The sequence below is a fragment of the Piliocolobus tephrosceles genome, chromosome 6, assembly GCF_002776525.5.
Source record: "Piliocolobus tephrosceles isolate RC106 chromosome 6, ASM277652v3, whole genome shotgun sequence".
Lineage (NCBI taxonomy): Eukaryota > Metazoa > Chordata > Mammalia > Primates > Cercopithecidae > Piliocolobus > Piliocolobus tephrosceles.
The window spans coordinates 35,716,648-35,827,369 of NC_045439.1; the positions used below are offsets into that span (position 1 = coordinate 35,716,648).

Below are 110,722 nucleotides of genomic sequence, written 5' to 3' on the forward strand. Positions count from 1 at the left end.
GGAAGGCAGCCTCTGTGGCTCCGTGCATTTTGCACGAAGATAGGCTGCTCCCGGCGGCGTGAGGGGTCGGGGAAAGGTCCTCCTGTGGGTAAACTGATCAGAGAGCCGAGAATGGATTTTGGCTCCGACACACGCCACCCTGGCTTGCTTAGTGGCTCTGCACCCCACTTTTTATATAAAGTGGTTATTCAAAGACCTAGCACATAGGTTTTTGGTGAAGATTGAATGGGAAGGGCAGGTGAAGTCCTTGGCACAGGCCCGGCACACCGACCGATGGACCCAAGAATGTCAATTATTTCTGCTGTTATTCCCTCCAACCCCAGCTGTCCTTTCACAGAAGCAAACGTAGTAGACACCAGAAGACCCGGTGCGAAAGTTTGGCTTGGTTTAACAGAAAACCCACACTCTCCGAGAAAGTGGATTCTGAGCGAGAAAAGCTTTGGAGTCAGGAGCAGGAACCCCTGCTTGGGTCCTGGGCTTCTCTGTTCCTTAGTACTGTTCCTTAGTACTTAGCCACATTGAATAACCTCCCTGGGCTTCCGTTTCCTTATTAGTAAAATTGGCTACAAAGGTCCCAACCAGGTAGTACGATCCCTTCTGCCTTTATTGAGGGCTCGCTATGTTCTAGGCCCTGCTCTTAGGGCTGCCTCTGGATTATCTCAGTTAATCTCTAAGCTAGTTTAGGAGTTAGTTAGGATTATTTAAAATCTCCATTTTGCACTTGAAGAAACTAAGACTTAACAGAGAGGCTAAGTAAATTGTCCTAGACCACACAGTGAGTCATAGCAGAACTGGAGAGAACTGAGATTCAACTCAGGCAACCTGGTTCCAGAGTCTGTATATATATCTATTTTAATAGACAAGGTCTTACTCCCTCTCCCAGGCTGAAGTGCAGTGGCGCAGTGTTGCCATAGCTCACTGTAATCTTGAACTCTTCGTCGCTGGGACCACAGGTGTGCACCACTATATCTGGCAAAGTTTTTAATTTTTATAGAGACAGGGAGGGACTCACTTTGTGGCCCAGGTTGGTCTTGAACTTCTGTCCTCAAGTGATCCTCCTGCTTTGGCCTCCCAAAGCATTGGGATTATAGGCATGAGTCACTGAGCAGGCACCTATCTGTAAAAGTGTTTTCTGAACTCTAAAATAGTATATAAATGTTGGCTGTGATTACAGTGAGTGGTACAGCTGGTAGGTCGGTGGGTTCGTCTTCGCATACTAATGGAGGGTATATCTATCAGTGCCTAACCTACTGCCTAGTACTCAATAAGCTCTCAGTCACTCTGCCATCCCTTGCCCACATCCCAAGAAGGAGTGTATCCATGCAAAAGAATGGCAATTCCATCATGTACAGAGCAGGGGAAGAGGGCAGACTATCAAATACTGAGGAGACAGATCATGAAGCTGCAAGCAATTGCACCTGACCTGGGCATCAACAAAACCCAAGGAAGCAAAGATGGAAAGGCTTCGGATTGGAATCTCCCCTACTTTTCATAAAACACAAAGCACGGGAGAGTTTCCCTGATGTTCCACCGGCCCAACAGGCTGCTCTCTGGGGCTCCCACTGACTTCACAAAGGGTTCCATCCAGTAACCCAGAGAACAGGCAAGTGTCTTAGAGGTCTCATCAGTGTCAGGAGACTTGTGTCTCATGTTTGTGAGCAAAAGATTCACAGCCTTCAACTAGAAAAGGCAGAGCCATTTAAAAGGTCTCATTGAGTAGAAATCTGGAAAACCACATGTTAAAGTAGAAAGTATTTTATCATTTGAGTCTGAATGTTTTCTAATCATTATTGCGCCCTTAGTCATTTTATAGAGTTAAGGTTCTCAGGGACTAGACTGTTGTCATCTAACAGTTCTTGAAAGAACTTCAGACGATGTAATCAACTACCCACTTGACATCTCCACTTGGGTATAGAACAGTGATCTCAAACTTACCATGTCCAACATTAAGCTGCTGAGATTTGCCCCCAAACCAGCTTTTCCCACATTCTCCATAAATGGCAATGCTAGCCTTCCAGTCGCTCAAACCAAAAACCTTGATGTCATCCTTGACTCCTCTCTTTCTTTTATTCCCTTTCTGATTCATCAGCAAACCTGGTTGGTCTAGCCTCAAAATGTATTTCTAAATTCTGACCACTTTTCACCATACCCATTGTCACCTCCCTTTTCTAATTTGCTGTTATCCCTTGACAGGCTTATTGAATAGCCCCTTCTCACAGTCCCCGCACTTGATTTCTGAAGCCTGTTGCAAACCCAGTAGCCAGAGTGATCTTGTTGAAAAGGCAGACCACACCACTCCTCTGCTCATTAAAATCGTCAGTGTGGCAGGGCATGGTAGCTCACATCTGTAATCCCAGTACTTTGGGAGGCCAAGGCAGGAGAATTGCTTGAGCCCAAGAGTTTGAGACAGTCCGGGCAACATAGTGAGACCTTGTCTCTACAAAAAACAAAACAAAACAACAACAACAACAACAACAACAAAAATTAGCTGGGTGTGATGGCACATGCATGTAGTCCCAGCTACTCAGGAGGCCGAGGTGGGAGAATCACTTGAGCCCAGCAGGTTGAGGCTGTAATGGGCCGAGATCAAACCATTGCACTCCAGTCTGGGCAACAAAGTGAGACCCTATCTCAGAAAAAAACAAAAAACAAAAACAAACCTCTTCAATAGGCTGTCTCATTTAAAGTAAAACCAAAGTCCTCCTTTGACCTGAAGGACCCCATGTGAATAGGACACCCTACCTCTTGTAGCTCTTACCACCCTTTAATTTGCTATCTTTTCGTAAATACACAGGCATTTTCCTGTCTTAGGGCCTTTGCACTACAATGCAGTTTGCCTGAATGCTCTTTCCCTGTATCTGTATGGCTGGTTTCCTAAATTCTTTCAGGTGTCTTTACTCAAAAGTCACCTTGTCAGCCAGGTGCCATGGCTCACACCTGTAATCCCAGCACTTTGGGAGGCCGAAGTAGGTGGATCACCTGAGGTCAGGAGTTCGAGACCAGCCTGGCCAACAAGGTGAAATCCCGTCTCTACTAAAAACACAAAAATTAGCTGGGCATGGTGGCACACGCCTGTAGTCTCAGCTACTTGGGAGGTTGAGGAAGGAAAATCACTTGAACTGGAAGGTGGAGGTTGCAGTGAGCTGAGATCGTGCCACTGCACTCCAGCCTGGGCCACAGAGTGAGACTCCATCTCAAAAAAAACAACAAAAAAGTCACCAGTTACCTTGTCAAGGAGTTTTTCTCTGGCCACTCCAAAAAGTAGCCCCTCCTAACATTTCACACCCCCCCTCCCTTTCTTTCTTCTTTGCATTTACCTCTCTCTAATCTGATATTATGTGTTTAATTGCTTACTTTGTTCCCCCTATTAGAACATGAGCTTTATGAAGGGAAGAGATGAAGGGATTTTTCAGGAAGGGATTTTTGTTTGCTTTGTTCACTATTTTATCTCTAGTGCCTTGAATGGTGCCTGAAACGTGGTAGACACATGTATAAATATTTGGTGAATAAACGAATGAGTAGAATAAAAAATGAAGGACCCCAAATTAGCGTGGACCTTTTAGCAAGTCACTTATCCTCTCTACACTTCAGTTTCTTTGAATGTGAAATTGAGTTTTGCATTAAGACAGCTCCCAGTTTCCCTCCAGCTATGTGCAGACATCTGTGAGTTAACTTGAAAAGCTAGGACCTTGAAAAGGGTCTGAAGATTTGGGTTCAAGCCCCCGTAACATCACTTGCCTGAGTCTTAGTTTCAACTCACACAAACAAATGGAAAGGGCTCCACCCAGCGACCGCGAGGGTTAGTCTAGCTCTTAAACTAGAAAAAGCGTAAAAAAGGCGCCATACCCCTCAATACCACACGGCGGCGCAATGGTCCACCTTTGTCTCTAAGAGGGCAATGCTGTGCCAAGTCCTTTATGAAACAGCCCCTACTACCGTGCAATGTATTATTCAGACAACTGTGACGGTTGCTCATTCCTCAGATCTTATTGGTTTGTTCAAATAACAAAAATATTTAAATTGTTACTGTTTTAGATAAGAAGGCACAAATCTGAGCTCAGTCTTGCCAACGTGATTTAAAGACCAATGTTTGTCGGGCACGGTGGCTCACGCCTGTAATCCCAGCACTTTGGGAGGCCAAGGCGGGCAGATCACCTGAGGTCAAGAGTTTGAGACTAGCCTGGCCAACATGGTGAAACCCTGTCTCTACTAAAAATAGAAAAATTAGCTGGGTGTGGTGGAGAGCGCCTGTAATCCTAGCTACTTGGGAGGCTGAGGCAGGAGAATCACTGAAACCTGGGAGGCAGAGGTTGCAGTGAGCCGAGATGGTGCCACTGCACTCCAGCCTGGATGACAGTGTGAGCCTCCGTCTCAATACATACATACCTACACACATACATACCAAAACGTTTGAAAAGCTAAAGAAGTCTAAATCTGTGTCAGGTGAGGGGTGTCACAGCCATGCTAACTTAGTCCACATATCTGTCTGCACATAACCAAGAATTTCCCTCCATGAGGTAGGAGGGGTGGGGAATAAAGAGACTGTTTGGATTCCAAGACCTTTTGTTTGCTTGGAAGAAGCCATTAAAGCCTCTAGCAAATAAATGACTGTGAACCTAAGTAAGCCCTTAACAGGAGTCATTGTCATTATTGTTACTTATTAATAGTGTCATCCTCAGCTTCTGTTTTCCTTCCTCCACCATCTCTCCAACTAACAATAAAGGTTTTAGTTTGAATTTTGTATTTAAAAAGATAAAAGTGATTTCGTAGTTCTTTATTACAATTACACAAATATCACATGGTTATTTTTGTTGTAGCAAAAATAAAGTAAAATGAAGTTTGGAAACATGTACAGTAATGATGTGGAAATCATAGTTGGGCCATCTGTCCCTGCCCCAATCTCTTGTTGAATCGTAATCCCCAATGCGGGAGGTGGGGCCTGGTGGGAGGCAATTGGATCATGGGGGCGGATTTTTCATGAATGGTTCAGCACCATCCCCTTGGTGCTGTCTTCAGGATAGTGAGTTCTCATGAGATGCTTGTTTAAAAGTGTGTGGCACCTCCCCTGTCAACTCTCTCTTGTTCCTGCTTTTGCCATGTGACGTGCCTGCTCCTCGTTGCCTTCTGCCAGGATTGGAAGCTTCCTGAGGCCTCCCTAAAATCAGATGCTGCTATGCTTCCTGTGAAACCTGTAGAATCGTGAGCCAATTAAACCTCTTGCCTTTATAAATTACCTTTTCTCAGGTATTTCTTTTTTTTTTTTCTTTTTGAGACAGAATCTTGGTCTGTTACCCAGGCTATTTTGGCTCACTGCAACCTCTGCCTCCTGGGTTCAAATGATTCTCCTACCTCAGCCTCCCCTGTAGCTGGGACTACAGGCACGTACCACCTCACCTGACTAATTTTTGTATTTTTAATAGAGACAGGGTTTCACCATGTTGGCCAGGCTGGTCTCGAACTCCTGAACTCATGTGATCCACCTGCCTTGGCCTCCCAAAGTGCTGGGATTATAGGCATGAGCCACCTATTATCTGGCCAGGTATTTCTTCATAGCAATGCAAGAACAGCCTGACACAGAAGGCACTAAAAATGACCCATGCTCCACCACTTAGCTCAGAAATAGCTGTTAAGATTTTTATATTATCCACCCAACACATTTGTAATTATATTTTATAAGGATTTTTTTACTACTCTTTCATTTATCATTATACTGTACACATTTCCACATCATTAAAATTTTTCATAATTATCAATAACATACTTTTCTTAAATAACCTGTTTAAAATTGACAAAAAGTGTATTTATTTATAGCATACAACATGACGTTTTGACGTATGTATACACTGTGGAGTGGTGAAATCAAGCTAATTACCAGATGCTTTGCCTCACATACTTATTGTTTTGTGTGGTGAGAACACTTAAAATCTACTATCTTGGCAATTTTACAGTATAAAATATATTGTTATTAACTATATTCACCATGGTGTATAATAGATCTCTTGAACTTATTCCTTTTTTCTAACTGGTAATCATCATTTCCTCTCTTTTTCTATGAGTTCTTTTTTTTTTTTTTTTGAGACGGAGTCTCGCTCTGTCGCCCAGGCTGGAGTGCAGTGGCCGGATCTCAGCTCACTGAAAGCTCCGCCTCCCGGGTTCCCGCCATTCTCCTGCCTCAGCCTCCTGAGTAGCTGGGACTACAGGCGCCCGCCACCATGCCTGGCTAATTTTTTTGTATTTTTAGTAGAGATGGGGATGGGGTTTCACCGTGTTAGCCAGGATGGTCTGTATCTCCTGACCTCGTGATCCGCCCGCCCTGGCCTCCCAAAGTGCTGGGATTACAGGCATGAGCCACCGCACCCAGCCGAGTTCAACTTTTTTAGATTCCACAAGATCTATTCCATAAGGGAGTGAGAGTTCATGTGATATTTGTCCTTCTCTGTCTAACATACTATTCTAATTAGAAAATCAGAATATTTTAATGGTAGAAAATGCTAAATAGTACAGGACAAAGAAAAAAATCACTCCTAATCTCATAATCTAGATTGGTGATAATTGCTGTTCACCTTTTGATATATTTTTTTCAATAATATTAATGCATACGTATTTTTCATAAGATTAGGAATATATTACACATATAGTTCTCTTAATTTTTCAAATTTATTTAAAAATTATTTGAAAATTACAACAGATTTCTTTTTTTTTCCTACTTAACATGATTATTTTCCCAGTCATTTCATGTTCTTCAAAAATGCCAATGATAGGAATAATTTTCTCTTTCCTGAAATCTCTCTTCTTGTGATTAGAGCTGCTTGAGGTCCTGGACGGAAAGGCTTGGATGAAGGCCTTGCAGACTCAATATGGTTGTAAGCAGTATAATTTCAGAGGGATGTCCCATGGGCTCACTCTGCAACCAGGCTGGATGAAGCAGAAATGATTTGACCTTCACGCCTTAATTAAAGGCTCTGATCATTGTTAAAATGCAACTTGCTCTCCAGAGATGCGACATTCTAAACAGCCCCTCATAGTTTATTGCTTTTCTGAACTGAGGTTTTCCTAGGAGATAGAAGAAAAGAGGAAAGATTTCTTACCTTTTTAGTGGTTCAAGCTGCATTAACTCATAATTCCTCATAGAAGAATTAAATACTATCAATTGTAATAACATTCACAATTTATTAAGCACTTATTATTATGCATTAGGCACTGCCAAGAGGACCTCTTACTTCATCTAACCCTCACAGCAACCCCATTTTATACAATCTCATGTTACCAACAATGAAACAGAGGCTCAGAGAGGTGAAAGGCCTCCCACACCCATGACAAGTTGATCAAGAATTCAAACCCGGGTCTGACTCCAAAGGTCTGTTCCATAAGCCCTGCCACACATCTGCCCAAACCACTTGCTTAAAATCATGTTTAATGCAAACAGAGTTTATGAATCAGAAACTAGGGCTTCTTTTCTGAAATGGTATAACATGAGAGGTGAAAGTGGTGGGCTGGTTTTTTTAGAACAGGTCAAAGGGGCCAGGCATGGTGGCTCAAACCTGTAATCCCAGCATTTGAAGAGATGGAGGCAGGAGGATCCCTTGAGGTGAGGCCAAGAATTTGAAGCCAGCCTGGGCAACACAGTGAGTCCTTATCTCTACCAAAAATTAACAAAATAAGCCAGGCATGGTGGCATGCACCCGTAGACCCAGCTACTCAGGATGCTGAGGCAGGAGGACCCACTGAGTCCAGGAGTCTGAGGCTGCCATGTGATCAGCGAGCTATGATCGTGCCACTGCTCTCCAGCCCGGGTGACACAGTGACACCTCGTTTCTCAAAAAAAAAAAAAAAAAAAAAAAACTGGCTGGGGGGTTTTTTTTTTTTTTTTTTGCATCAAAGTACTAATTTTAAATATTTCCCAAAAGAATCAAGGAAAGGGTGACATTCATTAACTAAGTCACAGTTTAGGCTCAAATAATAACAGTAACTACATGCTAGATTATGTGTTAAGCACATAACATATATAAGATAGGTACAATTATTCTTAATTTCCAGGTGAGGGATCTGGGGCACAGCAGGGTTAACTTGCCTAATGGCGTGCAGTAAGCATAGATTCAAATTCAGTCAGAAGCCAAGACCCCAAATTCTTCATTAGTCTGTGAAACCTGCCCTCCTTTCCTGCCCTTTCTTCCCTTCCCTCCTTTCCTTCCTTCCTTTTCTCCCCTCCCTGCTTCCTTCCTGTTTCTCTTTTTGTCCTTTCTTTTGTTCCCCTCCTGTCTTCCCTCCTTCCTTCACGCCTTCCTCTCCTCTCCTATCTGTTCTTTTTTTTTTTTTTTTTTTTTTGAGAACAGGGTCTCACTTTGTCACCCAGGCTGGAGTGCAGTGGAGCAATCTCAGCTCACCACAGCCTCAACATCTCTGCTCAAGCAATCCTCCCATCTCAGCCTCCCAAAAGCTAGGACCACAGGCACCACCATGCCTGGCTAATTTTTCTATTTTGTAGAGATGGGGTTTCACCCTGTTGCCCAGGCTGATCTTGAACTCCTCAGCTCAAGTGTTCCACCCACCTCAGCCTCCCAGAGGCCTCTGTTCCTTTTTCCTTCCTTCCTTCTCTCTCTTTCCTTCGGGGAAAACCCTGGGTTCAACTTCCAATCAAGAGGCCTGGGTGTAATTAAAGAGTGTTTCTGGGAGGTAATAGGCAGGTGAAAGAAGGAAAAAAAATATGTTGACTATTTGCTGGGTGTGAGCAGCATGCTAAGAACTTCTGCATGTCCTGTCTCATTTAATCCTATAAACATCCATTATAACCAGAGATTATTATTACACCTACTTAAAAATGAGGAAACTGAGGTTCAGACAGACGTCTCGCCCAAAGTCACAGCGTTTTTAAAGGACAAAGCCAGGATAAACCATGATCTGTTGAGTTAAGTCTAATGTCAACTCGCATCACTGATGGCTCTTTTCTCCCTTCCTTATGCTATGCTTTTCAGTGTGGTAGAGAAAATGTTTCTTTTTTGGGGTGACATCTGCCAACCCCCTCCTCAAAAACTTCCTCGTGGTAAAATCTTGGTAATTCCACCTCATTTTCAAAGTCTTTTACAATCTGCCCTTCTTTTATTTCAGCAATTTTATTTCCCATCACTCCCTTTTCACATTCTCTCCTCTTCTCTGGCTGAAATTTCTATTATTGCTACCCACTACATTAATTTCTATTTCCACATCTTTTATTCTCTAGTAATCAAATTGTATGTATCTTTCAATGTCCAACTTAAGCATCTCCTTATCCATTCCAGTCCGCAGAGAAGGCAATATTTGATCACCCCACAGTCCTACTCAAAACCTTTCAGTGATAATCTTTTATACGCTGAACAAAACCAAGGCTTCTTCGCCTCGGATTCAAGTCAGCCATCCAGTTGCAAATAAGTACTGAGACTCAATTATGTGCTAAGTACCCTCTAGGTGCTGGGAGAGCTGTGGAGAACCAGACAGACTGGTTCCTGCTCTTATGGTGAATGCACTAGACATTAAATAATTACAAATAATCAATTATATAATTACTAGTGTGAATCAAGTAATTACAGGGCCCTTTACAATCTGGTCTCAACCTATCTTTTCAGAGTTCTTTCTCATCCTTCCATTCCATCCAAATGGTCCCCCTCTCCATGCTTTCCTACCTCTGTGGCCGTGCCTATTCCCACCTTTCTTTCCTGAACACACTTTTCCCTGCTCCACCCCACTCCCCTCCAGGACCAGTTCTGCTGCTGCTGCTTACATGCAACCCTGCCAGACAAGTTTAGTCTGAAAGATCTACCCTCATTTGAATTCCTAGCACTTATCCATTCAACAACTATTAACTGAATGACTTGTTGAAATGTTTGATGATATGAGATTCTAAATATACGCTATGGCATTAAAGGTTTAAGTTGTGCAGAGAATTAGAGTTTTCCTATTGAGAAGGATCAATGATTTTTCTCCTCTCTTCCCCTCTTCCCAGGGAGTGGGAAGGAATCCACTAAATAATGGAACATACAAAATTATGGAGAAGTAAAATGACAATAAAGTTACCCAATTACTCATAATCCAACTACTTAGAGACCCACCACTGACATTTTTCTCTTTTTAGTACTTTTTGTTCCTGTTTCTGTTGTGCTGTGTGTCTACAGTTTGTAAAACTCTTTTTCCCTCCAGTTAAAAAAAAAATTTTTTTTTTGAGACAGGGTCTTGCTTTGTCACCTAGATTGGAGTGCAGTATAGCAAACACTGTTCACTACAGCCTTGACCTCCTAGGCTCAAGCAATCTTCCTGCCTCAGCCTCTCAAATAGCTGGGACTACAGGTTCGCACCACCATGCCTGGCAAATTTTAAAATTTTTTGTAGAGATAGGGGTCTCGCCATGTTGCTCAGGCTGGTCTCCTTCCTGGGCTCAAGTGATCCTCCTGCCTCAGCCTCCCAAACTGCTGAGATTTCAGGTGCAAGCCACCACACCCAGCCCCAAGTTAAAATTTTATCAAGACAATTATTTTATGGCCTTTAAAAAAACACAAAATACCTCCGCCCCCACTCCGTTGCTCTCTTCCGCTTGAGGGTGGAATGGTTTTGTCTAAAACAAAACTTAGAGAATTTACTCAGACTCATCCATATCTTTTCCAGTTCGTGGATCCTATGTATAAGAACCTGAGCATTGTTTTAGGGTCTTTACTTAAACAGAAATTTTCTCAAGACCTACTCTGGATGTTTTTTAGAACAAGCCTCATGTCTCTTCTTCAAGACCTTAAATGTGTGCTATATACAGTGTAGTTAGTCATATTGATGAGCAAACCACAGAATGTCCAAACTATGAGGACATATGATATCTTCCAGTTCACTCCCCTCACTTTAAGAGTACAGTGTTAGGCCACCTGCCCAAAGTCATGTAGCTGCCTAGTTATCTTTCCAAATTGTCCCACTGTCTTTAGTTTGTGTAATAATAAACCCAAACTAAAATTCAACAAAAGCACTCACCCTTGCTAAATAAATAATGTCTATTCCTACCACTGAAGGGGAAAAGGTCACAAAGCTTGGTAGAGATTGGGCTAGATCTGCACTGGCTTATTTAGAAATTTCAGAGGACTAGGTGAGGTGGTTAAGGCCTGTAATCCTAGCACTTCGGGAGGCCGAGGCAGGTGGATGACTTGAGCCCAGAGTTCGAGAAGAGCCTGGGTGACACAGTGAGATCTTGTCTCTACAAAAAAATAAACAAAATTAGCCAAGCGTGGCGGCACATGCCTGGGGAGGGTGAGGTGGGTGGATTGCTGAGCCTGGGATATTGAGACTGCGGTGAGCCAAGATTGCGCCACTGCACTCCGGCCTGGGCAACAAACTGAGACCCTGTCTAAAAAAAAAAAAGAAAGAAAGCTCAGAGAACCTTTCTTACTGGAAGTCAACGTTGCCATGATAGGATTAAAGTAAGAAGAAACATTATGGGCCTCCTATCTTGTTCTTAATGTTCAAAATGCAGGGTATAGCAAAAGCATATAGAAAGAGGTCGTCCTGACTCATGAACTCAACATCGCTTTCTACGTTTATTCTGCTTTGGTTCTTCTTAATCTGACCTCTGTAGACTTCACCACGATCCAAGGTGTAATTCCAACAGGCAAAAGAAGCCTAAGGCTTGTCGAACAGTTGGCTCCCTTCAGACAGACCAAGCCCAATTCATGGCAGCGTTCCCAGCCTCAGGTTGAAGCCCAGTAAGGTGGTCTCTTGCCTTTCTGAATTCTGAAAAGAGTGGTTTTGGAATCTCTTCTTACCGGAACCCAGGAGAGGGCGAGCTGTGGTGCAGTCTTCCTAAAGGGGAGAACCGTAGTTTTCAGAGTTCTTCTAATGAACATCTCAATGGGCCTAAAAGGCTTCAATAGCAGATGAAAGGTTTCGGGGTGAGAGTGGGCGTGGGCGAAGCTGATCCCTCTAGGTTGGACTAAGGCAGAGCCAGCTCCGAGAGGGAGAATCCAACTGTAAAATGATCTGGGGAAGAAAGAGCTCTGTTGGGGGTGCAGCCGGATGAAGAACACCGGTGCTGCTCAGTGCAGCCCCTACCCATCCAAGGCAAACAAAGGCAGCGGCCTCTCTTCCAGCCTTTTAGTTTGAACGAAGGCTCAGTATTACCTTTTAGGATCCACCCTTCCCTCCTAACGCACCCAATGAGGCCAGAGCCTTTTCCTGCCGGGAGGAGCTGAACTCTCCCAGGAAACGGACAAGTGCCGCGGGCCAATGGTGGGACCTGCGGCGGGCCAGTGGGCGGGAGGAGTGGGTCGACCTGGGTTTGAGAACCAGAGAGCCCACAAAGGGGGAGGGCACGGTGCGACGGCGGCGCAGTGGGTGAGAGGGACCTGTGAGGCTGCCAGCGAGGCTACCCCAACCAAGGCGGAGGAACCGGGGACTGGGCGGCCGCAGCCAATGGGAAGGCGGCGGGCTTGGGGCGGGGCGGGGCGGGCTTGGGGCGGGGCCCCTCGGGTCCGCAGGGCTGGGGCGGAGCCAGGCCCGCGTCAGGTGGTCCCGGCGAGCGGGCGGTGCGGGGGGCGGGGCACAGCACGGCGCGGAGAGGAGAGCCGCGGCCGGCGGGCGGCGGCGGCACCGGCTGCGCGAGCAGGTACCGGCGGCGGAGGTGACGAGGCCGCCCCCGGGGGGCGAGCGGGCAGGCGGGGACTCGGCCCGCTGCGCCCCTAGGCTGCGCGGAGCGCTTGCGCTCGGCGCTCTTCTAGTACCGCGGCAACAGCGGCGGCGAGCCGGCTTTCCCAGCCCCGCCAGCCCGGGCCCTACCTGCGGCCGCCGTCGTGGGGCTGGGGGGGTCCTCCCAGGTCTGCGGAGGCGCATGAACAATAGGCGGCGGCGGCTCCTGCGGGCAGCGGCGGCCCCGCACCCTATGGATCGGCCGCTCCATGGAGCCCTCCAGAGCGCTTCTCGGCTGCCTAGCGAGCGCCGCCGCTGCCGCCCCGCCGGGGGAGGATGGAGCAGGGGCCGGGGCCGAGGAGGAGGAGGAGGAGGAGGAGGAGGCGGCGGCGGCGGCGGCGAGCCCCGGGGAGCTGGGCTGCGACGCGCCGCTGCCCTACTGGACTGCCGTGTTCGAGTACGAGGCGGCGGGCGAGGACGAGCTGACTCTGCGGCTGGGCGACGTGGTGGAGGTGCTGTCCAAGGACTCGCAGGTGTCCGGCGACGAGGGATGGTGGACCGGGCAGCTGAACCAGCGGGTGGGCATCTTCCCCAGCAACTACGTGACCCCGCGCAGCGCCTTCTCCAGCCGCTGCCAGCCCGGCGGCGAGGACCCCAGCTGCTACCCGCCCATTCAGTGTAAGGCGAAGGCGGGGCCCGGGAGCCGGGCGGGGAGGGGGAATGACAGGGGCCTGGGGGGCGGTCGGGGAAGGGGGGAGCCCTGCGCGAGGGCCAGGATGAAGGCGGGGGGGTGGGGAGGAAGATTGACCTGGGTGTGGGTGGCGCGCTTGGGCTGCCCGGGCTTCGCTTGGTGCGCCGGATAAGCTCGAGACGCCGCAGGCCCTGCCCGCACTTCAGGCGCTTGGGCTTCACCTTCATTTGGCCACCTCAGCAGTGGCTCCCGAATTCCTCATCCTGAAGTCCCAGCCTGATAATTTGCCCGTTTCCCAGTCCCTTCCTCTCTTACCGCGCCCACCCCCCTCCCCGCCCCCAATTCCCAATCTGGAAGTGTTTAGGGCAAGCTGGTGGTTAGTGTCCAAGCCTTAGTCCTCAAATCAGGGACCTTGCCACCACCTCTTCTAACGCCTGTCCCCGCCTCTTAAAGGCATTTGCTTTCAAAGAGATGGGGGTGTCTCCTCAGGGCTGGGCTGGTTTACAAGTCCCGGAAGCATGTGTGAACTCAAGGCCCAAGTGCCTGTAAAATGTCGGGTTGATTTCTTGGATCCTAATCCTTATATCTCAGAAGTTGTACCTTTAGGAGTCTCACTGTTTAACGTGCTAAGAGGGATGTGTGTGTTGGGAGTGGGGGTGGGACAAGTGATGATTAGAGAGGAAAAAGTATGTCGTTGCCCCATGGGAGATCAGGATTGCAAGGTACAGTGGCTGAATCCCAGCCCTTTGACAGTGAGGCTGTTTGGGAAATACATTTTCTTCTTTCTTCTCACCCTAGATCCTTGCCTATATTTGGAACTGGTCAAATCTCACGGGGACCATGCTCAGGGGTCCCTCCCAGGGCCTTTCTCCTAGTGTCCTGGTTTCCGTCAATTTTCCAGGAGCCCCATATTTCATACCCTATAATGAAATCTTCTTTGTTTTTTCAAGGGAGTTAAATTGCCATCAGAATCCCTTGATCATATTAGTTTGTTTCAGAAAAAACACTTAAATATCTCTTTAGTGTAGTTTGCACTATTTTGTATTTGAGAGTTTCCATAATCTCTTATCTGTTAAAAAGGTATTGTTAATATATATTAATTACTGTTTATTCCTTATTTTGTATACTTTCATCTTAGTTGATTTTTTAAAACGTCATTAGCAAGGACCAACTTTAAATATTTAGTTTTAAAATTTCCTTTGTAACAGTTACGTTTCTGGCTCTGTAACTTATTTTTTACCCCCACATTGTGTTACTTTAATCTTGAGGGTTTTTTTTGTTTTTGTTTTTGTTTTTTTGAGATAGAGTCTCCCTGTCTCCCAGGCTGGAGTGCAGTGGCGCAATCTCATCTCACTGCAACCTCTGCCTCCCGGGTTCAAGCAATTCTCCTGCCTCAGTCTCCTGAGTAGCTGGGATTACAGGTGCCCGCACCATGCCTGGCTAATTTTTGCATTTTTAGTAGAGATGAGGTTCACCATATTGGCCAAACTGGTCTCAAACTGCTGACCTCAAGTGATCCGCGTGCCTTGGCCTCCCAAAGTGTTAGATTACAGGCGTGAGCCACCGTGTCTGGTCTGTCTTAAGATGTTTTTTAAAAACTAGCATGTAATATCAAAGTCATTGCCTCTGAACTTGTTTTTCTGCTCTTCCTTTTCTGTTGGTGTTTTGACTATCAAATTGATGTTCAAATCTTTAGGTTCCCCCCTCCCTCTCATTCAGTTTAAAACTTCATTTTTCTTCATTTTAATCTTTAAAATGCTTGGAGGTAGGAAATTACTTTAAATTGTTTCCAGATACTACATCTTTTTGGGACTAGTTTGGTAGGCTTAAGGCTAAGCATCCTGGCATAGTGTTTTGAAAGTGTTGAAAATGAACTTGGGCATATATTGGAAGAAATATGAATAGCCTGGCATGTTAGAAAACATAGTGTCATTTTAAACATAAGTCAGATTTTGATTCTGTGGGTGAAGTTTTGTGATTTTGTTTTCAGGGACAGCTAATGTCAGAGTAGAAGAGCTAGATGAGGTTCGTGATCAGGAACTCAGTTTCTTTAATATCTTGTGCTCTGGCTGCTGGAGCAGTCAAGAGTCAGTATGACTTAGGCTGAAAAACTGTCCACAGAGCCAGGCATGACAGCAATGTACTACTTCTTCATTAGGTGACCAGGACTTATCTTCATTATCATACAAGTTACTATGGATAGAGTGGATTCCTAAATCTGGAACCCAGATGTTGAGACAGTAGGAAGTAATTTGTTCTAATGGAAAGAATTGACTCGAAGAATACGGCATTTGAAAGATCTAGCACGTTCTTTTATTTGGCCTCACTGGGAGTTCTGATTTTGACTGGAATTAATTTTTGATAATTCAGAATATTTAGTTTCAGTCAAAAACTAATCATTGAGTACCTAGTGAATGATAGATACTGTACATTGTGTTAAGTACCAGGACATAAAGAAGTGATAAGATCAGAAAGTGCTTTTGAGTTACATGAGGGAGATTAACGATGTAAATATAAAACTTCAGTGCAGTGTCTTGGTAAAGATGCAGTGCCTTGGTTCATCAGAGGGTGAACATGGGCTGTTACTGACAGGTGCATCTCTCATCTATGTGCTCTACCAGCTCAGTTCGTGTCACTTGGAAAGTGAAGACAATTGACAAACGTTGTCTCCAAAGACTTGGAATGAAATTGAGCCACTGACACTTCATCACCAGAGTTACCCTTTTGAACTTCCCCTCTAAGGATGTGTTGTGACGTTGCATTCTGGACCATGAATAGAAGATGTTAAGTCAAGCAATAGTGTTCAGTTTTAGTTTCATATTATTGTTTCTTAAGTGAAAATTTAGCTTCAAACTTTATTTAAAAGCTTTTTTTGTTTTTTTAATTTTTAGAGACAGGGTTTCACTCTCTCGCCCAGGCTGAAGTGCAGTGGCGTAATCATAGCTCACTGCAACCTTGAACTCCTGGGCTCAAGGGATCCTCCCACCCCAGCCTCCTAAGGAAGCTGGGACCAGAGGCTCATGCCACCATGCCCAGCCAGTTATTTTTATTTACTTTTTTAATAGAGATGAGCTTTTTCTTTGTTGCCCAGGCTAGTTTTGAACTCTTGGCTTCAATCATTCCTCCCACCTCAGCCTTCCAAAGTGTTGGGATTACAGGTGTAAGCCACTGTATCTGGCCTCAAACTTTATTCAAAACAGAAGGGGAAAATTACTAAATATCATGACAAAGAAAACATATAAAAATGTTATTTTAAGTCATTTTACATTCTTATAGTGCTTTAATCCTCTCCATTGTAGGTACTTGTTAGAGTTTAGCTGCCTATGGATGACAAATATAAATAACCCAGGAGCTCACCCATCTTCTTTATTTTAGTGAAAGATGAAAAATAACCCAGGAGCTCACCCATCTTCTTTATTTTAGTGAAAGATGAAAAATGTACAGTTCCAAACTCACTATCTTGGGAGGTGGAATCCTAGGTATTATATGAAAGTTTCTCTTACAAGAGAGTTGTTTCAGTTTTCAAACAGGGCATACATTAAGGTTATTAGTTCATACTTTTTATTATCTACATCCACTAGAAATAGAAGGACATATTTTCAGATGTACCTAAGATTTTTAAGTGAGTGAAGTATATACCATTCACTTACTCAAAACCCACCAAAATGTGCCTAAACATTCAGTTTCCAAGCATGTGATTGAGAGGGAATAACATCTTGACTTTAAAAATGGAAGAACTAAGGATTTATTCCTGATATTCTTGGAAATATCCTTCTACAGAAACTGAAAAATGTGCTGAATGCAACTTGACCTGATTCTTACTTAAAACCAGGTCTTGACTGGAGCAGGGAAGGGAAGGAGAGCCCCACATACTCTGCTGCACCTGGAGGTCTAGTTCCTTCGTTCCTATCCAAAGGGACTGAGCAGGGAAGGAAAAAGATGGTCCTTCCTCCCTCCCTTCTTCCTGGGTTCTGTCTTTTATCAGTTTGAAAGCTGTGTTCTGTACTTTTCTTGGAGTCAAGTCATAATATTTTTTTTAACTAAATAGCAAGAACCTGAGATGTTTATGTTCTACCCAAAGAGAGGTTATTGCTTTCCCTTCCCTGCAGAGGTTTTTAGAGGAGCTGTCCTTTCAGCACCCTAGTACTGAATCGTATCTTTTAAACCTCCCTGCATTTATTTTTTCAATCCCTCCTGCGTTTAAATAAATATTTAACACCTACTGTTTGTTTACAACTATGCTTAAGACTGGAGGAAAGAAGGGAGGGTACAAGAGAAAGTACAATAGTTAAAATTCCTTAAGGAGAATTCAGGTACTCAGTTGAGGAAATAAGAAAACAGATACAAATTTGTTAAATAATCACACATCTTTTCATATGTGTAAAAGCTGCTAGAAAAACATGAATATTCCTTCCCTCCATGACCAGGAAGACTGTTAACATGTATTTCTCCAAGAGGGTTTCTAATCTTTCTTTATAACAGGCATATTTTCCTCATTCATAGAGATGACATCAGGCACAAATTAGTAATCAGTCAGGATTCGTTTTGGGGCTCAGAAATGCTCAAGCTATTTTAAGCAAGAAAGAGATTTAGCACAGGAAATTCGGTGCTTGCAGAATTGTTGGAAGGGCTGAGAGAAGAGGCTCTCAGCTGGACCTGTGTGAACAACTCCCAGAACATAGCAGAACTGGCCCACCAGGTCAGCTGCTACCTCTCTAATTGGGAACATACAGAATCAGGAGCTGCCATTGAAGCTGTTGGCTTCAAAAACACCCTGTTGTGTCTGCAGCCTAGAGATTAGGCAACCACTTGGCTACGAAACATTCCTCTCCACATCTACAGACTTAGTGATTGGACACCAACATGCTGTTGCAAAAAATCCCCGCAGCAAGATGGTCTTCATCTCACTTCTGTCTTTCAAATCTTGTGCATCTAATTGGCAGAACTTAATTTGCATTCAGAACTTTAGCTGTAAAGGAGTCTGGGAAATGTAGTTTTTAGCTTCCTAGCCTCTGTAGTACTGAAATTTATGCTAGAAGGGTTTTGGAATGGATGCCGATTGCTAGTCTACAATATTCTGCCATGACATTCATTCTCCAGGAAGACTGCTGGATAAGGTGATAACCTCTTTAAACAGTTGGAATTTTGGGGTCAGGATGGGCCATACTTTTTGTATATCTAAAGACTATCCACCTAACTTATCCACCTAAGAGTTTCCTTTGTGCAGACTGCCAGTTGCATTACAAAATACAAATGAATATTAGCCCCAGATGGGATAGAGGTGCTATAATTAAGCAAGAACAGATTTTTTAGCACCACCAGCATCTGAGTGGAGAACGGAGGCGTTACAGGGCTGGCTGAGTGAGGAAGGGAGTAGTCAGCAGTGGCAGTTCCTCTTTTGGTCTTGCCAAAAGTTCAGAAATGTATCTTTGTTTTCTTAGGTTTTTTTTAGTAAAGTGTGATTATTTTCTGTATTTGTTTCAGAAGGTCCAGTTCCAGTTCAGTTTTTTTTTTAGATCTGAATTTGGTTTATTTCCTATCGAGATAGTGTGTTAGTCCATTCTTGCTTTGCTTTGAAGGAATACCTGAGGCTGGGTAATTTATAAAGAAAAAAAGTTTAATTGGCTCACGGTTCTGCAGCCTGTATGGGAAGCATGGCACCAGCATCTGCTTGGCTCTGGTGAGGCCTCAGGGAGCTTTTTTTCATGGTGGAAGGTGAAGTGGGAGCAGGCATGTCACATGGTAGGAGCCAGGAGCAAGAGAGAAAAACCGGGGAGGTGCCACACTCTTTTAAACAACCAGATCTTGTGTGAATTCGAGCAAAAACTCACTCATTACTATGCCAAGCCATTCATGAGGGATCAGCCCTCATGACCCAAACATCTCCTACCAGGCCCCACCACCAGCACTGGGGATTCCATTTTGACATGAAAATCAGAGGGGGCAGATATCCAAACCATATCAAGTAGATTTTTTTTTCCATTTTATTTCAAGGATCTATTGGTCACCTACAAAATGTTTGGCATGGTAAGTGCAGTGGTGAATAGAGCAGGCAGAATCTCTGCCCTCGTGGGTCTCATAATCTGGCCTGGACAATAGGCATTGAACAAGTAATTAAGTAATTATAACTTTGATGCCTCTTGTGGAATGGAAACTGCCATGAAAGTGTTTGATAGGGGCCTGACCTCATTTGGTCTTGGGGATGGAGAAGTTCTACTATGAAACTGATACTTAAGACCTGAGGTATGAGTATGAATCAGCCAGGTAAAGACAAAAGAAAAGAGAAGATACAGAACAGGGTTTCCTGCAAGAAACAAAACACACTTTGCTCATATAGCACTTAGCCCCATATGTAGCTCGATTTATAATCACTGGCAGCTATTATTATCTACCCATGAAAGCCTTTCCACACACACCGAAATATATAATCAAGTACCTTAGGTGCAAACTCTGGATTTGGGAAGGAGAATGATTGGTTGGGATACTGGGTGGGATACTGGGACTATCAGGGCTTGAACTGAGGCACAGATGACTGCTGGAATAAGATCTCTCTTATGAGACTCCTTTCCTATGTTTCAGTCACCAGGTCCAGGTAGAACCCAAGTTCTGAAAGTCTCTCAAATTGACTGCGTACTCCCCATATTCCCTGCTGCTGAGGTTCAGACCTCTGAGCTGCAAGGCCTCCTTAGAGGGTCCTTTTGCTGTTGGGTCTCTGTCTTCCAGGTTAGTTTCCAGCGGCTGCCAGAGTTGGTTTCCTTTCTAAATTACAGGTCTAACGACATTCCTTTTCTGAAAGATACATGATTCCTCTTGTTTACAGTGTGAAGTTCAAGCCCCTCAGAATGGCTTTAAAGACACTTCCTGGCCTGGTTACCCTCAACAAGGCTTTGAGCCTTGTCTCCAATCCTGATGCACATGACCCGGGCACAGCAGACTCCCTGGAGATCCTAATATACCGTATACTTCCTACTCCATGTTCTTGGCTCCTGTCCTTCCCTCTGCCTGATTGTCCTTCCCTACCCCGATTTCCTTCATTGCCTGAGATCTCTCCCACTCACTCTTTAGGGCCCATTTCAAATGTTGCCTTCCCTGAGAATCCTTTCCCCACTCACCTTAGTGCTGTGTGCTGCTGTGGGAGCTAGTGATTTTCCTAAGCCTCTAATCATACTTCTGCGGGAGGTCTTCTCATTCTATGGTTTAGTTGTTGGGTGTCTGCCTTGGCACTGATTTGGGTGCTTCTCACCACTGAGCACACAGTAAAGCTGAGTAAGTCTCGAAGAAAGGATCTCGGCCAGGTGCAGTGGTTCATGCCTGTAATCCCAGCAATTTGGGAGGCCAAGGCGGGAGGATTGCTTGAGCTCAGACATTTGAGACCAGCCTGGGCAACATGGCAAAACCCCATCTCTATATTTAAATGTATTTTAAAGGAAGAAAGAATGGAAAAAAGGTCCTCCCCCATATTCCCTTTAGTTACAATAGTTGATTTTGGTACAGGATTCTGCATGATTTTCCAGGTGGGATTTTTTTCGTGAGTATTTATAGAATGCCTACCGTGTGCTGACTGTCACTAAGGAAAATGCAAAGGAAAATAAGTTAATTGTAGCTCCTGCCCTTATGGAATTTGCTTTATAATGGGGAGACAGAAAGGCCCAGTAAACAGACAACTTGCCGTGTTTACCCTAAATACGATGTTTTCAAGATGTTTTTGACTTGCTTCTTTTTTTCTTCCCTTTCTCAGTGTTAGAAATTGATTTTGCGGAGCTAACCTTGGAAGAGATTATTGGCATCGGGGGCTTTGGGAAGGTCTATCGTGCTTTCTGGATAGGGGATGAGGTTGCTGTGAAAGCAGCTCGCCATGACCCCGATGAGGACATCAGCCAGACTATAGAGAATGTTCGCCAAGAGGCCAAACTCTTCACCATGCTGAAGCACCCCAACATCATTGCCCTAAGAGGGGTATGTCTGAAGGAGCCCAACCTCTGCTTGGTCATGGAGTTTGCTCGTGGAGGACCTTTGAATAGAGTGTTATCTGGGAAAAGGATTCCCCCAGACATCCTGGTGAACTGGGCTGTGCAGATTGCCAGAGGGATGAACTACTTACATGATGAGGCAATTGTCCCCATCATCCACCGCGACCTTAAGTCCAGCAACAGTGAGTATGAAGAGATGGGGCTGGAGGGGCTCAGAGCAGTTGCAGATGCATTCCATGACGTCAGTAGGAGTGATCTCCTAATGGAACCTTAGAGGACAGTGGAACTCCTTGCTTATATTCCATCCTTGAATGGAGATGTAGGAGGTGAGATGAGTGCCGAGAAAGATTAGTTTAGGAAAAGAGGAAAGAGGCGCCTGAGGAGTTTGGAATAATTTTGAGCTTTTTTTTTTTTAGCAGTCAAGAGTGGCCTTGCCTACTATTTTTCCACATATCAGAATGTGTAATTCTGACAATGCTGTGCACAAAACTTGTGGGAAGTGTGAATATTATCACTAAAAGGGTTTTCCTTTTTGTGGAACGAGAGGTAGAACAAGCCTTTATTATCTGTTTGAATGTTTACCTAAACACCTCAACTTGAGGTACCCATCCCAGAAGGGACTATAAGAAGAGAATCCTGTTGTTTAAACTGAGCTGATTCAGGTGGCAATGTCCACCTGGAGAGCATGGCTTGCTGGTACTATTACCGACCTCCTGGTAGCCCAAGGGTGGTATTAATTAAATGCCATAATAACCTAGTATTTAATAGCAGGGAACTGAGAAGCAACTGTTTATTAAACATCCAGAATCCATAAACTGGATTTAAAGCAAGTGTTAAATATTAAATGGTGAGTTGGTAGAAGCTCCAGTCCTTCACATCGGCTGACTCAGCAGGGTTAGGAATACGCTTCTTTTCTGTGGTAGTTTGAGCTCTCTCTCGCCTAAACTGGGTGGTAAAGAGGACACAATTGCATAATGGTATGTACTTAAAATCACTTGGAGCATCCTGTCCCAGAGAGGAGGGCATTTGAGTTGAAGGACTTTGGGGGTAGCAGGGGCCCCCAGGGACTTCTCTCTCTCTGTATCCTTCAGCTTTGAGCCTAGAAATCCTTCAGACTCTGTTTTGTTCCAGGCTGTTCCAGATGTGGTTTATTTTTCTGTTGATGCTGTTGTGAATCTGTGTACTTCAAAAACTACATTTTAAGGCTGAGCACGGTGGCTCACGCCTGTAATCCCAGCACTTTGGGAGGCCGAGGCAGGCGGATCACGAGGTCAGGAGCCCAAGACCATCCTGGCTAACACGGTGAAACCCTGTCTCTGCTAAAAATACAAAAAATTAGCCAGGTGTGGTGGCGGGCGCCTGTAGTCCCAGCTACTCGGGAGGCTAAGGCAGGAGAATGGCGTGAACCCAGGAGGCGGAGCCTGCAGTGAGCCAAGATTGCACCACTGCACTCCAGCCTGGGCAACAGAGTAAGACTCTGTCTCAAAAAAACAAAACAAAACAAAACAAAAACAAAAAAACACTACATTTTAAAATTATGTAAGTAGTGGCGGGGCGTAGTGGCTGACATCTGTAATCCCAGCACTTTGGGAAGCTGAGGCTTGAGCCCAGGAATTTGAGACCAGCCTGGGCAACATAGTGAGACCTCATCTCTTAAAGAAAAATTATGTAAGTAGTAAGTGTCGGTTGTAGAAAATTAGAAAGTGCAACTAAAAAGAAGAGGAAGTTAACCTATAATGTTTCCCTTCTGAGAGAAGAACTGTTACATTTGGCATGTTCTTCCTGACATTTTTAAAGCGTATCTAGTTTATATATATATGCAAATATACATTTATCTTTTCTACCTGTATTCTTTTCCCCCTTAATAATAGAAAAACTCCTTCTTGTAAGGATATGGAACATTAGATATGTGTTTAGATATGATGCATGTGAAGTATTTAAGTTACATAAAAAATCAGGTTTCTCTTTTTCCCTTTGCCATTTTCCTGTCTCTTTATCATATGATGATTTTCATCCCCCCCCACCCCCTGACTCAAATTCTCTTCTTTAAATAAATTGAAACTTTTGGTGACCTCTTTTCAAAGTAATTTCTACCTAGAGATTACTTTAAGTGATGGGGTAAAAAGAAGCAGATGTATTGCTGGAAAATGTGAAAATGTGATGGAGAAGCTGAATTTTCTTTATTTTACTTTTTCTAATATTTTTATCATGTTGAGAGAATTAGGCAAAGTACTGTAATGTTACATAATTGTGCCCATTTAGAAAGTTGGGCTAGGATAACAAAGTTGTACAAGTTAATAGTTTACTTGATGAAATTTTGAATTTGGTGTAATTTTAAGCTCTGCATACACGTTTTTACCTCTTAAGAGATTTGTATTTAGGAGCGGAGGCTCTAATGCAGGAAAAGTTACCCTGTTAAGGTTCTGCTGTTTGTAGGAGAGGGCAAGAGACCTGAGTGTCATTCTGTTATTCAGGAGACAAAACTCTGGTCCTTTCTTTTTCCTTACGTGGATTTTAGGATTGCCACGGGGGAGCCATCAGGATTGCAGGAGTTGTATAATACTTAAACATTCGGCAGTATTTTAAAGGACCTTCTCAATATAGTTGATGGCCAGTAATGTTTCTGGTCCACTGGACTGCATGGTTGGTGCTGAGGTTGATGTCAGTTGTAAATCTTACATGTGTGTTGGGGTAGCACTTTGACATTTGTCTGTGGGTGGATGTTTGCCAAGGATTGTATACATCTAATATGAGCCTCGATGATACCACCATTCTTATTCCATTGCAATGTGTGCATGACTTAAAAATGATTGTATTTTATTTTTATTTTATTTATTTATTTATTTTAGAGACAGGGTCTCACTCTGTCACCCAAGCTGGAGTGCAGTGGTGCGATCTCGGCTTTGCTGCAACCTCCGCCTCCCGGGTTCAAGTAATTCCCCTGCCTCAGCCTCCTGAGTAGCTGGGATTACAGGCGCCCGCCACCCCACCCAGCTAATTTTGGTATTTTTACTAGAGACAGGGTTTTGCCATGTTGGCCAGGCTGGTCTGGAACTCCTGACCTCATGTGATCCACCTGCCTCAGTCTCCCAAAATTGTGGGATTACAGGCGTGAGCCACTGCGCCCAGCCTTTGTTTTTTTTTTTTTTTTTTTTTTGGTTTTTTTTTTTTTAATTATTATTTTTTAAATAGAGACAGGGGTCTTGCTCTGTGGCCCAGGCTGAAAATTATCTTAGAAGTGCTATGCCACTTCTTTGCCCATTGCCTCAGCTCGGGAGCCATAACTTCTTTGTATTTCGTAGACCTGGGAACACTGGCTTGTTTTCCTTGCTTTGTTAAGGGTTCTGGAGAATTGGATTTTGGTCATTGTCATGGGAGGGCAAAATACTAGGAATTATATGTGTTAGTTGACTTTGACCATTAGAGAAAAGAGTATGTATACACGGGAGCTGTCTTTGTGGGAAAGAGAAAGCAGTCGATGATAAACGCCTAGATGTTAGAAAGGTTCAGTAAAAAGTGACTTATTAAAATGTTTTATTATCCTGGTCATCTGCTTTAAAAAGTCATTTGCCGTTTTTTGGCAGTGAAACATGTATGGCTTATAGTATCCTATGTTGATAAAAAATCTGCATTGAGTTTAGATCGACTGTACGTAACCTGAAAAGCCAAACAAAATAACAGTGGCTGAACAAGGTCTACATTTACTTGTCTTTGGAAAGAAGTCTGGAGGATTTTAGGGCAGCTCCATATTGTCGTCTGGGACCCAGGCTCCTATTTTTTACCCCCTCATCCCAATACTTGGCTTCCATCCTCATTGTCACCCTGTAGTCTAGATGGCTGCTGGAGTGCCAGTTATGAGGTCCAGGTCACAGGCCTGAAGGAGGAGAGGAAGCAGAAGTACAGAAAAAGTGCCCCATGTGGCTGAGTTTGCTCCCATTAATTTCCCAGAAGTCCAGCGTGCCGTATGTGCGTGCGTTAATTGGCCAGACTGTGGTCGCCTGGCCATCGCTAACTGCAGAGGAGACCAGGGAGATGGAGGCTTTTATGCTGGGTGTCAGTGAGCCCAGCTGAGAATCAGGGTCTGTTACCAAGGAAGAGCATTCACTGAGGAATTGGCAGCTAGTAGTCTTACCATGGAATCTTAATGCAGGACACGTATTGGTATGAACTGTTACCTCAGATGGCTAGCATCACACAGCCTAACAAGTTTAGCCAGGCCCTGGGACATGTGGCTCAGACCCCTGGCTTAACTACTGGTTTATACAACTTTAACACATTACCTCATTAACTTAAGTATCACACCCTAAAACTACTTGTAAAAAGCCTCTGGCTATAAAAATGGATTTATGTGTCTCTGCTCCATCAGACTGGGGAAAACCAGTTATGTGATTGTTAGCAAACACATTGTTGAAAGATGGTCTTAAATGGAAAGGTTGTCCTTTTGGGGGCAGGTAGATGGACTTCAGGATTTTGTATAGTAAGTGGCTTGGCATAATGACATTTGGCGGAAGAGCAGTTTAATAGTGGCCATTAAAAGTTAAAGTTAAAGTGGCCAGGCGTGGTGGCTCATGCCTGTAATCCCAGCACTTTGGGAGGTTGAGGGAGGAGAATCACCCGAGGTCAGGAGTTCAAGACCAGACTGGCCAACATGGTGAAACCACGTCTCTACTAGAATACAAAAATTAGCCGGGTGTGGTGGTGGGTGCCTATAATCCCAGCTATTGGGAGACTGAGGCAGAATCACTTGAACCCAGGAGGCGGAGGTTGCAGTGAGCCGAGATTGCACCACTGCACTCCAGTATGGGTGACAGAGCCAGACTCTGTCTCAAAAAAAAAAAAAAAAAGAAAAACGTTAAATAAGTAAAAATATGAATATTCAAGTAATATGAAAAAGCTTTGCAAAGTAAAAACGTTGAAGGTAGTCTCATTATTTTTCTATTCATATTAAGTAATTTCTTTCCTTCTCTTAGAAAATACAGAAAAGGGCTAGGCACAGTGGCTTAAGCCTGTAATCCCAGCACTTTGGGAGGCCGAGGTGGGCGGATCTCTTGAGCCTAGGAGTTTGAGACCAGCGTAGGCAATGCAGTGAAATCCCATCTCTGCAAAAAATACAATAAAATCTAGCTGGGTGTGGTGGTGCATGCCTGTGGACCCAACTACTTGGGAGGCTGAGATGGGAGGATCGCTTAAGCCTGGAAAGTTGAGGCTGCAGTGAGCAGTGATTGTAACATTGCACTCCAACCTGGGTGACAGAGTGAAACTCTGTCTCAAAATAAATAAATAAATGAAAGAAAAAGAGAGGCTGGGTGTGGTGGCTCATGCCTGTAATCCCAGCATTTTGGGAGGCTGAGGTGGGCGGATCACGAGGTCAGGAGTTCGAGACCAGCCTGGCCAACATAGTGAAACCCCATCTCTACTAAAAACAAAAAAATTACCCGAACATGGTGGCATGTGCCTATAGTCCCAGCTACTCGGGCAGCTAGGCAGGAGAATCGCTTGAACCCGGGACGTGGAGGTTGTGGTGAGCCAAGATGGAGCCACTGCACTCTAGCCTGGGCAACAGAGCGAGACTCCATCTCAAAAAAAAAAAAAAAGAAGAAGAGGAGGCCGGTCACAGTGGCTCACTCTTGTAATCCCAGCACTTTTGGAGGCCGAGACAGGTGGATCATGAGGTCAGGAGATCAAGATCATCCTGGCTAACACAGTGAAACCCCATCTCTACTAAAAATATAAAAAATTAGCCAGGCATGGTGGCACATGCCTGTAGTCCCAGCTACTGGGGAGGCTGAAGCAGGAGAATTGTTTGAACCCAGGAGGCAGAAGCTACAGTGAGCCGAGATCATGCCACTGCACTCCAGCCTGGGTGACAGAGTGAGACAACATCTCAGAAAAAAAGAAAAGAAAAAGAAAACAGAAAAACACAGGTAGAAACACTGTGTGTTTTTCCAGTTTTTTTGTGCATTTTTGCGTGTTTATTTTTACCCCTAGATAATATCCTAACAAAAATATTGCTTGTAGCATGTGTTTCTCTTCCCCCTGTCAGTGTATTGTCAGCCTGTGGCCCTAATCACTACACTATTGCCTGCACACTCCTGTTGGACAGCTGGGGTATTTCATTGTTGTTCTGTGTGGCCTAGTGCTTTAGTTTCATATAATTGGGAATAATGTCATTCTGCTCACAAGGCCACAGCATCCACATTGCATTAATGTTTGATTTATCCCCTGCCTGTACCTTTTTTGGGTTTCAACCAACTCATCCTTAACTTTATAGCTGAAAGAGCAGAGGTGAGTGGTGAACTGTATTTGGGTTGGGACTAGGCACACCTGCCTTCCTCTTTTCAGATGTCAGCTTAAATGCTTATGAAATCTTTGCTGCCTTTTCTTCTTCTAGAGGCACTTTCTTCTTTAGCCAAGCTGGTCTCCCCTTTCCCCCTTGCTAGCAGGGGTGCCCTTACCTCGTCTCTCTGCCTATCCAACCCCTCCGCAGTTTTCTGTGCTCAGCTCAAACCTGGCTGCTTCTGGTAGTGTATCACATATACTTGCTATAGTCAGTGCTAAGTCGTCATTTGATAAATGTGTATTACCTGGTAGTTCGTAGAAGAATGTTGGAGTGACAAAAGACTAGAACCCCTGGTCTAATGGCTGCGAGTTCAACTGCCACCTAGCCAGGGTGAGTCAATCTAAAGCGCTGGTAGGCATTCACAGGCCATAACAAAACACCATGGTGGCGTGCAGGCCAACCTGCCAAGTTATACAACCTGGCCTCTTTTTGTTGGCTATGATTTCAGGAGCATCCCTTACATCTCCAAATAGGTTTTGTGTCTTTAGCTCCCATCATAGTTCCAGGTGCATAGTAGGGTCCTCAATAAATGTACAGATAAAAAGAATGAATGAATGAATGAATGAATGAATGAATGAATGAATGAATAAAATATCATATGAACTGGTTTACTTATGGGATCCCAAAGTGTAAACATTACCTTTCTCTTATCCATGGATGTCATTCAGACCTCACTTGTGTGGAATTATTTATTTATTTATTTTATTTTTTGTTTAGTAGAGACGGTCTCGCCATGTTGCCCAGCCTGGTCTTGAACTCCTGGGCTCAAGCAATCCACCTGCCTTGGTCTCCCAAAATGTTGGGATTACAGGTGTGAGCCACCAGCCCCTGCCACATGGAATTTGCTTTTCATCCTTATTAGAATCCCCTGGCCCTTGATCCATCCTAATTGTCTGAGCCCAAACACCTGTTTTGGATGCTGGACTGTGGTGGTGTGACAGTGCATTCGTTATTAATCCCAAACGCCTCTGCCTCCTCCCCTCTTCACACTTTTCCTGATCACCAGCCCCGGCTAACTCACTGGCCCATGTCTCCACTGTAGCCAGTTGCCGGCTGCTAGGCGCTGCTGGAGCAGACCACTGCCCGGTGCTGTTGGGTCTACTCCCAGTCTGTTCTGTCCAGCCTCAGTACTCCCTTTGTTCCCAACTTGGGGACTGCCTGTCATGCTCCTCATAGTGCCTGTTGTAATTTTGTTGAGTTGTTGGATTGGCTGCTTCTCTTGTAACTGGAGGTCCATGTAGCATCTCCCCATCCCAATTCTGTTCACTTGCACCTTGTCCTCATCTCCAACCTTCTCTTGGAGTTCACAAGGTCAGGAAGCTGAAGACATACTTTCACCAGTGTGAGGATGACAGAGCTTTTGTCTTCCCCTTGGCCTCAGCTCAGCAGGCTCTAACATTCTAAGCCCTGGAGTATACCTGGACCACACACTGGCCAAAGCTCCTGACTGGTTTTCCTGTGTAGGATTTCTCATGGCTGGTGAGTTTGCTGGCTGCCAGATATATGGCACTCTGTGACCCGCTGGATCCCAGTCTCTAGTGTCCTTGTCCTGCACGAGTGGTAGAGCCCATTCCACCTGATGGAGGAAGCAGCTAAGGCTTAGGCACCCTGGCCAGGGATGATGTGGCATAGACTTGCCTCAAAAAAGGATGAGGAGTAGCCGAAAAAGCAGTTTTTTTCCTACAGGAGAATGAAATAGGCAATAGAGCATTCCCAGAGTGGACCTGGAAAGCGGTGAAGTATCAGCTGGAAAACCCAAGTCTTGGTCCTTTTTGAGAGGTAGGTAAGTAAATGACTTTTTGTATGCTTCATGGAGGCCTCTCCAAATGAAATACTTTTGGCATTACCTGGCTCAGATACTTCTGAATTTCTCTCCCTCTTTTTTCCCTTAGTCAGGTCCTTTGGTGGTTTTTGCTACGTGTTCCTTAACAGGGAGTTGGAGGATGATGGATGTGTTTTGAGGATTTTCCCAGGCAAAAGTATACCCAGGCAAAAGTGTACAAGCGCTCAAAGAATTGGATTTATCTTTTGGTTGCAGGAGGCTATGCCAGAGGTTAGCTAGCAGCCACCTGGCATGTCTCAGAGCATCCTGCTCAGTTGATGGGTAGCATTTCCCATGAATACAGAGACCTGTTCTGCAAGCCAAAATAAATACGTAAGTGAATAAAGCTGAAATGAAGCAAATAACCAGCCAGGTGAGCAGGACTCAGCAGAAGAAACCAGTGAGGCCAGAGATCTGACTTGCAAGTCTGGTTGCATCTCGGCTTCTTGAACGTGGTTTGGGAACCTTGCCTTTCCCTTTTGTCCTGTGCCTTTGTGGCCATCTTCTGCGCAAAGTTGGTTTTCTTTTATGGGCCAGTCTAAGTGCCTGGTGTTAAGAATTCAGCAGCAAACAAAAATATTCATGGGCCCTCCCCTCCAGGAGCTCACTGTGGGGTTAGGGAGAAGGACCTTGATCAAAATAAAGTTGCACAACATGTAAAGTCAAGACTGTGGTGAGTACCATGAGCATGGCTGATAACGGGACATGCTTCAAGAGGAGTGCTGGAGAATTCTCTGAGGAAGTTTTGTTTCCGATGTGATCTGAGAGAGTGAAGAGTGGAGACAAAGTGGAAAGGGAAGGTGGGGCAAGGAGGTTCCAGGCAGGGAGGCCAGCAGGCCCAGTGCTCTGTACACTGTGGCCTCCTGGGAGGCAAATTGCACGCTTGGATTCTCTTGCCTCTGTCCTTTCCTGTGGTTGGTGGAGAAGGATTCTTAAGGGGAGCGGATCTCTTTGTGGGCCACATGCCTTCATTTCCCAGTGGTTGCTCTGGAGTCCTGCCTGCCTCTTCCTATTTCATCACCATGGAGGTTCTCTGCAGCTTACTCAGTGGGGCAGCAAGTAGCTCAGGACACCAGGCAACTTTTTTTTTTTTTTTTTGTGAGACGCAGTTTCACTCTGTTGCCAGGCTGGAGTGCAGTGGCATAATCCTGGCTCAATGCCTTCCCACCCCATCCTGCCTGGGATGTGAATCACACCCTGTCCAGCATGTCCACGCTGTGCGTCTTCCCTTCCCCACATCCCTTCCCAAGCAAACCTGGTAAGAGCTAGGTATTGACCAGTTTGCAGGTGGTCTGTGGCACCGTCATTGCTCAGGTTCAAGATTTGTCCCTCAGGATCTCTAAGGAGATGAGAGAAGAGCCTGCCTATCTCTCCTTTCCTCCGCATCTCTTGGAAAAATTTCCATTCCTCAACCTGGTTCTTCACCTCGTTTCAATGAGGTAGCTCAGGGTCACTTATGGATGGCACACAAAGCAGTGATGTCAGTGGTCTGGTTGAGTCAGGAGAAAAATGAGCTTCCGTCCCATGTCCGGGGAGTCCAGGTCTTTACTGTGGAGTCTCCTTCAAGACCCCTGACGGCCTCCTTTAGAACGGCACTTTGTTCCTCTTATAACGTAAAGATTAACATAGGGCCAAGGAGCCACCTGGAATCTATGCAAAATGTGGATACATTCATTTTGGAGGGAAAAGGTCAGGGCTCTTATTATTGTAAGACTCAGTGAAGGTTAAGAATCAGTATCATTACAGAGAACTTAAAGTGGGCATCTGTGTAAGAGGTGTTCTGGTGCAGTGGAAGGAACATGGGCCCCGGGGCTGTCCTTGACACTGACCAGCCGGGTGGCCCTGGGCACATCTGTGATCTCTCTGGACCTCAGATTCTTCATCTGGAAAATGAGAGGTTTGGACAAGTGGTCTCTGAGGTCCCGCCCAGGACTTTAAAGCGTGAATGTCTGTGTGTTTGGGAATGTTAGTGACTACACAGTTTGTCTGCCTCTGTGTGTCAGGCTATAGTGTGCTCGGGTTCCCCATTTTGGGACTTGTTCTGGCTGGGGCTGAATCTCCTGAAACGGAATCTTTGCTGAGTGGTTTAGTGGAGAAAACAGTTGACAGGAGCCCACAAGTGCTCCCCTTCCCCCACTGCTACTCAGGGCATGACAGATGGCCTTGCTGAGAGAAGATGCTCTGGTCACATGAACCATCCTGGGGATTCACAATAATCCAAGGACAGCTTTCCTGCTAGAAGCAGGACACAGTTAGTCGCCTGCTACTCTGTCCTTGGAGCTAAGCAAGGGGCATCCTGCTGTCTCAGAGCTTTGCTGCTGCTTTGATTTACACTTGCTTCCTGCTCACTTTTTTGAAACAACATAGGGCTTTTCCAGGTGGGGCTCAGGGTCACTTAGGCAACTTTAATTGTGTGCCTCATATATCCCCCTCACCAGCAGAATAACAGGAAGACATGTCCCCTATGTGGTCCATTATACTGTAAAAGTGAGACATATAAATTAGACATACTAAAAGCTGTGGATTGCATGTCCCTTTCTTTCCTAACTTCCCTAAAGTTTTTGCTCTTTGTAGGAAACTTGAAGGTTTTGATCTGAGAAGAAAGCATTTTCCCCATAAGATTGGTTTTGGGAACCACTGTGGTCTAATGGAAGAAACACTGGCTTTGGAGTTAGATAGACTTGGATTTAAGCTACTTCCTGAGCACTTGACATTGGGCATGTGGCTAACCTCTTGGAGTTGCAGGAAATCTCATCTGTAAAATATGAACAACACAGAAATGAGCAATACTGTGTTAAGATGATATGAGCTATTATGTGTCAGTATCTCACAGGCACTGGATTCAGTAAATGGCACTGTGTTTTTTTTCCTTTCTAAGGAGTAGGAGAAACTTCTTTCCATTCCTTGTTATTTTAGTTGCACACATGACACGGCTGAATTTCCCTTTCTAAAGTGGTGCATGAGGATTTTAGGCAGCCCCGAGTAGCCCTCTCCTAAGCCAGCCAGGCATAGTTTTACTATTCCCACGGAAACAGGCAGATTTAATTCTGCTGAAGCCCCTGAAAGGGACTGAGCCCCACCAGCCCCTTCTAACTGTGCAAAAGCCTCTTGTGGAAACGGCCGGTGCGTCTTGCACCCCTCTAGACTCAGCCTTAACTCGAAGTGCTCGGTCCTCTGAAAAATGCTGCCTCGTCCTGTCTGTTACAGCCTTTGGCTTGATTGAATGGGACAGCTGGCCAGTTTTATGGCTCTGCTGGACTCTCAGTTGATAATTAAAATGCTTTTGCCCCAGGAGGAAGGCAATATATTTCTTTCCCTGCCTTCTCTGCTGCATTAGTCTGCTTTTTTTCACATCCTCTCCTGGCCTCCCTATGTCAACTTAGCTTTCTTTTTACACAGTGTCATTTAAGACTTTGGCGTATTCACGGTGGATTGAAGAGATTTTGAGTTTTGTGATCTTGTTTTGGAAGGTAAATAGAGCATATTTGGCTCTTTTTCATCTCTGTATAAGAGCTTTGTTTCTACAGCTACTGTCTAAATCTGGTTGTGTCCAGCACTTAGTAGGTCCTCAAGATGATAATAACAGATTCTAGCACTGTCTTTCCCATGCATACCTCCTTCCCATGTAGACATTCTCCAAACAACACCATACCTCTTCTCCTTTAGAGCCCTCATTTAGGATATGAACCCTCTCTTCTTTTGGAGATGAGCCCATGTGAACTGTGGGTGAAACTGAATTTGAGTCCTACCTGGCTCTTACTTGCTAGCTAAGGACCTTGAACAAATGACATACCTTCTGTGGCTTAGCTTTTGTAGATATAAAGTGGGAATAATTATAATACCACCGATCTCATCTTACAGCGTAGAAGTGAGGATTAAATAAGATCATCTGGGTGAAGTTCTTAGGAGTTCCTGGCACATCATAAGCACCCAATATATTGACCATTTTAATTATAATTCCATCTGCTACCCTTATTCCCTTAGTATTTAGATCACAATTGGTGATTGTATTTTTTGTCTTGTACTTGCATTTTCATTGTTTGAGTCGTAATCTTTCCAGTTGTACTGTAGAATTTAAAAAATTCAAAATGTAATGGATACACATGGGTAAAAATAGGACAAAACTGAATACAAAGAAAAGTCTGTCTCCAGAAAAAGAGAGAGAAGAAAGAAAAGTCTGTCTCCTTCTCATCCTAAACCATAAGTTTACTTCTTAAAGGCAAATGCAATTAAGTTTTTTTTGTCTCTGGTAACTTTTTTCTATGAAAACAGAAATCCCAATAGAATTCTTGACAGCAGAGGTGTTGCTGTTTTTCTTTCCTTCATCTTCCCTTGCTCCCCCCGTGTCCCTCTCCCCTCACATCATGCCTAGTATAGGACGTCGCATGTAGCGGCCCAGGTGTTCGATGGCAGTTCCAGTGTGGCCAACCAAAAAAATCTTGTTTTGTTGGTGTTCCTTGGAGTAGTTTGTAAAGTCAGAAGCCCAATGTGTGTCTCTGGAATTGCCCAGCTGTGAAGGTGCTGATTGTCCATCCATCCCTTGGAGCAGGTTTGGGAGTGGGGCCCATTGCAGCAGGGGGGCATCAGGATGCTGGCAGTGACTGACCTTTTTTCTTCTTTTTTGAGACAGAGTCTTGTACTGTCACCTAAGCTGGTGTGCAGTGGTGCCATCTTGACTCGCTGCAACCTCCGCCTCTGAGGTTTTCAAGTGATTCTCCTGCCTCAGTCTCCTGAGTAGGTAGGATTACAGGTGCCCGCCACCATGCCCAGCTAGTTTTTTGTATTTTTAGTAGAGACGGGGTTTCACTCTGTTGGCCAGGCTGGTCTTGAACTCCTGACCTTGTGATCCGCCTGTCTTGGCCTCCCAAAGTGCTAGGATTACAGGTGTGAGCCACTGCACCTGGCCAGTGACTGATCTTATAGTTAAGACCTTTCTCTGCAAATGCTTGTGACTGCAGGCTGATGTGGGCTGATGAGGCAATGTAACAGGAAAAAGTATCATTGAAAAGGGGAAAAAAAAAGAGTTATGCTAGATTCCAGTGTGCAGATACAACTGTTTTCATCTTTATATTTGGCTTTCCTATTCTTATCTATATACCTCATTTCCTTCTGCCGTTTAAGTCACGGTGTACATGCCATCTGGACACTTAAATTTTTTTGTTTGTTTGTTTCTGCATTCTGTTAACCTTCAGGGTCCAAGAGGAAGGAGGACACCTTAATCAGGGAGTACCAAGAAAAACCAAAAAACTAAAATAAAAACAATAAATAAGAGGAAGGAGGAAAGGAATGTGGTTAGGGAAAATAGCAATAGTTTTTGGATTCTGGTCATTCTTCTTCTTCTTTTTTTTTTTTTTTGAGACGGAGTCTTGCTCTGTCGCCCAGGCTGGAGTGCAGTGGCGCAGTCTCGGCTCACTGCAAGCTCCGCCTCCCGGGTTCACACCATTCTCCTGCCTCAGCCTCCTGAGTAGCTGGGACTACAGGCGCCCGCCACCGCGCCTGGCTAATTTTTTGTATTTTTTTTAGTAGAGATGGGGTTTCACCGTGGTCTCGATCTCCTGACCTTGTGATCCGCCCGCCTTGGCCTCCCAAAGTGCTGGGATTACAGGCGTGAGCCACCGCACCCGGCGGATTCTGGTCATTCTTGACTTTCTTCTTTGCTTATTGATATGATTAGAGCTTACCGGAACCTTAGAGTTGTGACCCAGAGAAGCTGGGTGACTTGCCTAAGGTCATCCTGATACTCATGACAGTGTTCCTTCTTTTAGCCCTACAGTGGGACTCTGTTACTCTGCCAGGCTTTCCAGCTAGGACCAAAGTATTTTGGACAATAGTGGAAAGAGGATCTGCTGTACCCCATTCAAGGAACCTGGGGGACAGCTTGCTTATACGGTCCCAAGATCAAAGTTAGAGGTGAAGTCAGTGTTTTTCCTGGTTACTAACATGAACTCAGTCATTTTTTTTGGTATGTTATGTAGAAGGATAACAGTGTTCAGTATTCTGCTAGGTGGTACAATTTTTAGGAAGAAAAGAATAATAAAAACATTTTTTATTTCTTTTTTTTTTGAGACGGCGTCTCACTCTGTCACCCGGGCTGGAGTGCAGTGGCCGGATCTCAGCTCACTGCAAGCTCTTCCTCCCGGTTTTATGCCATTCTCCTGCCTCAGTCTCCTGAGTAGCTGGGACTATAGGCACCCGCCACCGCGCCCGGCTAGTTTTTTGTAATTTTTTTAGTAGAGACGGGGTTTCACCGTGTTAGCCAGGATGGTCTCGATCTCCTGACCTCGTGATCCGCCCATCTCAGCCTCCCAAAGTGCTGGGATTACAGGCTTGAGCCACCGCGCCTGGCCTCATTTTTTATTTCTTAAGCAGTGGACTCCTGGCTCCCTGTACTTAGAGATAGGAATCCCTGCTTAGAGATAGATGGGAATCCTGGAGTGGATTGTTAATAATCTCACTGCAGCTGGCACAGTTGTGTGATAGAGAGTTGTTTTCCTCTCTCCCCTGCCTTAGGAGACCTGCCCTTACTAAGTATTTGGATTAAATTAATAATAAAATAGCTTGCTTTGCCCAAATGCACAGCTGCTAGTGACAAGGAGAGACGCCACATCACATCCCATGAATGGCAATGGAAAATCAACTAAGGACTTAAAATTTTCTCACATAAACTTCGGATGATTTAAGATTATTAGTGTAACCTGACATTATCTGATACTCTCCTTGGCTTATTATTCATGGTGACAGTAATACGTGGCCCTCATGTCCTTCATCCCCCAGATAGTCCTAGAGGTAGGAGAAAGAGTATGGTAGGCTCCTCTTCTCTGCCATTTCACTCGCCCTGTTTTTAGTTACTCGTAGTCAGCTGTGAGCCAGAAATATTACATGGAACATTCTAGAAATAACGATTCATAAGTTTTAAATTGCACACCATTCTGAGTAGCGTGATGACGTCTCATGCCTTCCCACCCCATCCTGCCTGGGATGTGAATCACACCCTGTCCAGCATGTCCACGCTGGGCATCCTATGTGCCCATTAGTCATCCACATGGTCTGTCCTGACATCCAACCATTGACATTGTCACAACGCAATGATCCAGGGTCATCCAAAGCAGACGATCCTCTGACTACACATCAGAAGGTCAAAAGTAGCAAACACTGTGTCACTGTGTCACAATGCCTATATCATCTACCTCACTTCACCTCATCACATACGCATTTTTTCATCTTATAACCTCACAAGAAGAGCGAATACAGTACAATAAGAAAAGGAAAACAAGAAGTCAGGAAAAACACTGATTTCACCCCAAACTTTGACCTTGAAAGTTTTGACTCTGAGAGTTTCAGAGAGAGAGAGAGAGAGAGAGAAACCACATTAATAAAGCTTTTCTTATAGTTGTTCTATTTTATTGTTAGTGTTAATCTCTTACTGTGCCTAATTTATAAATTAAACTTTATCATAGATATGAATGTATAGGAAAAAACAGTATATACAGTATATACGTATTCTATCCATGGATTGGGGCATCTACTGGGGATCCTGGAATGTGTCCCCTGAAGATAAGGAGGGACTACTGTAATCATACTTTGTATTTGGTCCTTTAGAATTTTATTTGAAACAGTATCTACCTGAGGTGCTCCAGGAAGAGGTGGTAGTATCCCCATTTTATAACAGAGGAAGCTGAGGCTCAGGGAGGTTTAACAATGTCTTGCCCAAGAACACATAGCTAGAGAATGATAGGGCCTGGACTCAAATACCAGGCTCTTGAATGCTTGTGTGGTTTTCCTTCTGCTCTGCTCGTTGGGAACAGACTGCAATAGGAGATCCTCCTCTAGCACCTTGTTCTGCAGGACAGACCCTGTGACTCACCAGAGGGTGCAGCGGGGCTAGACCTGGACATTAAACCTGGTCTTGGGGCCTTTGTGGGGTAGATCATCCCCACATTTGGAACGATAGGTAGGGGATCCTTCACTTCTCCAACCCAGGGCCTCTGGCACTTCCAAACCTAGTGAAACTAAAATGCACAAGACCTGAGACCTCATTTCTCTTTTCCCCAGGGCCCCTCCAAAAGCACACAATTTGAACCTCAGCCATCCTTCTGTAGCCTCAGCTTTGCTGCTTGCTGCTGCTTTTTTTTTTGGGGGGGGGGGAATCTCACTCTGGAGTACAGTGAGTGGAGTACAGTGGCCTCTACCTCCCGGGTTCAAGCAATTCTCCTGCCTCAGCCTCCTGAGTAGCTGGGATTACTGGCACCTGCCACCTCACCTGGCTAATTTTTGTATTTTCAGTAGAGATGGGGTTTTACCATATTGGCCAGGCTGGTCTTGAACTCCAGACCTCAAGTGATCTGCCCACCTCAGCCTCCCAAAGTGCTGGGTTTACAGACGTGAGCCACCGTGCCCGGCTTCAGCTTTGCTTCTTGTTAGTGTTTGTCCTGAACCAAAATTGTGCTTGCATACAGCTCCCCAGAAGTTGGGCCATCACAGAAGCTTCCACATTATTGGACTCTTATTCTTACTTGTGTTTGTGTTGTGGTTTTTTATTTTATTTTATTTTATTTACTTTATTATTTTTTCTTTTGAGATGGAGTTTTGCTCTTGTTTCCCAGGCTGGAGTGCAGTGGCGTGATCTCGGCTCTCTGGAGCCTCCACCTCCCAGGTTCAAGTGATTCTCCTGCCTCAGCCTCCCAAGTACCTGGGATTACAGGCATGCCCCACCATGCCTGGCTAATTTTGTATTTTTAGTGGAGACACAGTTTCACTGTGTTGGTCAGGCTGGTCTTAAACTCCTGACTTCAGGTTATCTGCCTGCCTCGGCCTCCAAAAGCACTGGGATTACAGGCGTGAGCCACCATGCCTGGCCGTGGTTTTGTTTTTGTTTAAACAAAAGAAGTATATATAGATTTCAGATACATTCACAGATGATTGTTTATGGAATTTAAAAAATTTTAACTAGAAAAGTAATATAAACATTCAAAAAGGGTTTAGCCACATCTGTTCATTCCAGAGCCCTGTGTGGTTATTCACATGCCATGTCTTTCAGCTCTGTGTAGTCTGGGAGGTGAATGGGCCCTTCTGGGGAGTGTCTTTGCAGCTGATTTTATGGCCAAATGGACCGTGTGCGAGCAAGAGGGCAGTTCCATTCCTCATGGAGGAGTGCTGAGCAGGCTTTGTGGTGCCCACGTAACACTTTTAGATGAATATTATGAAAGACAAATGTGACTTCACTGTTCATTCCTTGATGCTCCAATTTGGATTGATGGCTGGTGGAATAATACCTGGACTATCAATAAACAAAGCCTCCTGGCTATATCCTTCTCCCACCTCACAAAGAGAATTTTGACTTCGCTGCTCCTGAACTTTAGAACTTTGTGGTGGGAGGAAGGGGAGGGGAGAAAGAGTAGAATCCTTCAGGCGCTCTTTTGGGAGGAATTTTGAGCAGGAAATGAGGGAGCTTCTTTGTGTAAGGACGGTGGATGGAATTAAAAAGGGGTATTTGAGGAAGTGTTGCTGTGGATCATAGAAATCCTTTGGATGCTCAAGAAAGATAAGAGTCAGACTAATTTGAATTTACTTCAGGATGCTGTCTTCCTTCCCACCTTACCCTTATTTGGGCACAGTACTATCCTGGGATTCTAACATGTGAGTCTGTGGCTTTATATGCTTGACTCTAGTTGCATGGACCATGAATCTGGCCAATTTTAGGTTTCTTACAATCATTTTGGTGCTTGATTTGATGTGTAGTATATTGGTGGAAAACTGGATAATGCCCGTCCAGGAAGAGTAAAAGTGACCCCACTCAGGAAAAAGAAGATATTCTAAGACTTTTCCTCACATGGATGTTCACTGAAGGCAGAGAACAAGGCATTTGAGCATTTTCCCAGCAGTTTCTGGGTGTGCCTGTTATGCCCACCTTCCAGGTAGCAGGGAAGGAAAGAAAGGACCGGCTTTCACCTGGAAACTGAGGTATAACATCTTGAGAATTTGTAAGGTTTTGAATTTTCCCTACCATGGTGAGATCCTCAACTCTGTCTCATGGGGAACGGGATTGTAGAGTAATTTTCGGAGGTAGACTAGGAAGATGCTAGGAAGTCTCATCTTCCCCATCCAATGGACATGGAGGTGGGAGGAAGGAATTACAAAAGCATCCATATCATAGACTGCAAGACAGTGAGTCAGAGCAAAGCTAGTCTTGGCCTGAGGAGGTACTTGAGGTTGGTTCCTCCCTGCTCTTACATGGAGAGGTTGAAAAGTGATTCATCGGACGCTTTAATTGGTGTTTCATAGCTTTCCAGGGCTATTAAGGACTTGTGGTTCAAAATGGCAACTCCCGGTGTTTTAAGCCTTTGTGGTTGGGACTTCCTTGCCTCCAGGGCAAGGGATGAAGGTGGTATCTGTGGTGGGTTGTACCACTTCCTCCTCTGCCCTCAAATCCTTTCTCCTCTGTGATGCCTGGGGTGAAGTCCAGGTCTCAGAGCCTGGAATGTTTTCTTTGTGTGTAGATTATGATTCTCAACCAATTTGGGTAGTTTTATTACCCAAAATGTCCTCATAAGAAAATGACGTGCCTGCTATTGTATACATGCTGTAGGAAATATGAAAAATTTAGTATATGCATAACATAGAGGTCACTTCCACTGCATTCTTTCCAACCTTAAGAGTCATACTATGTAAAGACATCCCAAACAACCGGAACAGTGTGATGCAGTAGGGGACTGCGTGTCAAGATACATCAGATGGGGTCTGGAGAAGGCAGAATTCCCTGGGAGGCCTTGCTGGAACAATTAGGCTTTAAAGAATGGGTAGGATTCAAGAGTTGGTAATAGGACAGGTAGGCTGTAGCTATGACCTCCCAGGGAAGGCAGCCTGCCCCAGCTCAGACAGAATCAAGTGTTCATTGATGCTGCATCCCATCACCTGGGTTCTTTAGGCAATTCCCAGACCTGGAATTTTGACTAGGAAAGCCATGCTCCCAAGAAGTTGAGTCTTCTATGTAGAAACAGCTCCTCTTTCTAAGTGGCCAGAGAGCCTAGGCTGGTACAGTTGTGGGCTCTGAATCAGGCAGACCTGGCTTTGGGCAAAGTCCTCAACCCTGAACCAATTTCCTCCTCTGTAAAATGGAGATAATTCTAGTATTTCCTCATGGTATTGTAATGAAGATTAAATGAAGTTATGTGTGTAAGCCCTTAGCATAATGCCTGGCACGAAGTAAATGCTCAGTGAAAGGTAGTTTTTCCTTTTTAAAAAATTCAAGAGCAGCAGCAGATATGAGACTAGACTCACAGTGTGTCACCTCCTGTTTCCATTACTATTTCTTCAGAGCAAACCACCCCAAACAAGAACCTTTTTATTAAGCTCATGGAGACTTGGGTCAGGAATTTGGAAAGAGCTCATTAGGGATGGCTTATCAATGTCTGGGGCCTCACCTGGGAAGACTCAAAGGCTGGGGGAAGCTGCAGATGGAGCAGGAACCATCTGAAGGTTGTTCACCCACATGCTCAGTGCCTGAGCTGGGAGGAGCTAGAGGCCAGGACTGCTGATGGGGGTGCCCATGTGCAATCCATCCATGAGCATGACTCTCTTAGGGCTCTTGGCCTTACGTGGTGGCTCAAAGCTACAGGTCCAAGTGTTCCAGTGAACATGGGGAAACTGTAGCATCTTTTCTGATCTAGCTTGGAAGTCAGGCATTGTCATTTCTTCTGCATTCTGTTAAAGTGAGTCTCAAGACACCCAGCTTCAAGTAGAGAGGACATAGACCCACTTCTCAATGGGAAAAGTGTCAAGATCACACTGGGGAAAAGCACAGAGGATGGGAGATGATGGACCACTTTGAAAATGCAACCTTCCATGCCTGCTAAGGGAACTCTGCTAGCAGAGCTTGGGGATACAAGGCCCTGGAGAGCCTGTGCGGCAGCTGCATCCCATGGCCATATGCCAAGAAAGAACTACTTTCTGTTGACAAAACCATCAAGCATCTGATAGACTTCCTCTTTTTTGGTTATTTTTATCTGGTATGTAGCTGGGTTCTTCAGAGACTTGACGGAGATCTGGCAGCTCTTCTCAGTCAGTTTGAGCTGGTACGATGGGAAAATTCAGGGCAGGCAGGTGTTTAAGGAGATGTTCTTTAGTAAGGAAACTGGCTGCACAAAAGCCTCTGGCTTTCTGTTTCCTGCTGGTGATCTCTGTCTGGATGAGGTGAGGAATGGAGTCCCAGCTGTGTTTTCTGGGCTTAATTTGCACAAGATGACAAGGGCTGTAGGTGTCCAAGTTGACGTCGTTTGAAGCAGTTATATTTTAGGATGTTAGAGAGAGCTAGGTGTCCTGCAGACGCATGTGGGAGGTTTGGTCAGGGAGACAGTGCTTATTCTTCTGTTTTAATCATGAGAACCTTTCACTCAGCAGCATGGGAGATGTGGGAAGTGAGTATGGCCTCCAAGAAAGAGATGAAAGTGAAGTTCCCATAGAAAATTGGAGCTGGTTAAAGGAGACATTTTTCAAGGCTGATGAATTGTGCTGTGCCTACAGGAGGCCTATAAATATATTAGTTCTCTGTCATGTCTCCTTCTATCCTCCAGCCCAACAAGGCAGCAGAAATCCACACCTCATGCTGTTAAGTCATGTGGGAGGCACGGATGTGGGCACATTACGAGGAAGGTTGGTGCTTTGGGTTGTTTCTCAAGTGCTGGTCCACATGAATACATCTGATTTTTTCCCTTGTTCCCCAGGAAACATATTCACGTTATGGGCAGCCAGAGTTGTTTGGGAGTGGCCTGGAACCCCAGACACCCTCCAGGTTCAGACTATCACCCCAGTATCCCAATCCTGTTAACTAACCAGCCTGTCTGAAAACTTTGCATAAGGCCTGGGTGCCTGTCTGAAGGATCAAGACACTAGCCAGCTCCAGAAAGCTCATCTATCCATTCTGTCTTCTCTGATGTCATTCCTAGCTTGTGCCATTCCCTGAGTTCCTCGCTGCAGGTCCTTGACTGACATTGTAAAGTGTATTGCACTGAAATCCGGGGGCTTGCCAGAGATGTCCCAGATGAATGCAGGACTGAGCCACATTGGCAAAGAGTAGCTGTTCTCAGCATGCCAGAACTATGGAACTGCATCTATCTGGTCTAGTCAGTAGCAGTCAGTAATATGTGAGTTGGTGGCTACAACTGAAAATGAAGGAACCCTGTTTCTAAGTGTTTGGGGCTGCAGAAGAATGGGAAGCTTCAGTTCCTGTTGGAAGGGAAGAGTGGGTGGGTGAATGTTAGCCTAGAGGTAGGAGGAGTGGGACCACTAAACCCCCCTGAACTCACTGAATGCTAGTATATTCCTGTAAGATTGGTGACATACAGGGACTTAGCTAGATCAAATAAGTGATGTGATGCCAGAGAGATTTCTTAGGACTCATGGACCACTCTTTCTCCATGTATGTGAAATTAATTACCCTGTCTGACTGTCCCATCCTTCCCATCCCCAGTACTTGAGTTTGTCGTTCACCATTGTCCCCTGGACAATTGTAATAGGTTATTTACTGTGCCTCATTGCCAGTCTGTTGCTTTTTCAGTTGAATTTGTCTCACTGCAACCGTAGTTGTTTTGCTGAAATTCAAATCTTGTCACAACACTTTTCTGCTTAAAAACTACTTGTGACTCCAGGGTCATTTCCAAGCTCCTTGGCAGGGTCTGCAGTCTTCCAGTCCTGCCCAAGCCCTTCACTGCAGTTCCTTCTTCTCCCCTTCCTCCTCATGAAAGTTCTGCTCCAGCTACAAGGGACTATTTCTTAGATATGTCAAGGCCCCTCAGCCCTCTTGGACCTGAACTCATGTTATTCCCTCTGCTGGGAGTGGCTTTCTCCTGATTCTCCCCCTGGACCAAACCCTCTCCTCTCGTTACAGCACAGAGAGCAACTGTTTATTCGTGAGCCCCTTCTAAGGAACCCCTTCCTCTGTACATGCTTGTTTCAGGCATCCTCCGTGTTAGGTGTTCAAACAACATGGCTGGACGGGGTAGAGTAAGGCATCATCAAGAGCGTGAGAGCAGCCAATGGTCCCCACTTTACCACTTTCTGGCTGGGTAGCTCAGGGGAATATTCTCACTTCTCAACCACAACGTCTTCATCTGTAAATAGAGATTAAAACGGTACGTATCTGTAAATAGAAATTAAAACAGCACATATGTTTTCATATAAGATACTGCATGTAAAATGCTTAGCACGGTGCCTGCCATGTGGTAAGTGCTCAGTAAATGCTAGCAATGATGATGACAATGTTATGGGTGTAGACTTACGGCCAGTATGAGATGTGAGAATGAGAGAAGTGTGGTGGCTCATACCTGTAATCCCTGCACTTTGGGAGGCCAAGGACGGTGGATCACCTGAGGTCAGGAGTTCGAGACCAGCCTGGCCAACATGACGAAACCCCGTCTCTGCTAAAAACACAAAAATTACCTGGGTGTGGTGGCGCATGCCTGTAATCCCAGCTACTCAGGAGGCTGAAGCATGAGAATTGCTTGAACCCGGGAGGCAGAGTTGCAGTGAGCAGAGATCGCGCCGTTGCACTCCAACCTGGGTGACAAAGGGGGACTCCATCTCAAAAAAAAAAAAAAAGAAGATAGCTGGGCGTGGTGGGTGTGTGCCTGTGGTATAGGCTACTTGGGAGGCTGAGGTGGGAGGATTGCTTGAGCCCAAAGTAGCAGGGGCCAGAGGTTGCAGTGAGCTGAGATTACACCACTGCACTCCAGCCTGGGTGACAGAGTGATACCTTGTCTCAAAACAACAATAGCAACAAACAACAAAAAATAAAAGGGAGAGAGAGAAGTTCCATCCTAGTTTCCTTTATAGGATCATCTATTCATCCCTCTCTTTTCCTCTCCTTTTTTCTGTCTGGGTAACTGCTGACCTTTTCTAATAACCACAACGGTTGGTATCTTTTACCAGTTTCTGCCAAAGTAGGTAGATTGTCAGGCATGCATGTTGACTGGGAGGAATCTTGATTTTTTTGGAGTAAAATCTTGGATTCTTTCCTGGTTATAATTCTGGTCTTGGATGTTGGTTATGTCTTAGAGGCTTTAGCCCTTTCCACCCATGGTGCTGGTGTCTCTTCTGCAAGAACTGGGTGGACACTGCATTAATCAGGGTGGGGCCTCATGGTCCTGATATATCTCTTCATAGCCAAAGGTCTGGTGTCTCAAGAGTTGACTTGCTAGGGTGTGTAACCCTCTGGTGACCAGTGGTCCTTATGCTTTGGGACTCCATCCAGTCAGTATCCCCTGACTACTCTTAATAGCATCAGACTGGTCTGATGGGGAAAACTTTCTGAACCCTGGGCTGTGATGGAGCAAGAAGACCCTCCTTCTGTAAAATAACCATTCCCTCTGCTTTCTAATATGTCAGGAGGGTCCTTCCTGGGATGAATGAGCAGTGAGTAATGCTTCTCCCTTGGCTGGCTGGTTGCTGGTGAACAGTGGAGCTGGGGTCCAGAGGTTTTGAAGTGGACACTTATTCTTTGCCTTTCTGATGTATGAGTCTCAGCCTTTGTTACCACTGTCTTAGAGTGCTTTCTGCTGCTCTGGGGAATGGGTCATTGGATAGGGCACACAGTTTAGAAAGGAAAAAAGATAAATGGATGGTGATGTGATATGGATGGGGGCAGGAACTGGAGAGTCCCCTGAGAAATGGCTACCCCTTTGAGGTGGGCATTGGTCGAAGCAACAGGGCCCTAGAGATGGTGAAAGTGAGAGATCTTTGGCCGGGCATGGTGGCTCACACCTGTAATCCCAGCACTTTGGGAGGCTGAGGCAGGTGGATCACCCTAGGTTAGGAGTTCGAGACCAGCCTGGCCAACAAGGTGAAACCCTGTCTCTACTAAAAGTAGAAAAAGTAGCAGGCGCCTGAATTCCAGCTACTTGGGAGGCAGAGGCAGGAGAATTGTTTGAACCCAGGAGGCAGAGGTTGCAGTGAGCCGAGATCAAGCCATTTTACCCAAACCGGGGGGGAAGAGGAGAAAAATTTTTCTCCAAAAAAAAAAAAAAAAAAGCGAGAGATCTGTTAGTTTAGGGTGTTTCATAGTTTTTATAGCCTAGTGTATTAAGGGCTGATAGGAGAGGATTTTTATATATATATATGGATTCTCGCTCTTTCGCCCAGGCTGGAGTGCAGTGGCATGATCTTGGCTCACTGCAAGCTCCACATCTCGGATTCACGTCATTCTCCTGCCTCAGCCTCCCGAGTAGCTGGGACTACAGGCGCCCACCGCCACACCCAGCTAATTTTTTGTGTTTTTAGTAGAGACGAGGTTTCACCGTGTTAGCCAGGATGGTCTTGATCTTCTGACCTTGTGATCTGCCCACCTCGGCCTCCCAAAGTGCTGGGATTACAAGAGTGAGCCACTGTGCCTGGCCGAGGAGAGGATTTCTAAACAATCAAAGTGGTGGTTCTAGGTTGAGAATGCTTTATTTGGGGCCCTAGTGAACAGCTATATGGGACCTACCTGCTACTGCTAGCACCAAATATAAATCTATTTTGAGGGTGAATCTCTAATGGAGAGAGCAGAGCTTTAAGAGCGTAAGGATTCCTCAGCTTACAAGGGATGTAAAGGACCTCTTCAAGGAGAACTACAAACCACTGCTCAGTGAAATAAAAGAGGACACAAACAAATGGAAGAACATACCATGCTCATGGATAGGAAGAATCAATATCGTGAAAATGGCCATACTGCCCAAGATAATTTATAGATTCAATGCCATCCCCATCAAGCTACCAATGAGTTTCTTCACAGAATCGGAAAAAATTGCTTTAAAGTTCATATGGAACCAAAAAAGAGCCCGCATTGCCAAGACAATCCTAAGTCAAAAGAACAAAGCTGGAGGCATCACACTACCTGACTTCAAACTATACTACAAGGCCACAGTAACCAAAACAGCATGGTACTGGTACCAAAACAGAGCGATAGACCAATGGAACAGAACAGAGTCCTCAGAAATAATACCACACATCTACAGCCATCTGATCTTTGACAAACCTGAGAAAAACAAGAAATGGGGAAAGGATTCGCTATTTAATAAATGGTGCTGGGAAAACTGGCTAGCCATAAGTAGAACGCTGAAACTGGATCCTTTCCTTACTCCTTATATGAAAATTAATTCAAAATGGATTAGAGATTTAAATATTAGACCTAATACCATAAAAACCCTGGAAGAAAACCTAGGTAATACCATTCAGGACATAGGCATGGGCAGGGACTTCATGTCTAAAACACCAAAAGCAATGGCAACAAAAGCCAAAATGGACAAATGGTATCTAATTAAACTAAAGAGCTTCTGCACAGCAAAAGAAACTACCATCAGAGTGAACAGGCAACCTACAGAATGGGAGGAAATTTTTGCAATCTACTCATCTGACAAAGGGCTAATATCCAGAACCTACAAAGAACTCAAACAAATTTACAAGAAAAAAACAACCCCATCAAAAAGTGGGCAAGGGATATGAACAGACATTTCTCAAAAGAAGACATGCATACAGCCAACAGACACATGAAAAAATGCTCGTCATCACTGGCCATCAGAGAAATGCAAATCAAAACCACAATGAGATACCATCTCACACCAATTAGAATGGCAATCATTAAAAAGTCAGGAAACAACAGGTGCTGGAGAGGATGTGGAGAAATAGGAACACTTTTACACTGTTGGTGGGATTGTAAACTAGTTCAACCATTATGGAAAACAGTATGGTGATTCCTCAAGGATCTAGAACTAGAAGTACCATATGACTCAGCCATCCCACTACTGGGTATATACCCAAAGGATTATAAATCATGCTGCTATAAAGACACATGCACACGTATGTTCATTGAGGCACTATTCACAATAGCAAAGACTTGGAATCAACCCAAATGTCCATCAGTGACAGACGAGATTAAGAAAATGTGGCACATATACACCATGGAATATACTATGCAGCCATAAAAAAGGATGAGTTTTTATCCTTTGTAGGGACATGGATGCAGCTGGAAACCATCATTCTCAGCAAACTATCACAAGAATAGAAAACCAAACACTGCATGTTCTCACTCATAGGTGGGAACTGAACAATGAAATCACTTGGACTCGGGAAGGGGAACATCACACACCGGGGCCTATTATGGGGAGTGGGGAGGAGGGAAGGATTGCATTGGGAGTTATACCTGATGTAAATGACGAGTTGATGGGTGCTGATGAGTTAATGGGTGCAGCATACCAACGTGGCACAAGTATGCATATGTAACAAACCTGCACATTATGCACATGTACCCTAGAACTTAAAGTATAATAATAAAAAGAAAAGAGCGTAAGGATTCCTTTATTAGTTTTTTTTCTCACACTTGTGAACATTTAAGTTTTTGGTTCCTAGCTCTCCCGCTGACCTTCCTTATAGTTTATCTGGATATACCATGTAGAGGATGAGGGGTAGTATTGAGTTTGCAGGGTCCAGCCTGTACTACTCAAAGCAAAACTCAAAACTTCTGAAATGGTTTCAGACCTAGTGTAGGAGGGTTTCTTCTCCTGCCCATCAACACCCTCCCCACAAGCCACAGGCTAATATACTATCTCAGCCATAGTGCTTTTAGCACATATTTGTCCTAACTTATGCCTGGGGAGATGCTGCCTGCCAGTAAGCTTTTGCCACCACACTTTGCCAAGCTATTAGAGTTTGATCCTGAGTGTCTGTGAGCTTCCCAAATATTTGTTTTATTTATTTATTTATTTATTTATTTTGAGACAGAGTCTCGCTCTGTCGCCCAGGCTGTAGTGTAATGGCGCATTCTTGGCTCACTGCAACCTCCGCCTCCCGGGTTCAAGCGAGTCTCCTGCCTCAGCCTCCCAAGAAGCTGGGATTACAGGCGCCCACCATCATGCTCAGCTAATTTTTGTATTTTTAGTAGAGATAGGGTTTCACCATTTTGGTCAAGCTGGTCTCCAACTCCTGACCTCAGGTGATCCACCCGCCTCGGCCTCCCAAAGTTTTGGAATTGCAGGCTTGAGCCACCACACCGGCCCCAAATATTTAGTCTTAACTTCTTAAGCACTCTCATTTAAATATGAATGCCTGGTTCCCTTCCCTAGAAGGATATGAAATAAGACTCAGGTGGTTTGGTTTTAGTCCGGGCCCTCCTGGGTTCTACTGGAAAGGGCAGTGGTCTTAGAGGTAGAATTAGGTTTGACTGCTAGCTTTGGTGGCTTCTCTGCCGGTTCTCTTCTGTTCTAAACACAGGTTTCTCTCCTTGTCCCTGCCAGTGAGAAGTAGCCATCAGTTTGATAGTGCCTTGTAGAGACCCACTCCTAGTGCTAGGCTCTGTGTTCAGTAGTGTTATGGGCATTGGTCCATTCAGGATGTCGGATTCAGCAAGGTTATGCCTAGTGGATTTATGAGACTGTCCCCAGGCAAAGAAAAGTAAGTTGTGGATCATACACTGTGGCCTGTGAGAGACTGGCATTGTAGAGATGTGTCTTCTCAACATTTGATCCCCAAATGGAGGGGGCAGCAGGGTATAGTGGAAGGAGCATGGGCCTAGAATCCAGAGCAGGATTCAAATCTTGACTCTTTCGCTTCCTAGATGTGGAAAAGTTACTTGTCCTCTTTGAGTCCCAGCTTCCTCAACTATAAAATGAGGATGCTACCCAACTTGCGGGATTGCCGTGAAAACTGCATGAGGTAATGTGGATGTGAAGTGTCTAGTATTGCACCTGGGACATAGTAGGTATGCAAAAAAATACTAGCTGCTATTATTATTTTTAAATTATTTATGAATGTAACAAACATATGTGTTTATCGTAGATGATTTTGACAATGATGAAAGTGAAGAAAAGTGTTTTACTTATATACTAATGTTTTATTATAATATAGTTACATATGTTAAGCTGCCTACTATATCTTTTTTTTTTTTTTGGGATGGAGTCACTCTGTCACCAGGCTGGAGTGCAGTGGCGCGATCTTGGCTCACTGCAACCTCCGCCTCCCGGATTCAAGCGATTCTCTTCCTCAGCTTCCTTAGTAGCTGGGACTACAGACGCCCGCCACCATGCCCAGCTAATTTTTATATTTTTGGTAGAGATGGGGTTTCACCATGTTAGCCGGGATGGTCTTGATCTCTTGACCTCATGATCCATCCGCCTCAGCCTCCCAAAGTGCTGGGATGACAGGCATGAGCCACCACGCCTGGCCTGTCTTTTTGACATAAATTTTTTTGTTGTTGTTTGTCTTTGAGACGGAGTCTTTCTCTGTCACCCAGGCGAGAGCACAGTGGCGCAATCTTGGCTCACTGCAGAGGCAACCTCTGCCTCTCGGGTTCAAGCGATTCTCCTGCCTCAGCCTCCCGAGTAGCTGGGATTACAGGCGCCCACCACCATGCCTGGCTAATTTTTGTATTTTTAGTAGAGTTGGGGTCTCACCATGTTGGCCAGGCTGGTCTCGAACTCACCTCAGGTGATCCATCCACCTCAGCCTCCCAAAGTGCTGAGACTACAGGCGTGAGCCACTGCGCCAGCCTGATATAAAATTCTGGAAGTGACATGTGTACATAATCTAGTTTAAAAAGCTGAAATGTATTACAAGTCTTGTATTAAATAACGAAGGTCTCCTGCTTTATTCTTTCTCACTCACTGTCTCTTCCTCCTGGCTGTTGCTCTTCTTGAGGTGAGATATTGGTTTAATTTATACAGTATTTGAATACCTGGTGCCTATTAGCACAGTGCATGATACATATGGGCTTTCAGTACATGTGGGTTATCATATTGTTTTTGAAAGGTTTAAGTCAGTACTTAGTATAGAACACAGATTTCAGGTTGATTAATTTTACGGCAGTTTGGAGAGGCTATCCAAAGCTTTCATGATATCATACTGAGGCTCTGTTGACTGGGATCTTGGTTTTGGTTTAGATTTGCAATTTTAGTCTGTCTGTGTCTGTTTTGCTGTAGTAATGAGCAAGATATTTTGTAGGAGTTGAACTTTGTATTAATTCAGTTAGGTTAGCTATGAGAAATAGACACTTAAAGTACAGTAGCTGAAACAAGTGTCTCTCTTGTATGTAAAAGTTTGGCAGGAGATGGCCTGTGATTGGCAAGACATCTCTGTTTCATGAGCCTTACTTCCTCGTTCACAGCTCTGCCAACTCTTGGGGCATGGTCGTGTCCTCGTGGTCCAAGATGGTAGTTAGACTTCCAGCTGTCACATTCACTTTCCAGGTAGCACAGTGTAGAAAGGGGTGAAGAACAAAGTCCAAAGGCCTAGAGCTGGAATCTTTTAAGACAGGTTACAGAAAGCACCTACAATGACACTTTTTTGTTACCTGGCTACATCTTGGAACAAGAAGCTAGAAAATGTAGTGAATGTTCTGAGTGGCCTGGTGCCCATGTTGCAGTTGTGGGTTCCATTACTATGGGAGGAGGGGAGAATAACCACTGAAGGGCGACTAGCAGTCTGGGTCACAGATTTCAGGCTCTTTTCCTATCATTAATCCCTTGTTAGTCCTTCCCTGATGTGCTGCCAGGATTGCTAATGTAGCAATCCCTTTCTGCTGTGTTTTCAATTTGTTTTCTCTTTCTGCTGCTGACTCTGTCCTTCTGCTTTAACCCTTGCTTGGAGATTTCTCTCCCATTCACCCCTTCAGAGCTGGAGGCCTTGAAACACTTGCTTGGATGTGCGATGGAAGCAGACAGGTAATTCCTTCCTTGGGGGCAATGACCTACTGCTTTCTGCATAACATGCTTATAGTTGCAGCATTGAGATCAGTAGTTCCCTTGGGAGGGGGTTACTGAAAGGTGTCTTTGAATCTAACAGTGTTTGTATAAAGTGTAAATATTTCTGTTTTTCACATGTGCATGGGTGCTGTTGTGTTGCTACAATATGAATTCACTTAAAAGCATTTTCTTAGGGTGTTTAGTATTTTCTTAGTGTTTAATATGGCATGGTGGTCTGGGGTCCTGACCGATTTCATTCAGGCCTGAGCTGAATGAAATGTCCTGGCTCCGCCTCTTCCCATTTGTGGACCAGCCTGCGTGAATTTCAGTCTCCACATCTGAAAGTGGGCATAGTTATACCTATTTTCCAGTATTGATGAGAGGATTAAATAAGATTATAGGTGTAAATCATTTAGCTTAGCACCTGGTATGTGCTAAGGACTCCATAAACATTAGCTGTGATTATTTTCTTCTTAATCAACACACACTAAAAGTACAAATAGCATCATAATGGCTTTTTTTTTTTTCCAGCTGAAACGACATATTTTGAAAGGTTGGAAATCATTACTGTAGCTTGTCAGAGGACTCCAATATAGCCAGCCCGGGAACAGGTAGCTGGGGACCAGTACCTAAACTGATTTAAGCAGATACCTTTTAGGATGATTTGCATTCATTTATTAATTCCAGATGAATATTTATTGAGCACTTATTATTCCTCTTCAGGTTACAGGCATAGAAGGGAGACCACTGTAGTTCGGCTTTCTAGCTCAGGAAAAGGTCACTGTAGTGAATGCTCTCTCTATCGGGGGTGTTTTGTACCCATTCATTTGCTTTGGTTTCCTCTTTTATACCAAAAGGGAGTGACTCCTAAGTCCCCAAGGACCTGATTCTCTCCACCTTTCTGTAGTTACTGTGGCAGGGACTTTTGGCTGCCGTGCCTGAGTCCTTGTCGGGAAGCATAGCTTTGCTGGTTGTGCCAGTGGAACCCGGTGCAGCTCTGCTGACAATGTGGAAGCTGCTGGGGCCACCGTTGCTGCTGGCATCTCCCTTCCATCTCTAGCCAGCACCACAACTCTGCTGAGGTCGAGTCAGGGAGTCTAGGTGGTGAATCATTTGCCTTGGTAAGCAAGTCTGGCCTCTCTTGGCTTTGCCTGGAGAGACAGAGCGGGCACAGCACCAGGGGCCAGGAGAAGCTGGGGGATGCACACTGGCCGTGCCCTGGCTGCCTGGTAGTGGTCCATGAGTCAGGCTCTCCCATGCAGATCTTGCTGCGTCAGCACAACAGGGAGCCTGCTCTGTGCTGGGTCTGAGATCATCTTCCTTCCTCCACTGGAGGCAACGTGCTGTAGGAAGCAAATGTCTCAAGTGCCATTCAGGCGCTCTAATGGCTGGCTGTGTCTAATGAATAGGGCTTTTCTCTGGGGTAGAATCACTTCACCTAACTCCTTTTCCCCCTACGTTTAGCTGTTCTTCAGCTCAGATAGATGGTGGAGCTTGGCTGGCTCCTGGGAAGGACTGACACAGCTTCCAGGGAGTTATAGACTCCAGGAATGTCAGAGGTAGGGAAATGGGGGCCTGGTGAAGGTCACACAGTGGTGGAGCGAGAACCCAGACACCCTGGGTCTCCATCTGTTGCTTTTTTCTTTCTACCTTGGTGTAGCTCAGAGACTGTTTTTATTAAGGCAAGACAGGATGCGGTGACACAGATCTGGAGTTTAAGCCCTGGGCTTTGGCAGTAACAAGCAGGAGTACATGTATGCCTTTCTCTATTACGCCCTCCCGGGATGGATTTTGCATATCAGGAGAGATGGAAGAACCAAGTGATGGAAAGCTGGAAGCCTTTGAAAGTTTCCTTTGTAGGGTACGCTAGTTTCCTTCTCCCTACCCCAAGAAAACAAAACTGAATGCAAGGTTCTATGCTAGGGTAGTAGATTGAACATGTCAAATGCTACAACTACCTTTACTCCCTCCTGAAACCCAGTGAAAACCACAGCAAACCCACAAGGTGAATGGGAGAAGAGATGGTAGCTGTTTTGTTCTGGAGGATGGAAAACTGATGGAGAAGTGGTAATTGACTTAGAACACTTGAGAAAGATAATTCTAAGCTGACAGTAGGGAAAGCAAAAAAAAAAAAAAAAAAAAAAAAAAAAAAAACCCAAAAAACAGCAATCCCTTTATACCACAGAGTCTCCTCCACTTTATGCAGCCATTTGACTGCCTTTTCTTCTTGGAAAGGGTAAAACAAGAGTTACTGGACTGGAGACACCAAGTACAGAAAAAAATAAATAAAACGAAACGTATCTCCTACACATCCTTTCTAAGGAACTACTGGAGAGTGCACACCACCAAAGCAGGGGAAGGAATCAGTAAAGAGGGGAGAGGGTTATAGGACACGGGGATTAACACAGGAGGGAGATGAAGGGAACTCCTGAGGACAGCGTACCAGACGTAGAGGATGGGCAGCTTAGATCCGAGTAGCGTGACTCAGGATGTCATCACCAACTTACCTGCAATCATTGTGCCATTGATTTAACTGGAGGACTGACTACCTGGGGAAGCTTGGGGCAGATTGTATCTGCTCTTGGCTGTCTCGCTCATGTGCTGATGAAGCTCCTGTCGCCCCTCCTTGCCCTGCTGACTGGATAGACTCATTTTATATTAACAGAAGTGTTTTCTTTGCCCAACCCTCAGTGCTAAAGGTAGGCCCAAGTGAATTCAGAGACAGAAAATATGAGCCAGGCACAGTGGCTCACGCCTGTAATCCCAGCACTTTGCGAAGCCGTGGCGGGCGGATTACTTGATGTCAGGAGTTCAAGACCAGCCTGGCCAACATGGTGAAACCCATCTCTACTAAAAATACAAAATAAAGTAGCTGGGCATCCTGGTGTGTGCCTGTGATCCCAGCTACACAGGAGGCTGAGGCAGGAGAATTGCTTGAACCTAGGAAGTAGAGGTTGCAGTGAGCTGAGATTGTGCCATTGCACTCCAGTCTGGGTGACAGATTGAGACTCAAAAACAAACAGACAAAAGAAACAGAAAATACAGAAGAGTCCCACTCTCCCAATGACCTTGACCCCTACCGCCAGATGCCCCCACTGTGATTACCCGTTCTGTGTTTCTAGGACTTGTTCATGATCTTGCCTATCAACTTTCCCAGGAAGAGCTCTTGTAAATTCCATGGGACCATGACCAGAGACTCTGTTTAGCTTATTCCCTTCGGGAAGGCTTCATTTAGCAAAGGCAGTATTTTTACTCCCCCATGGTATTGTGGGGAGAATAGTGTCCCCTGCAACCCTCCACACAAATGATATGTTGAAGTCCTAACCTGTGAAATTTGGAAATACCGTCTTTGCAGATGTAGTCAAGTTAAGATGAGGTCATACTAGATTAGGATGGGCCCTAATCCAATGACTGGTGTCCTCATAAGGAGACACAGACAAACAGAGAGGAGAATATCAGGTGAAGATGCAGATAGACACACAGAGAGAAGATGGCCACGTGAAGATGCAGGCAGAGATTGGACTTATGCTGCTGCAAACCAAGGGACACTAAAAGCTACTGGCAGCTACCAGAACCTAGAAGGGTCAAAGAAGGATCCTTCCGGAGAACCCTGAAGGGAGATGGCCCTGCTGACACCTTGATTTTGGACTTCTAACCTCCAGAACTGTGAGAGAATAATTTCTTTTGTTTTAAGCCACCCAGTTTGTGTTAATTTGTTACGGCAGCCTTAGGAGGCTACAACACACAGCTTCATTTTTTATTTGCCACTCACTTTTTCAAAATTAAACATTATCTTATTTAGAGATGTGTACATAACTGGTAAAATCATAAAGAGAAGTAAAGAAATGAATAACAAGTCAAGGTTGTCAGATGTTTGGGGAAAAAGGAAAGGGTGTGGTGGAGAGAGACACATGGAACTTCTAAAGGGACTGGATGGAGTTATGTGGGTTTTCATATTATGTTCTTTAAACCATATATACATTTTTTTAATTTTAGAAATGGAGTTTCACTGTGTTGCCCAGATTGGAGTGCAGTGGCTGTTCACAGGCACAAACATAGTGCACTACAGACTTGAATTCCTGGGCTCAAGCCATTCTCCTGCCTCAGCCTCCCAAGTAGCTGGGACTACAGGTGTGCTCCACCACTCCCAGCCATATATACATTTGTACATATTACATGTATACATTTTAGTGTACTCTCCTATGTGTATAATACATTTAACAATAAACTTTAAGAAATAAAACAAAACGTAACCCTCAAAACCAAATTAGCTGAGTTACCTAATGTAGGAGAGATGGTGCCGAATCATCTGAACCAAATGCAGGCCTGAGGCCATGAGCCTTGGCACCAAGGTGAGCATTTAGCAGATTGGAGCCCCTTGTACTAATGGAGATGAATAATAAATAAGAAATCTGAAAATGACGTAGATCATCAACCAAAGCTAAGTTTACCATTAGGACCTAATGGGAGAGTCACCTCAGTGATGCCAAGTTTTGAGAGCCTGGCCTCAGCTAAATGATATTAGGTCAGATTCACAAAGCCCTTTGTGGCAAGACACCTCCCATTTCTCCTGCCGACCTCCTAATGGGATGGCCTTGAGACCATTTTAAGTGGTGTGCATTAAGCAACATTGAATCCCAAAGAAAGTCATTCAACTTCTTTGTATAAATGGAGGATCAACATTCATTTTGGGGCTGTTTGTCTATAATTCCTCTCTAACACTTCATATCTTTCTTCTCAATCAGAGAAGGCAGGCCTTAGGCTCAGCACTTTGACCATATGTAGGTCTACGACACCATTTATTTTTGTTTCATTTTGTATATTTGTACAGATTACTCAATGTTAGGAAAATTTTTGGCTTTCCCATTTACAATCGTGATATAAAATTTCTTTAAAATTTTTGTTTAATGTTTAATTTTTGTGGGTACATAGTAGGTGTATATATTTTTGGGGTACATGAGATATTTTGATACAGGAATGTGATGCATAATAATCACATCATGGAAAATGGGGTATCTATCCCCTTAAGCGTTTATCCTTTGTGTTACAAGCAGCTCAATTATACTTTTAGTTATTTTTAAATGTACAATTAAATTAATTTGACTATAGTCACACTGTTGTGCTATCAAATACTAGGTCTTATTCTATTTTTTGATGCCCATTAACTATTATTTAAATGATAATATTAAGTGGTATATATAGGTGGTGTCCTAATTGGGAAATAATCAAGAATGATGTCTTTGTGTCAGGCACAGTGGCTCACTTCTGTAATTCCAGTGTTTAGGAAGCTGAGGAAGGAAGATCACTTGAGGCCAGGAGTTCACGACCAACCGGTCTACATAAAAAATAAAAAAATTAGCTGAGCATGGTGGTGTGCACCTGTAGTCCTTGCTACTCAGAATGCTGAGGTGGAAGAACGCTTGAGCCCAGTAGTTCAAGGTGACAGTGAGCTATGATTGCGCCACTGCACTCCATGCTGGGCAACAGAGTGAGACCCTGTCTTGACCTGATGTTCACTTTTGTCACGTTATCTTTCCTTATAGAAGGGGAAAGGCCATTGAGATAAGCTGAGAGTCTTCAGGTTATCTTTCCCTGTGTGTTCCCTACTCCACTTGGCAATAACTGGGTGTGTTAGTCACTGGTGAACCCCTGGCTGAGGTATTACTCTTTCTCTAGTCTCCTCCCAATGTCCCTTCACCCCCTGTCCCAATACCTGGCAACAATAACATGGGAAAGTGGATAGTTTGAGAAGATGCATAGATATCCCATTGGTCAAGTACATGACCAGCAAGAGATGAGTTCTTTTTTTTTTTTTTTTGAGACTGAGTCTCATTCTGTCACCCAGGCTATAGTACAGTGGTGTAATCTTGGCTCCCTGCAACCTCCGCCTCATGGGATCAAGAAATTCTCCTGCCTCAGCCTCCCAAGTAGCTGGAACTACGAGTGTTTGCCACCCCGCCCAGCTAATTTTTGTATTTTTAGTAGAGACAGGGTTGTGCTATGTTGGCCAGGCTGGTCTTGAACTGCTGACCTTGGGTGATCCACCCTCGGCCTCCTAAAGTGCTGAGATTACAGGCATGAGCCACCACACCCAGCCGGGATGAGTTCTTTCAAAGAGCCTTGTCCTGTGCTTGGTTCTTAAAGGGGATATGGCATAAGTTCCAGAAGAAAAAGAATGAGGTTTTTGCTTTCTAGGAGTCATACTGTATCGCATCTAGCGGAAATGATGACCCTCATATATATGCAGCAGTCAGGAATGATTAGAAGTGCATATAATGTTAGATTATGTGGTATTTGGATGCTGAAGGAAGAATTCAGGAAAAAGAAGTGCAGGGTTGACTGATCAATGACAGTTTTAGGGATTAGGCAGAATTGGAGGCAAGGCTTAAAGACACATAGGATTTCTTTCTGGCCTCTGTACGGCATGGCACAAAGGTAAAGAATGTGGTTCTGAAGTCAGACAGATCTGGATTTGATTCCCTTCCCTGTCCCTCACTGACTGGGCAACAGGCTTAACCTTTCTGTGTTTGGTTTGGAGTGCATAAAATGGGGAAAATAATTACGCCTACTTCTGAGGGTTGATTTAAGGATTAATAAAGGCGATGGACATAAACAGCATCGTGCTGCTACATAGTAAGTGACCCATAATGAGTGACTGTCATTATTAATCAAGCATTCCATTTATCTCTACAGCAAAAACGTATTGCATGGTTATTGTGTGTCAGAGACTGCCAGGCCTTCCATATCAGTCCCTTGAGCACTGAACCCTATGGTTTCCAATTATGTACAGGATACCTAATTATAATAATAACTATAGTGTTCCAAGTGCCAGGTACTCTGCTAGTTGCTTGATTACTGTATCACCTTTAATCTTTATCCCCATTTTGTAGAAGCAGGAATTGAGGTACAAAGTGTAAGAGATTTGTCCAGGGTCACATTAAGAGTGTCAAGCCTAGGATTTAAATTATCTCCTCTTTTCCTGTTCCATATTGACTCTCGTTACTGTGAATCTAGACCCATTATTTCCAAAACTAAACTTGGCTTCTTCAAATGGGCTTTTTCTCTGAACTTCCCAATCAGGGGCACCACCATTCTTCTGCTTGTCATTCTTCTGCTTGTCAAACCTGAAAGGCTGGAGATGTCTTCCTTCTCCATCAAGCCTCTACATCTGGTTAATCACTAGGTCTTTAGTTCCAATGTATCTTTTCCTTTCTGTTCCACTGCCTGGCCAGGCCCCCATTGACTTATACCTAGACTCATTAGTTCTTCTCAGTACAGTCACACATCACTTAATGGCAGGGATACATTCTGAGAAATGCATCATTAGGCAGTTTCATCATTGTGCGAACATCAGAGTGTACTTATACTATACACCTGGGCTATATGGTGTAGCCCAAACCTGTCCTGCTGTGGCTCAGGATAGCTTTTTCCTTTTTTTTTTTTTTTCTTCAGCTTATCAGCTGTTGTTAGTGTATTTTATGTGTGGCCCAAGACATTTGCAATGTGGCCCAGGGAAGCCAAAAGATTGGACACCCCTGGTGTAGTCTGTTGTTTCCAGGCTACAAACCTGTACATGTTACTGTACTGAATATTGTAGGCAATTGTAATGCAGTGGTAAGAATTTGTGTATCTAAATGTATCTGTAAATAGAAAAGGTACAGTAAAAATGTGATATAAAAATAAAAAATGGTACATCTTTACAGAACTCTCACCATGAATGGAGCTTACAGGACTGGAAGTTGCTCTGGGTGAGTGAATAGTGAGTGAATGTGAAGACCTAGGACATTACTGTGCACCACCATAGACTTTATATCAAACACTGTACACTTAGGCTACACTAAATTTATAAAGAAAACTTTTTTTTAAGACGGAGTCTCACTCTGTCACCCAGGCTCGCATGCAATGGTGCAATCATGGCTCACTGCAACCTCTGCCTCCCAGGTTCAAGCAGTTCTTCTGCCTCAACCTCCTGAGTAGCTGGGAGTACAAGCATGCACCACCACACCCAGCTAATTTTTTGTATTTTTAGTAGAGATGGGTTTTTGCTGTGTTGGCTAGGCTGGTCTTGAACTGTTGACCTCAAGTGATCCTCCTGCCTCGGCCTCCCAAAGTGCTGGGATTGTAGGCCTGAGCCACCGCGCCCAGCTGAAAAATTTTCTTTTTTCAATAATAAATTAATCTTAGTTTACTGTAACTTTTTAACTTTATAAACAAAAATTGTTTACTTCGTAACTCTTTTTTAATAATAGAGCTTAACATAAACACACTGTACAGCTGTACAAAAACATTTCCTTTCTTTTATCTGTATTCTATGAGCTTTTTTCTATTTACTTTATTTTATTTTTTTTTTTTTTGAGAGTGAGAGGTCTCATTCTGCCGCTCAAACTGAAGTACAGTGGTATGATCATGGCTCTCTGCAGCTTTGACTTCCCAGGCTCAAGTGATCCTCCTACCTCAGCCTCCTGAGTAGCTGGGACTACAGGCATGCACCACCACACCTGGCTAATTTTTCAATTTCTTTGTAGAGACAAGGTTTCGCTATGTTTTCCAGGCTGCTCTCTAGCTCCTGGGCTCAAACGATCCTCCCACCTTGCCCTCCAAGAGTGCTGGGATTACAGGCATAAGCCCCCATGCTTGGCCTACATTTTTTTTTAAACATATGTTTTTTTGTTGTTGTTTTTACATTTTAAACTTTTTTGTTAAAAATTAAGACACAAACACACACTTTAGCTTTGGTCTACACAGGGTCAAGATCATCAATATCACAGTCTTCCACCTCTACATCTTGTTCCACTGGAAGGGGCAAAACACACCTGGAGCTGTTATCTCCTGTAATAACAACGCCTTCTTCTGGAATGCTTCCTGAAGAACCTGCCTGATGCCATTTGACAGTTAACTTTTTTTTTTTTTTTTACATAAGTAGAAGGAGTGCACTCTAAAATAATGGTAAAAAGTATAGTATGCTGGCCAGGCACAATGGCTCCCACCAGTAATCCCAACACTTTGGGAGGCCGAGGTGGGAGGATTGCTTGAGCCGAGGAGCTTGAGACCAGCCTGGACAATGAAGTGAGACCCCCTTCTCTACAAAAACTAAACTAATGAACTGGGTGTGGTGGCACATACCTATAGTCACAGCTACTCAGGAGGCGGAGGTGGGAGAATCACTTGACTCCAGGAGATCGAGGCTGCAGTGAGCTATGATTGCACCACTGCACACCAGCCTGAGTGACAGAGTGAGACCTTGGGTCCAAAAAAAAAAAAACTAGCTACATAAATCAGTAACATAGTCACTTATTAGCATTATCAAGTATTATGTATGGTACATAATTGTATATGCTGTGCTATTATATGACTGGCCACACAGTAGGTTTGTTTACAGCAGCATCACCACAGACACATAAGAATACGTGGTGCTATGACATTATGACAGCTGCCATCATCAATAGGCGACAGGAAGTTTTTAGCCCTATTCTTACTTTGTGGTATCACTGTCATGTATGTGGTTTGTCACTGACTGAAACGTCATTATGTGGTACATGACTGTTTTTGCCATTGCCTGACAGAAGAGGTGAGGTTTACACAATGCACTCTCATGGACTTCACCAAAATTTAATAAAACATTCTTACATTTTTCAAGATGTGAAAGCATGACAATTTGTTATTGCCACAGCTGTTTGTCAGTGGTAGAAGTTTACAGTGGGCTTACTGCAGTGGTACAAATACATAAACTGCTGTGAATATAACCTTTTGCTTGCACTCAGGAAAGTATGTTGGGAGATAACTGCTGTCCACTCTGTTTTTGTTTTAAAGCTTTCCTCTTTAAACAAATAGGGCTGGGACAACTGCATAGCCACATGCAAAAGAGTGAAGTTGGACCCCTATCTCATATTATATGCAGAAATTAAAAATGGGTCAATGACCTAAATGTAAGAGCTGAAACCATAAAACTTTTGGAAGAAAACATAGAATTAAATCTTCATGATCTTGAGTTTGTTAATGGTTCTTAGATATTATACCAAAAGTATGTGCAATAAATAAAAAAAATAAAGTGGACTTCATCTAAATTAAAAACTTTGGTGTATCAAAAGTATCAAGTAAGTGAGAAGACAGCCAACAGAATGGGATAAATATTTGCAAGTCATGTATCTGATAAGGGTCTAGTATCAGAATATATGAAGAGCTCTTTTTTTTTTTTTTTTTTTTTTTTGAGACAGAGTCTCGCTCTGTCGCCCAGGCTGGAGTGCAGTGGCCGGATCTCAGCTCACTGCAAGCTCTGCCTCCCGGGTTTATGCCATTCTCCTGCCTCACCCTCCCGAGTAGCTGGGACTACAGGCGCCCGCCACCTCGCCCGGCTAGTTTTTTGTATTTTTTTAGTAGAGACGGGGTTTCACCATGTTAGCCAGGATGGTCTCGATCTCCTGACCTCGTGATCCGCCCGTCTCGGCCTCCCAAAGTGCTGGAATTACAGGTTTGAACCACCGCGCCCGGCATGAAGAGCTCTTATAACTCAATAATGAAAAGACAAACCACCCACTTTAAAAAGGGACAAAGGATTGAATGGACATTTCTCCAAAGGAGATATATAAATGGACAATAAGCTCATGAGAAGATAGATGTTCAATATCATTAGTCATCAGGGAAATGCAAACCCAAACCACAGTGAGTTACCATATCACATGCACTAGGTTGGCAATAAGAATACCAATAATAAGGAAAATAACAAGTATTCATGAGGATGTGGAGAATACTTGGAGCCCCCATAGTCTGCTTGTGGAAACGTAAAATGGTTCAGCTGCTGTGCAGAACAATTTGGTGGTTCCTTAAAAAGACAAACATGAATTACCATGTGATCTAGCAAATGTGCTCCTAGGTATATACCCCCCAAATGACAAGTATACAAATATATGTATACACATGTTCATACACACTAGTCACAGCAGCCAGAAAGTGGAAACAACCCATGTGTCTATCAGTGGACAAAAGGAGAAACTGTAATATGTACATACAGTGGAATATTATTCATCCATAAAGAGGAATGAAGTACTGATATGTTATAATGTGGATGGACTTGAAAACATGTTCCATGAAATAAGCAGGTGTGTCACATATTGTATGATTGAATTTACATGAAGTGTTCAGAACAGGTAAATCCATAAAGACAAAGGAGATTGGTGGTTGCTAGGGTTTGGGAGGAGGGAGAATGGGGAATAATTGCTTAATGGGTACAGGGTTTCCTTTTGGAGTGGTGAAAATGTTTTGGAACTAGACAGAGGTGGTAGTTGTACAACATTGTGAATGTACTCAATATCACTAAATTGTTCACTTTGAAATGGTTGATTTTATGTTATGTGGATTTCAGCTCAAAAAAAAGGTCTACAAAAAATAAAATAAGGCTTTCACAAGCTTTGGTGCTTTAATGATGAGTAGCAATGGGTGCTTGGTAGATACCAATATTTGAGGACATGATTACTGAGAGTCACTGGCGTGCACCACCATGCCCAGCTAATTTGTTGTATTTTTATTAGAGACGAGGTTTCACCATGTTGGCCAGGCAGGTGTCGAACTCCTAATCTCAGGTGATCCACCCGTCTTGGCATCCCCAAATGCTGAGATTACATGCGCGAGCCACCGTGCCCAGCCAGGAATTTATTTAATTGTGATGTGTGTATCTTAGTTTCTTCATCAGTAAAACTGAGATGGCAATAGTACCTGCCTTGTAAGTTGTTGTGAGGATTAGAGATAGTGACTATAAAATGGGTGGTACAAAAATGAATGCACTATAGGTGTTTAAGAAATGATGGCTCTGACCATCAATCTATGGCAGCTAAACACTGGAGCCCACAGAAGAGGCCAGGAGGATGGCAGGAGAGTTCTGTTCTGTGGTTTTCCTGTGATTAATGCAGACTCTGGTTTCTTCTGTATTCATTTCCTTGCCCAGTATTGATCCTCCAGAAGGTGGAGAATGGAGACCTGAGCAACAAGATTCTGAAGATCACTGATTTTGGCCTGGCTCGGGAATGGCACCGAACCACCAAGATGAGTGCAGCAGGGACGTATGCTTGGATGGCACCCGAAGTCATCCGGGCCTCCATGTTTTCCAAAGGCAGTGACGTGTGGAGGTAAGGTCCAGAGGGCCAGGGACAGCATTTCCCAGGTCCATCTTGGTGGCACACACATTTCAAGACTTGGAGAATTGAGGTTACATAGGATCCCAGGCACCCGAAATAGGTCTAAGTGACCTCCCCACACAGTCATCTATGCCAATTCCCATGTTGCCAGGGGACAGTTTCTAATGCTTTCATCTACCAAAAAAATCCCTCAAGTGCTATACGCAGGCCACTTTTTGCTGGTGCTTGCTCCCTAGGAAAGGCCAGTAGATTCCAGGGGCAACATGTACTCCCATCTCTGCCCTGTAAGATGGGAAGGACACTCAGTCCCTCCTGGAGAGCTTCGCGAGGATCAGCCTGGCTTGCTTAGCAACAGTGCTAGGCTTTCATGGTTGTTACTGCTGAACTTGGGGAGAAGATTAACCCAATGTCTTCATGCTAAGCTCCTAAGCCAATGAATATTCTTTGTGCAGTCTCTTTTTTCTTGATGGCCTAAAAATTATCTTTTGCAGTTATCTAGTTAATCTTTTAGTCAAGGCTCTATCTGTTGACATTAATCCAGAAATCGGGAAAAAAAAAAAAGGCTCCCAAGTATGTACCCAGAACTGCAGAGCCACAGACTAGAAATGACCAGCCATCCTCCTAGTTAATGTGAGCCCAAAAGGTTGCAAGGAAGTAGATCTAAAAATTTTCCCAGCTGAGGAAGGATGAGCAACTACTCAGTCGTCATGGCTGTGGGACAGTAGCATCACCTTGGTATACAAAAGAAAGGACTGTAGTTTATCATTATATATCAGTCCATGGAGTTGTTATCCTGATGTATTATAAAGTGAGCTTCTATGTGTGTGTGCGCGCGCAAGTATATTTTAAATAATAGTTTTATTGAGCTATTATTCACATACCATAAAGCTAACCCTTTGTACACTTTAGAGTATAGAAGTTGGCTGAATAGTGGCTAATGCCTGTAATCCCAGGACTTTGGGAGGCTAAGGTGGAAAGATTTCTTGGGCCCAGGAGTTTGGGACCAGCCTGAGCAGCATCTCTACAAAAAATTGAAAAATTATCCAGGTGTGGTGGCATGCACCTCTAGTCCCCGCTACGTGGGAGGCTGAGATGGAAGGATTACTTAAGGCTGAGAGGTTGATGCTGCAGTGAGCCGTAATTGCACTACTGCACTTCAGCCTGGGTGAGAGAGTGAGACCCTGTCTCAAGAAGTAAATAAGCATGTAAGTCAATGGTTTTTAGTATATTTAAAAGGTGTTTATGGGTCACCATTGTTACTAGTTTCCTAGGGCTGCTGTAGCAAATTACTATTCCTAGTGGCTTAAAGCAACAGAAGTGCATGCTTTTATAGTTCTGGAGGCCAGAAGCCTGAAAGTGATGTGGGCAGGGCCACACCCTCCAGAGACTCTAGTGGAGATAATGATTCAAATAAGGATTCTGGGTATTAGGACATGGACCCACCTTTTCAGGGCCACCATTCAGCCCATTACAACCACTATCTATTTCCAGAACTTTTTTTTTTTTTTTTTTTTGACATGGAGTCTCACTCTGTTGCCCAGGCTGGAGTACAGTGGCATGATCTTGGCCCACTGCCACCTCTGCCTTCTGGGTTCAAGCGATTCTCCTGCCTCAGCCTCCCAAGTAGCTGGGATTATAGGCGTGCACCACCACATCCAGCTAATTTTTATATTTTTAGTAGAGATGAGATTTCGCCATGTTGACCAGGCTGGTCTTTAACTTCTGATCTCAAGCAATCCATCTGTCTTGGCCTCTTAAGGTGCTGGGATTATAGGTGAGCAATTTCCATGCCCCGCCAATTTCCAGAACATTTTTACCACCCAAAAAAGAAGCCCCATATCTATTATCAGTCCTTCCCTAATCCTTCCTCCTCCTACTCCCTAGCAAACAGTAATTTACTTTCTGTCTTTATGAATTTGCCTATTCTGGATATTTCACATAAATGGAATCATACCATATGTGGTCTTTTGTGACTAGGCTTCTTTCATTTAGCATAATGTTTTCAGTGTTCATCCATGTTGTAATACAAAATTAGCCACGTGTCGTGGCGTGTGCCTGTAATCCCAGCTACTCAGGAGGCTGAGGCAGTCTTGAACCCCGGGGGGCAGAGGTTGCAGTGAGCTGGGATCATGCCACTGTACTCCAGCCTGGGAAACAAGAGCGAAACTCCATCTCAAAAAAAAAAAAAAAGATTCATCCATGTTGTAACATTATCAGAATTTCATTCCTTTTTAAGGTATAATAATATTCCATTGTATGGATAGACCACATTTGTTTATCCATTCGTCAGTTGATGGGCATTTGGGTTGTTTTTGCTTTTTGGCTGTTATGAATAATGCTGCTATGGACACTTGTGTACAACACAAGCTTTTGTCTAAACGTAAGTTTTTTGTGTAAACATCAGTTTTCTTGGGTCTATCCCTAGGAGTGGAATTGCTGAATCATGTAGCAGTTCTATGTTTAACTTTTTGAGGAACCACCAAACCTTTTCATCATAGCTATACCATTTTGTTATATTCCCTTTAGCAATGTATGAATAATGTTACAATTTCACCACATCTTTTCAATACTTGTTATTGTCTTTTTTAAAAAATAGTTATGTCCATCCTTGTGGATATGAAATAGTATTTTATCATAATTTTGATTTGCATTTCACTAAATGACTTGTGATGTTGAGTATCTTTTCATGTACTTATTGGCCAATTATATCTCTGAACCTTAAGAAATATCTGTTCAAATCCTTTGCCAATTAAAAAATTAGAGTATTTTTTTTTTTTATTGTTGAGCTGAAAGAGCCCTTTCTATTCTGTTGTCAGATATATGATTAGCAAATGTTTTTCCATTCTGTGGATTGTTTTTCCACTTTCTTAAGGCTGTTCTTTGAAAAAGTGTTTTTAATTTTGATGATGTCTAGTTTATTTTGTCATCTGTGGATTGTGCTTTTGATGTCATATCTAAAACACATTGCCTAGTTCAAAGTCATGAAGACTTACACACCTATATTTTTTTCTAAGAGTTTTATAATCTTAGCTCTTACTTTTATGTCTCTGATCCATTTTGACTTAATTTTTGTATGTGGTGTGAGGTAGGGGTCCAACTTTATTATTTTTCATGTGGCTATTCAGTTATCCAGGCCCCATTTATTGAAAAGACTATTTTTTTCCCATCAAATTATTTGTCTGGTCACTTTTATCAATTTACCAGAAATTATAAAGGTTTATTTCTGGATTCTTGGTTCTACTCCATTAATCTATGTCTGTCCTTATGCCAATACCACCCTTTCTTAATTAGTATGACTTTGTGGTCAGTTTTGAAATTAGGAAATGTGATTCCAATTTTATTCTTCTTTTTGAAGATTGTTTTGGCCATTCTGAGTCCTTTGCATTTAATGAATCTTAGGATAATTTTGTTAATTTCTATAAAGTAGATAGCTGGGATTTTGATAGGAATTGCATCAAATCTGTAGTTTTGTGGACTGTTGACATCTTTCCCCCACCCCCCAGACAGGGTCTCTATTGCTTGAGCTGGAGCGCAGTGGTGTAATCATGGCTCACCACAGCCTTGACCTCCTGGGCTCAGGTGATCCTCCTGCCTCAGCTTCCTAAGTAGCTGGAGCTACAGGCATGCTCCCCCCTTTTATTTTTATTTTTATTTTTATTTGTAGAGACAGGGTTTTGCCATGTTGCCCAAGCAGTCTTGAACTCCTGAGCTCAAGCTGTTCACCTGCCTTGGTCTCCCAAAGTGCTGGGATTAGAGATGTGAGCTGCTGTGCCTGGCCCTATTGATGTCTTAATAAGTCATCCAATTCATGATCATGGGATATCTTTCCATTTATTTAGACCTCCTTTAACTTCTTTCAGTGATGTTTTGTAGTAGCTGTATATTGAACCTTATTTTACCATGCATTAATTACAGGGTGAAGTAGCCAATGAAAAGAAATGAGTTTAACTTTCCTTAAAATATCTGACCTGATCTCATTAAGTTGAGTTGTATGCTGATATTCAACTATTTTTGATATATAAAATCAGCAATTTCATGTTTCAGTTTAACACTTTCATTGCTTGACTGTATGCTGATGAGATAAATTAATATATTAATTAAGCTAAGCTGCTGTTACAAAGAGGCCTGCAGATATGGAGGCTTAAATAGAATAGAAGCATACTTTCTTTCAAAAACTAGTCTAGATAGCCCACACTAGCAGGACAACTGTGCCCCATGAGATCTTTTAGGAACCTAGGTTCTTTTAGATTCCTTCAGTGCATTGACCTTGACCGAATGGTTAAATTGGGTGACTGTTACATGTGTATTACAGTTTTCATAAAAGAGGAAGGAGAACTTACTCATGGCAAGCACAGTTTACCTTTAATTTGGAGACCATCCAGAAGTTGTGCACATCTCTGCACACCCCATTGCCTGCACTTGGTTATGTGGGCACACCTGGCTCCAAGGGAGGCAGAAAAATATATGTTCTAGCTAGACAACTGTGTGCCCCACTATGGAAGGCAGGAAGGGTGGATTTGAGGGGACAAGCAGCCGCTTTTCACTCTTAACTTTCTCTTGCCTTTTTTAATGGAAAACCATGACTTCTCAGTAACATGATTGTTTTCTACCTCCAATATTCCCACTATGTTTCTTTTCCCAGCCTAACCCTGAAATTGCTCAGGTTTTATTGTCGCACACTCCAGAGGTTTCTGCTGGTGATGATTTGGACAGAGTTGTGTCATATATCCAAGCACCTTCCCAGTGGGAAGGGAAAGCACAAATGCCTCATGTAGAGTCTTCTCAGGATGACAGAAATGGTAGACAGGGAAGGACAAGGCTATTGCAGAACTTTTTTCTCCACCGAAAGAACAAGGGCAGGACCTTTCCACTTTTACCCTAAGTATTCTTGTTCTAAGACTAACCTTTAGGTCTTGTCCTATAACCATGATCCTAAAAGGAAGCTTGAAGGAAGAGCCTCTGGTGAGAGAAATCTGATGAAATTATTCTGATCTCTAGAGGAAATCACTTGGAGGTAAACCTCAAATCAGAAGCACTTTGGATGGTGTGTCTTGGATATTGTCACATGGTCTGCCAGCAGGTCTCTAGTTGCTCTAGTCTAGACTTGTTCCCAGGGCTTAGACCTCCTGACCCAGTTTGGTTGATGATTGTGGTTTGAAAACATAATTCACCCTGCTCCCTTTCAGCTGTCTTAGCTTCTATGCTGCAGGATTTCCTTCAAGGCACAATTTATAACCCATTAAATGGGCCTTTCATTCCTCCTTCCTCAAGCCTACCCATCTAAGTAGCTCCAAATGGTCTCTCACCTTTAGCAGAGGAAAATGTGTGCCCACTGCTATACATACAGCAATGCTTGTACACTGGTGACAGTTGTTACCACCTACAAATGCTTAAGGGCTAGGCTCTGTGGTGAATGTTATATATCTTTTATAGTCTTCACAAGAATCCCCCAAAGTAGGGATCATTATTTCCATTTTACAGATGAGGTAACTGGGCTCAGACAGTTGAAGTCACATGCCTAAGTTCACCCAGGTGGCAGACATAAAGCTATGATTAGAACTAGATATGTGTGTAGTGACAGTCTGTGCTTGTAGTTATGCCACCATCTGTACAGTCTTGTTCCTGCACTTAAGGCAGCCTCTTCTGAATGATCAGCCCACTGTGCCTAGGGCCCAGCAGGGTGTCCCAGAGAAGGCCAGGGCATACCTAGGAACTTGGTACAAAGCTGTTTCCCAAACTGACTTGTAACTCACTGACTCATTCAAGAAGTGTCTGTGGAATGCTTGCCCTGTGCCAGGTACTGGCTGAGTCTGAGTGCCCCACACCTCACTGCTCCTGGAACTCATCCAAAGCTGGGGGCCTCTGTGCCTCTGCTGTTCCAGGTGCCCAGGGCCAACTGGTTTGTCTTTCTGCTCTTTGAGTGTGCTTCTAAAGTTCTCCTGCAAATGTTGTGATGGAGGGTGAGATGATAAAGGGCTGGATCCTTAGCTGTGTAAGTTCCCCGGTCTGCTTGGATCGGGAACTGCCTCAAGAAGGCTATTGCTGAAATTATTCCCTTTCTTTGCGCTGTGTGGGTAGAGCAGTGGTTACAGTCAGAGGGCGTCATCCCACAAGGCCTTCTTGCCTGTTGGATGCAGGATGAGGTGGAGGCATTTTCTTAATCATTTTAAGTTTAAAAAAACTACAGTAGTGGCTAGGCATGGTGGCTCATGCCTGTAATCCCAGCACTTTGGGAGGCTGAGGCAGGCGGATCACGAGGTCAGGAGATCGAGACCATCCTGGCTAATGTGGTGAAACCAGGTCTCTACTAAAAATACAGAAAATTAGCCAGTCGTGGTGGTGGGTGCCTGTAGTCCCAGCTACTCCGGAAGCTGAGGCAGGAGAATGGCATGAACCGGAAGGCAGAGCTTGCAGTGAGCCGAGATAGCACCACTGCACTCCAGCCTGGGTGACAGAGCGAGACTCTGTCTCAAAATTACAATAGTAAAACGTTTTCTATAGAAAAAATTTGAAAATATGGATAAACAAGAAAAGACAGGAAAAGAAAATCACCCTGAACCCACTTATAGAGATAATGTGTATTGATATTTGGGTGTATTTATCCTATTCATGTGCTCGTGGGCCTATCCCTAGTGGGATCTTTCTGTTTTGTAAGCTGCTTTTTGAATGTAATGTAGCATGAACATATAATCACATTAATAAATATGTTGTTATGTCAATAAGTTTATCAATGTATATATTACATATATGTTAATATATTGTTTTGAATAAGGGTTCAGTTAAGAAGAAGAATTATATGGTACTTTCAATTTACAAAGTGCTTTCACATATATTAGTACAATTATCTTTGTCAAAGATTATTAAACAGTCAGTATGGTTCCTAGAATGTGGAATCACAGATAATTACCAAGTGCAAGACGTTCCCCAGCCCACCTCATTCAAGGGAGACTGGTCACCTCCTTTCAGAGCGTGGACCCTGACCTGACAGTGGAGAGATGGTGCAGGTTACTACAAAATAGAGCTCTGGCCCAGCACAGGCATGGAGTTGCTATGCCTTTTGTCAAGAAAGATGGCTGTCCACTTTTCCTCACTTTGAAAAAACATCAGACACCCCTCCTCCACCTCTGATCCTAGGAAATGGTTGAAGGGATTACCAAGCCTCGGGAGGTGATTAATTATTGACTAAGAGTAAATTCTCTGAGGGTTGAGTTAGGCAGTGAGGACTTTTAGGAAATTACTGGCAGCACTGTGGGAGCTGGTGGGTCTGTGTTGCGGGGAGGCACTTGGAGGCAGTGACTTAGCTGAACGAGTTCTTCCAGGCTGCTTGCAAATGGTCTTCAGAGGACTTCTTGACCTTTTAACCTTGGGAGGGCAACTAAGTTGGCTAAACCTGAGGTAAATCACATCCATTTCTACTGCCCACCTCTCCCTGGAGCTCAGATCCATGTAAACTTGTATTTCTCTTGAATTTCTCCAGTCTTTTTTCCTGCCAACAGAATACCAAGTCTTCATTTATATCACCCACCTTCCATTGTAAAAACAAAGAGGGACATTGGCAGAGGAAAACTAGTATAGTCAGCCCCAGAAAGGCTTCTTCTCTGAATGCCAGTGTCCCTCAGCAAAGCTCTCACCAACACTGTAGCTCTACATAAGCCTCCTCAGACACATTCTCATTTCAGGCCCTTTCGGAGAAACCACAGGTCTACTAGCCATAGATGGTAATTTCTGGATGAGGGTTAGTTGTTGGGGTTAGTGATTCCTTGTAACTCTTCTGTAGGGTCGGTATTGCTGTCTTTGTTACAGGGATGAGGAAATTAGGTTTGGAGAGGCAACCTTGCCTCTAATGGCACATAGTTGTTAAGTGATAAAACAGGCATTTGACCTGAGTCTGTCTAAATCTTTCTCTGGTAGCATTCTGCCTACTTGGGCAGTAGTTCTAACATTCCTTTTAGCTGTAGAACCTCTGAAGTGGGATAGAATGCAGACAAACAAACAAACAAGCCCAGAGCTGCCCTGGCTGGAGCCATCGGGGCCAGTCCCAGTCCCATTAATGGCCCCCCCCCACCTCACCTCCCCCCACACACTTGCTTCCAGAAGGTCTGAGACACCTTCACAGGACACTTAGAGCTCAGTGTGAAAACTGTCACAGAAGGGATGCAGGGACACAAACAGAACATGAAACACCCTGTGATCTTTCCAGGTAGTTAGGGCCCAGATACCACTGTCTTTGCCTGGTTGGGAGAAAGGGGTTCTGTGGGACCTTTGGTTTTTATTCTCCAGGATAGAGGTGGGCATTAATTCCAAGAGCAAGCAATGGAGGATAACAGTGGCTTTGACCTAGGAATCTGGTTGGCAGTGCTGAGATTTCCTGGAGGTCACTTGGTAGAAGCTCCCCAGCATGACCACTACCTGGATAAGTCACATGAAAGCTTTGTCAGGAAGTGTAATAGTGCAATTCTTGATGATGTTTGGATTTTCCTCTAGAGGACCCAGGGCAGCCCGCAGGACTGTCTGACCATGCGCTCACTCCCATACCCACACACTCACTCACTCACATATCTATGAGTGCTTCCTGTGTACCAGAGCTTGGGCTAGGTCCTGAGAATACAAAGATTAAAAACAATTTTCCCCGGTCTTTAGGAGCCCATAGGCTAGCAGACAAACAACTACAATGCATGGCAGCCCAAACAGGCTGAGTAACATCTGGGGATGTCGGGAAAGCATCGTAAAGTGTCCAACACTATTCCCATAAGCCTCCAAACTAAAATCCATCTCCTGTCTAGACAAGTCAAGACCAACTGGCTACCAGGCATTTTGGTTTTTCCTGGTAAGGTGCATAAAGAAAATGATAGTATTTGAAGGCCTCTCTGGGGTAAAGCCATCATCTGATGAATGAATAAATGATGGGACATTTGAGTTGGATCTTGAAAGATGATTAGAGTTTACCAAGCAGAGAAATGGTAGAAGGTATTCTAGGGGGAAGAAATTGACAATTGGTCTGAGCCCACCATGATGTACTCTGTGTATGCCCTTAGTAAAATGCTCCTAAACATGTCTAAAACTTGCTTTCCGCATGTGCAAAATGTTGATAATACCTATCAGAATTGTAGAGATTCACAGTGATGTTTGTAAAGTGTCTTCACGATCTTCACATACAAGGTTTCATGATAAATAGCTACTGGATTTATTATTATTATTATTATTGATTATTTTGAAACAGAGTCTCGCTCTGTCACCCAGGCTAGAGTGCAGTGGTGTGATCTTGGCTTACTACAACGTTCGCCTCCTAGATTCAAGTGACCATCGTACCTCAGCCTCCCAAGTAGCTGGGATTACAGGCGTGTACCACCACCACACCTGGCTAACTTTTGTATTTTTAGTGGAGATGGAGTTCCGCCATGTTGGCCAGGCTGGTCTTGAACTCCTGACCTCAAGTGATCTGCCTGCTTTGGCCTCCCAGAGGCTGAATTTACAGTCTGAGATTACAGACGTGAGCCACCACGCCTGTCCTATTATTATTGTTTAAATGAATATGACCTTTATTACTGGTTGCAAGACTTACTGTTGAGTTTGGTGTTGAAAACATGAGGAGAGCCATTCTTCTAACTATTCATAGCCTTATGGTTTCTCGTCCTGACTTATTCCTGGAAGGACTGAGTGCTGTGTGATTGTGTCTGGTTCTGATCGTGAATTCACAGAATAATTCTTCCATTAAGCTTTGTACTCCACATTCACTGACTCATAGGACACGAGAAAAGAAGTTCTTTATGTGGACTTGAAAGATAGGGAGGGCACACTGAAGTTCTCACAGCTGATGCGCTGCTCTGTTCTACCGATGTGGTCTATCTACCTTTGTGAAACTTTTCTCTTTGAATTAGACAAAGATCTCTGTTAAGAACCCACTCACACTGATCTGGGGACAGAAATCTATTCAACCTAGTGGGCATTTAAAGAAATCTTTTATAGGAACAAAATCTGCTTTGAGTGGTTAGCGCTCTGCTTTTTGTAAAGCTAAAAAAAAAAATCTGTTAATCCTAGCACTTTGGGGAAAAAAATGTATCTGTGACAAAAGCTGAAGTTTTCTTAAAACAGAAAAAAAAATTATACTTGGGAGGCTGCCTCTTCTCCCAGTTTATTTCTTTAATAATAATGATAACAGGCCAGATGCAGTGGCTCACGCCTATAATCTCAGCACTTTGAGAGGCTGAGGCGGGAGGATCACAGGAGGTCAGGAGTTTCAGAGACCAGCCTGGCCAATGTGGTGAAACCCTGTCTCTACAAAAAATACAAAAATTAGCCAGGCGTAATGGCACACGCCTGTAATCCCAGCTACTCAGGAGGTGGAGGCAGGAGAATCTCTTGAACCCAGGAAATGGAGGTTGCAGTGAGCCGAGATCGCACCACTGCACTCCAGCCTCAGCGACAGAGCGAAACTCCATCTTAAAAACAAAACAATAATGATAACGAAAGAGCTATGGCCATTGGGCACTTATTCAAACACTATAGTAGCTCGTTTAATTCAATAATAGCCTTGCCAGACTGATAGTGTTATTTGTGCTTTACAGATGAGGAATTAGAGGCTTAAAGAGGTGTAGTGCCTTGCCCAAGGTCATATAGCTAAGGAATTATGGAAGAAAACTTGAAAACCAAGCAAGTATGCTTGACTCTGGAGATTTTGCTTTTAGCTAGTAGGCTTTATGGTTTGCCTTTTATATCACATTAGTATTTCTGTTTCATTAGTCTCACTATGTGTTGGGGAGAATGTGGGATGCTCAGAAAAGACTCATGAGCTATTGCAGTGAAGTTGTACCTGAAGTTTATTACATGGCTTCTGTCTTCTTTCTCTCCTTAGCTACGGGGTGCTACTTTGGGAGTTGCTGACTGGTGAGGTGCCCTTTCGAGGCATTGATGGCTTAGCGGTCGCTTATGGAGTGGCCATGAACAAACTCGCCCTTCCTATTCCTTCTACATGCCCAGAGCCTTTTGCCAAACTCATGGAAGGTAAGTAAACCCTGGCCTGGACCAAACTGGAGACACTTTGCCTCTTATAATCACTGGGTAGAGTTTGGCCAATTCTATGAGATCAGTTACTGAAAGAGGAGATAAAGTTTCAGTCACCTAAGGAGGAATCCTATGGGCAACTGGAAAGGCTTCTTCAAGATGACGTCCACACCCTGCTGCAAGGAGGTCACATCTCCAGGGACTGTAGAAGTGAAATTAGTAACAAAAGCCTGCTATCCAGTATTTAGCATATTATTATGTAATGCAAAATCAGAAAGTACAGTAACTTTTATGTCAGGACCTCTGAATACCTTAAAGAGATGTGAAGAACATCTTCGGAGAAAGAACTCTAAAAGTCTTCTAGTCAGATCCCATAATTTTGTAACTAAGGAATCTAAAGCTAAGCGAAGTTGAGTGGATAGGTGGCCGCCCCATTAGGGAGTGGCTGAGCTGGGATTAGATAGAATTCACTTTCCCTGACTCCCACTAGAATGCTTTTCATCCTCGCCTCCTCATCATCCCATTGTGGGTGAGGGAAGGCTAATTCATTTATTTATGGGAAACTGAAGCCCAGGGCAGCATTCCCCATTTGTCTATTCTTGAATCAGGTCCATGGTAAATTGTGTTGTGGTGGTGCTTTGTATAAGAAAACTCTTTGGGCTCACTTTTCTTACCCTTAATTAACAGCCAGAATGGAATGAGTACAGAACTGCTGCATTTCATTTCCGTTTTCACTTGTTATGGTTGTAATGGTGGCCAGTTTGCTTTACTTCCTGAGCCTTATTTGAGGTTTCTGGAAGAAGTAAGAGGTAGTTTTCTGGGAAGTGAGGCCACATAATAGCCTAAGTCTTATATGTTTGCCTCTGACCATTCGTGCTGTCTGAGTATTCACATGTTCTATTCAGACTGCTGGAATCCTGATCCCCACTCACGACCATCTTTCACGAATATCCTGGACCAGCTAACCACCATAGAGGAGTCTGGTTTCTTTGAAATGCCCAAGGACTCCTTCCACTGCCTGCAGGATGACTGGAAACACGAGATTCAGGAGATGTTTGACCAACTCAGGGCCAAAGAGAAGGTAAAAAAAACAAAAACAAAAACAAAAAAGATACGCATTGAATTAGTAGACCTCACCCACTGGGACCTCTGGACCAAGTCTGACGGACCACCTTGATTCTAGCATGCCCACCTTCCTGCTTGGTATCTACTTAATTATCCAAACCAGAGAAGAATGCAGTTGGGCAATTGCCAGTGGGATGTCTCACCCTGTCAGCTGGAAATATGAGAGATTCTGGAAATGTTTCTTGATTCTGCAATGGACTTCTAGAGGAAGGTTAACTTGATATAGGGATACTTCGACCTTGAGGATAGTTATCAGAACATCCTTCCAGTGTCTTTTGACATCAGAATCAGAAATAGAATATGGGCTAAAAATACCATAGGTCTGAAATTGTGTGGCATTTTTTGTGTTTTTATGAAAAGTATTTCAAGCCCAAACCAACCAGGGAGTTCAGAGACTCCTAGTCTACTAGAGATCTGCCTTTTTGTTTGGTGGCCATTCCCTAAATGGCCCCTTTCTGTTCCCTCAGTGTGTCCCTAGCAGTCAGTGTACACACAGGTGAAGCCAGTTACATGCAGTTATTTTGCTTATATAGGGGCAGGACTAAATCTAAGGGATGTAGCTAGGAGCAAGAGGGAAGTCTTTATAGATTTCATTAATTTCTTTTTTATTTTCTCACTCTGCACTATGGGAATTTGGGAAGTTAATAGCCACATGATAATAATGATAGCTAAAATTGTTTATGGCTTTATGGTTTCCCACTTTTTCCACTAAAAAATTTGATGAGACCTTTTTGTCTGTTTTTTTTTTTTTTTTTTTTTTGAGATGGAGTCTCGCTCTGTCGCCCAGGCTGGAGTGCAGTGGCCGGATCTCAGCTCACTGCAAGCTCTGCCTCCCGGGTTTATGCCATTCTCCTGCCTCAGCCTCCCGAGTAGCTGGGACTACAGGCACCCGCCACCTCACCCGGCTAGTTTTTTTGTATTTTTAGTAGAGACGGGGTTTCACTGCGTTAGCCAGGATGGTCTCAATCTCCTGACCTTGTGATCCACCCGTCTCGGCCTCCCAAAGTGCTGGGATTACAGGCTTGAGCCACCGCGCCCGGCCCTTTTTGTCTGTTTTATCCAGGAATCCTATGGCTCCTGCCATCAGTGTGTAGGCCAGGTGTTACTATTGTTTCCATCTCAGAGCTTAGGGTCAGCAACTTGCCTGAAGTAACAGAGTAAGTGAGAAAGCAGAATCTTGAATGTGGGTCTTCTGATTCCAAAAACCTATATTCTTTGTAATATTATATTAGTCTGTTCTCATGCTGCTAATAAAGACATACCCAAGACTGGTTAATTTATAAAGGAAAAAGGTTTAATCAACTCACAGTTCCACAGGGCTGGAGAGGCCTCAGGAAACTTACAATCATGGTGGCAAACAGGTTCTTCTTCACATGGTGGCAGGAAGAAGAGTAAGTGCCCAGCAAAGAGAGAAGCCCCTTATAAAACCATCAGATCTCGTGAGAACTAACTCATTATCACGAGAACCGGATAGGGGAACCACCCGCATGATTCAATTATCTCCGCCTGGTCCCTCCCATGACCCATGGGGATTATGGAAACTACAATTCAAGATGAGATTTAGGTGAGGATACAGCCAAACCTTATCATTGTCATTTTTGTTCTACACAAATGACTTACAAATAATTTCTGGAGCTGATCTGAAGATATTAAACTCTTTTTATGGAACATAGCAATTCTGAACATACTACTGTTTGCCAAGTCAATGAGCATTCTCTAGAAGAATGGAGTGAGCTTACAGTGACTCTTTAGGGACCCTGGTGGGTGGACCTGCACTGACTCTTGAGCAGAATGATTACAAAAGACTGTTCCTGTCACCAAATACTGTTCCAATTAGAAGAATCCCAAGAGTTGCTGGGCTTTTTTTTTTTTTTTTTTTTTTTTTTTAATTGCTGCATCACTGACCCTTGGCCCTTGGTTGCTTTCTTTTAATTGATGAAATTATAAGGGTACCAGCCAGTAAGAAAAATGAAGGTTGGATTTTGTCAGTAAGTAGTTACTAGGAAATCAAACTCATTCTTATAATAGCTAACATTTGCAGAACATGTGCTATGTGCCATATTCATGAATTATCTTATTTAATGAGATAATAATTGTCTGTGTCAATGATGTCAGTGCTGTTAACTCCATATTGCATGTGATGCCCATATTAACTTGTTCAAGGCCGCACAGTTAATGGTGGTGAAGCTGGGACCTGAATAGGCAGTTTGTTCCAGAGTTCTTTCTCTTAGCCACCGTGCTATGATGTCTCTCTGTTATAAGGCTTGTTGTTTGGTAAGTGAGAGTAAGATGTGCTTTCTCTCTGGAGAGATTCTTCTTAACTCATTCTGTTGTGGAAGATGTGATTTGCAAACTGTGCAACACAAATAGGTGATGCACAAGGAGGAGATTCAACATGTTTAAGGGTCCTCCAGGTGAATGGTGTCATAGATGTATATTCCCCAAATATCCTGATTTACCCTATGATTCAGCTAATTCCTCAAGCTGGATCAACCTACTGCTTCTTAAGTATTATTGTGAGAATGCATTGGTGTCGTCTGGGGTTTGTGTTCCATTAAAGAGAGAGGCTTAGAGCCAAACCATCCCTTAGACAAGAGCATGGAGGAGAGGAGGACTTAGGAAGCTTGAAATTAGCTTTGACTTTTAAACTTTTACACTTAACAGCAAAATCAACCAACTAGGAATATTTTCTCGGCATCTTCCATGAATTTTTCTTCTCTTGGTAATGAAAACAAAGTCACAGGACAGAGAAACAAAGGATTTGGAGGGTGCACATCAATTAATTTGAGGTTTATTTCATCAAGGAAGAAGTAGTTCAAGTTCAAGTTCAACTCTCAGGAACTTGTGATAAATACATGTTCCCATAAAGAAGGATTTCATTCATAAAATTGCACTCTATCTCCTATTACCATTTCTCTTCATTCATTTATTGACTCAGTAGTTATTCAACCACTGAGCACTTACCACATGCTAGACACTTTTCAATGTGCTAATTCTTTTGTCATTTCTTTTCTATTCCTTTTTTGTTGTTGTTGTTGTTGTTTTGAGACAAAGTCTTGCTCTGTCACCCAGGCTGGAGTGCAGTGGCACGATCTCAGCTTACTGCAACCTCTGCCTCCCAGGTTCAAGCAATTCTCCTGCCTCAGCCTCCCAAGTAGCTGGGATTACAGGTACACGTCACCATGCCCAGCTGATTTTTGTGTTTTTAGTAGACAGGGTTTCACTATGATGGCCAGGCTGGTCTCAAATTCCCGATCTCAGGTGATCCACCTGCCTCGGCCTCCCAAAGTGCTGGGATTACAGGTGTGAGACACCACACCCAGCCTTCTTTCTGTCACTTTTATGGCTATGTTGACATTCTCCTGGGGATGGAAGACAAGCTGAATGAAGAGTTTGTAGCATCAGAATATGATATTCATTTCTTGATCTCTTTCCTCTCTTCTACTGTTCACCTCCTGCTCAGCTTCCCCAATATGGGTTCACATGCTTGTTTTCTAGCTCTAGGTTCTCTTTCTACACTATTTTGTTTTGATCCAGAATGGTTACTTATAGTGAGTATTTCATTGAGAAATTAGGTTTCGACCACAGAAGTGTTGCTGTGGCTCCTTTATCGAAGAAATACCCTGTTTTTCAGACATGGCTCCAGGTTCCACCCCACACTCCACTTTAATGCAAGGCCCAGGGTAACCAGCATTAACAGTTTAAATTGTAGGTTTAAAATTTTTGTAGTCATGTTTTGTTTTCTTTCCTGTTTTCTCTCCTGTTTCCTGATTCGATATCCCCTCCCCTCTTTCCAGAAATTCAGTGCTGGGCTCACTTCTGAACTCATGTGGAAGGAGAAAGGGGAGGTAGGGAAGAGGTTCTGCCATCTGATGTGGCTCCCACCTCCGTTCTCAGCGCAGGACAAAAGGGACCGGTCTTGGGTCACAAGATGAAATTCTAAATGGGACTTTGTCCCAGTTTCACCCTCCAGCTTTCTGGCTTCAGCTCTCCCCCTAGCAGTGTGACTGACTGTCCTTCAGACTTGCAGGGGCACAGCCTGCTCTGGGGTGACATCTCCTGTGCTCATTGAACAGTTCATTTCAGTGGAGTGTGTAGAGCAGCAGCCAAATTTGGTTCTAGAGCAAGTACCTGAAAAAGACCTCAGGAAATGTTCTCTTTTTTCCTTGCTATGCTTTCATGATTCTTCCAGAGCAAATCATTGTCCTTTAAGATAAGGTGAAAGTTGAAACCACATACCTCAGTGGATTCATTCCTCAAGTGAACATAAAGATTCAGATGATATGCCTCACATAGCTTTTGAGCAGCCACCCTGGAAATATATTTTTATTTGATTGTTAGATGTTACCTGGAGGATGATTTATGTACCGTGGACACATTTTAAGCTGGATTAAGTTGGCTCTGGTTTAAAAAACATCTTTTTGTTTTTTGTTTTATTATTTTTAATTATATTTTAAGTTCTGGGTTATGTGTGCAGAATGTGCAGTTTTGTTACATAGGTATACATGTGCCACGTGGTTAACTGCACCCATCAACCCGTCGCCTACATTAGGTATTTTTCCTAATGCTCTCCCTCCCTTAGCCCCCCACCCCCCACAGAGTGTGTGACATTCACCCCCCTGTATCCATGTGTTCTCATTGTTCAACTCCCACTGAGAGTGAGAACATGTGGTGTTTGGTTTTCTGTTCTTGTGTTAGTTTGCTGAGAAGGATGGTTTCCAGCTTCATCCGTGTCCCTACAAAGGATATGAACTCATCCTTTTTTATGGCTGCATAGTATCATGGTGTATATGTGCCACATTTTCTTTATCCAGTCTATCATTGATGGACATTTGGGTTGGTTCCAAGTCTTTGCTATTGTGAACAGTGCCACAATAAACGTACGTGTGCATGTGTCTTTATAGTAGAATGATTTATAACCCTTTGGGTATATACCCAGTAATGGGATTGCTGGGTCGAATGGTATTTCTAGTTCTAGATCCTTGAGGAGTTGCCACACTGTCTTCCACAATGGTTGAATTAATTTATACTCCCACCAACAGTGTAGAAGTGTTCCTATTTCTCCACATCCTCTCCAGCATCTGTTGTTTTCTGACTTTTTACTGATCACCATTCTAACTGGCGTGAGATGGTATCTCATTGTGGTTTTGACTTGCAATTCTCTAGTGGCCAGTGATGATGAGCTTTCTTTCATATGTTTGTTGGCTGCATAAATGTCTTCTTTTGAGAAGTGTCTGTTCATATCCGTCGCCTACTTTTTGATGGGGTTGTTTGTTTTTTTCATGTAAATTTGTTTAAGTTCTTTGTAGATTCTGGATATTAGCCCTTTGTCAGATGGATGGATTGCAAAGTTTTCTCCCATTCTGTAGGTTGCCTGTTTACTCTGATGATAGTTTCTTTTGCTGTGCAGAAGCTCTGTAGTTTAATTAGATCCCATTTGTCAATTTTGGCTTTTGTTGCCATTGCGTTTGGTGAAAAAGCATCTTTTATATAATAGAAAAAATTTGGCTGGGCGCAGTGGCTCACGCCTATAATCCTAGCACTTTGAGAGGCTGAGGCAGATGGATCACTTGATGACAGGAGGGGACCAACATGGTAAAACCTAATCTCTACTAAAAATACAAAAAAATTAGCTAGGTTTGGTGGTGCATGCCTATAATCCCAGCTACTCTGGTGACTGAGACATGAAAATCACTTGAACCAGGGATGCAGAGGTTGCAGTGGGCTGAGATCGCACCACTGCACTCCAGCCTGGGTGACAGAATGAGATTCTGTCTCAAAAAATAGAAAGTAAAGTAGAACCAAGTCTGTAAATAAATACATGATTATATTTTCTAGTCAAACCTATATATATATATTTTTTTATCTCAGGCAATTTTAATGAAGAAGAAAGGAGCAACTAGAAACTCTTAGCCCCCATCTCTAGGGCTTGGCCTATGGCTTTAGCTTCTCCGGCTGTCCCTTCAGTGTGGCTGTTCTGAGCCTTCCTTTCCCCACCATTCAAGGTGGTCTGATGTTCATTTACCAGCTATCTAGTCTTCTCTCTTCACTGAGCATCATAGGAGAACTCTCCAGGTCACCATGAGCCCTCTGGGGGCTCTCAGGCCTCACCCCACAGCCCCTCTGCACTGAGCACCCCAGTCTTTTCTCTGATGGTTCTGCTCTTCCTGCAGGAACTTCGCACTTGGGAGGAGGAGCTGACGCGGGCTGCGCTGCAGCAGAAGAACCAGGAGGAACTGCTGCGGCGTCGGGAGCAGGAGCTGGCCGAGCGGGAGATTGACATCCTGGAACGGGAGCTCAACATCATCATCCACCAGCTGTGCCAGGAGAAGCCCCGGGTGAAGAAACGCAAGGGCAAGTTCAGGAAGAGCCGGCTGAAGCTCAAGGACGGCAACCGCATCAGCCTCCCTTCCGGTCAGTGGCCAGGGACCGGCTGGGAAGTGGGAGCAGGGCAAGGAGCTGGTGTGGCAGAGGGTTTATGGGAGCCGGGGACTGAGCTTGGAAACATGACACCCTGGGGCTCAAACTCCAGCCTGTTTGAAATGGGCCATTCTGTTCAGTGGAAAGACTGGCATGCTGAAAATCTACCCGACTCCAGGGAAATTGTTGCACGTGAGTGAACGCAGAATATGAAGTAAGGACAACCTGGCAAGGTCCAGGCTGCTAGAAGCCTGGTGGCTCACAGGGGCACGTCTCACTTTAGGCAAACCTGGAGAGGGAAGCATGAAGTTGGGGGAAAATATTCCAGAGTGTGCATGTGTGAGGCATGAGAAGTTTTGGCTCTGCAAAATAACTTGTCTCAAGGTTTCTTTTTTTTGTTTTTTGAGACAGAGTTTTGCTTTCGTTGCCCAGGTTGGAGTGCAATGGTGTGATCTCGGCTCACTGCAACCTCCACCTCCCCGGTTCAAGCGATTCTCCTGCCCTAGGCTCCTGAGTAGCTGGGATTACAGGCGCGTGCCACCACACCTGGCTGATTTTTGAATTTCACCATGTTGGCCAGGCTGGTCTCGAACTCCTGACCTCAAGTGATCCACCCACCTTGGCCTCCTAAAGTGCTGGGATTACAGGTGTGAGCCACCACACCTGGCTGAGGTTTCTTTAATTAGTCCTCTGAGTACAGTTGAGTTTAGGTTTAATGTATGGGAATTTACCTGATAAGATTTACATGTGACCTTTCAGACAGACACATCAGTTGAACAGAGGTGCATTTGTTGTACTTCAGCCTTGGGGTAAATATAAATTAGAAATATGAAACTATGAGTTAGAATCTTTGTGGTGTATAATATATCCATGGAGGGAGCTGAATGCTAAAATGTGTGTTGATGTAGATAAAGGTATTCACTGTGTTCTAAGTCTATAAGGCCCTAGAAAGCAGGCTTATTAGAAGCATAAGGAACAGGCTGGGCACAATGGCTCACGCCTATAATCCCAGCACTTTGGGAGGCTGAGGCTGGTGGATCACCTAAGGTCGGAAGTTTGAGACCAGCCTGACTAACATGGAGATACCCTGTCTCTACTAAAAATATAAAATTACCCAGGCATGGTGGTGCATGCCTGTAATCCCAGCTACTCAGGAGGCTGAGGCAGGAGAATTGCTTGAACCCAGGAGGTGGAGGTTGTGGTGAGCTGAGATTGCACCCTTGCATTCCAACCTGGGCAACAAGAGTGAAACTCCGTCTCAAAAAAAAAGTGTAAGGAACAAAGAAAGAATGGTCTAATAGGGGCAGGAGTAGATGATGTTAAGCACTAGAATGGTGGCTTGATTAAGTACAGATAAGGGAACTCATTCCATGCAGTTGTGAATATGTTCATCAGCCATGTTTCCTTGCTGCACATTTGTTTTTCCTTTTCAGACAGCATGGAGTCTTTAAGCACCCCTTGAGCATCTAGCATGTGCCAGCATATTGTTGCATGCTGGGATGCAGATAGAAAAGCTGTAGTTCCCACCTGCAGGGAGATCACAGTCTAATGGGGAGACATAGGTGCAATTATACCTCTTTGATAGATGAGGAGACTGAAACTGAGAAATTTAGTGCTGTAAATTTTATATTCTTTATGCTGTACTGTAACTTCCTTTGGAATGTGTCCAAATTGGAGCCATTTGCTCCATCTCCCTCACTGCCCTAGGTTCCCACAAGGGCTAGTCGTTGATATCCTGCTCTGCCTGCAGTTAGTGAGAAGAATCAGTGTCCCTGCTTTGGTCCCTGAGAAAAAAGGACCAAATCTGTCTGATAATAGATTATGTGAAACCAATAATTTTAAGTTAAATTTCCTAGAATAATCAACAATATCTCATGAGCTAAACAGCCATTCTTTTTTTTTTTTTTTTTTTCCTGAGACAGTCTCGCTCTGTTGCCTGGGCTGGAGTGCAGTGGCCGGATCTCAGCTCACTGCAAGCTCCGCCTCCTGGGTTTACGCCATTCTCCTGCCTCAGCCTCCCGAGTAGCTGGGATTACAGGCGCCCACCACCTCACCCGGCTAGTCTTTTGTATTTTTTTAGTAGAGACGGGGTTTCACCGTGTTAGCCAGGATGGTCTCAATCTCCTGACCTCGTGATCCGCTCGTCTCGGCCTCCCAAAATGCTGGGATTACAGGCTTGAGCCACCGCGCCCGGCCCTAAACAGCTATTCTTAATACATAATTGCTCAAACTATATTCATTATATAGACAACTTTATGAAGCTCACTAATGAAGTTCACTTGCACAGTGAATTTTCCATCTTTTTATACATTCATCTCCCCATGTCCTTTGGGAAAAAGAGATGATTCTAAAAGAACATTTCCCAGGTGAACAAAGAGCTTTTCAGGAAACTGGGGCCTGTCCCTCGAGGATGCTGAGAAATGTCAGATTTCTTATATGAATTTGATTATGGGAAATGTTAATGCATACATGTGTTTGTCTTTCCCCAAGCAGATTTCCAGCACAAGTTCACGGTGCAGGCCTCCCCCACCATGGATAAAAGGAAGAGTCTTATCAACAGCCGCTCAAGTCCTCCTGCAAGCCCCACCATCATTCCTCGTCTTCGAGCCATCCAGTGTGAGACTGTTTCCCAAATTAGCTGGGGCCAGAACACATCAGGGGCACCTGTCCCCTGCTCTGTCCAGCCACCGACTGGTCCAGGCTTGCTCCATCCATAACTTCTGCCACCTCTCCTCGACAATGTGTATATACATGCACATATGTACGCAAACCCTTAGCCCTCTCCCTTGTCTCTCTCCATTAACTTTACTACTGCCCCCTCTTCCTTTTAGTCACATATCAGCAAAGGGGTTTGTGGGTACTAATGGGATCTTTAGTGGTTCGCAAAGCAATTTGGAAACTGGTGTGTGATGTAGATACAGGTTACTACCTGGCCTGAGAACCTCGCACACTCTTTGACATATTTGGGGCGTTGTTGTTTTTCTTTCGTCCACGCGTCCCAAGGAAGGGTTTTTTTTTCAAAGTATAGGTCCTAAGGAAACTTGCCATATACTTTATAATAAGCCAAATCTGGACCAGTTTTAGCTGCAGTATTTGCTTAAAAAAATATACTCACACATACATATAAGTGTGTGTGTGAATATACACCTATATGTGAATGAATTAGTTTTTCTGATTTAAAGACAGAGAGATTTTATTTAAAAATCCAAGATTTTGGCCGGGCATGGTGACTCATGCCTGTAATCCCAGCTTTGGAAAGCTGAGGCAGGCAGATCATGAGGTCAGGAGATCGAGACCATCCTGACCAACATGCTGAAACCCTGCCTCTACTAAAAATACAAAAAAAACATAGCTGGGTGTGGTGGCACCCGCCTGTAGTCCCAGCTACTTGGGAGGCTGAGGCAGGAGAATCGCTTGAACCTGATGGGCAGAGGTTGCAGTGAGCCAAGATTGCACCACTGCATTCCAGCATGGGTGACAGAGTGAGACTGTCTCAAAAAGAAAGATTTCTAGCTTGAAAAATGAAATCAGTGGGTTTCTTTTTTCATGTGGCTGCAGTTGGCTGGCACTAATAGCAGCTTCCATTTTTTGGAGGCAAAATATGGAGGCAAAACTCCATATTTTGCCTCAGCCGCTTCAACTCCTTGTTTTTTGGTAACTAGTTCACTTCACTCATTTATGATATAAACACAATCCCTGGGGCATTTGGGTCTCAGCCCTTGCTCCGAGGTCTTCATGTCAGAAAAATATTCCTCCTCTCTTATCTGTCTTTCTCTAGGCCTGTTCCTTCCCCCTCTCCTACTCCTGACTTCCTTTTCCATAACCTTGAACTCCTCATTTTCTTCCTTCCCAGCCCTTTCTTTCCAAAATTTCTGCATTTCCATGCCTTCCTTGCCCCTTGTCTTTTTTTCCCCCCTCACCTGCCTCCTCATTTGCTCACTACCCAATCCCACCCAACAAAACAACTTAAGTCAGATCTGTTTGGAACTCTGATGTCAGGCTGGCCTGAGCTCTAGCTTTACATTGGATTTGTGGAAATTGAAGAAGTGTTTCCGTGTTCAGTACTTTGAGAGAGCTAAATGATTGGTGGCTGAGAACTCCATTACTTTCCTGGAAGGGTCCACTTGGGCACAGAGTTTTTGATAAGGTCTAACTTCCTTGCAGCTCCAAATGTGTGTGTGTGTGTGTGTCTGGTGGTATAGAGGCTAGTTTGGGGGAGCCCTGTCTGTCCATGTTCTAGATCCTGTCCAACCCTTGTTGTTCACAGTGACACCAGGTGAAAGCAGCAAAACTTGGGGCAGGAGCTCAGTCGTCCCAAAGGAGGAAGGGGAGGAGGAGGAGAAGAGGGCCCCAAAGAAGAAGGGGCGGACGTGGGGGCCAGGGACGCTTGGTCAGAAGGAGCTTGCCTCGGGAGATGAAGGGTAAGTGCCAGATGACATGAAATTCTTTCTCACTTGAAGATGGATGCACCATTTAAACATGGGATATGAAATACCTTTTTTTTCTCTGTCGTGTGTTTGATTGCTTTCTGAGAAATTGCAAGCTTCTTGATCTTTACAACAGTTTTTCGACCTCCGTGTTCCTGGAACCTCCTAGGACAGACATGGAAAACTTTTTCCATAAAGAGCCAGATAATACATATTTTAGGCCCTGTGATTCCTATGACTCTTGAGCTCCACTGTTGGAACACAGAAGCTGCCAGAGACCATGGACAACATGTAAATGAGCGAACGTGACTGTGTTCCAGTAAAACCTTATAAAAGCAAGTGGCAGGCAGGGTTTAACCCACTGGTTATAGTTTGCCAACCCCTGAAGGCGTTCTACTCAGAGTAGCAAGTAGCCCAAGCATTAACCAAATGTAAAAAGTTCTGCCAGACTGTTCTTCGTCCTTAAAGCATTCATGCAGAGGAAAGAGAAGAAAGAGCAGAGGTTAACAGGACTCTCTTGCCTAGAGGTTCATCCTGAAGCAGGGGCAGGCAGAATAACCCAGCCCTGGTAGTGCAGTTTTATACAACTCCAGGGCCACTAGAACTTCTTTCAGGTCTCAACTGATAGCCATGCTGCCATGTATGATGGCCTCCTCTGGGCAGGGCACAAGGGGGCTGAGAGCCTTGAGTGTGCTTGTATTCTCATTCATGGGCTTGAGGCCTGGGGTTCACATTTTCCCCTGAGCCTAGGTTCTTCCCAGGCCAGGCACTCATAGTGTAGTAGTGAAGATCTTTGACTTTGGCACCAAACTGCCTGGGCACGAACGCTGGCACCACCACACCTAGCTGTGTAACCTTATGTTTTCTCATTTATAAGTGGGATCAGGCTTACAAGTGCCCTGAACCTGCAAATGGCCTTGGTAATCCTTTAAATACTAAGATTCCATGTCCAAAATCTATGATTTTCTGATGTCAGATCTGAGCTGAAGGTAAAAATCACAGTTTGATTCATAAAGGATTGACTCTCTGAAGCTAGGCTTTGGAAATCACTAGATACCTTTGAGCAGAAAGTTTAGATATGTAGGGCAAACTACCTCAGCTAGGTAAGAATCCAGCAATGGAATCCTTGGGGGAGCAGATTCTTCTACTAAGTTTTGTAGGGGCGAGAGCTCTCCAGTTTGTCCTTTGAGCTATCGGCTAGAGTAGGGTTGAACTGGGTCTGAGAAACTCAGTCACCCTGAGTCTCTTGATATTTCTTGCCATTAATGTGATTCCAGATAGAGTTTACCAGACTGGCTATGGATTTTAATAATTCCTATGGTTCTGCATCATTTAAAGAAGTTTTTTTGGTCTTAGTAGTAAATTAACTTTATTTCACATTGCAAAATATTAACTTTGGAATTTTCTTCTTCCTCACAAACTTTTGAAGGAATTAAAAAATACATGACTTAATTTTTTCATGATTCTCAGTTCCTATTGAAGGAATAAAAGTATATTCTATCCAGGCTTGAGTGAAGACCTCTTTAATGTCAGAAATTTTGAGAACTTCTATGTGATAATATTTCTGGTTTTAGTACTTTTTAACTAAAGAAAACGTGATGAACAAAAGCCATTTTGAATTCAGTAATGTTAAGTGAGTTTTGCATCCTCATCCTTTTAAAAAATAATACGTATTTGTCCAAAACATGCATACCTCTCTATAGATTGCTTAGGTATCTATGGGTTCACAGGCCCCCAGCAACTGTGCTGCAGGTGCCCAGGGATCTTCGTCCTGGGCCTGTGGTGGCTTAAACAGGATCATCTTGTTAAGATTCTTTCATGGTGTGGGCTTTGCGGCTGCACAGTAGGAAGGCAGCTGGCGATGTAGTGTGAGTCCATCTTTGATGTGGGAGAAGCTGAGCTGGATGTGCCCTCCATTGCCTGCTACTGATTCTCTTTATTCATTGAAGATCCCCTCAGAGACGTGAGAAAGCTAATGGTTTAAGTACCCCGTCAGAATCTCCACATTTCCACTTGGGGTGAGTCTCATCTTCACCCTTTCACCAACTGTCCTGGTTACAATGTCCCTTCCATTTCCTTGTTCTCACAGCATACCCCATAGAATCAAGCCTCATTATTGCCAGGGCTGAACTGACTTTTTTGTTTTTGTTTTAAGCAGTACCATTGTGCACCTTGGGAAGATTCCTGTGTTGATCTAATTTGACTATATTCTTCACTCCACTGACCACTCCAATTAGGATACTCCTGCTTGGTTTTAGAGAGGCTTAGATATGTGGCTATTTGTCCTTTGGTCTTCAGCACTGGTTTTGACTTTACTAGTCTGGATTTTCCTGGATCCAGAGCTGGAAGTAATGTTACGAGAGTCTCAGTTGGAAGCCCCAGGCTGTGGGTTTGGCAGCAGGCTTATCTCTGTCTCTGTATTTTGGTTGAAACCAGTGGTGGTTGGGATGTACTTTAATTTGCTGGTATTTCTGATAGCACTTGAAACAGAATTCTGAACAGGGAAAAAGTTGATCCTCTGTCTCTCTCAAGATGGCTGGGACTTTGGGGAAAGTGGTCTTTAGTTGAATGATTCTTTCTAGCCTTAAACAAACAAACAAACAAAAAGAGCAGCTCTGGTCATAATCCTGATATTTCCAGGGCAACCATATCCCACAGATTCCTCAGTCCTCCCTTTTACTGTGCTCTAGGGAAAAGACCAGTGCTTCTAGGCCTCTGTTCCCCCCTCCCACAAAGTGGTTGGCGGGGTGCCGAGGCTATATCCTCGGAGAGTTTCTGGCTTTCCATATGAGCTGATTACAGGGATTTGAAAGCGAGCCCCTGTCCTCTGGCTCTCCACCCCCAGACAAACCGAGGGCTCTGCTTCAGCACTGTGCACTACCCACATAGGTCTGTCCCACAGTGCACTGGGTTGGTGCAGCTTTGTTGGTTGATCTTTCCTTTTGGAAAGGGGATGGCTTTGAAAATTGGCTAAGCATGCCATAAAGCTTGGAAAGAGCCTGAGAAACGCTGTGTGTGGAGTAGCCTGATCCACCTCTGCTAGCTCGGCTGCTCAGTGCTTGCCTGGCTTTGCAGGTCTTTGCATCATAGTAACTGTAATGCCATGAATGTGTTGTGTTCAGTGTCTGCTTTGAGTGCTTCTCTCTTAAGATGGGCTCAGGCAAGCCCCCTGCCAGCAGGGCCATCCTTATTCTTTCTGTCTGCTTGCCAGCCTGCCCACTAGTTCTTTCTACAGTTCCACAGCAGCATGTGAGGGGGGTGGGTCATGTCATTGCCCTTTTCTTCCCTGGAGCATGTGCATTTCTGTTTGTGAAGCAGGTGGGCTTGGTAAGGGTCATTGCCTATATATACTCCAAGGCTCTTTGGTAGAATGAAGCAGGCAGGGAGAGACGTCTCCGTAGCCCCATGGAGCTGAGGGTCGAGTTAGGAAGGTAACCAGTTCTGACAGTTTCCTCTTTTCGTCTGATTCAGCCTCAAGTCCCTGGTAGATGGATATAAGCAGTGGTCGTCCAGTGCCCCCAACCTGGTGAAGGGCCCGAGGAGTAGCCCGGCCCTGCCAGGGTTCACCAGCCTTATGGAGATGGGTAAGCATAGCTCCTGTCTTGGTTCTCTCCCTGCTCCCTTGGGGCATTCTTGCCCAAGCTTCTAGGACTGTTTAAGGACCCCTGTTACTGCTTCATGGAGGCCGTCTCCCCTTCTACTCAACTCCTGCCCCCCACCCTATCCCTTCTTAGTTTGCTCCACTCCCATTTCATTGAGTCTCCCCAAATTATCATTTCCTCCTGCTGCTGCCGTGGAGCCTGCCCTTGGAATTCTATCCCAAGGGACCAGTCATAGTCTTCTTAGGGCAGTGCAGATGGGTGAGGCATTATATCATTCATTTACCTTATCTGGATCTAGTTCCCCAGTGTGGCGAGTCCACAAAGTGGGGGATGGCAGTAAGGGCACTGCAGCCTTCCTCCCAGGAAGCTTTTCCCGTGTTGCCCTGTGATGATTGAATGGGGAGGTGCTTCTCCACGCCGTCTCTCAGATAATGCTGTCTCTGTAGATTTCCAGGGTCATAATACATCAGTCAACAGAGTAGATTGGCTGTCCTACACTAGGGATTCCAATCCTTTGCGGGAGACTGATCCTAAGACAAGTTGCTAGGCCATTGTCCTAGAAATCCAGAGGCCCTTTTAATTTTAAGGTACAAAAACATTGGGAATGTTTTTGTTCTAGAATGTTTAGTATTCTAGAAACTCATACTGCACTTTGTGTTAGGGGCTGTTATTAGTCAGGGTTTTCCAGAGGGAGAGAACCAATAGGAACCAAAGGGAAGTTTATTAGGGAGAATTGGCTCACACAATTACAAAGGCAAAGCCCCATGATAGGCCGTCTGCAAGCTGGAGAATGAGAAAAGCCTGTCGTGTGGCTCCCAGGGAAGACAGTAGAGTGGCTCAGTCCCAGTTTGAAAGCCTTAACACCAGGGAAACCAGCAGTGCAGCCCCCAGTCTGAGGCCTGAGAGCCCCCAGAAGGCCTCTGTTATAGGTCTGAGAGTCCAAAGGATGAAGAACCTGGACTCTGATTTCCAAGGGCAAGAGGAGAAAACGTGTCCCTGTCCGGAAGGGAGAAACAGAGAGAGCAAGCTAAGCAAGCTGAGCATCCCCCTTTTTCTGCCTGCTTTGTTCTAGCCTTGCTGGCAGCCAGTTGGGTGGTGCCCACCGACATTGAAGGTGGGTCTTCCTCTCCCTGCCCCTTGACTCCCATCTCAGTCTCCCCTGGAAACAGCCTCACAGACACCCCCAGCAACTGTGCTTCACCAGCCATGCAAGCATCCCTCAGTCCAGTCAAGTGGATACCCAAGTCACCATCACAGGTCCCTTATGAAAGAAATGGCAAATTAGCGGATCTTTTCTTCTGCTATAAGGAAATGGGTTCTGGAATAGGGAGTGGTTTCCCTGTGTTGGGGGTTGGATAAAGCCCCCTTGGTTCAGTGTTCAATTTCATGTCCTGGTCATCATACCATTTAACCTTTGTGTCCCTGAGACTGAGACAGGAGGCCTGGGTTTAGGGGAAAGGGCCAGATTCTTATTCCTGTCACCTCACTTCCGTTTCCTTTTTCTCTTCCGCTCTTGTCATCTTCACAGAGGATGAGGACAGTGAAGGCCCAGGGAGTGGAGAGAGTCGCCTACAGCATTCACCCAGCCAGTCCTACCTCTGTATCCCATTCCCTCGTGGAGAGGATGGGGATGGCCCCTCCAGTGATGGAATCCACGAGGAGCCCACCCCAGTCAACTCGACCACCAGTACCCCTCAGCTGACGCCAACCAACAGCCTCAAGCGGGGCAGTGCTCACCACCGCCGCTGCGAGGTGGCTCTACTCGGCTGTGGGGCTGTTCTGGCAGCCACAGGCCTAGGGTTTGACTTGCTGGAAGCTGGCAAGTGCCAGCTGCTTCCCCTGGAGGAGCCTGAGCCACCAGCTCGGGAGGAGAAGAAAAGACGGGAGGGTCTTTTTCAGAGGTCCAGCCGTCCTCGTCGGAGTACCAGCCCCCCATCCCGGAAGCTCTTCAAGAAGGAAGAGCCCATGCTCTTGCTAGGAGACCCCTCTGCCTCCCTGACACTGCTGTCTCTCTCCTCCATCTCCGAGTGCAACTCCACACGCTCCCTGCTGCGCTCTGACAGCGATGAAATTGTCGTGTACGAGATGCCAGTCAGCCCAGTTGAGGCCCCTCCCCTGACCCCTTGTACCCACAACCCCCTGGTCAATGTCCGAGTGGAGCGCTTCAAACGAGATCCTAACCAATCTCTGACTCCCACCCACGTCACCCTCACCGCCCCCTCGCAGCCCAGCAGTCACCGGCGGACTCCTTCTGATGGGGCCCTTAAGCCAGAGACTCTCCTAGCCAGCAGGAGCCCCTCCAGCAATGGGTTGAGCCCCGGTCCTGGAGCAGGTGAGTCTTCTTCCTCTTTTTCTCTTTCCTTTCTTTGTGCCTCCTCAGGGAGTGAAGATGTTTGCAGACCTCATTTTCTCTTTGCACTTCTGGACTTGCGTGAATATCATGCCTCCTCTTAGCCAATCAAGAAATACAGATTTGGTATCAGGGAGGCAGCCAGGGCTGGCTGACTTCTCTCTGACCTGTGCCTCAGGGGTCTTCCCTGAGGATTGAAAGAAGACAGGCAGGTTCTAGGAAGAATCAGAAGACCTGGGACTCCTTTGGAATGTCCAGGCCCTGAGTCTTAGGGTAGTTTTCAGGGCACAGGAAGGGAAGGAGTCTAGCTTCTAGTTATTCCCAGAGGAGGAGGATGCATTTTCCAGGAAGGAATCTTGCACTGCACGTGGGAGGGGTATTTTCTGCCACATAGCTGGGATTTTGCCTCTCATTATAGCCTTAGTTCACACGCACTCAGAAGGCAGGCTTCCACCCATTCCTCACACCGTTCGTCACTCACCCCTGACTCACACTTGCCTCCTCAGGCATGGAGATGAGTCCAGGTAAACTGCTATCCCTGTGCATATGACTGCCCTCAACACCTGACACACCTGGGGGCACACACTCTTTCCTGTCCCGTCTCTTTCCTGTCACCATCTCTTGCTCCCTGGAAGACCTAAGTCTGACTTGGAAACAGCCTCTAATCCAATAGGGAAAGGGGGGATGGTAATACCCTTTCAATGAGATTTAAGTGTCAACAACAATTGTATTTAAATGTTTGCCTTGACCTGCCGTCCCATTTTTTGTTATACTCAGATATGACCTATTTGGGAACAGAAACCCTACATTACTCACCTTTGGACTTCTGATACCTAGCTCTGTTCCTGTCACATGTTTATTACATGAATGAACAGTAAATGAACAGACATGCCCTTAAGTCAGGAGGCAGCAAGCTTTTTTGGTGAAGGGCCAGATAGTAAATATTTTAGGCTTTGTAGGCCATGCAGTTTCTGTTGCAACTACTCAACTACGCTGCCGTAGTGGGAAAGCAGACACTGGATGTGGCTGTTTCAATAAAATTTTATCGTATTCCTTTTTTTCTTTTTTTTGAGACAGAGTCTCACTCTCACCCAGGCTGGAGTGTAGTGGTGTAATTATAGCTCACTGAAGCCTCCTGGGTTCAAGTGATCCTCTTGCCTCAGCTTCCCAAGTAGCTGGGACTACAGGCATGGACCACCATGCCTGGCTAATTTCACAAAAAAAATTTTGTAGAGATGGGGTTTCATCATGTTGCCCAGCCTGGTCTTGAACTCCTGGGGTTAAGTGATCGTCCTGCCTTGTCCTTCCAAAGTGCTGGGATTATAGGCATGAGCCACTGCACTCCACCTAAAACCTTGTTTATAAACACAGGTGGCTAGCTTGTGTGTCATTTGCCAACATCTGCCTTAAGTTATTTCATTACAGATATGACCCCCATATGTCCTATTATTCTTACCAGATAAAGGGATCATGGCCTTCTAGTTCACTACTGTATCCCCAGTGCCTCCCAGTAGATGCTCCACAAAAGTTTGGTGATTCATGTTCTCCTGAGTGCATAGGGATATGGTAGTGTTGTGGGGGAGTAGTGGGTATCTAACCCCGAAATATGGCGCATCATCTGATGCTTCTCCCTTTGTCTTTTTGACCAGGAATGTTGAAAACCCCCAGTCCCAGCCGAGACCCAGGTGAATTCCCCCGTCTCCCTGACCCCAATGTGGTCTTCCCCCCAACCCCAAGGCGCTGGAACACTCAGCAGGACTCTACCTTGGAGAGACCCAAGACCCTGGAGTTTCTGCCTCGGCCGCGTCCTTCTGCCAACCGGCAACGACTGGACCCTTGGTGGTTTGTGTCCCCCAGCCATGCCCGCAGCACCTCCCCAGCCAACAGCTCTAGCACAGAGACGCCCAGCAACCTGGACTCCTGCTTTGCTAGCAGTAGCAGCACTGTAGAGGAGCGGCCTGGACTTCCAGCCCTGCTCCCGTTCCAGGCGGGGCCACTGCCCCCCACCGAGCGGACGCTCCTGGACCTGGACGCAGAGGGGCAGAGTCAGGACAGCACCGTGCCGCTGTGCAGAGCGGAACTGAACACGCACAGGCCTGCCCCTTATGAGATCCAGCAGGAGTTCTGGTCTTAGCATGAAAAGGATTGAGGCGGGCAAGGGGGACAGCTGGCAGAGATGAGGGGAGCTGGCGGGCACAACCCTTTCTCAGAGTTGGACCCCCTGAGATCCAGCCCTACTTCTTGCACTGATAATGCACTTTGAAGATGGAAGGGATGGAAACAGGGCCACTTCAGAGGGTCTCCTGCCCTGCAGGGCCTTTCTACTCATGTCCACTGGAAGGGCTGTGGCCATTAGCTCTGGCTGTATAGGGGAGGGAGGGGTGCATGCATGTCCCCCACCCTCCACAGTCTTCCTTGCCTTTAGAGTGACCCTGCAGAGTCACTCAGCCAAATCTGTGTGCTGCTCCCTCTCCTCAGCCAATTGGGTGTGCGCAGAGCTGTCGTGGGGTCCCTTTGTCAGCCCCGAGTTCAGCTTCCCAAACACCGGTATTGGATATTCTGTGATTGATTTGACTCCTCCTCCACTGTACCCCAACACCCAGGAATGGGAATCTGGCTTGGTTCGAGATAGGAGCTTTTCTGTGTCCTAAGCCCTTTCATGCTAGCAGGAAGACTGAAAGCAAGGTGGCCCAGCGTGGGGTCATAGGGCTTGATAGACCTGGCACTACCTATCTGCGCTTCCAGGTGCCCCACCTATTTATTTGAGCCCACAGGTGGAAAGGGGAACTGCCTCAGTGAGAACAGGGGGACGGGGGTGTTAGGAAAAATATAGTAAAGTTGCAGTGAAGAGGTTCATGAAGTATGTCCTTGTTCTTTTTGGAAACTCTCGGCAAAGGGCAAACCAGCAACTGTTGAGAGTACCCATCTAGCTGCTTGGGGTCAGGACCTCATCAGACCAGGTTCGGATATAATCATATGCTCATCCCAGGGATAGTTTCTTGGGGGACTCACTCACTGGTGCCAGTTCTAAGTCAGAAACAAAATTCCACTGTCTTTTCCTTTTGTTGTCTAAACTTTGTGTGTTACTCCCTTCATTTGGTCTTCACTCTAATCCCTGGAGTCTGTGGGCTTTCGGTTATGTTTAGTTAGTAGATATCACTGCAATGCCCTAGAACAGCATATGAAGCAGAAGCAGAATACCATATGGCCACCTAAACACTGGGACTTGGGAATTCACTCTCAACTGGGCCATCCATGTTGTGATGCCCTTGAAGTAAAATGGAGCCAGCAGGAGTACCTTCTGTAAATGCATGTGGCAAAGTGCTATTTATAGGGTGCCCAGGGAGCCCCTGATGTACAAGAACCTTTAGGTTCCCCATACTGGAAACTGACCAAGACCTGTGCACAGGTAGCCCCTCATGCTGGGCTCTGGACCATGAGCAGAGTAGGAAGGATAGCAGAGGCCAACCCTGACCTTTCTGGAAGTTATTTCCTTAACTTGAATATTGAGCTTCCTCTAAAGCTTTCTCATGTATGTCTTCTCCATGCCACTACTCTGTGGCCTCCTGTGTTATGTGTGAACAGTTGTTTTTATGTGGGAATGACGACTTGATTGGGAGTAGAGTCTCGAGGTCATTCCCCTCTTCCCTCGAGACTCTCTGAATGCTGCTCCACTGTCTTTTGTCTTGGAGGTCACTCAGCAGGTTCCTTGCATTTGCTGCCTGGATGTGCAGCTGGCAACAGTGATGAGTTGGTCACTGCTCTTTCTCCATAACTAGGATAGATGTCCTGCCTTGGTGATCACTAAAGGGGTGACCTTGGTTTTCAAATTGTTCCTTGCTTTATGAGCCCATTAGCACTGTGGTTCAAGGGGCCCACCAAGTCTTGGACAGGAAGGCGCTACTGGTTTTATTGTCCAAGATTTTGTTATTGTTTCTCTTCTGTGTCCTTCCCTTTGTTCAGTGAAGCCAGTATGTAAGATACTGTTTTTGTCCCTATTCCCCTACTCCTGGGCTAGGAGGAAGAAATGTGAATCTTACCAGCAGTTCCAGGCAACCAAATGATTGTTCTTCATTCTTGACGGGGAGAAGTACATACAAAGTCTGTTCTGACCGGGCGCGGTGGCTCACGCCTGTAATCCCAGCACTTTGGGAGGCAGAGGCGGGTGGATCACCTGAGGTCAGGAGTTTGAGACCAGTCTGATCAACATGGAGATACCCCGTCTCTACTAAAAATACAAAAAAAAATTACCCAAGCGTGATGGTACATGCCTGTAATCCCAGCTACTCGGTAGGCTGAGGCAGGAGAATCGCTTGAACCTGGGAGGCGGAGGTTGCAGTGAGCCAAGATCGCGCCATTGCACTCCAGCCTGGGCAACAAGAGCGAAACTCCATCTCAAAAAAAAAGTCTCTTCTGTGCCTTCCTTCCCCCAAGCCCTCCATTATCTCAGGCTAAGCCATGAACACATCTGTATATCCTTGGCTTCACTAAATGGCACTCTTACGGCCCTCCAGACCATGCTGCCTGTACACAATGCTCTGTGGTATGAGGCAGAGATTTTTCCTTTGCTCATTTTTAACTTTTGCAATTGTGTTAGGTTGCAGCCGTCTTTCTAGATGTATGTAGTGTATGATGTAGTGTAAACTGAATGATGGTCACCTGCCATTGAGTGACAGGTTGAATACCATCCTTACTTGTCTACTGTGGGGAAAGATAAAGGAAGGCTGGGTCTTTGCTGAGGAAATAATTGTACCTGAAAGATGCCAAAAGCAGGGTTATCTAAAGGTGCTACTGTGAGCATCCATGAAAAAGGAACAGTTACCATCTCTCAACTCCTACACACCTGGTCTCTGATGGGTCCTGACTGCTGCACTCTCTCTGTGGGGCAAGGCTGGAGATGGGCTAAGGATCTGTATTGTAGTAGCAGCTCTCAGTGGCTTTCTCTTCACTTGGGTTCCCTTGTTCTGTGGTCCTGGTCAGGAGCAGGCCCGGAAGCTGTGAATGAAGCCACTTGAGTGGCCGTAGCCGGCCCCCCTTTCCCCTGCCTTCCCTTTGCACAAAGACACATTCCTTCTGCTCCTGGCAGGTGCTCAACTTCATGGAAGATGATGGTAGGAACAGTTACTGTTCTCTGCCCCTGCTTCTTGGGTTCTTCAGCTCCTTCCGCTGATTCGGATTGTCCCTTGTTGACCCCCTTGGGAATCCAGACTGCTGCCAGGAGGCTGAGTAGATACCTCGGTTATCTGTATGTTATTTCTGAGAGGCTTTGGCGGATCTTCTTTACTTGGCATCCTGTGGCATCCCTAGGGTCTGGTGGTAACAATAATAGCCACAATGATACCTTACATTTGGACAACTCAGAATAGTGCTAACTTTTCCTCCTGACCTTTGCAAAATGACATCATTTTCCTTGTACATTTGATACACTTGCTAGTAGAGAAGGGGAAATGCTTAAAGATGAAAATTCAAATGAAGAGAAATGAAAAAGTGGCTTGGACTAATTGCTGAGTGATGCCACCAGGCTCAGAACTGAACAGGTTGGCCGCATTCATCATTCTGCTTTTGCTATGTGGCCATAGGCTTGTCTCTTTAGCCTCTCTCAGATTTCCTTCCTTTAAAAGCAATCATCACATGCTTTCCTCTCAAGGGGGTTGGGTGTATGTATCAGAAGGTCAGTGAAGCACCGTAGCTCCTTGCCAGCTCCTTCATCTCTACAGGATGAATTGCTGAAGTTGAGAGTGTGGCTCTCGTCACCTTTGCCTTGAGGGACCTTGCCTTTTCTTTCATCCTCTGGCTTCTGGAAGAGGAGTGATTTGGAGGTGGCTGAGCATGACTAATGGGAGCCCCCGTCAGGCCCATGCCCTTCTGCCACATTTATGTAGCACCTGGTATTGACAAGCATTCTTTCCTAATTCCCCCGCTTAACCTGTCGGACGCTGTCTGCCAATGTCATCCTCACCATTTGTGTCTTACAGAGAAGGAAATGGGAGAGGGAGGTTGGTAGCAACATCAGAGTGACAGTTGGTTGTCTCTCATTTCTTGGGGTCATCAGTCTGATTTGTTTAGAGCCTGGAATCATCCCAGTTCCTGGAAGAATCTTTGGAAAAGGGTCTCCTTACCCTTGGGATATGTGTCATGGTCACTAAGCCCCCTTTCCCTCAGGCTACTGTTGCTCAGGGACACAATGAGATACCCCTAGGACATCTAGACCTGACTTTTCATGAACCCTTTTGCCTCTGTGGTCCTCTCATTATAGTCCTCCCTCTCTCCTCCTTCTGTTGTGTGAAGGAGATACCTCCTGAGCAATCCTAACTCATCCAGCTCACTTTTAACAAAGCAAAGAGCAGAGGACACTGAAGACTGGATGGCCGTGAATGGCACACCTTGGGGTTGAAACCATGTTGGCAGGAACCTGGTGATCAAAGCTGCCTACTTCCTGGGTGTGTGAATTTGCACACATCTTTTCCCCTCTCTGGACTTCAGAAGCCTACTGTGAACTGGGGACGATGCCATCACTTTCCCTCCTGAAGCCCTTCTAACTTTAAAATGTATGGTCCTGGAACCATGAGTCCTGCACAGAAACTGCAGCCTTGCCAGATCACTTCCCTTGGTACAGAAAAGTGTGCGTATGTATGAAATATATGTACGGTTTTATGTCAAAAACAGTCAAATATCAGCTGTTACATAGGGTTCACCCTAATGTACCTGCCTCTCTCTCTGGCTTTAGGTCTGAGAATGACTTGTCTTTGTCAAGGTATACTATTATTAGAAAGACATTACCAAATGCATCTCTTCTTTCGGATCAGCATATTCCTAGATTAGGAATTCAAATTAATGAAAATTCCCATGTGAAAGGAAAATCCATTGCTATTGCTGGGCTTTTCCCTGGCATTGCTACCTGGGTGGGCGCTCACCACTTCAGGTGCTGGTGCTGGAAGGCAGGAGGAGGAAGCTGAAATCCTGTCGATTAAGGCTAATGAACAGGGCTGAGGTGCCTAATTAGTGTGACTCAGCCCGGGACTTCTGGGTAGCTCTGCGGGCCAGGTGAGTCTCTTATGGACTTCCTCTCAGAATGCTGTTTCTCATTTTGTCCTGATGAGATATTGACAGTCATGTCCACCCGCTTCCTCATTCATTTCCCGTCTTGGGCCCTGGAAGTACCATGGCCTCCGTAAACTACCTAGGGAACCCTGGCTTTGCTCTTCAGCATTTTGGGCTCACTTCATGATCAGAAGCCAGTAGGACTGGTCCTTCCTGATTCTTACTGCCTGTGGTTCCCCATCCCCTACAGGGAGCCTGCTTTGGGCCTTGAGCTGGAAAGGGAGAAGAGCCTTGGGGCCCAGCTGGTTGTGGGAGCTGAGTTTTTCCACACCACTCTTTGTTAACCCTTGGAAACAGACCCGCCTTTCCCCTAACCCATCTTCCTACCTGTCTGGTCTGACCTGGCCTCCTAGTTTTACTAGGCTGATTGGCAGATGTGGACATTATAGGTGTCTATCGAGATAGGTGTCTAACTAGTTAGGTGTCTCAGGATTGGACAGCAGAATACAATTCCAGGGGTGCACAGACAGGCCTCTCCTACCAGGACATGAGGGATAGACGTCTGGGCATTCTGAACCTAGAGGTCAGAGTAGTCACAAGCGGAGCCTTGGGGAGCGAGGGCCCCAGGGACGTCATCGTTCCTTGCCCTACACTCACTGAAGTCCAAGGCCAGGTTTCAGAAGTAGTATGCTGCCCCTTCCTGAGATCCTTCACACCTGGACACCAACCCAGACAAAACCTGACTTAAAATTTTGATACTGTATTCATCGTGGAATTTTTCAATAACTCTGATTTTTAAAAAATATTGCATTGGAATATGATTTAGCTTGATTACTGAGGTTCTTTGTTTTTTGGCGCCCCCTTAAATTTTAACCCAAGGCGAGGGCCTCACTCCACTCTAGACACAGCCCTGCCTGCCCTCTGTGAGAGGGGCTTAGGTACCACTGTGAAATACGTTTTATGTTTTTTTTCTTGCCCTTCCCCTCAAGTCCTGAGTGAGGCAGCAGCTCTCTGGGGGGTGCTCCCGTTTAAATAGGAGTGTGTAGACTTACAGCAATGAAACATCTAGGAGCTTTTAACTTTGGATCTACACCTGGGTGTGACGTTTCCTTGGTGTTCTCTGGCTGCCTATCTGACTCTCTGCAGCCCTGAGGGTACTTGTGTGTGTGTGTGTGTTCCCTGGAGAAGGGAAGTGATTACGGCAGAGAGGCTCCTTTAGATTCTCATCTTAAACCTCTTTGGAACATGTTTGAATTCCAGAAGTGAATGAACTTCATTCATTCTCTCCTCCAGATTTCAGAAGGGACTGAAGTGAATGGAGGCTTTTTCACTCCCTGGCATGCCAAGAGCCACGATCCCTAGCTCTGTGCCTGCCCAGTGAGTCTTCAGAATTTGGCCATCACATTCTCTGCTAGTATCATTTCCACCACCCTCCTCATCTTCTCTTGTCTTTATTTCATTCTTATCGTTTATCTCTACCTCCAGTTCTGATGCCATGCTGGCTGTGGCTCTTCATCACCATCAGACTGAGGTGTAGATGTATCCCAGCCTACTTATGAAGACTGATAATACATGATAATATTTTTCCATGTGGGGGGGCGCTGCTGTCCTAGTGATTCACATATATATGTAATTTTTGACTCCTTACAATAATTCTGGGATGTGGGTATTACCCCCATCTAAGGATGTGGAAACCAAGGCTCTGATGACTCTAATTTGCCCAGGGTCACACTGCTAGGAAGCCAGTTGCGAATCTGCTGGGTTGCAAAGTCACCTGTCTTTTTCCTCTAAGCACATTTCTAAGCCACTGCTTAGAAGCCCTTGAGATAAAGTTGGCCTAGCTCAGGTCCACCTAGGTTTTGATATTGCCCTTTGCCCAAGGAGGAGTTGTGTCCTTGGCTTGCCTGTCGTCTGCCTGTGACCGGACTTGCACCCTCGCAGGTCTCAGCTGACATCCTCGATGCTGCTGGCTGCCTTCCTCTCCCTGTTTCTTCTCCATGACTCCAGGGGTTTGAAGCACACGGGAACTGGACATGTCAATTCTGTAGCTCTTCTCCCAACACCATTGAAGGCCGTGAGCCTCTCTCCTCTGTTTCCAGCCTGCAGGTGCCCTGTTGCTGCTCTTCATTCCAGCTTCTCCTCACTTTTCTGTCAGTCTCTGAAGCTTGGAAGCCTTACTATAGCTTGTGTCTCCTCCCTGGGCGCTTGAGGTCAGGCTTTTGCCTCTTTGTCGCATTGAGCCACATGCCCTTGATACCCAGTTGTAGCAAAGAAGGGCGGTGATGAACTTGCTTACTTTCTTCTCTGATGTCCCTCCCTACGCATCCTGCACATTCGCCCACAGCCACTCCCTGCCGAAACCCAGATATGTTACAGTCTAAGGCTTTTAGAGGATTAAGGAAAAGAGTTGGAGGTGGGTTTTACTTAGTTCACAGAAAAGCTTTCTTTGGGATTTTTCCTCCCCCTTAGGGCTTTTAAGTCTAGGTGAAGTGAAAGTTCACGTATGTGTTTGTTTGGTTCCTCTGTAATTAGCTACTAGTTTTTATTCCTAGACCTTCTCTGCTCCAATGTCTTGTCCATGTGTCCTGACCCCGTGTCCTTGAATTCCCACTTTGCTTTGGGATTTAAGTTATTGTATGTTGTCAACAATATTTAAAGATGAAAAAGTTCTGAAGGAAACTTACCAGGTTCTTTCCTTTGGCTTTTTTTTTCTTTCAAGGTACTGTAAATTGTTAACTAGGGATGCCAAGCAGGCTTGGTTCAATGGCTAAACCTCTTATTGTATTACAGTGTAATGCTGATCTCAGCCTGGTCTCAACGCCAGAGCACACAGAGACTTGAATAAAACTGTTACAACGATTACCTCTGGTTTGTTGTGGTTCTTTGTAAATGCATCCTTTCCTGTTTTGTTTTGTTTTTTTGAGACGGAGTCTCGCTCTGTTGCCCAGGTTGGAATGCAGTGGTGCCATCTCAGCTCACCGCAACCTCCACCTCCCAGGTTCCAGCAGTTGTCCTGCCTCAGCCTCTCAAGTAGCTGGGATTACAGGCACCCACCACCACGCCCACCTAATTTTTTGTATTTTTAGTAGAGATGGAGTTTCACCATGTTGGCCAGGCTGGTCTTGATCTCCTGACCTCAGGTGATCCACCTGCCTTGGCCTCCCAAAGTGCTGGGATTATAGGCGTGAACCACTGTGCCTCTTTTTTCTTTTTAATTAAACTGAATGCTTAAGTAACTGGGCTGTTTCCAGGGAGTTTTCATAGGGAAAAAATAATTGGAGAAAGATGGAAATGCTGCAGAAAAGAGGAGGTGGGTGAGAAGCCTCCAGCAGGATCATGGGGGCCTTTGTGAATGACACTGCCGAACGGTGCAGTCTCTGCTCACGGTTGACTTTCGCATAGCTCATGGATTTTGGCTTTCAGAGTCGCTTGTGAGTATGTGCTGTCTCCTACTCCCTACCACTAACCATGCTGACATTCCTGGTGACGTTGTGAATGGAGCTAAGAGGACAAACACATGGAGTTGTAGACATGTGAATAAGACTTGCTGGCTATGGGTCACAGATTCCTTGTGGCTCTGATGCTCTTTTTTTTTTTTTTTTTTTGAGACGGAGTCTCGCTCTGTGGCCCAGGCTGGAGTGCAGTGGCCGGATCTCAGCTCACTGCAAGCTCCACCTCCCGGGTTTACACCATTCTCCTGCCTCAGCCTCCCCGAGTAGCTGGGACTACAGGCGCCCGCCACCTCACCCGGCTAGTTTTTTGTATTTTTTAGTAGAGACGGGGTTTCACTATGTTAGCCAGGATGGTCTCGATCTCCTGACCTTGTGATCCACCCGTCTCGGCCTCCCAAAGTGCTGGGATTACAGGTTTGAGCCACCGCGCCCGGCCGGCTCTGATGCTCTTAATGGCACTTGTCAGCTGTGTGACCTTGGCAAGGCACTTAACCTCGCTGGTCCTCTTCTGGAGCAAGCTGATCACAAAGCAGCCTTTGTGCTCTCACTTTCCATGATTTTGTGTTAGGTGGGGATGAGGATAAAAGCAGACAGGATGAATCTTGTTTGAGGCTATTCTTCACTGCTTGAATCCTCTATTTCATCACTCAGCTGCAGGTGGAAAAAATGAGTTCTGAACTTAAATAGACACCCTCATGCGTGAATATAACCTTTCGTTTCTCCCTGACCTCTTTGCCCTTTTCTCTGACACCTGGGGAGGGGTGACTCTGAGGTGGGGTTCTGTGCTGGATGCTTGGATTGTGAGGGCAGGGCTGACCTTTTGCTGAACCTTGAGGTTAGTTTGACCAGGATCCAGAAAACCTTTGTAAAGCCAACTGGGCAAAGATGAAAAATTGACCAATCTACTTGCTGGTGCCATATGGAAAGGTGCCATACTGTTTTTGTTTTGTTTTGTTGAGACAGAGTCTTGCTGTGTCACCCAGGCTGGAGTGCAGTGGTGTGATCTCAGCTCACTGCAACCTCTGCCTCCTGGGTTCAAGTGATTCTCCTGCCTCAGCCTCCCCAGTAGCTGGGACTACAGGCACATGCCACCATGCCCAGCTAATTTAATATTTTTAGTAGAGATGGAGTTTTGCCATGTTGGCCAGGCTGGTCTCAAACCCCTGATCTCGGGTGATCTCCCCACCTCGGCCTCCCAAAGTGCTGGGATTTCAGACATGAGCTAGGTCACCCAGCCAGGCACGATATACTGTTAATATGTACACAAATTGCTACATGTTTCTGGAAAGCAGCTTGGCCATATGGTATTAAGAACTACAACACAGGCCTAGTAATTCCGTTACTGCTCTATAGTAATAAAAACTAGTTCAGTGTGTTAACCATTGCACTAAGACCTAACCTATGTTATCTCATTTACAATATTTCAACATCTTTAAGAGTAGGTCCATTATTATCTCCATTTTACATTGAAGAAAGTGAGGGCCAGAGGGTTGAGTAATGTGCCCAAGACCACACAACTGGCAAATAGTGGAGCTGTGACTTGTCTGATTCTGGTGTCTGCGTTTGTATCATAAGATTGAGTTGGGGTTGGGCGCAGTGGCTCACACCTGTAATCCCAGCACTTTGGGAGGCCGAGGCGGGTGAATCACGTGAGGTCTGGAGTTCAAGACCAGCCTGACCAACATGGAGAAACCCCGTTTCTACTAAAATTACGAAATTAGCCGGTGTAATGGCACATGCTTATAATCCCAGCTACTTGGGAGGCTGAGTAAGGCAGGAGAATCACTTAAACCTGGGAGGCAGAGGTTGCGGTGAGCCGAGATCGCACTATTGCACTCCAGCCTGGGCAACAAGAGCGAAACTCCTGTCTTAAAAAAAAAAAAAAAAAAAAAAAAAAAACTGAGTTGAATGCAGATAAAGATTTACAAGTCATCCCACGTTATTTACAGGATCACTCAAGAGACTACAAATGACCCAAATAAGAATTTGGGTCTTCTTCCACCCTCTTCCTCACCCAACAACATGGAATCTGATACAGTGAGAGCAAGAAGGCTCTCTTCACAAACTGGAAACTGTCTAAATGCCCAACAACAGGGGGTTGCTTAAACTCTGCTTTTCAAGGCATTTATTGAGGGCCTTCCTGTGCTAGGTACCAGCTGGACACTAGAGAGTTGCAGCTTCTTTAGCCAGGTTCTCAAAGACTATATGGTCTGGTGAGAGAGACCAAAATATGAAGAAATCTGTTTAATATAATGTAGTAAGCGCCGTGACGGGGTGCTAAAGGAGCACCGTGGGCTGGGTTTAGCCTGAGCTGGGGCTTCACTCCGTGGAGAAGACAGAACCTGAGCTGGGTCCTAAAGAATAAAAGATACCAAGGCAGGAGATGGCGAGATGCTCCCTCTCAGGCAGCACAACTCTGTCTCCACCTTTTTTAAAAAAGTAAACCTTGTAATGCCTCACCCTGGGTTCCTAGCGCTAGTTTTATAATGGACCATGTGAGATATTATGTGGCCATTAGATTATTCATGAATAGGTTATTCATGAAGTTAAATTTTTCATGAATAAGAAAATGTGAAAATGTTCATGATAAGCTAAATGATAGGATACAAAAAATTTCAAAAGCAATTTGATCCCCATTATATACAGAAAATATATTTACATTTAAAAAAATATACACCTGATAGGCACAGGAAAAAGACTGGGAGAAAGTCAGTTATCTTCATGGGGAGGTATCATAGATGGTTTTAAAATGTTCTTTTGGAATTTATTAAACTTTAAAAAAATGAATATATGTTACTTTTCTATTCAGCAAAACAATGGCAAATAAAGTAGTTTGAGGATGCTTTCCCATGCTAACCAGGTTCCTTTGCAGGTGTTCCAGAGGCCACTGGCTTCAAGGTTGTCCCCCACCCTGAGCAGTATAACAAGGTGATTCCAGAAGCCCTGCTTATGGAAGGTAGAACTAGGGCCAACTTCCTGTTCCTCCTCACCCCTTTCTTCATCCCTTCCTTCCAGTGGAGAGATGGTGCTGGAATGGTGAGCACGTGCAGACTGCTAGCAGAATCCAGGGAGGGCACATGAACAGAGAACGTTCTAAGAAGGAGGTGCTGTGGGGGTTTCCTAGGGGCACAGCTGGTTAGGGATGTCAGGTCCTGCACAGGCAAACAGCACGTTCCTACAACACAAGTGCACACCCTTCTGTGAAAGGAGCTACACGAGGCCTGGGTCCACCACACCCTGTTTACCCGCCTGTGGAATGTGCATCATTCAAGGCTGGGGCTGATATCCTAATCCTCTGAGCCCTTGGTCCCCACCCAATCTAGTCCAACTAGCTCAAGCTGGAGAACATGTTTTGGCATAAGGGGGTGGGGTGGAGATAAGGGTGGGGGTCTACTGCTCTATCCCCTCCTCCTCTCAATCATTGGTCACACTGCTGCCATCCAACCAGGGGAGCCTGTTGTGGGGTCTCAGTGGGAGGCCCTGAACACTTCTTTGTGATGGAAGGGCAATGGGGAGGCTTGAGAAAGATCAGCCCTAGGAAATGTGCTCCTGGAACACAGGTTGGATCATGCCATGCCCAACGCCTGCAGGAAAGGATCCACATTCTTGAGCACGGCCTTAAGGACCCCACCCAATCTGACCCCAGTCTACCTTCCCATCACAATTTCCCTGCCTCCAGTCCTTCCCCACCCCTAAGATTCAACACTTCTCTGCTTCCTGAAACACTTAATTTTCCAGGAATGAAGGCCTTATGCTTGAGAGAGTATTATCCTCTTTATGAATTGTCTTTCTGACTATCTGCCCTGGTGTCTAAGAAGACTGCAACCTGTAAGTGGTCACCAAATTAAGTGGTCAGGCCAAGTGCCGTGGCTCATGCCTGTAATCCCAGCACTTTGGGAGGCAGAGGCTGGTGGATCACCTGAGGTCAGGAGTTCGAGACCAGCCAGGCAAATGTGGTGAAACCCTGTCTCTACTAAAAATACAAAACACACAAAAGTTAGCCAGGTGTGATGGCTTGTGACTGTAGTCCCAGCTACTCGGGAGGCTTAGGCAGAAGAATTACTTGAACCTGGGAGGCAGAGGTCGCAGTGAGCCGAGATCGCACCACTGCACCACAGCCTGGGTGATATAGTGAGATTCCGTCTAAAAAAAATAAATTAAATAAGTGGTCAAATGTGAGGGAAGGAGACAAGGCAAGACGGGAAAGAGAAGAAAGGAATAGAGACCACATTTCATCCCCAGAAGATGACAGTCTCCCTGGTGAGACTGAACATGCTAGGATGCAGTGGAGAAGCGTACCAAGAACCACGGGACACCTGCAGATGGAGAGACATCCTGAGGGCCATGGCTAGTGCGGAGTGGCCTGATAAAGTAGCATCAATTCCCACCTAGTTCTGTGCTTTACCCAACCTGAAAAGAAAAGACTCATCCCTCTGATCCTCTGACAAGTGGTTATCAAGGGCCTACTCTGGTCCCAGTTACAATGTAACTGGCAAATTCCAGTTCTGTGTGGGAGCACACAGGTCAACGAGTGAGGCACTCTTATGACAGTAAGATGCAGTGGGGGGGGGGCGCTGTATGGAAAGGCATTCCCCATCTAAAAGCATGTCCTTAGCTAATGCTCAAACACATCATCTCTGTGTTTTAAAACCCCTGAGGGTGAATGGGACAGAAAATGACGGCCACTTTTTTTATTTTGCCATCTAGCGGGGAAAATCAGCTTACCCAGCAATTAAGGCAGTATGATAATCTATATTTCAATATCTATCTGTCTATATCTATCTCTGTCTTTATATCTACATGTCCTATATGGAGAGACAGAGAGAGATAGGCACAAATAGGCAGACAAGAGGTGAGAAGTGATGTCCAAGTTGAGACCTGGAAGATGAGGAAGACTTAAATAGTCCTGGGAGGTGGTGTTAATGGAGAAGCCAGGTGTTGGAAGCAGCTGGGTGAAGGGGATTTTATCCTCTGCCAGCTCACTTACCTTAAATTCCTTATCTCATGGGAGCACTTGTTGTTGCAGCCTTTTCTTTGTGATAAGCACTGGTGTCAGGCAGTAACTGGTAGGCAAAAAAAGATGAATTTTTACATAGGTGGGAGATGAAGTGGGTGCTTCCAGCTGGGTCCTGCCTGTGCTATTTAGTTTGCCCTAGGGTGAGGAAAAACATGTGTGAACACTCATAGGTGGGAACTGAACAATGAGAACACTTGGACACAGGAAGAGGAACATCACACCACAGGGCCTGTCGTGGGGTGGGGGCGGGGTGGAGAGGGACAGCATTAGGAGATATACCTAATGTAAATGACCAGTTGATGGGTGCAGCACAGCGACATGGCACATATATACATATGTAACAAACCTGCACGTTGTGCACATGTACCCTAGAACTTAAAGTATAATAATTTTTAAAAAATGCATTCAAAGTCCAAGATAGAACAGCAGGTTTTAGCATAACAGTACCAAAAGTTCATGGATGTGGTTTCAGATTCTCCATTCCAACTAACTTTTAAGAAGCCATAACTTGTGGAGTTTTGGAATAGTATCAAAGAAGAATAACCACAATGATCTTCAAAGGCTATTAAAATACTCATTACTTTTCCAACTACGTATCTGTGTGAGGCCAGATTTTCTTCTTATGTTTTAACTAAAACAAGATATTGGAACAGATTGAACACAGAAGCAGATATGAAACTTTAGGTATCTTTTAAGTCAGACATTAAAGAGATGTGCAAAAATGTAAAATAATGCCACTCTTCCTAAATTTGTTTTTGTTTTGGAAAAAAACAGATATTTTTCATTAAAATTTCATAAAAAATTCATTAAAATTTTTCATTAAAATTTCATTAAAAATAACGTAAATGTTATTTACGTTAAACATTTATTATTGTTATTTTAAAATGGATCAATAAATGTTTTCCAAATTTTTTCAGTTTCATTTTTCTTTCTTTCTTTTTAGAGATAGAGTCTTGCTCTGTTGCCCAGACTGGAGTGTAGTGGCACAATATCAGCTCACTGCAACTTCTGCCTCCCAGTTCCAGCAATTCTCCTGCCTCAGTCTGCCGAGTAGCTGGGATTACAGGTGCCTGCCACCGCGCCTGGCTAATTTTTGTAATTTTAGTAGAGACGGGGATTCACCATGTTGGCCAGGTTGGTCTCAAACTCCTGACCTCAAGTGAACCGCCCACCTTGGCCTCCCAAAGTGTTGGGATTACAGCGTCAGCCACCATGCCCGACCAGTTTCATTTTTGAATAGGATAACTGTGATAGATATGACACATACTCAGGTGCTCTTTGGGGTCTTCAATCTTTTTTTTTTTTTTTTTTAATACGTTTTTAAAGGGTACTGGAACATTTGAAACACCACCAGATGGCGCTGATGAGAATAACGAACAGCTTTTGTGTGCGCGTGAGAGAAAGGGAGAGAGGGCAGAAGAGAGAGGGAGAGAGGGAAAATATAAAAGTGGGATCATAGTAGTGAGTTTTATGATATGAAATTTCCTAATGGCAGTGGTATTTGTAGTCGCTATTGGAAAAAAGTGACAGGCCTGGGAACCTAATCAATAGGTTTCTACAATCTAAATTAGATTAGCAGATTTATGCCAAATAATATGTTGGGCTTTCTTTCTTTCTTTTTCTTTTTTAACTTCCTCTAACAAAAGCTAAGCACATTCCTTGGAGGAGTTCCCTGCAGCCTCAGAAACTCAGCAGATTAAACTGAAAGGGTTCAATCTTTTTCATTTTGTGTTGCTAATAACATAACATGACTCTGAGACTTAAAAGTGAAATTTAGGCAGAGTCATTCCAGGAAAGAGTGCACTATAGAAACCTCACAGCCTGCAGCTTAGCCTCATGGGTTCTTGGAAGCCTTAACTGGGGAAGAGGAAGTTGGAGTGGAGGCTGCTGAGGTGGGGACAGGAGAGGCTACTTCTGAGATAGAGGTAGCTGGGTCTCTCGGGTGACAAAATTGGATAAACGGCAGAGCTTTGTGTGAGGAACTATAAACAGGCATGGGAAAACTTGGAGCCAAATTTATTTTTCTTTCAAGGGCTGTCGGAAATAGCTGACAAAGGCTAGAATTCCTTTCCAGAGCTGAAGTTTTTTTTTTTTTTTCTTTGAGACGGAGTCTCGTTCTGTCACCCAGGCTGGAGTGCAGTGGTGCGCTATCGGCTCACTACAAGCTCCACCTCCCGGGTTCACGCCATTCTCCTGCCTCAGCCTCCCGAGTAGCTGGGACTACTTGCGCCCGCCACCACGCCCGGCTAATTTTTTTGTATTTTTAATAGAGACGGGGTTTCACCGTGTTAGCCAGGATGGTATCAATCTCCTGACCTTGTGATCCACCCACCTCGGCCTCCCAAAGTGATGGGATTACAGGCGTGAGCCACCGCGCCTGGCCTTAGAGCTGAAGTTTTTATTGGTAATGCTCTTTTAAGGGCCACTAATAAGAAGAAAAGCAAGAGTCTGACCTGAAGGCTGGCTTCATAAGTGGGTTCATGAGCTGCTGAAGAAGTGGGTGCAGTGGGGTATCAACCCTCCCTCCCCTGCAGGCGGGGGGAGTACTCACACATTCACAAACACTTTTGGGGAACCCACTATCTCTGTGCTATGCTCTATGCAAGTTGCTGGAGCTACAGCGGAGACTGAAATAGACATGGTCCCTATCCTCAAGAGGACTTGTTTGACAAAACAAAGTCAATACTGAAGAAATCTAAACATTTTCATGGCAATGCCCCCACCCCCCACCCTGCCCCACAATTGAGTTTTAAAGTGTTTTCCTAGTCCACTGGGCTTGTTCTCCAGTAAAACATAATCAGCGCAACTGGCCAAGTCTAATGGCAGGTTTTCCACATGAAGATGAGAGTCAGTATGATACTGAAAGGGGCTCAGAAGGGCGGGGGTGCTGCTTCACCTTAACTACCCTTTCTTCTTTCCCTTTCCCCTTCCTGCCCTTCTTCTTCCTACAATAGGTATTGAGCATCTGCTAAGTGGTATGTGTTGAGACAACAAAGTTGGACATGACA

General features: G+C 44.9%; 2 protein-coding genes across 3 annotated transcripts; one reads left to right on the forward strand and one right to left on the reverse strand.

Annotated features, from left to right (window-relative positions):
* Positions 1-6,942: 6,942 nt before the first annotated feature.
* Positions 6,943-12,831, reverse strand: LOC111554942 (uncharacterized protein DKFZp434B061-like). Its single transcript, XM_026455198.1, has 4 exons — positions 12,568-12,831; positions 12,156-12,367; positions 11,769-11,982; positions 6,943-7,053 (listed from the first exon to the last, which is right to left on the reverse strand). Exons 1-4 carry the CDS (start codon positions 12,829-12,831, stop codon positions 7,027-7,029), a joined length of 717 nt encoding a protein of 238 aa, XP_026310983.1. The 3' UTR covers positions 6,943-7,026.
* MAP3K9 (mitogen-activated protein kinase kinase kinase 9) lies at positions 12,788-102,107 on the forward strand. Of its 2 annotated transcripts, XM_026455925.2 has the most exons (12): positions 12,788-13,305; positions 21,057-21,470; positions 63,090-63,270; positions 74,132-74,280; positions 75,186-75,361; positions 81,579-81,819; positions 84,319-84,441; positions 86,093-86,246; positions 88,202-88,270; positions 89,724-89,836; positions 91,383-92,186; positions 93,854-102,107. In XM_026455925.2, the coding sequence occupies exons 1-12, from the start codon at positions 12,897-12,899 to the stop codon at positions 94,336-94,338; spliced, it is 3,318 nt and encodes a 1,105-aa protein (XP_026311710.1). In that variant the 5' UTR covers positions 12,788-12,896; the 3' UTR covers positions 94,339-102,107. The 2 variants fall into 2 exon arrangements, with proteins under 2 accessions (XP_026311710.1, XP_023038684.2); XM_023182916.3 differs by lacking the exon at positions 88,202-88,270.
* The last annotated feature ends 8,615 nt before the right edge of the window (positions 102,108-110,722 follow it).

What these genes read in the sequence shown, in the direction of transcription:
- MAP3K9 (XM_026455925.2), top strand. Translation starts at nt 12,897, where the DNA reads ATGGAGCCCTCCAGAGCGCTTCTCGGCTGCCTAGCGAGCGCCGCCGCT. An exon ending in CCGCATCAGCCTCCCTTCCG is followed by an intron (nt 81,820 to 84,318) that starts GTCAGTGGCCAG and finishes TTCCCCAAGCAG; the next exon opens with ATTTCCAGCACAAGTTCACG. An exon ending in CTTGCCTCGGGAGATGAAGG is followed by an intron (nt 86,247 to 88,201) that starts GTAAGTGCCAGA and finishes TATTCATTGAAG; the next exon opens with ATCCCCTCAGAGACGTGAGA.
- LOC111554942 (XM_026455198.1), bottom strand. Translation starts at nt 12,831, where the DNA reads ATGCGCCTCCGCAGACCTGGGAGGACCCCCCCAGCCCCACGACGGCGG. An exon ending in GCCGCCGCCCGCCGGCCGCG is followed by an intron (nt 12,368 to 12,567) that starts GCTCTCCTCTCC and finishes TGGTTGGGGTAG; the next exon opens with CCTCGCTGGCAGCCTCACAG. An exon ending in AAAGGCTCTGGCCTCATTGG is followed by an intron (nt 11,983 to 12,155) that starts GTGCGTTAGGAG and finishes TTTCTTCCCCAG; the next exon opens with ATCATTTTACAGTTGGATTC.